General features: G+C 31.2%; 3 protein-coding genes across 5 annotated transcripts; all 3 read left to right on the top strand.

Annotated features, from left to right (window-relative positions):
* Positions 1-13,317: 13,317 nt before the first annotated feature.
* Positions 13,318-21,284, top strand: LOC134697020 (glutamate receptor-like). The gene is made up of 8 exons (XM_063559028.1): positions 13,318-13,471; positions 14,358-14,704; positions 15,439-15,637; positions 16,069-16,313; positions 17,825-17,936; positions 18,738-18,875; positions 20,105-20,218; positions 21,120-21,284. The coding sequence occupies exons 1-8, from the start codon at positions 13,370-13,372 to the stop codon at positions 21,192-21,194; spliced, it is 1,332 nt and encodes a 443-aa protein (XP_063415098.1). The 5' UTR covers positions 13,318-13,369; the 3' UTR covers positions 21,195-21,284.
* Positions 21,285-56,951: 35,667 nt separating this feature from the next.
* LOC134696188 (glutamate receptor 1-like) lies at positions 56,952-81,193 on the top strand. Of its 3 annotated transcripts, XM_063557846.1 has the most exons (14): positions 56,952-57,108; positions 57,621-57,812; positions 58,144-58,248; positions 62,396-62,500; positions 64,473-64,676; positions 67,334-67,680; positions 68,460-68,658; positions 69,764-70,011; positions 71,287-71,392; positions 72,259-72,399; positions 73,572-73,694; positions 77,457-77,474; positions 79,812-79,847; positions 80,872-81,193. In XM_063557846.1, the coding sequence occupies exons 2-14, from the start codon at positions 57,621-57,623 to the stop codon at positions 80,947-80,949; spliced, it is 1,902 nt and encodes a 633-aa protein (XP_063413916.1). In that variant the 5' UTR covers positions 56,952-57,108; the 3' UTR covers positions 80,950-81,193. The 3 variants fall into 3 exon arrangements, with proteins under 3 accessions (XP_063413916.1, XP_063413917.1, XP_063413918.1); XM_063557847.1 differs by lacking the exon at positions 79,812-79,847; XM_063557848.1 differs by lacking the exons at positions 77,457-77,474; positions 79,812-79,847.
* A 29,433-nt stretch (positions 81,194-110,626) lies between these two features.
* Positions 110,627-137,126, top strand: LOC134697655 (glutamate receptor-like). The gene is made up of 5 exons (XM_063559938.1): positions 110,627-110,873; positions 112,389-112,484; positions 113,602-113,748; positions 128,105-128,353; positions 136,900-137,126. The coding sequence occupies exons 1-5, from the start codon at positions 110,759-110,761 to the stop codon at positions 137,124-137,126; spliced, it is 834 nt and encodes a 277-aa protein (XP_063416008.1). The 5' UTR covers positions 110,627-110,758.
* The last annotated feature ends 7,053 nt before the right edge of the window (positions 137,127-144,179 follow it).

Below are 144,179 nucleotides of genomic sequence, written 5' to 3'. Positions count from 1 at the left end.
ATTTGACAAGCATGATTCATATAATTTTTATGTGTCTATGTTTCATTTTAATAAGTATACTTCGATATGCATACCAATTAACATTAACTTATGGAAACCAATGAAACAAATATCTGGAACATCCTGTATCATTAGTGACTTTTAATATAAAAAGAAGATGTGGCATGAAGCCAATGAGACGACTGTCCACAAGAGACCAAAGTGACATAGAAATTAACATTATAGGTCACCGTACGGTCTTCAACAATGAGCAAAACCCATACCGCATAGTCAGTTATTGAATGCTCCGAAATGACAATATTACATATTAAAAAAGGAAACTAACGGCCTTATTTATATAAGAAAATGAACGTAAAACAAATTTGTAACACATAAACGACAACCACGTGCACTGAATATAGTCTCCTGACTTGGGACAGGCACATACATACACAATGTGGCGGGGTTAAACATTTATGCGGGATCCAAGCCCTCCCCATAGTCTAGGACAGTGGTATAATATAATAACACAAGAAAAAAGATACAAGGAACAGATCTGTGAATACTCGCAGCTAACAACTAACAACTAATAAAAAAAATCATACGACTGAATTATCAATCCGTACACATAGTTTAATGATGCTTTCATCTCATAAAATTGAGCAAAACACAACCGAAAACCACCAATGTGTCCTCATCACAGCAAGAAAATCCCAAACCGGAGGTGGGTCTCAGCTGACCCCTGAATAAAATGCGTGCTAGTTTTTAGAAAATAGAGGTCATACTAAATAAAAAAAAACATACAACTAACTAAAATTAAAAATCCTTCAAGACAAACAACGGCCAGAGGCTCCTGACTTTGGACAAGCGCAAAAATGCGGCGTGATTAAACATGATTTTTGAGATCTAAACCATCTATGTTACCTCTATCCTTTCTTTACACTTATAATTATACCCCAAGCTTTAAAAAAAAGGGGGGTATACTGTTTTACCTCTGTCTGTCCATCCATCCATCCGTCCGTCAGTCCGTCCGTCCCATGAATATTTTTCGTCTAACTTTTCTTAGAACTACAATACAAGAATTTCTTTAATTTGGTTTCAGAGTTTTTATAAGTCTGCTTTACCGGGTGATGCGTTTTTAGATTCATCACCCGACAACTTCATGTTTACCCGAACACTTGTATCATTTTACAAATGATAGCCAAGTTGAAAAATTTCCTCACATTTGTCTCAGGAACTACAATACAAGGATTTCTGAAATTTTGTTTCATTATTTTTCAAGACCGCTATTCCGTGTGGTGCGTTTTCAGATGCATCACTTAACAACTTCCTGTTAACCGAACACTTGCATATTTTTACACTATCAATATTATAAACTTGAGGCGGGGTTATCATCTGTAAGCAGTAGCTCGCAGTTTCACTTGTTGTTTCCTACTAGTGCTTTTATAATTATAGCTTGTTGTACGAAATTGGTTTAGTTCATGATTGAAGGTCGTTTGGTTATATGTTTCTGATTATATATACATCCATATCCTTTGGTATCTGGTGGGATGATGGTTGGCTTGTACATGTATCTGTGTATATCCCTAAAAGTATACTTTCGGTTTATGATAGAATGTTGGTTGTCTCATAGGCAATCATGCTGCATCGCTTTATTTTTTATCCATTTCGTTTCGATTTTATGTATAATATATAATAATATGTATGTTAATTATTGCACCCCATTTTGAAAAAAAAATCATTTAAATAAGTTGACGTGAGAAATATTCAGCATATTATATACATGTATCTAATATCTTACAAAAAGGAAATATTGTTGTAAATTTCTCTCTTTCGGTCTCTTATGAAGAGTTGTCTCTCGTTTTATTTTATATATAGGTTTGATAGGTACCATAGCATCATACAATTAATGTATTGTATATTCCCGTTATTAAGTTATGGCTTTCGTTTGTCATGTTTAATGATGCTTATTTTATCAGTTTGAAATAGCATACCAACACTAGATTCCCTCGAGGATCGTGTTCTATGTAATGCAAACTATTTATGCATTTTACAGAGACTAAAGTTTCTCGTTTAATGAGAAATGATTTAATGATGGCTATTACAAAGTAGATTTTTATCTGAAACGAGGCAAACTTATATTTGCTTTGTGTTATATCTAAGGATAAAAGTGTGCTTGGAATCGTATTTCACCTATCAAGTAATGCAGTTCTAACGCGTTTATCTGTGCACTTACGATATCTTAAAAACTGACTGTGGAGCAGCATATGCTTAGTACCTTCTTGAGGACCTGAAATCGCCATGTGTTTTAAGTGGGGTCCATGATGCTTGGTCTTTACGTTTTCTATGTAGTGTATAATTGTGTTCTATTGTTTGTGTGCTGATTTTTTTCTTTACTATTCATATCGTTGTCACTTTATTTTCGACTTACGAGTTTGAATGTCCTTGTATCTTTCACCTATGATTTATAATTATGTCCTAGTTTTCATTACGTATTTCTAAACTCACGTTCAAGCATAAAAATTTAAAAGTTAAAAATGCACAATGAGTATAAATTCGACATGATGAGATACAAACATGTATGAAAAAAAGAAGTTGCAATATGTTTGTCAAAGACACAACTCTCCACAAGAGACCAAATGACACAGCAATTAATAACTCAAGGTCACCGTACGGCTATCAACAATGATCTGAGCCCATACCGCATAGTGAGCGTTGAAAGGCCACGAAATGACAATGTTTGAGTAATTCAACCGAAAAACTAACGGCCTTATTAATGTACAAAAAATTAACAAAAAACAAATATGTATCAAATAAACAAACGATAATCACTGAATTGCAGACTCCTGACTTGGGACATGCACATACATATAGAATGTGGCGGGGTTAAAAATATTTTTAAAATCAAAAGGGGGGAAATAGATAATTCCATCTCACAGCAGATGGAGTTTTCTTGAAGATGTATATTGAACCCTAATTTCTTCATGATTTCTTAAACAGAATATTTAATGAGGGCATATCATAAGTAATGCCAGCATTGCAACAATGACTATTAAAATGTTAAAAAAAACCCAAGGAAGTAGTAGTTCAACAGCAGTGGAAATGGCCCAGTACTAGAAAATAAAAATAAAATACTGGCAAGAATAAGGATTTTTGCATTACCATTCACATATATTAGAGAATCTTTGGCATTCTTAAGCCGGAAGAAAACAATTTTATTGGTTAATCCATAACTGGCCCATGACCAACTTTAAACAAAAAAGGAGCCGGTACGAGTTAAGACATCAATGCCATTACACACCAAATATGTTTGTTTTAGCAAAAGCAAACAATGTCCCAAATGAGCTAAATATAAATGTCAGTGGAGTAAAAACCTTTGATTAATGACAAACACATGATTTACGATTGCAATTTTAATGTGCAATATTTCTATTGACAATCTGCTTTCATATTAATGTGAAATCCATCTTGATATTCTTAAAATACAAGTCATGTTATTTATTCAGCTGAAATTGCTAACTATCTTTAGAAGTCAGCATTGTTAAACGAAGTTAAGGATAGTATTAAATTCTCGTTTCTCCTGGGACAAGCATAACCCTGCAATCGATTTTGTATCCACCATATTTTCGACAATAAAAGCTTTTTCAGTAAAATTGGATTAGGGAAATGCACTCTTATATCGATTGCAGACATCAGGATATTGACTCCTGATAAAGATATTATTAGTCATATCAAATGTGTACCAATACATACATAAGATACTTCATCTATACATTTCCATGCGACGCAATTCACTTCTACGGTTATATTATGTGATTGCCGATAAACCTTATTTTCATGGCGTACTTTTTTGCGAAAGTCATTATTACAAATCTGACACAACATTGTACTAACTGTTTCTATTACTAAAATGTTTTTACATTAACTATCCTTAATCGGTCTTTAACTCCTTTTTATGTATTTGTTGCAATTAGTGAAAATCAATGTTGAATGTTAAAATGAAGTACCATCCTTCATGCTATTTTAGATAACTATCTTTTAGAAAAGCTTTTTTTTGCCAAGCTTGTTCAAATATTCTTATTTGTAAAAAACAAAAACAGTCAATAGGATTTAAAAAAGAAAACTACTTTCCGTAAACTAGTTATTATTAGGATGAAATTTGAAAAAGAATTGGCAGGACAGCAGTTTTGAGTATAAAGGCAGGATGACAATTTAGGTAAAAAAAGTCAGGGTAAACTAAAAATAAAAAGGCAGGACAGTTTACAACTAAAACAAAATTCGGGACAAAAGTCTTCATCCTAGCAAAGTAACCCCCCCCCCCTCCCCCATAACAAATAACAATCAAATCGTAGCTACCTTATTTATGTATTAACATTGAACGTGAATCATTGTAGTTACAACAATGTAGTTTTTATAAATCAATTCAGTTTTCCAATTGTGAACTTTCCATTTATAAGTAGCAATATTCCAGCAGCACCTGCATACGGGGTATATATCTCCCAATTGATACGATATTCCCGTGCTTGCATTTCCAATCATGATTTTCTTGATAGAGAGTTGCTGCTTACAAAAAAGCTATTAAACCAAGAGTTCTAAATGGTGAAGTTGAAATCATCCCTTCGTAAATTTTACGGACGCCATCACGAGTTGGTTGACCGTTATGGAATAACCGTTTCACAAATGATATCGGATATGTTCCTTACGTCGTAACTGCAATCCCCTTCCCTTTCATAAATGTGACCTAACGAATTAGACTATTGACCGGATTTGTTATCACATAAGCAACACGACGGGTGGAGTAGGATCTGCTTACCCTTCCGGAGCATATGAGATAATCCCTAGTTTTTGGTGGGGTTCGTGTTGTTAAATTCTTTAGTTTTCTATGTTGTGTCATGTGTACTATAATAATTGTTTGTCTATTTGTCTTTTTTCATTTTTAGCCATGGCGTTGTCAGTTTGTTTTAGATTAATGAGTTTGACTGTCCCTTTGGTATCTTACGCCCCTCTTTTAAAGTACTGAATGTCTATACCCTTTCCATAGGAAAGTCTTATATAAGAAGTCAAACTATTTAATATCATAAATCTATTATAAGTATTGTTTTGTTTATAATTTTCCTATCATGTGTGAAAAGGAAATTTCACTATTATAAGATTTTTTTTTTACTGCAAATAGATAGAAGATGTGGTATGAGTGTCAATGAGACATCTCTCCACCCAAGTCGCATTTCATAAAAGTAAATCATTATAGGTAAACTTACAGTCTTCATCACGGAGCCTTGGCTCACACCGAACAGTAATGTCTATCTTTCTTTTTCAGTTTGTGATTTGTTAGAACAGAATGTATACGGGATTCTTGGAGCATTTCATTCCTGTGCTTTATCAACCATACAGTCTTATACTGACACTTTCAAAGTTCCCTTTATATCGTTGAGTATGCCACAACAGTCGCTGTCTTCAGATCCATACCAGCTTTACATTAGACCATCATATATTACGGGGCTTCTTGATATTGTTCAGCTTAAAGAATGGAATAAAATATTCTATATATATGAAACAGATGACGGTAGGTAAAAGTTATTGATTTTTGTCGTCAGTGACATTGTAATTTCCCAGTGAAGGTAAATGCAGAAGGAAAAACAATGATGAGGATGATAAGAGTTTTTTACAACTTTGACTAGCTCTGTATTGAAAAAATTAAGATCATACACAAAAATTATATACACGTGTTATGTATACGTTTGTAAGTTTTTTTGGGGGCCTTTTCCGTATTTTTTGAAATTGTGATCTGCAACGACTCAATCATAAAATGAGTCTTGATCATGTTTCTTTTCTGCAAAACTTTAAATATTTCTGTAAAGTCTGAGCCCTCGCAAGGTCGGAAAAGCGAGTCGGACGCATTGAATTTATGAAGAGTAGTTTGCATGGCTATTTAAAAAAAAGAGATTTGTTTAAATGATGTGTTTTTAAGGATTGAAACATTTTAAACATGTCTGGTTTTATAAATAACAAAAGCTATAAAGGAAATACCTTGTTGACTTTTGTTCTCATATATTTTCAAATCTGCATTGTAATTTGAAAGATTATGATATCGACTTTAAGTTCTTTTTGTTTGGTTCTTGAATATAGAGCTGTTCATTTTATAATGATCAACCGTTTTGCTAAGTACTCAATACTTTACGTAAAACAATATGAATACAAGAAAAGTATAAACTTTTACCTAATCAATTTTCGTATTTTTGTTCCTTCAAATCACTTTCAAGAAAACAACAGCGGAATTATTCCTTTGTAGCTTAATAACATACATTTGTAGATCAATTATAAGCAAAATAATGTATTCCGAATATCAAGTTATGCTTAAGTTTAACTACTTCGTTTGGATTTTGTTTTCAATCCAATGCCTACAATTGTTATACTCACTATGATGTTTTCTCGTTTTTTGCGTTTGTTCGTCCATCCATTCGTCCGTCCATTCGTCTGAACATGTAGTTATGCAATCATACTAATATCATTTACATATTTTTGTATGTTTGTAGGATTGGTACGGTTACAACAACTATTTCAAGACATCAATAAAAGAGAAATGAGTATTGACATTGTTGTTAAAAAAGTTGTATCTGTTTTTCATTGTCACCAACAGCTGAGGAGTATATACAATACAGACATTAAAGATGATTTACGAGTATTCTTAGATCTGACCACCGAAAAATCAGAGGAACTGATTTCATTAGTAGTGAGTATCTTACACATTTGTACTTTATGTTTACAGGGTGACCGGTGGCCGAGTGGTCTAAGTAGTTAGTATTTACTACTGTAATCACTTGCCAGTCAACACTGAGGTTGTGAGTTCGAACTCTGCTCGTGTGGGTTCACTCGATTCCAATCTTAATTGTTTGGGAAAGTCAGTTTTCGAAGGTTGATGGTTTTCTCCGGGCACTCCGGTTTCCTTAACCAATAAAAAGTGGCTGCCACAAAATAGCATAAATGCGGTGCTTAAAAGTGGCGTTAAAACACCAAAAATCAATCATCTTCATGTTTTGTTGTTTGCCCTTTTTAGACAACGTTCAAATCCGTACTGAATAGTTAGTAAAGACCGATTCAGGAACATTTCTTGTTATACCAATACAGTTTTGCAGAGAGGAAATTGAATTTGAAATAAATAAATATAAAAAATTTAATAGAAAATAATAATAGAAAACCATAACATATAAATATACACCAACCCTCACGCACACCTTTTATTAATAAAACGATTAGATGTCATGCAGTTACATACCTTATGTTGATATTTATGTATTTAAATATTTAACAAATATACGCCTATATTATGTTAAAACAAAATTTTCTTTTTATTTACAGAAAAAAGATCCGGATGTTGTCAATACCAGATTTCATTTTTTAATTATAGACTTGGTAAGCTTTATAATTAGAGTAAACGTTGTATCAAAAGAGTATAATAAATTCATAAAACTAAGACGTGACATAACTGCTAATGAGACAACTTTCCACAAGAGACGAAAAGACACTGAAATCATCAACTGTGATTCACCGTACGGCCTTCGACAATGAATAAAACACATACCTCATATTCAGCTATAAACGACTCTGAAATGACCAATGAAGCATTAAAGCAAATAACAGTCAACATGTAAAAATAATCATAGATCAAGATATCGAAATCAGTTTTATGTGAACATTTAAAATATAAAAAGAAAATAACAGACGTAGTGGGTCTGTCAAAATTATTTGATAATGTCATGCCAAACTGTGACGTTTTCTTATACATTTCATATTTTTTCGCGATTTTTTCTAGGGGATGACTGATATGAATGAAACAGTACTTTCTGCAGGACTGAACGTGTCAGGTTTCAGCTTACCAGAAACCAAAGGATGGGAATCACAGCCAACCAGAACGAAAACAGTGAGTGTTTAATCATTTTTATATACTAGTAGTTTGAAGAAGATAATTCCACTGTATTCATTATAATTAAATATTGCTGGCAAAATCTTTATATTCCACTCTGAACTTAGGAACTACCTCATGCGACATGACTTGAGGTTACTGTTTCAGAACAACGCGTTTTGAATAGCGAACATATAATTCATTATGGGGTTCAAAATAATTTCGTTTTAAAAACAATATAGAATGAAAATTCCATAAAATAAATAATTTGTTTTTGATCAGTCATGATTACGTCATATCAAGTTAAAAAGCAAGCGGATATGGAATGTTGTAATCGGTATGATTGTCGAGTGGCAAGTCCCGTCAATATGGTAATTATGTCCTAGCCCTAACATGGAAAAGTATGTATATTTTATATTCAGCTACAATTTGATTCTGTAAAATCGGCTATGGCAGTTACGTCACAAATTTGTCAAAAAAAAAATAAGGCGCGCACAATAAAATAGAATGAAAAGAATACGGTAAAAAAATCCACATCGAATCATTGGTTATTTGCAATCTGCAACCACTGGGTCTACGCTTACTATTATCTATTTGATCTTTTTTATAACATCATTTACTAGACTTTGTGTAAAATATAAATGCATTCTTATAGTTTGGTGATGATCTTGTTAAAGATGCAGTAATGGTCTTCCATAGAGCTTTGAAGAAAATAGAACAAGTAACTCCTATCCATAGAGTTGACGAAATGATGAAATGTAGAGATAATGAACGTAGAATAACATTCAGTCCAGGAAAAAAAGTTCTTAATCAGATAAAAAAGGTAACTACAATAAATCTTTGAGATCCTTAATTTTATATGTTGTGTTTTGTATACTGTAGTTTGTCTTTTGGTCTTACTTCATGTTTTGCCATTGCTTCGATAGTTTGTTTTTCTTATTTTAGTTTGCATGTCCCTTTGGGTTTTTTCACCTTTCTTTCTTTCCTTCGCAGTGGCCGTCCTAAGCTTTCAGTGAGTTTTTTCTTTTCTTTTTTTTAAAATTTACTTTTGTTTTATCAGTATTAAAGGCCACAATTAAGAACAGCACTGTTCTCTTTGATGTTTGTGTTATATTTGTGTATGTGCGCGTACTGATTTTGTGTCATGCAAATGGTTTTCTACTATTCAGAAAATGAAGGCCAACCAGTGATCTATAGTTGGTAGAAAGATTTCTTATTAACCATAAGATAATAGATAACTGGAATCTTTTTATTTGAGATGCTCAGTTTATGACCTTTAAATTGAGTTAAAGGTCATAGATAAATTTGATGTTCTAAAATTTGACCTTTGCTTTTACCTCATATTTATACACGATAAATTCATGGGACTTGCATTAGGTTGCAAGCCATTTGACACTGGAAAAGCCAACCGGAAGTGACCTTCTTTAAACCCGAAGTAGCTAATTTTAGTACTTGAAGTTATGTTTATAAAAGTATATTGAATTATACATTTTTTTAATCAATGTCGAGTAAACATTCAAATAATACCGGATATAACATTTCTCAATTAGGAAGAAACAAATTACCTCCCTCAATTACCTAAAATTGTATACAACACATATACATGTATTGTTGGGAGTAGCGTACTATAAACTAGAATGACCATTTGGCACAGGTAATGACATTAAAACGAATTTTAATATTTTCATATCAAAGTAGATCTTTACAGGTGACAAGACCTTCAATTGTTCTATGAACTATTATAGGATTTTAATTTTTTAAATTAGCTGTTTTGTTATCTTGTAAAAACAATCCCACATCTATTTAATTTGATATTTTCTTCATGACGGTTTTTTGGCCAATTCATATTACTGTTTAATAGCCTTATTTTGTATAGCTATTGGCAATTCAAACTAATTGCTTGTGATATAAAACAAGAAAAACGTTTCATGCAAACACAATTTTGTTACGATTATTTGTGTTTACTACAATCCTACATGAACCTTATTTTGAAGCAGACTGAGATCAGAAAAATGAAACTTAGTTATTTTGTCAGTGGAGAAATGTGTTTATTAGAAAACAAAATTTACTATCATACTTTTTTAAAAGTGATAATCATTCTGTTAAAAACACTTATGGTTTGATTGATGTTAATATTTATCCCACCGAGTTTTCGATTTTTTCAAGTACGTTTAATGAATTGAAGACACTGCCAAGCGTATTGTTTGATGCAATTATGATGTTGTATTTTAGGTAGAATATAATGGAAAAAGTGGTAAAATAAAATTTAAAAATAATGGATGGCGGAAAGATTTTGTATTGCCACTGTATGAAACAAGAATGGATATGGGAATAGCTAAAGTGAGTATACCTACAAGAAAGATAAATATAAAGTCTATGCATCCGAAGCACTTTCTGGATTGACCTTCATCAGCAATGCCCAAATATAAACATTTGAGATCCATGCCTGTATAAATACGTAAAAACATTTGGAGTATTATGAAAGAAAGGGGAAAAACAATAGCCAAATACATATTATGTAAACTTTTACGAGCCAAATACAAATTATGAATACTTTGAGGGAAAGGAGTTTGAACCTTAAAGTAAGATATTTTATTATATTAATAACGGTCAAATATAGAAAAGTTTGTTATATATATAACATCAAGTCAGTGCAACACTAGTTTTTCTCGTATAGTATTGGCCTGTTATCTAATTTCCACTTGTATCATCTGAATGGACTGATTTTTCAATTGATATTGACATTTGACTTTTCGTTACGGCAACGATGTTAATATCTTCTTGTCAAACGCAATTTGTGATGTTTCCAATCATTTACAAATCACACTCCTGTAAAATTGCATTTTGGCTAATTTTATTTCAATCTGAAGGAAACATGGAACGTCCAATGTAAAATACATACTTTGTTCTTATCACTATATTTTAAAAGTATTGTTAGTGGACGAAAACTTGTAGCTTATAAAATCGAATATTTTCACCATTTTTGTTAATTAGCACACGCTTAAGTGTATTAAAATTATCATATTTTTTTGATAAAATAAATCAGCATTCCTTAAGCTTCTTGTATACATAGATATAGGAAGATGTGGTATGAGTGCCAATGAAACAACTCTCCATCCAAGTCACAATTTATGAAAGATTAGGTCAAAGTACGGTCCTCAACACGGAACATTGGCTCACATCGAACATCAAGCTATAAAGGTCCCCACAAATTACAAGTGTAAAACCATTCAAACGGGAAAACCAACGGTCTAATATATATAAACACGAGACGAGAACATGTATTAGTAATGGTAAATAATCATACAACACGTAATTGTTCTTCTTTTTTAGGTTGGAAGTTATAATCCACCAAACCGGCTTAACTTACATAAACCAGATCTGGTTTCTAAACAACAATACCAAAATTATACAAATGATAACATAATTTGGCGGATAACCACAGTCAAGGTGACAAGTAACGATTATCTAACACTATATATGTATATAGATGTCTCATAATATGACTGTCAGTCATTTGAGTTGTCCTTAGTACGATCATGTAGAACAATGTCTCCAAGCGTCTGAGACAAATATAAAAAAAGAAGATGTTGGATTGCCAATGAGACAACTATCCACAAAAGATCAAAATGACACAAACTTTAACAACTATAGGTCACCGTACGGCCTTCAACAATGAGCAAAGCCCATACCGCATAGTCAGCTATAAAAAGCCCCGATAAGACAATGTAAAACAATTCAAAGGAGAAATCTAACGGCCTTATTTATGTAAAAAAATAAACGAAAAATAAATAATTTTTATGTAACACATAAACAAACGACAACCACTAAATTACAGGCTCCTGACTTGGGACAGGCACATACAAAAAATAATGTTGCAGGGTTAAGCATGTTAGCGGGATCCTAAACCCCCTAACCTGGGACAGTGGTATAACTTTACAACATAAGAACGAACTATAAAAATCAGTTGAAAAAGGCTTAACTCATCAGATGGACATCAATACAAGTCGACGTGGCCGGGTACTTATACATTCATACCTAAAAAGACACAATGAACAGACCTGAGAGTACTCGCAGTTATCTGACAGCTATTCTAAAAGAAAAAGCCTTCTCAATGTCTCTAAACCTCATACATTTTCTATAGTTATAGTTACAACTACCTACTAATAGTTTATTCTAATTATTTTTTTTATTTTTTTTTTGTTTTCTCCCCCTTTTTTATAGTTTAGACAGATTTAGACTTCATGATGTATACATCAAATAGCGTATTGGTGATAGTTGCTTATACAGAAGCTTTTGTTTTAGCTATACATGATGCACCAGTGATTCCCCTATTTATAAAAAAGAAGATGTGGTATGATTGTCAATGAGACAACTTTCCACAGGACATCAAAATGACACAGAAATTAACAACTATAGTCACCGTACGGCGTTCAATAACGAACAAAGCCTTGTTGGCTTTACGATGTTCGTATTTGTAGTTTGTAGACTTCTATTTGACTTTTTTTCATCTTTTCTACACCAATTTCATGGAAATATTAAAGATGTAAGTACCGATTATCAGGTTATCTGCATGTTGATAGCGTAAAATATCAGCTGCGAGACATAATATTAAGCTTTTTGTCGAGTGAGCGTAGCGAACGAGATCAAACAGCCTTTATATAATGTCAAGCAGCTGATATTTTACAATTTCAATATGCAGATAATCTGATAATCGATTTATCGGGCTATATTTGCGTGTTTCAGAAGTGTTTTCTTTGTTTCACCAGCACACAAAAGATGACTTGATAAGTTCGGGTCAAAGTTATTAACGTCGGTTCAAACATTATGACGTCGCTAATATGTCCGGGTCAAAGTTATTAAGGCCGGGTCAACGTATTTGACGTCACAAATACATGATACGGAATAATGCTAAGAGGTGAACAGAGTGATATAGACAGTGGGACGACCGATAAGTATAGATTATCGGGTTTTCTACACATTGATATCGTAAAATATCAGCCGCGAGCCACAATATGAACCTTTTTGGCGAGTGAGCGTATAGCGAACGAGCTAAAAAGTTTCATATTGTGTCGAGCGGCTGATATTTAACGATATCTATACGTAGAAAACCCGATTATCTATTTATCGTTTTATTAATGGTCTTGTTTCGTCTCCCTAAGACAGTTTTACGCTTGACGAAAGCAAGTTGATAACGTCTCCTCTCGCATTATGACGTCGCTGATAACTTCTCCTCTAACATTGTGACGTCGCTGATAATGCCTGGTCTCGTTTTGAAGTTTTGATACGAGAAATACTGAGCGACAGAGCAGAGTGATATAGGCGTAGGGAAGGACGATAAACACAATTATCAAAAATTACTGTATTTCATTTTTTCAGGAAGAACCATATGTAATGCATAATGAAATTGGACAACAAACAAACGCCATGTGTGGTAGGGAAAATTTTACAGGATATATAATAGACCTGATAGATGCGGTTGCGGCACATATGCAAATCAAATATAAATTATGCATTGCTAAAGATGAACAATATGGAAAGGAACTTGAAAATGGTACATGGAATGGAGTAATTGGAGAATTAGTGAGAGGGGTGAGTACATTTAACATCAACTCTTAGATCAAAGGGTCCAAAACGGTACAAATGTTACAGCACAAAAACGCAAATTTCGACAATTAATGCCAGTATTCGTGATACTCGAAGATAACATGTTTTGAAATTCACCAAAACCGTACAGAAACATTGACCAGCTTTTGTGAAATTGAGAATGGAAATGGGAAATTTATCAGAGCGACAACAACCCTACCAATGAGCAGAAAAGAGCCCGAGGTCATCAAGGGTTCTTCAACATAGCCGGAATATCCTGCTTCCGGAGGCGGCATTCAGCTGACCCCTCAACACAAATATGTGCAAATTCTTTGAAAATCGACTTCACACTAAACACGGAAAACTTAAAACGACAAGATGGTATAATTGAAAAATGGTAATAATATTGATTTTAAACGGTTTACGAAAAAACATCTTTGAAAACAAATCTATGATAAGGATTTCTAATAATAAAATACAACCTTAGTTACTCTTGGAATAAGTAATGAAACACATATGATGAAAACAAAATCATAATCCGTTATATGTCTTGTCATAACATGAATTACAGGCTGCTTGTGATATTGTCGTTAGGTAAGACTTGTACTGATAATATCCTGAAACAAAACAACTAGATATTAGTACAATGTAGTAGCAGTAGAAAATGTATTGTATTAGTACCATCTTTATAAACTTGAAGATGTTGCAGTAATTAAAATACATACAATTGACGACTTGCCGTTCTTCACAAAAAATGCAGATATGCGAATGTTCACTTAACGTGCATCGCAAAATCTTGTTGAATAATAATGTAAACCAAGCAGTCTGAGCTATAAGAAGTAAACAATCAGTATACAATATAAAGTTGTTTATGTTCTTTTTTCATATTTAGGAAGCTGATATAGCATTTGGGGCGATGACAATATCATCAGAGCGGGAACGCGTCGTCGATTTTACGAAACCTTTTATGAGTTTAGGCATCAGTATAATGATAAAGAAACCAGCCAACAAGAAAGCACACACCTTTTCATTTATGGACCCTTTGTCCTATGAAATTTGGATGTGTATTTTATTTGCCTACGTTGGAGTTAGTGTAGTGCTATTCCTTGTCAGTAGATTTAGTCCAACAGAGTGGCATATAGAAGACAACAGCACAATAAAAAATGCCTTTACAATATCTAATAGTTTATGGTATTCCCTTGGTGCTTTCATGCAACAGGGATGTGATATAAGTCCGAAGTAAGTTAAATAATGATAAATAGTGATAAATTGTGAAACAAGTCATCTAAATCATAATAAAATACAAACCATGTGTGTTGTACGTCAATATTTGTTTTACATTAAAAACTGACAACAAGATTTTCGAATAACTCTATCAGTTTATGGTCGAAATGTTGTATTTGCTACATAAAATTCGTACGTGGTGAATGTATAAAAAGTAGCCACAATTTGTAAAAAAAACTTAATTTCTTCTATTTTTTATTAACTCAAGATAAATTGAATTCGAAGGAAAACACATATTTCAGTGCCCTAACGAACACATATTACTGATGGAAAGACGTTAAGTAAGGAATTTCTATTAGACGAATGTCGAAATCATTTCTTTCATTAAAGCATTTATGAACTGCTCTGCTACAATTAAACATTTACAAAATGAACAGAGAAACTGATATTTTGAGATGAAATATAAGATGTTAAATCGACGAGTGAATTTAAAAAAGCTATATTTTTTAATGAGTTTCGAGTTTTATTCATTAATTGTTGGTTTTGCTAACGTCCAGTGACCAACTTTTTATGCATGTTCAGGACGATTCGAGTATGAGGGTACGAGTATAAGAATTTGACATAAGATATATCAATAACAACAACATAAGATAAACAAAAAACAGAATATGAATTGTACATTTGAATTTAGAGTTTGAAAGATTTCTAAGAAACTAAAAGATTTATTTTAACAGAGATCATTTTTGTAGATCGGTTTCTGGTCGAATTGTTGGTAGTGTATGGTGGTTTTTCACTTTGATCATTATATCATCTTATACTGCCAATTTAGCGGCTTTTCTCACAGTTGAACGAATGAACACACCTATTGATTCTGCAGAGGATTTAGCAAAACAAACACGAATTCAGTATGGAGTGTATGAAGGCGGAACCACCTATAATTTCTTTAAGGTAACTTATGCATCCTAATTTAAAAATGTAATGTATTCTGTTAAATTTGTTGAACATGTATTAAGAATAAAGGTATGTTTAAAGCATTTACCAGAAGCTACTATAAAGGCACTGTGTAATCCTGTAATTAAACTATGCATACTGTTGACTATCAATATGTAAAATGAATCCATTTTATAAATAATCTTACAATAATATTCACTGTTTAAATTAAAGTATGAAATCTAAGCACCAATTCCTAACTTCTTGAATCTAGATTCATACGCAATTTGGTTCAATATATAAAAGAAGACGTGTGATGATTACCACACTCATCGATTGTTGGTTTTCCTTATTCATTTAGAAACAGTTGTCCCAGAGTCACATACTAACATGATAATACAATTATGATGAGTCAAACAAATACTTTGAACAAGAGATTTGTCTTTCAGAAATCAAAGGTAGCAATTTATGAACGAATGTGGGCTTACATGTCATCTGCCCAAGATGTATTTGCAAAGACAACACGAGAAGGAGTGAAGAGGGTTCGCGATGAAAATGGGAAATATGCATATTTAATAGAATCGTCAACAAATGAATATATTAATACCAGAAAACCATGTGATACAATGAAGGTCGGAAGCAATCTAGATTCAAAGGGATACGGCATTGCAACCCCGATTGGATCTAATTTAAGGTATAACTATTATGTTGATAAAATATTCTTCTCCGTCTGTCTCAATTGTAACATTTTTTATGCCAACTTACTTTGTCAACCACAATGCCGGATTCAAGCAGATTTATAGGTCAACAATGTTTATGTTAAAAAAAACTGTTTTTGTTTTATTTGGTTTGTGTTTTGTTATTGTTATTTTTCTGTTTTATTCTGGTTTGTGTTTTGTAATTGTTATTTTGTACATTTATATTTTTCATTTGTTTATTTTTTCTTTTGTTTTTATTGTTCAATCATTTGTGAGTTTGACTGTCCCTTTGGTATCTTTCGTCCCTCTTTTTTGATTGTTTTGTTATTATATACAATAGCAGCGGATCATAACACAACTATCGTGTTGCTTTTGAGGGTAGCAAATTTATTTAAGATATATCTTCTTTCAGTTTATTCACCCAGAAGATGCACAGCAATCAAACCAGCAAGATTTAGAAAAAAATGCATGCATTCTTTCAAAAATAAAAATACTAATGTGAATAGTATATAGAAAAACACTCGTTAGCAAACTATACAAAAAAGCAATCTATGCTATATGATATAACGAATTTATCATATGAACTATTTATTAATCCACCATTTTCTACATTTGAAAATGCCTGTACCAAGTCAGGAATATGACAGTTCTTGTCCATTCGTTTTTGATGCGTTTTGTTTTTTGATTTTGCCATGTGATTATGGACTTTCCAAATTGGTTTCCCTCTGAGTTCAGTATTTTTGTGATTTTACTTTTTAATGCTTTTATTCAAGTTTTTTTACCCAATATTTCAATTTGAAAAATGTACAAATTATCTGTACTTGTTTATTATGTTTGTTTGCGTTATGGTTTTGACAATATGCTTATTCTAACCGCTAACTCAATATGCGACCATCATATCATATTTTATGCCCACATATCTTCAAACACAAATCTTCTTTTTTGCTTCGCATCACGATGCAAAGCTTTTATTTTCAGTCGATTTATACGCAATCTTGAAATACTCACATAAACATTCTGAATGCGTGTTTTATGATAGGGGCTGAGATACAGCAACAGTTACATGTATTAGTTTAAATGAGAAAAAAAAAGCATTTTAGACCTTTCATTTATCCGGATAACACATACAATGAAAAAAAAAATATGTGTATTTAAGTTTCTGAACAATGTCTACAAACATGAATTATCTGTATTTGATAACTTCTGTTAATCTAGGCACACTTTTAGAGAGACACATTCTGCGACATCCATTTTATATCAATCAATATCACATTTTCGATACAAAATCAACAAATACATGCACATATAAAACCTTACATGAAGTACAGAGTGACGCAGTTCACAGCTATGAAGAATGCTCAAACTTGTAACCCTATATTTCAATTTATTGCATTGTATCTCTTCGATACAAACACTCATTTTGGTCTCTTGTGGAGAGTTGTCTCATTCGCAATCATACCACATACTTTTTTTATAATGTTAGTATGATAATCATGTCAACTTGTAGAGACAGACTTACGCTTGCCGTTCTTAACTTGAGGGAAAGAGGACGTTTACAGTCATTGAAGAAAAAGTGGTGGGACGAGCGATCAGAATGCGGAGATGATGCCACTGTCTTGGTAAGCCACAAAATATTTACTAAGACATTATTCAACGTAAAAAAACATAGTCATGCTAATTTACCAGAGAGTAATGCATGAAGTTACGGTTTATTATTATATATTACGACTTAAAAGACAATTCATTAAGCACTTAGCATCGACAATGTGTGTTATGTTGACGTTACATGTGAACTATGTGGTAAATGTGGTAAATATTGTTCAATAAATAACGTAATTTGCTGTACAGTCCTGAATTCGATGTACATACATATGTCTTTATTGATCATACATCGACAGATAACATGATCACTGCCATACGCCAGTGAGGCTAAAGAAACATACTGGTTTTTTTTTGTAATCATATTTTCCATTTAGCATATAGTCCTTGCCGACCAATATTGCCTAGTTCTATATTTTTAATGCACCCTCCAAATGTTTCCATTGATGTTTGTAGTTTCAAACGTCAAATGATTTCGCTATAGATAAGATTTGTTTACCTACAAAATATATTTCAGGTATACACAAATGTATTGATCTTTGAGATACCATTTGGAGCTACGGTATATAATATACGACTTCGATGAAAATCACTCATTTAAATATTTCAGGTTCTTTGTTTTCAGTGTTCACTTTCTGCTCCAATTTCACTACCAAAAGCATTCACATTAAGTTCGCTCCATACACCTTGCAGCTTTATGTCAACAAAAAAAGTATCGGCAAATTTCGATGAGGAATATTCTTAAAAAAATCATGTACAGATAACTGATACATTTTAAATATAATAATTATGATTATTATGTTTACTTTTGTTTTTATAAGGATGGTAGCAATGCTGAGTTAAAATTGAATAATGTTGCTGGAATTTTCTACATTTTAATTGGTGGATTATGTTTGTCAGTAATCATTGCTGGATTCGAATTCCTATACAGGTCAATAGCTGAATCAAGAAAATCTCAGGTACGTTACAGTTATAGAGCTTTTGTCAGTTATAAAAGGAAAGTGTATATAAACAACAACAAACACAAACTTGTATTTATCAGCATCAAACTCTAATGTTTTTTAAGTTGCTGTCTTATTTTAGATGGTATCAGCTGTGATTATCGTGCAAATACACATGTTTTTTTTTATACCAGATTAATGTTCTTTTCATCTAATAAAAATGTTGTTCTATACAAAATTTAATTATGGTGCCATCTTGTCAGTGAACGATGTTTTTTTCTAATTCATGCTTGTTCTTGTGAAATTATTTGTTGTTAACATTAGAGATGATACTTAATTACTTTCAACATATCGACAATGAATTTCCATTTCAAGTTTATTAGTAAAATAATGAATGATAATGGAGAGATGAATTATAGTTAAATCGTAAATTTTAAAGATTTTAAGAATAAAGCAATTGTTAAATCAACACCAAGAAAACATAAAAAAGAAACATAAGCTACCATAAGTTTCGATTTAACTAGCAAATCGAAGCAAAATTTTACAACGGTCCTCAACTATAAAATCCTATCTATGCCACATGTAAAGCACGTAACCGAGCTTTGAATAAATTGATTATTGACTTACAAAGTTCCGTCATCAACACAATATCATTTTATTTGATCGACAAATGAAAATGAAAATAATGCGGTTGTTGACAAACAGAAACTTTAGAAGTGCAACAACAACAAACGCTAACTAACAGAAACTGTCTTTTTGGCAACACTCGCCTTAAGCTTGTTCCTGACTGAGTTTTAGGGCGAAAATGTTGTATTGAACCTTTGTGTATTGCTAGCCAAACTTCCCGAATATATGACAATGTAAATAAATATCGCTAAAATGAAAACAGTACGTAAGACTAGTGTATGACCGAATTCAAATAAAGCTAAGGAAGTATCGATCTTTTATAATGACAAGCACGAACCATACTGAAATGAAGTACTGAACAAAAAATGAGTTACTTTGAGATGGACACATCATTTATAAGAACTATTAGTCAGTGAGTTGTTTAGACATGGTATGGATATCCTTACCCATAGTTCAAAAAAAATTAATCATACGGTATTTTGTTGGGCCTTTATATTTATTTTAACAGTGACATTGTTTTCATCATGATAACAGAATATTTTTGCACTAGCATGAACAATGTACGTATGTTACTCAGCATGCTTGAGGTTATTAAATTATTTTTATTTGTTTATTTTCAGAAAACTTTTGGTACAATCGTTAGACAAAAAGCTCGCCTTTCTTTCAGAGGCTCTATAGATTCAACCAACCCTGAAGCTTCGACTCCTTTAAAAAGTTCAGGATCATTCGGAACTGTAAGTTTGCCTTTCTGTTCGGGTATTTTTATCCAAATCATATATATGTTTTTACGCTGTTAACTTGAACTTTTTTTAACAAAATAAATATCAATCATTGATTAGATGAGATAAAATGTGTGCTTATAGAATTTGATCTTTTACCCGAATATGAAAAACCTTGTCTGTGAAAGTATAACACAGCATTCTTGTTCAAATTACCTTATTAATTTGATCGTCCTGATATTCATGTGATATTTATAACTAACAACTAATATATTGTCATCATCAGCAATATTGCTTCAATTCTATATCACTGTTGCATAACATTGAAACACAAAGCAGAAATGTATTTACAACATGGTACAGAAGGAATATATTAACGGCAACATTATTAAGCACAAGAAGAAAGTTGATTAAAATTATCTGTATTTTATTATTTTACTTCAAGCAAAAAGCAAAAAGACTCTCCGAATTCTTTGCAAATAACTGATGCAATGTAATTGAACGATTTAATTTCTTTTTTATGTATACAAAACCACGTTATATTATTTTCTGTATGGAAGGTAATATAAAAGTATATAAAGTTGAATGAAATAGACATATATGATGGTTTTCTCTCCTTTTTACTTACTCTTGCAAATCACTTATTACCCCATGACACGCATTACGAATATTTCTTTGGTATTGATTGTTCCTTATTTTAAAACAAAACGATTAATATTTTGTGGTACCTCAAGCATCTCAAAATCAAAATGCAAGACAATTATTTGCGTAATTTGAATCAGAAATTCATGATTGAACTTATACCTAATGTTTATCAGTAACGTTTACTGGAGTGACGTAATTAACCATGTATCCCTTGTGTATTAAAGGCAAAAGTACATTTTCAATTGATACCAATTCTTACTTTTTTTTGTAGTATAAATATAATGGACCAACTCAATTACCTGGTTTTGACCCTTATGTCGACACCAATACCCATACAGAAGTATAACGTCAAATAAACGACAATTGTGGAGTTAGAGGCACTGGTGTTACTTGTGATACATTTTTCATACGTGCAGTTTAAAGACATTCTTTACATATGTACAGTTAAAGATATCTTAACATCGACGTTTTTACATGGTTTTGTATTTTGCAAATTGTTTCTAATGTATAAATGGATCAAATATGTATATTCGACGTATCATATAAAGTGGTGATTTTTCTAGTCATTTGTATATACTCCCAATGTGTGTGTTTAAGTGCAAAGCAATTATGTATTGTTCAAATTTCAAAACCTATTAACAATCTAACTACACATGAAATGAATTTTGTTTTCATACTAGAAAGACAGTTCTGTTGATGCACTTTTCGTTACTTTTATAACAATTATGATTTAGTTTAATATAAGTATATATGTGAGTGCGAATGTATACTAAAAGCACGGGCATTTGAAGCAGGAAAAATGCAACATTTAAGATCCTTAAGTTTTATATCTTGTTTTTTTTTCATTAATCAGACTAATTATTTAATACTTATAACTTCATTTTTTCCAAGGACTTTGCGAACATGATGTATATCAATATTTGTCTTTTATGTACCTGTGCTCTTTTTTGTAGAAGCTCGTGTCAGCATGAATGTTACATTTCATTTTGAAATGAAGGTTTCTTTAAGAATAACGGCAGATTGATGTTAGCTAATCAAAAATACATATATGTTATTATATTGTGTTGTGCTTGGTTTAGTTCCAAAGCATACTTGAATGAATCAAATATTCTTCTTATTACAAAACAAAACAAAAATATTCCGTCGTATACGATTTCAAAAACTTTTATTTTTATTTTACATTGAGTGTTTTTTATATCTAGAGTTGTATTGTAGTTATGTGTATATTGTTGTCATTATCATTGTCATATTTTATAATTCTCACGTATTTCTCGTATAAATTCTTACAACTCAGGACTGGTACAGTATGAATAAAAATGATACACAAAATAAATTACATACTTTATCACATTCAAAACTAAGCGATGTAATCGTTTTCTTGTCTTTATATTTTATAGAAGAATTGAAAGATATGCATAATATGTTGTACAGGAAAAAACAAAAGGTATTTTTAAAAAGTTTGCTATTCTAGTATTACCGTGACATGCTTTCACATTGAATTAATTGATTTCATACACACTGTGCTCATAGTCATTCTGCATCAAATACATTTCGAGTTATGACAATCGTGCAAATGTTTGTTTTGTTGTTTTTTTTAATTTAAAAATGATAAAGTACTCATGCACATGAACTAATTATTAAGTGCCGGCTGTTCTTGATAAGAATATGTATGACTATTTAATAATTTCAAAAACGAAAACAAAATCGATCCTATTTTGAAGATACCCTTATCCTTGGTAAGAATTTGTAGATCTTTTGCTTCTTTCTGTCTGGTAATTCGACAAAACTCGAGCTAACGTTTGGTGTTTGATTTTGCAATTTGATTAGGGACTTTCCGTTTTGAATGTTCCTCGGGGCTTGGTATCCTTGTGATTTTACTTTTTGAAAATGATGATACCAAATTCCGGAGTAATCTCCCTTTAATTGTTAATTTCTATTACATTCCAACCAATTTATATTATGAATTACCAGACCAGGAAAAGGGAAAGAATGTTATATTCGTGCCCATTATAAAATTTTAACATAAATTGGTGTTAAGTTGAGTGGGTTGTTGTTTATTGTGCTTTCACTGCTGCATAATTAACTGTTAGGCAGGTAGGCACTACAATTGTTTCATATAAACATCATACAATGTTCATAATTTACGATATCTTGCACATTAGATAGATTTCAGCATTCAACAATTTCATATTATTTTCAATTTTATCATGCCATAAAATTTAGTACATGCTTTTCGAATAAAAATGTCTGCACTGGAGTTGATTTAGTATAATTAAGTTGTTTCTTACCTACATCGTGTTAATTAAGAATTTATATATACATGATTCAGATATACATGTTAAACAGTTGGCTTTAGAAATCAAATGTCTCTCCATCTTTTCCTAACATAAATGTAACGTGTGCTAGCTGACAAATTGTAAGGGAAAGGTTCTATGTCAGGGAATAAAATCAACAACGTCGTCTTTCTATTTGCAGGAGAATAATATGACTATTCCAGGTCCGTTACCCCATGAGATTTTATGAAATGGTATTGAATTTAAATCTGTTTTTAACGATCTTATATACAATACAACGATTGTATAAGAATAACACGAATGTAAAATATGAGATGATTTTTATTGATAGGTTGTATGTTTACAATTTTAAACAATATATAGTTTGATTTTCGTCGTAAATTAATTGTATTAAGATGTCTGCATTTATTTCAAACACGATATCCTTCATCCTGGTGATGTATGTATTATTTCAGTATTACATAAAATGTGTTAGCTCAAACGTAAAATACTTACAAACACACATACCCTATTGCTCCATTAATCCTGCTGGCTTTGTAGTACAAATAGGGTAACTTATTTATCCATCTTAACACTTCTTCAAGTTCTGTTGTGGCACGATATCCCTTTAGAGCATGTAGAAAAAACGATTGCAAGATTACAAAGTATGTTATTGATTATATTCACACTCTTATGTCTAACTGTAACTATATAGTTTGATACGAAGTGGCTTTAACATGATGAATGTTATTAGGCCAGTTGTGCGATGTTCCAAACATGTTGGTGTGAATAAGAATGAGTTCGTACCACTTGAAAAATTGGTAGTAGTGTTTCTTGGTTTTTTTACTTGTTAGAAAAAAGAGATCTAAGTTTTTTAAAAGTACTATTACAAATGGATAACTGGAAGTCTTGTTCAACTTCTTTTCAACTGCATTATTAACCATTATTTTATTAGTGTGATATTAAAGTGCTGATAAGTTCCATATATTTAAACGAAACCTTAATGTCTTACGGTATTGCGTAAATGAAGGCCAATGTAGTATATGTTCGAAATACATGTATCGATTTAGAGAAAAAAAAACAAATCCGGGTCACAAATTAAACTTAAACTGAGGGAACACATCAAATATAAGAGAAGAACTACGACACAACAGAAACACAACATTATACTGTAACACACACAGCAGAAACGAACTATAATATAAAAATGGCAAAATATTTACCGAATTAGTTAATAAAATATTTTTTCTGACGTCCCCACTGTTACGATACAGTGAAAGGCAGCGATAAAAGATGATAGACGTAAAAAATGATCACATAGTTTGCAGATTTGATGATAATGTATACCCATTATAATGGAAAGATTCAGGAATGAACAACTTAAACTTCAATAGACGGTAATAATAACAAAGCTTCGTCACTTTAAGCCAACCTCAATCTATTTAAAAAAATTAATCCCTGAATCGGTCATATCATATAAAAGCAACATACATACTAATGTTCGAAATTCATAAATCGATTAAGAGAAAATAACAAATCCGGATTACAAACTCATACTCAAATATAAGAGGACAACAAGAACAATTCGAGGATTTTAATAAATTCTGATTAGATTGAACGAACCTCCAAATCGATTTAATTATACGTGGGTTCAACAAAGATGTTCTGTTATCATGGTCATTCACAAAAAATGGTTATTAGATGGAAAGCTATCAAATTTAACTTGGGATAGGTACTGTGGATTCATTTATTTTCGTGGGTATCAATTTTCGTAGATTGACGAACAATTGCATTCTCGTGGATAATTGATTTCATGGTTTTGCCAATTCTTGCATACATTACAAATAGAACATATTTTATAATTCAGTGGACATTTATATTTGTCGTTAGGTTGTTCCCATGAAATCCAAAAAAAAAATGGTTCATCGAATAAATGAATCAACAGTATATAAAAGGAGTACAAGTGCAATACCTTGTTGAAAGACTGCACGGGAACATACTTACTTGACAACAAATTTCTTAAAAATTTAATTATAAATGTTTTGTTTAATCCTCTTGATAACCAAAAACACAACTTATCGTTGTTCAGGTAAGTGATTAACAATTAGCATTTTATTTCCCTGGATAATCAGTGGAGTGTAACAGGGTAAATCAAGAGAAGCTTGGACTCTTGGTGAAACTTGTAACAAGCAAGAATAGATGAATAAATATTATTATGTTGTTAAAAAAAAAAAAAACAATTTGCATTTTATAAACAAGTAAAACTGAGGTTTTAAATGCGTTTTTAGAATTTAAATGTTAGATAGCCTACTTTTTTTACTCCTGGTAGTGATTTTTCAATCACTGAACCTGTCTTAATCCCAAGAGACGCGCTGAATATACATATTTCTCTAATAGTATTGGGATTTTAATTTCCCTTTTAATATCCTTCCAAAGTGAAGATAAGTTTTGAAATCATTTAACTTTAAATGCAATTCAGTAACCGAATCATTAACTTTACATTTACAATAACGTTATTCGATACATATAACTATTCAATTAATCAGATTTAATCATGTTCATTACAAACAACCCGTGATACCGTGACAAATACTTCATACTTTAAATAACATATATAAATGAATTGCATGTTGGAATTGCAGCTTTCTCATCCAAACTTAGATGTATTTATTAAACAGTTTCTGCATTCTATTGATATCAAATAAGGTTTTTAAAGATTAATTTCATATGAAAAGAAATTTATTTCACATGTTACATAACATCAATTATTCACTGTTCCATTCGAAAGTACATTTTTAAAAGCAATCATCTTCACCGAGTATAAAAATGTGTAATACATCAATTCTGTTTACACCGATAATAAGACATTGTCAAACACCAATCTTGTTTCAAATTCTTTTAAAATCTAATCAAAGAACTAGATGCATTAATAATTGATGTAAAGCTATTAAAATTCTTCTTATTTATTATTATAATTTTTTTCACAAACAGTTTTTCTTAAGGAATTTAAAATGTGTTAATGGTGATAGACGGGAGAAAAAAAACCCATCTTTTATCGAATATTCTTCAGAAAGAACGCTCTTGATTTTAAAAAAACAATGATGTGTAAAAATATATTCAGTTATGAGAATAGAGGAATAAAGAGGTCTAAAAAAATTACTAATTTCTATTAAATTTTTTTTTTTTCTTTAAATTGTCTTTGTACAAAATTATTTCAATGTATACACTTGTTTTGTTAATATCCATTTGAAGTGGCTTGGTACTTACATATCCCGTCATTTGGGTTACTGTCATTGTTCAGATCCTTCAGTTGACTCACATCAAACAGTGCTTTTATGTAATTGTTTAATAGGAATCAGTGTTAACATTGTCAACGATTAGTTTGTAGATATACACAAGATGGTGCACAATTTTTTGGGCGCATTTTGAATAAAAAAAAAGGATTTTGTTAGATCTGTTCGGTAATATGAAACCATATCAAATGGTCAATTAAAAATTAAAAGTCTTAACAAAGAGAATATACATACATATTAAATGAAAAAAACGAAAATACAAACACAAACACAATTAAAATATATAAACATTAACACAAAAAAGAGAATTATATGCAACACAAATCAATGTAAAATATGTGGTATATATGTTTCCCGAAACTGTAAGCAAATTCATTTGCTATAATACTTCGCTACCAATCATCATAAAAAAATTGTTTTATGAATACATATTTGTCGAATCAAATTGTATTGGAAATCGTAATTCAAATACTTATGAATTCAAACTACTACCAGGAATTTTAGCAATGTGAAACCAGATAGAAAATGATTATAGTTGGTATACGTCAAAATCATATAAATTTCTTTTCCAAAGTTTGCTTATTCCCAATGAAGCTTCATTTCGTGAAATGTAATTAGTTACAGCTTGTCGATTAGCAGTAAAAATAGCCAAGCAGAAAAAACTTCTTACAACTAAATGGTTTTCATTCCCAAAAGAAAACGATTGTTTGGAATGATAACGTTTCTCATTTATCTATCTAGCTCTGTCCGTGTAAATATCATACATCAAAAGATCAAGTAAAGCTATTTATTTATATAAATAGATCACCACAGACAATGAATCACAATAACCACATTGGTGTACTTCTTTCTAGCTTTGATATCAAAATGTAGATATCAAAATATCATAGTAACAATTACTCTCGGTCACCGACATTACCCCTTTCATCACATTTTATCCTACAAAAAAACTCACTTAAAATCATAGTTCTTGTTCTATCTTTTATTTGTTGATTGGTTATGTCTTCTCATCATTTATTATTGTAAATGATACTTATTTAGGAAATTACTTTATTCTTATACAATGATTTGTACATCTTTAAATAGGCAACTAGGATTCAGAAACAAACAGCCGTTAGTTTTCTCGTTTGAATTGTTTTACATTGTCATTTCGGGGCCTTTTATAGCTGACTATGCGGTATTTGCTTTGCGCATCGTTGATGACCGTACAGTGAAATTTTGTTTTATATAAACAAGTGTTTACATCATTCATTTGTTTCATTGTAGATATGCTTTTCTCAGACCTTTTTAACTCCTTCACCGGACCGCTTATGATTTTAGCAGCACCCTTTTGAAATGTCACAACTTGAATTTTGCATGTATATTATTTTTAATAGGAAATGTTTGAAATCATAACATAAAATGTTTATAAAGATGTTGTAAGTTTCAGCATAAAGTTTATAATTGTAGCGTATTTAATTGTTGCATCCAGAAACGCAGAAAATGACTAACTAGGAGAAGCAAGAGCTTATCAGTTGTGAATGATTGCTTAAACTTCGAAAACAGTGTGTGTCATGTGATTATAATGCTATAACATCTTGCTCTCTGATATTACTATTTTTCTTATATGAACTTGAAATGAATATGTATGGTAGAAAGCAAAATCACAAAAATATTGACCTCCGTGGAAAATTCAAACGGAAAGTCCCCAATCAAATGACATAATCAAAAGTGTCATATTCCTGACTTGATACAGTTATTTTCTTATGAAGATAATACAAGGTACCTTGTAGTGTTGGTTGTTGATATAACTAGGTAAATAACAGGCGACAAGACAAAAACTAGGTAATTGGTTATGGACATGGACGAAAGAAACGTAAGTCAGTGTTTTACTTCAACGGAGAGAGGACCACGCCAATAGTAATTAATAATTAGGGACAGGGACTTTATTTCCAATTGTTGGTTATTCCTCGTTTCGAATAAATCACAATGATAGTTAATTTGGACCATAACAATTCAGTATTATGAACAGTTAGTATAAAAATGAAGACTTTTAAAAAAAAAGTTAATAAGCTCCCATAATAAAAAAAAAGACAATTATTATACCGCTTTTTTCGATACTTTTGGCGACGCCAGTTACTTAAGGACTAATTATTTATCAATTGTTTTTAAACCAAAAGTCTAGTCACAATATCAGTAGGAATTACACTGATTGAAGCATTTTCAAGCTTTAAATTCCCCCTGAGTCTAAAAAAGTTATGAATAAATTTAAATAATAATTAACATGATTAAAGCTCTGTTACCATTCCAATATTTTCACAATTAACATAAATGCATGTATATATCACATGCAAAAGTACAATCACTGCAAAGGTTCCTTGCTCGTGAAAGGCACGTCAATAAGTTTTGAGGTAAATTTGTTTCATGAGATTTAAACGACACATTTAACCTCAAGTGATCGGATATTGTTTCCACCATTGCGCCAATCGTTGCGGGGAAATTGAACTACAGGGAAAACTCTCTAAACAAAAGAAAAACAAATGAAACATGTATAAAATATATGCATAACAAGCTAAACAGATAAACCATCCCTTATGTGTTTGCTTCGCAAAATGCACCAGGCCAACTCGCAACATAGATGTACATGTGTTCGCAGTCATTACATTTTAGTATGTATACCGAAAAAACGGGTCCTTGTAAAGCCCGTTGTACCGGACTCCTCGAACCTTGAATTTGTTTGACGGTTGATGCAGGCAAGACATGGGATTTTAACCATGTCGTTGAAACCAGTTTGGCCCAGTTTTTGTTTGTTTTCTTTATGATAGTGCATTCATTATGCATTTACTTGTAGACTACTACGTCCTTTTATAACTGTCATTATATGGTATACTTTCAACTTCAGTACATGAGCATTTTCCCCCATGAACAGTGATACTAGTAAACTGAATTTCGACAGAATATTTTTAGAATATAGAAACATAAAATGTTTGGAAAATCTACTGGTATAGCATGTATAGGTAATGATTAGAAATACAATGATGAGTAAACTTGCATTCAGTAGGATAGCATACATGATCTTAATTAGTTGTCTCCCAGCATGAATACATTACCATTTACGCTGCAACAATGTCAGTATAGTCGCATAATTTTATTGTTATATACAAATTATTGGCAGTGCAATGTATATAACTTCGGTTAATATGCTTCATCAACAAACATCAATTAAAAAGTCATTTAGAAAATCATCTGTAAGTTCTATTTTGAAATTTGTTATTGTAGAGCTTCAACCATTTTCGTTGATAGCTGCGATGATAGTGACCTTCGAAAGCTGCAGTATTAATGGATACAAATGTTTAGCTTTTTATAACCTATACAATCAATATACTATCCCGATAAACGACACTCCGAAATCATCAATGGCGATTTACACGATATCGAGTTATTATTATTCCTCAGAACACTGTTGCACCCTGACCTCAACGTACCATGCCATTCATCATTTTCGATGTTTGATTGCAATCAGTGGAAAATTGTTGTTTCAAATTGAGAGCCAACTCGGAGAATGTCAGGGAAAATGAGATTTGTACTTTATAAACGGTTTAATCAGGACATAATGTATAGGGAACTGTCAGTCTGATATTTAAGATGCAGATGAATTGGAGAAAGTTATCCCCTGCAGCTTTAATTGAAAAAAAATCTTAAGAGGTAGCAAGTAATAACTGTATTTCAACATAAACGAACAGTAGAAATTATCTTCTTGGTTCAATCCTGAATGAAAATAACATTTAAGCTGTCTTTGTTCATATTCCGTCCTCAATACAAAATACAAAACGCTGTTTGTGTAAATAATGCAGTATTCATGATATTTTTAACAAGAAGGAAGAGTTTTTGTTTGAATCATATGATGTATATAGGGTTTTATTTATAAGAGAACCAAGATTTGAAATGAAAGTTAAAAAATCGTCTCATTGCATATCTCAATGTAAATGTTATCCTTTTATTCGGTAGTTTATACAGGTATTGAAAGATTGCACACCTCGCTACATTTAAATCGACGCAAATATTTTGCAAATCAAAATCGTTCTTGAAATAATCAACTTCAAGTAGATCTGATATTTCTTTTACTGACAATATCGAAATAGGTGAATTGATTTAATAACACATTTGATTTTTTTTTTATTATGCACTCAGCATTTCTACCGACATAAAGTATTTTAATTTTCTCGTTCATTCTTCTTGTTCTTCTGAGGCACACTGTGTTTTCTCAAGACAAATGAACAGCTTCTACAATCATCCTTTACTTCAATTCCTGCTTAAAAAATTATGTCAATTCACTAACTATTTCAAAATTTTGTGAATATGTTGGCAGTATTATCACATTAAACTTAGAAAAAGTTTTGGTCTGCTTAATATATTTGAAGGTCATATTAGAATATTTTTTTTACGACAGTTGGCTGATTTCAATTTTCAAAGTGAGATTTTTTACTTGTTATGTAGAAAAAACAACAGCAACTGCATATTGAATAATTTATATAGTTTGAGGTGTACAATATTCAAGAGCTTGAACGTCCTATTATATTGGATATAACTGGTGTATAATCTAGTTATTATAATCCTACGAGAAAGGAGGAGTAATTGGTGATGAAAGAACACTTCAACTTCTGCAACGCATCTTCTATTTTCGAAATCAGCAAAAGGCTCCTTCTTGAGTGCGATCGAGCTTGACGTTCTCTAAATGCATATAGATCCACAAACAGACTGACTTTCCCTATCATAATAATTTAAAACAGTTAACGTGTAGACATCGAGAGGAACAACGTTAATATATATTGAAGTTACAGGAACTAATTTTTTAAATCTTCTTTTCATGATAATTGAACATATATAGTTATCAAAGGTACCTATATTTTAAACTAACTATCAAGTTATAAACAGCATTGTGTATATGCGGTTGACAACATATCCGACATCGCATATCCGACTTTTTCATATATATATATATACATATGGTCACATTTTGAAATATATTTTTAGGAGCCGTGATTACAAAAACATGCTTGACATTAATATCGACCAATTATAGTGAGATGATGGATTTTCGAGCAATTGATTACACATAATAATTATGACGAATTATTTGCTTTGCACATTGAAGTATTTTTAGTTATTATCGATAAGAGCTGTCAAACATAATGATAAGTGTCAAAATAGTGTTTAATCCACTGAAGAAGTATTGAATCACACAGAGCATTACACCAAAACAAACTACTTCATTACTGTTCTATTTTATTTCATTTTGTAATATTGTCCGATTAATCTCAAACTTAAAATAAAAGCTTGGTATCAAACACATGAATATCGTTTTATTTTATCTTTTCTCATCATGTTATATTTTTTTTTCTAAACAAATATGTGAACATACTAAATTGTAATAGCCTGTCGAGAAATAACACGTCACTCTCAGGTTAATACTGATTGTAAAAACAACATTTTCTCCCCACAAGCGAATTAACTATTCTCGGTAAATGATTGGTCGAAATTTCAAATCTTCAACTTTTCCATCTGAGATTTCTTTTGTGTCGTCATGAAAAAAAGGCAATAAATATATGATTACGTCACATATAAAGAACACATATTCCTGCACATGTTTTAAAAGGAAGGATAAACATTTTTAGATATCGTCTAAGAAACATCATAGAAGCAGATTTCCCCACTAAATATCGTGATAAGCGATATTACTCCGTACACATACGTTAACTTTGATATCTCTTCAAAAGAAGTTCGGTAGGACCTGCGTTTTAAATCTTATTTGTAAAAACATATGAGTCTTTTTTAGACAAAACATGCGTCTGGCACAAATATAAAATTTGAATCCTAGTATCTATGATGAGTTAATAAATCTTTTTATAATTCTGTAGCTGAAAATATCAACTAGATAACCAGAAAGAAAATAAATGGCGAGGAAGTAATAGAGGAATCGTAAACGAGTTAACCAGTCCAAACATGTGAAAGACGTTTGAAGTTTAAAATTGATCAAAGATTGGTGAGGCTTATCGTTTCAAATTATAGCGGTGTACATGTATGTACTTTTAGAAAAATAACATAAATTCCTTAAAGTTAAAGTATTCATGAAGCAGAACATTTGCTGAAGATATATGCTAACAACCAAGCGTAGAGTATCACAAGAAATGGTAGGCGTAATAAGATTATCGTCTGTAAATCAATAACATAGTAAATCCATCAAATGTATTTATGTGAAACAAGAACAAAGATCAGATTCGTGTTAATTTCTGTCTCTCTTAATGGCTTTTCTCGGAATATAAAAAAATGGTGCAAATCTGATAATGGATATGACACGACTTTATTTTATTTTTGGGATATTGTATGTGTATATAGAAAGTTGTAAGAATTGATAGTTTTACTTTTCAACAATACTTGGATAGAGCTAAACGCACATTCACATTTCATTTATCTTTGGTTTGAAGATATATCTCCCTTTTTGTATCACGAATTGATGGTTATCAATTATAAATATCAATTAAGTTTATACTAGACAATGCCTTTTGCTTTTGACGGATGTTTTGTCACACAAAACAATTGCATATTGTAATATGTATCAGTGATAAACTGAACCCGCCGAAGATGGAACTTGTAATGCATCTAACATAATTAATGATGAATGTGCCTCCATTTTTGGGTAATTGAGAACGCCGCCACAAATCTGTTTCTTTTGGATGTATACATTAACTTCAGCAAAGCTACATGATAAGTTTGTTACAACCATGTATATTATTACAAACATGCAGGTTTTTTGTCCATCTTTTTATGGTAATAATATTTATCAATTTAACTGGTTGTGGGTGATATCTAAAATACATCATTGAAATAATAATTAATTTCAATTGCCAATTTCAGTACAATATTAATTTTATGGTTTTTATTATTGAATCAATATTGAAAACAGAACGTTGTTTTACAAACAATTATTCTACGATGTAAAACAGAACAAGACAAGTAGATGAAATCATTATACATTACATTATATTTTGATTTCGTAGGTCATTGTAGATTATTGATGGACCATTTTAATGAGTATAAGTTACAAAATGTTAAGCGGTAAAATTTTTACATATAGACCTACCTCACCTCACCTATCCTCTTCATGCCGGTCGGCATTTAAGGCCCTGATACATTCTTTCCATTTTACACGGTCTTTAGCTGCTGTTCTTGCTGGACCTAACAAAACTTTTATTGTTAACATTGGTGAAAGTTTGCAACTGTTAAATAATAGAGTATAACATAGCAAAAGTAATGTTGAGGATTACCATCTCTGATTTATAGTTTGAAATAAGATTATTAGACCAACATTTGAATATGATGCCATTTTGTTTTATAATACCGATAATGTAGATCACTTTACACTTTCTTTTCCTTCTATAAACCTTTGTTCTCTTACGGATGGAAGTTTAGGAAGGGAAGCATTGATATCTTTAACCATTAAATCATATTGCATTTTCTTTAACTTGTTTATTAACATTATCAGTAGTTATCTTTTGTCAGTTAATTAAATGATATGTGCTGTTAGTAAATATGTTTGATATTGATAGCAAACCATTTATAGTTCCGAATAAATTCTTTTTAATTGCTAATTGATTCAATTCAATGTATACAGTGACAAATTATGCAGACACTCGTCTTTTGGTTAAGACTACATGTACTTCATATGTTATTTGACAAGGATGCTTTGTATGATTGATTTACTTTTTTTTGTACATGTATCAGCCTTCATTTTCTTTTCTTTTCCTTTCAATTTTTGTCTTGCTTACAGACATTCATTAAGATTGGCACCACATTACATTATAAATAAATAAACGTTTTTTTACGATATGGTTATGTTACTCTTTGGCATGCGTTTCTTGTCTCCTTTGGTTATATTACTACTGCCGTTCGGATTAATGTTTACAGAATAGACAATATGGAAAATACTAACAACAAACATGGACAAAAAATAAAGAACAGCAAGAAACAAGCCAAAAAAGAAGGAAAATGGAACAACGAGGTGTTATATTACAGAAGGGACAAAAATTGCATCTACCTGTATATCATCGTTATTGGATTTCACGTCGTTTCAAAAGTTAAAATGAAGAAAAACGGTTGCTGGTTACACCTACAGAATGGAATAACGTATCAAGACATTCCAGCATACATACATTTTGTATCACACCACGTATAAAATACACACAGAATCAACGAATAACAACAAATCATGAAACAAGACAACCAAACTTACAAGAGAAACTTAATACAACCTAGATAAAACCCTTACAATGTCGTTATAAACAAAAATCTAAAATAAAAGAAGATGGTGATAACATTTTCGAATTTTCTTCAGTAATCCTTTCGAGGAATTAAACCTTTTAACATGGAGTTAAAATGATAGTTTATTGTGAATCCTTGGTATTAATTACTTATTGAAAATGTTTATATCGGTAACATGCGACTCCCTGCAGGTTCAAAAGTACTTGCTCGTCATATTTCTGAGTGATCTATTGTCGCTCTTGTAATTGCTATCCAAGCACAAGATCTGATACAAAAATGAAAGCTATTAAGAAATTAATTATAAATATTGACATAAAAGCAATAAAGAGATGTGGATATCATATGAATGAGGTGTCAATGATATCAAATCCAAAATATTAACGCTAAATGATATTGAAGAAGCCATCAAAACAGAGAATTAAAGAAAATAGGAAACTTTCAAGATATTAACACAATATTATTATCAAGAAATAATGAAACACACATGTAGTATAAATTAAGTAGCACCATTAACGCCTTGAATAGGAAATTCCAAGAAGGATAAAGTTAGATTGAGGTTCAAAATGTAAAATACCCATTAACGAGATTTAATTACATTATGCCGGCGTCACACATTGGCATATATAAATTATTCAATTTAAATTTATATGATATAATAGTAGAAACTACAATTCTAGCTGTAGACTGTACTTGTATATTCACAATAAATGTTTTAAATATACAATGGATATATATATATATATATATGTTACAGTGAATTTGTATAATCAGTGGATATGTAGAATCCCTGAAATTTTCAGGGATTATGTAGAATCACTGGCCAGTTTAGGGATGATATATAATCACTAAAATTTTCAGGGATTATGTATAATCACTAGAAAAAACGTCAGGGATTATACATAATAACTGGAAGGAAGAAATAGTTTTATTTCTAAAGAAAATTAATTATTGTCATATTAAAACAGCATTACACTGTATAAGCATAAATTGTAAAATGTTAAGCACAACATATCAAAATGATAACTCTATTGTTTTAAAAATAAATATTAAAATGTTAAACACAATGTTTTAAAATGATATGCTAAACATCTGTTTTTACCAAAATATGTAAATTTGAGAGAGAAAAAAACTGGTTCAAGCAAGATACCATATTTTGGCCAGGCGATATCCTTTTTCAGACTTCTGATGAACAATTAATTACAATTATGTTTTTTGGGGATTCTCTTTCCTTTTTTACCCTGTGGAATTGCTATGAGAATATAACACTAAATGCCAGCATCCTCTTTAATTTTATCTTAATTGTCAATTCTTAGTTTTTTTTATACATTTAGATGTGTGAATTTGAATTTCTTTTTCATTTGAACAAAAACAAAAAAAAACAGATGTTCCATAATCTTCTTCACCATATGTTTTACATGTACCACAAATAACATGTTATGTAGATTTACAAATAGGACATAAATACTCATTTGACGTTGGTTATATCTTTAAGATCATCCTCTGTGTTTAAAAGCAAAATTATTTTATCTGTCAAGGAATGTGAAAGTAAAAAATTATGATTTGTCTATTTTTTTTTATCAAACTAAGGATCCTTAAATTATTCATAATCCCTGAAATTATATTAGGGAATTTGTAGAATAATTATTAAAATGTTCAGGGATTATATATAATTACCGATGATTTTAGTGATTCTACATATTCCCTGAAACATTAGGGATTCTACATAATCCCTGATTAAACAAATTCACTGTAACATATTTACTAGTATAGCTATATACAGAAAACAACATCATAGTTGGCGAAAAGGTTTTAAGCGTTGGATTTTGTTGTATCCTTCAGAGTAAATGAATGTATTAAACGAGGGCAGTATGTAGATTTAACATAAATGCAAGACGAACAAAAGAAAGACATATTTTTTTATTAGGATTTCAATGATTAAACCGGTACAAAAGGACGCGAACCTAGTAATCCTAAGTAATAAAAAAGAGTTAATTATTGGTTGTAACTCCTCAATAATGCTTCAACGTCTTACAATTTAAACTACCAACACAATTTATAATAAGGCGAAATGTTTCAAAGAATAGAATTAAAAAGCTTAAACTTAATCAAAGATGGTAATTATTTAAACCAAAAAAGTCTAATATTTCGACAAATAAGGTTTTTTAAAAAGTTGTTTATGTAAACTATGATATTATTGAATATATTAAGTTTGTTTCATTTTGAAAGTATGTTAAATTATCTTCTTCTTCTTGGGTAGGAAAACATAGAGTTAAGACTATTCTTGATCATTTGAATTCTATTCCTAAGACCACTATTTTTCCTGTTACATACAAACACCAGAAAATTATGACCAAATAAACAATAAAACTTCAGACATTTTTATATCTTTTGGTATCTATATTATGAGTTGGTTGACCGTTATGGAATAACCGTTTCACAAATGATATCGGACATGTTTCTTACGTCGTAACTACAATCCCCTTCCCTTTCATTAATTTGACCTACCGAATTAGACTATTTACCGGATTTGTAATCACATGAGCAACACGACGGTAGCCGCATGTGGAGCAGGATCTGCTTACCCTTCCGGAGCACCTGAGATCACCCCTAGTTTTTGGTGGGGTTCGTGTTGCTTATTCTTTAGTTTTCTATTTTGTGGCATGTGTGCTATTGTTTTTCTGTTTGTCTTTTTCATTTTTAGCCATGGCGTTGTCAGTTTGTTTTAAATTTATGAGTTTGACTCTCCCTTTGGTATCTTTCGTCCCTGTTTTATGAAAATCTCTCATACAGTTACTTCGTTATAATTTTTTTTTTAAATATCAATTTTAGTTGAAATGATAGGACATTTTTTCTAGTAAGAACTCACTTTTGTCCCATGACTGTACCTTTATGATGCTGTTCTCGTGAAAATATATAATTAAATAAAGGTTTAAATAATGAACGAATGTTTCATGTACAACATACATTTCGAGAACCATAAAAACTGCGTAGAGCATATCACTATCACTATCAGTATTGTTTTGTTTATTTTTTTGTTTGTTTAAACATACCAAAAGTAATAACAATTTTAAATAACAAAAAAAGAAAAAAAAACAAGAAAAATCTACAATGGCGAAACTTGATTTTCCTCTCAGATAGAACATATTAGAAATCGTAGTTGACTTTATCAATAGCCCTATATAACTGTTACACTAAAAGTTATTAGTAAAGCAGCGACGTTTGATTACATTTCACGCTCCTTGTATAATTGCTTACAATAAGACAGAATGCGTGCTTCATGATTATCGATTTGAAACAATAATAAATTAAACAAAAGCTTACATTACCAAATCGAGTGAAGTTTCAGGAACACGTTCAATATTTATAGGTGTCATTATACAATATAAATATTGTCGATCATGCATAATAAATGAAATCAAATGGATCTCCGGAAAAAAGAGCTCGTCTGTTCCGTCATGGGGTTAGTAAATTACATTACAACTGTGAAGGCATTACGCTCAATATCAATCTCTGAAGTGAGCAACTAGTGAATGTAGGCAATGAGACAATTTACTGGTCCCCTGTGCCATTACGTATCACCAAAGTGAAGGTGTACAAGATGGAAACAATAATCGTACGTATGTTTGCATTTAAATGCAAAGTTTCTCCTAATGAAGGTTTACGTCAATTGAATGAAAGTTTCACGAAGCGTTAAATGTAAGTTGTGTTTTCATATTCCAGAACGTTTAAAACATCTGATAACTCTGTAGATGCAATATGATTGAAATTATTGAAATGTAATCAATATATGTAACAACGTTTGCTTTTATTCAAAGAACGATCGTATACATTTGGTTTTATATTTTTCGAAAAACAACTGAAGGAGAAAAAAATCTGTTATCAAATTGATTCAGAGCAGGATTTCTACGATGCAACTTATTGTGCTGGAAGTTTCGTTGTTTTCGTTATGGATATGTTGTGTAAAGACAAGAGTGTCCCTGGCGAAGAAACAAATAAATACAGGTAAGCTGTCTTATATTGTGCATTGGAAAGAGGAGCAGGCAAATCTATTTACTTTGAACTACCGTGTTTTGTTTAAGTAAATCTCCTTAAATATAAAGGAGTTTTAAAATTTCTAAGGTGAGATATACAAACTCTTTGAATAAAACCATAAGCAGTTTAAGCAATTTTATAAACAAACAAATGCTTCCCCCTCCCTTATTTTTTACGAATCCTTGATCTGAAATAAAGGATATCTAATGTCAAGATCATTTGTGTAACTTTCGCTAGTATCATAACTGTTTATTAAACCTGGGATATATGTAAATGCTGAAATATTTAACGTTGTGCAAAGGGACCTTTCTGACAAAATAATAGCACAGTGTGTAGACAATCATTGCAATAACTAGAACGAAAATCTTTTTTCAACATATTAAAAAGTAAAATCACAAAAATACTGAACTTAAGGGAAAGTCAATTAGAAAAGACCATAATCACATGGCAAAATCAAATAACAAAACGCATAAAAAACGAATGGACAAGAACTGTCATATTCGTGACTTGGTACAGGCATTTTCAAAAGTAGAAAATGGTGGATTAAACCTGGTTCTATAGCACTAACCCTCGTTAAACGATTACAAAATACTATCTTCGATCGAATGTATACATTGTGTTTAAAAAGAGACTCATTAAAATTGAATTAAAATTCAAGTCTTACCAAAAGTTAGCTTGCACATTGCACACAATACCTTAATGGCAATTACTTTTTTAAATGACCAATGTTCACGTATTTTGGATTTTTCAACAGTTTACTAACTACATAAATGTTAATCCAGTTTTAAATGAATGTTTAAAAATGCCGCTTGCCTTTTCAACTCTTATTTGATGTCTTTTTTAATACCGAACAGACTGCAATGATTGATTTAGTAATTAAGAGATAAAAATCGAGTAAAGCGAAAAAACAAAACTAAATGTATTGTGTTTTGATCTTTACTTGTTATTTAAAAACTATATCTATTGGAATTATTTGTCTTTTTCTATTGATAAAGTACATAATTAACGTTCTGCAAGCATGAGATAGCTTTAAATTCCACTTTATTAGAATATCAAACAAAAGTTTAAGTTAAAAACAGGAATTACGGAAAGTGATATAAATGTAGGTTTGTAGATTTGCAAAGTGCAACACACAATCCTGCTACACATAACCACGTGGTTACATTTATAATATACGTATTCAAATCAATGATGATGCCTATGCATTTGTTCATAGGGAAAAAAGACACTGTAATTAAAGTGATTCTTTAACAAAAAAAATAAAATAAAGTAATAACGAAAATTATATTTATGAAAAAAGAAAAAGTAAACCGATCGCGATAAGTCGAGTACTATTGCTGTATTCGAACTTTTGCACTATCGAACGATACCTGAAAACTCATAAGTTGTTGACTTCACTATTAACAATTATATTAAAATAATATTATTCGGAAAACAGAACACATCTTCTTTCAATTTTTTTTTTGATGAAATTTATTTAAAAGGATTTACCTTCTATCTTTTCAACGAAACTTGTCAATTATCTTGTCAATGAACAACTAAATTTCAAGACTTTATATTTCATTCCATAACTGTTACAATGAAACAAAACGCAACAGTGTAAGATTTTCTGAATTTTAAAACAGTATGCACATTCATGTCTGCAAGAGGAAAAAAATTGGTCTGCTACGAACTATTCATTGTTAAATGGTCGACTAAATGCATAGCACAATTTTTGATAGAAAAGATCATGTGTTTTTCAAATTTGATATGCAGAACTAAACGAATAATAACACAGTATATCTATGTTAATATGTACACAAAGGATACGTGGTAAAATTGTAAATGAGTCAACTCTTCATTCGAGTCAAAAGAAAGCACAGGTACGACATGGAATAATGCGCAAATCACATATTAATTGACTGATAAGCTGTAAAATGTTCAAGAATTAAAAAACAACACAACGCATGTTAATAATGTGTTTATGTCTTTAAAGAATGATTACTGCAAGGAAAAGATGAACGAATGATAGCAAATTCATAATAATTTCTTAAGGTGTCCGTAACACACAAGTTTGATTGACATACTAATTAAAGTGTAATAAGATTCTAGTTATTTTAAGAGACGTCACAGTTTCAATGCGAACGTTCTTTGTTTGACATTGTTCAATTGATTAGTTGGAAATCCTTGATATTAGAAATGCTTCAATCAGAAACTGACCTTTCTATAGATGAAAAAATGAAACCAGAGTAATGCCACATTGGGTAAATTGAATACAATTGTCTGCCAACAATGATTATGTCGACGATGTCCAAGACTTTCAACCATGAAACCATTTAACATCAATAATGTAGCAATCACAATAAGGATAATGATTTCGAGTTTACGTTGAAATGATTTGACGTGTCAAATTGTATGTACATGAAAAAAGAGTAAATTTACAAAAATACTGAACTCCAAGGAAAATCGAAAACGGAAATTCCGTTTTCAAATTAATGTTAAAAATCAAAAGCTCAAACACATCAAACGAATGGATAACAACTGTTATCTTCCTGTTATAGTACAGGCATTTTCTAATGTAGAAAAGGGATGGATTGAACCTGGAAGTGCAAATTTATCTAATTGAAAATTATGTACATACGGTTCCAGACTGTACTGAAAACCTTTCAATCTGTTCCTTCACATGTCCTCCATCTGGCTTCCAAATGATCACATACAGTTGTCTATTTCATACGTTAATGAAATATAATATGTCAACTTTTTGAAGAAAATGGAGGAGTTGTAAGTTAAGGCAAATGCCTGATTGTTCAAAATTTTAAAGACATAAATGAATTAATTTAGTTCAATTATATATTTTGAAGTTTAGTATGCCGTCCATTTTCACTGAACTAGTTCGCATTTTTGAGGAGCCAGCTGAGACCCGCCTCCGTGTGCGGGATTTTTTCGCTGCGTTGATGACCCATTTGTGGCCATCAGATATTCTCTGCTTTTTGGTGTCAAATTGATGTCTCTTTGACATATTCCTCTTTTCCATTCTTGATATCATCATAGGAATGTGCAAAGAAGTCGAACAAGCACTAAATAATTATAATGAAAATTATTAACGATATTGATGTAACAATAAACACAAACGCAGAAACTCGTGACTACGCGTAGGAAAAGTAAAAACACGATTTATAATTAGTTATAACAATACACATATATCATTCTTTTGACAGTATGCATACATTTAGTGTAGACATTATAAGTCAGACAATTCATTAAAACTGTACGCTGTAAGTGCATATTTGATGTAATGATTTTGCATTCTAAAGGGAGATTTCTTTAGTCCGTTCTATATCTTTGTTTTATAGTGAATCGTTTCATATATTCTTGACAAAAATAACACAACCATGTGTCGAGGAAAAACCGACAACAAATGTAGATTTTATGACGAACAATTACAATTAAAACAAAAATCCATTTAAACCAAAAGGTTTTTATAGTTGGAATATTTTTTGCATAGTCCAAAGGAAGTAGGCTTTTTTATATTGACGTATTGATCACTTTAATAGGTCATTAGTCCAAATGCCACATTCAAGGATCGTCGGTTAGATATAATCGTTACACAGTGTGCTAATAACCTAATACGATGCATATGGGGTCAGTAAAATTTCTTATATGTTTCCACCTTTGCTTTCGCTCTCAACCCTTATGGAAGTTATTGACCCCATATATATCGTACCATGTCACAAACACATTATGTAACTAATATTGTTTGGCAACAGTTCATTGTCGCGTCGTATCGTCATCTGTGTCATTATATTCAAAATCTATTAATGCAGCTTATAATCTTTGAAAATACGATTGATGTCTTATGTTTGAACAGGGTTTATCATTGACGAAGAAGACAAGTCAAGTGAAAGAGCCTACAGACTTGGAGTAGAATTATTACAGATGGATAAGAACACCATAACAATAAAAGATTTCCTCAATAAAACTAATATTGCTGACAGTTATTCCTTCACAAAATCAAGTAAGTAGCTTTATATTAACAACAGCCTCTGAGCATGTCTTTGGTACGTTTACATATTGCTACATTTAGTTTGTGTATTTTAATGTATGTACGGTTTGTCTTAAGTGACTTTGTGTAATAAGGACCAGGACTATCAAAAAATAGAACCGCAAACTCTGTACCAAGTCAGGATATTGGTTATTGTTATCTTATAGTTCGTTTTGTTGATGGTTGCATTTGAGTGTTTCTGTTGGGTCAATGTTCACCTGTTAAAGTTCATGTGCTTCCCTTAATTTTAGTTTGTAAACCGAATTTGATTTTCTCAATCGATTTATGAATTTCGAAGAGCGGTTTATTACTACTGCCTTTGTTTTGAGCGAGAACGAATACAGCAGTTTTAAACTAGATTTTTTTTATATTTGTATCCTCTTTGTTGTAATCTTATCATATGTGTTTAATTAAAGAAACTTTAAATAATATCCTATACGAATGATTCCACTGAAAACGTGTTATTGAATAAAATCATATACATCAAAAGAGGGACGAAAGATTCTAGAGGGGCAGTCAAACTCATAAATCGAAAATTGACTGACAACGACTGGCTAAAAATGAAAGAAGACAAACAGACAAACAATAGATCACATGATACAACATAGAAAACTAAAAAAAAGCAACACGAACCCCAACACAAACTAGGGGTGATCTCGTGTGCTTCGGAACATATTTATGTTTGCAGTTACTAAAGTAGATCAAAGAAATGTAAAGGCTTGTGTGAACTGGCACCGTCTAATACTCTAATTGGTCAAAATACTTTCATAAAAGAGTTGTGAACTGCTGGAAACCAAAAACATAAATGTTTTAGGGTACAAGAAACAGAAAAATGCTAAATGGTTTTGTCAAACGAATACTTTGTCTAAAAAATTAAGAAGTTTCAAGTTCGGAAAAAAATCAATTATAAATAAGAAAATGTTAGTACCGAATCACAGATCACAGGGTGGGAAAATTATAACTTTGATAATGAGACACAATTTGTCAAAATTCTAATAAAAATATGATCTGTGTTCCATCAATGATCTTATCTGACATCGGATTCCAACATTCTATTATTTTCAGGAAAGCTATAATGTCAAAATTGCATGATTGCTTAAAATATCGACTTTTCCACATCATATGTCTATAATATTTTCAAATAATCCTTCATGTTCTGCCTATCAAATAAATATCGTGCGTTGAAGTGTTGTTCTGATATGGAAAGGTTATGCCTAGTAAATCAATCTATCGTTGTGTGTAAATATTACTGGTTACGTCATGTTCTCTTGTACAACAAGAGACTTGTGAACAAATAGATAAAAATGATTTTTACTTTTAAGGTGGTACCTAACACTACAGGGAGATAACTCTGTAAAGTCAGCTAAATGTTTTACTTACGTTTTGTTGTAAAAGGAATATTAAGCTTCTCAGTGATCAAAATTCGTGTTTGTCAAACTGCTATATAACCAGTGTATTTTTTCTGACAAAACGGTTGGTTCAAAATTTTTGAAATTTTTATATTTTTGTTAAAGGGTCAAAGTATATACTTTGACAAAATTTTATGAAAATTAAACGAGCCAAATTAATTTTAGTAAAAGTGTTGGGTACCACCTTAAGCACTATAAAAAGTTTAGCTTTTCCAGATCATTATTTGTATTTATTAGTGAAATGATTCAGATATTGGTAGACATGTATGTTTTTTTTTTTAAAGTTCCTAAAAAGTTCATAGAAACTGAGGACGCGTCAAAAATACTGAACTTCAAAAAAATAAAAAAAAGGAAGTCCGTTATCAAATGACAAAATCAAAAGCCCAAACACATCGAGCGAATCGATAACAACTGTCATATTCCTGACTAAGAACATATTTTTTTTGCGTAGATAATGGTGGATTAAAAATGGTTTCAAAGCGAGCTAAAACCTCTCACTTGTATGACAATCTCATCAAACGCCATTATATTGACAACAATGTGTGAACAAAACAAATAAACATAACAAAATATCAGTTCGTTTCCATAGGTATGCCTACAATTGGTTTGAACACTTTATCTCCAAATCCAACAAATATATTGCCGTATGATATTACAAAATGTTTCATTTACAAGTATGCTACCGTTTTTTATGTTGATTTTACACGAGTTTTCAAACTCACTTGAGGAATGGTGGTATACAGTGTGGATAAATCAAAAGTTTTGATAGAACTTATTTAAGAGAAATATCGAGATTTAAAATCATCTAAAGGCTTTCAAGTGTTTTTTAAAATCCACATATGCATGATATGTAGGGTATTTACTTTACATTGTTACAATTTTCATCGACTTTTAACGCGAATGATTTTTGAAAAAAGCGTTTATTTGCATATCTACCCCGACAAAGATAATTTTAAAAAACTTTATTATTTTGATTATGATGATGGATAGTTATTTCATCGCAAACAGACGATCAGGTAAACCATTTAAGGTTAATGTACATTTGAGTCAACTGCTTTGCTTAGACAAAAATTTAACATTATCTTGCTTTAAATAACATCATTAGTATATATTAAGTCTACATACTAAAGGTAAAAAATATGGTTTAAGTACATGCAATCCTTAATAATGAGCTATAACTATATCAACAGTGACATCCCTTTTAGTTTTTGTCAAAAGCCGTTGTAGTGAACATTTACTTTGGTACAAAACGAACACCATAAACAATCATTTGTTGTGTTTTATCTAGTTTAATTATTCCTCAACCTTGAAATGTTTTACTCTGTACTTTAACAAAGTATTGAAACATATGTATTTGATGTTTTATTGAACTTTCGAAAAATTATCCTGCACAACCAATTATTAAACAATAATTTCTAGTTAATGAAATGATGCTTACAACCAAGAATAAACATTTGTCTTTTTAAAGTACTGATCGTAATGAAGCAATACAAATAGACGAATTAGTTTGCATGAGCTTAATTGACAGCGCGCCATCCCAACAATGGGTTTCCATCTCCAAGATTTAACGAATATGTACGTGTAACGAGGAGACAATTCTTACAAAGTTGAATATTGCATGGTGTCTATTAGTACTGTCGAATGATGCATTTGATATTATGTAATGTTATATCGTGTGAATTGAAGAAAACAATTTCATTGACATCCAAGATGGGATGTATTCATGGTGAATTATTATTTAAAAAAGGAAAAACGACTAGATAGCGGTTAAAGATGTCATAATGTACGATAAATCACAATTTGTTTTGATTATTGTTAGACATTACTATGATTTTTTAATTTAACTATTATTCATCCGTGCAAATTTATTTTCTCTGCTTAACTCTATTACTAGCATGAGTGCAGTTACGGTAATCTTCACAGTATAAATTACACTTTTTACTGTTGAGTTTTCAGTTGGAAATCTAAATACAAATCAGAGTAACAAAACAAATACATGTAACTAGAATCATGTAGTTCATTCATGACAAATTTTATATGTTTTTGTTTTATTTTGCAGTTTTCGTTATTATTTGTTGATAGTCGATTAACTTTCGTTGTGATGGTCGTATTTTTTTTTTAATTACTTTCTGTAAACTTTTAACAATCACGTCATGACTTTTTATTCTCGTTTAATACACTCAGCGTGGATAGTCGTCAATGCACCATAGGTTATTTACGCAATCCAATGGCGCTATGATGTAAACAATGACTTCTTAAAAGTTTATAACCATATTAATTCAGATCTAGAAAGAATTTTTTTTTACAAAAACTTTGAATTTTATGGAAAAACTAATGATTTTCTTATCCCATGAAAGGATAAACTCAGCCATATTTGGCACAACTTTTTGGAATTTTGGGTCATAAATGGTCCTCAACTTTGTACTTGTTTGGCTTGATAACTGTTTTGGACTGAGCGTCACTGATGAGTCTTACGTAGACGAAATGCGAGGCTGGCGTACTAAATTTTAATCCTCATACCTTTGATAACTACTTACACCACTGTTTCGATGCAACTTCTGGTGGACGTTTTGTCCCCGAGGGTATCCCAAGCCCAGTAGTTAGCACTTCAGTGTTGACATGAATCTCAATTAGTAGTATATGGTCATTTTTTATAAATTTCCTGTTACAAAATCTTTGAACTTTAGGAAAAAACTGAGGAGTTTCTTATCCCAGGAATAGATAACCTAAGCCGTATTTTGCACAACTTTTGGGAATTTTGGGTCCTCAGTGCAGTTTAACTTTGTACTGTTTTACTTTATACCTATGTTGATCTAAGCGTCACTGATGAGTCTAATGAAGAAGAAACGCGAGTCTGGTGTAATTAATTTTTATCCTGATACATTTGATAACTATTTACACCACTGGGTCGACGTCACTCCTGGTGGACGTTTCCTCCCTGAGGGTATCACCAGCCCAGTATTCAACCTTTTATTGTTGACATGAATATCAATTATATGGTCTTTTTTTTATAAATTTCCTGTTACAAAAACTAAGGATTTTCTTATCCCAGGAATAGATAACATTTTTTTCAAAAAAGGGACGTCTGCATTTTATTATATGTGTTGCTATAGGCCTCTCGTAAAAATTTTATGAACGAATCATGAAGATTCTTTAATGATAAGAATGTAGAAAAAAACATATTTAATACATTTCATGTATCCAAATCGCTTTTCGGTAATTAACTTTATTAGAAACGACCAAAGCCGAATAATTAACCACCGAGGCAGTATGAAACAGTTAATATAGATTTCAAATACATTGATTTGTCTAGTGTCATCTGTGCGTTAATATATACAAGTTAATGTTAAATACTTTAATTTTAGATGTCACGCGTCTTCTGATTGGCTGACGTTATTGTGTTATCAGCCCATATACATAATGTAGTCATGTGACCGTGACGTCATCAATGTTTTTTTTTATGAATTAAATTATAAGAAATGACTGTAATAATTTTTCTGTCTTTAAAAAAAAACCCATAAAAGATGTGGAACACACTGTTAAATAACCCGCTACTCGCGTTATTCAGTGTGCACCACATTTTTGTTATTTCTTCATTGACAGAAAAAATATTATAGTCATTCCTTAAACAGTTCTTTCTTTGAAGCAACATTTAAGCAGCGCCTGCATATCGAGTGCAATTTCGATTCATTTGTCAATCATTATTTCCGCACTATTAGTAAGTTTATCAAAAGTGCATTGATCTATATATAAATTGGTAAAATAAATAATTCTTTATACAATGATCGAATTGAATGTGTATAACAAGACACCAAAATGTCGTCAACCTTATATCATGGCGCTGTGACTTTTTGACACAAGTTCCTAAGATAATTTTGATGGCTTTTGTGATCGCATGATCTTTAAAGCCCAAGACTATTTAAAATGATGATGAAATGATGCATCTCAGACAAATCAATCACTATAGAGACGAACAATTGAATTATATAACAATATCCTTAAAGTATGCTGATTGGACAGTAATTTTCCCGCTAATCACAAATCTACTACTAGTATTTAATATTCGAACATGTCGGTCACTTCCAACGCCTCAATAACTGGTGTAGGTAAGTAATCATTAAATAGCTATTCCAGTCGATAGTATGGTTATAATTATGATGACATTTGTGATTTCTGAAATTGAAAAATCACATTTGTCCAAATTTGAAATAACGGTCAGCAAAATTCCTTTAGTTAATGATTGTTCCTGTTGAACAAAAAAAAATGACTTATTTTGAAAAAGGATTGAAGGAGAAAAATTCACAAAAATGGAATTGAAGGCATAAATAAACATTTAAGTCTATATACGTGAGAATTTTTTTTGTTTTAAATGAGTGACTGTCCGTGGAGTGCAGCTCACGAGTATTTTTTTCGCCGATTGAGGTAGCTTAGTTTTCCTGTTAGGTTCGGATATTGATTAATGATATTGTTTTGATGAAGGTGAATGGGGGATAACAGACATGAAGGTCTAAAGGATAGCTTAGTCACACGCCATCAAACCACATCAACACAGTTTTATAATCAGTCCAGGCATCTATATTTGTTATCAATTCAATTTATATATCTCAATATATAGTAACTGGAAAATTGAATGACTCTTTTGTGAATTATAAGCGATAAAAAAAATATTTTAACATTCAAACTCTGCCGTCACTTCTTTAATATTAGCACTTAGAATGCACCAATGTTTCAAAGACCACTTTCGGTTTTTATTTAACGAAAGCTGAAAGCGAGTAAAAGTTCCAACGTCAAAAACTATGATAGAAAGTAATTACCGAATCAATTTTGTTTTCCTAAGCTTGTTTAATTAAATTTTTGTTAACGCTGTTCTGTTAATATATCCGAAGCTTATATATTGAAACGATAAAAATGGTGCTATAAGCAAGGCATCGTGTGAGTTTTAAAAAGAGTAAAACATAAAGAATACACAAACAAGCGCTCATGGTGGGTATACAGTTTATACGTATCTGTCAAGCAACAGTTGGATGAAACAAACATGCTTCAATGTGGCAACACGATTCATTTTCTCTTGTTAAAGCACCATAACTACGAAGCAAATGTGTACCTTATAAAAATAGAATAACACAATTTGAATGCCGGTTTGAAATATAATGCAGTTTAGTATAACCAATTCGAAGTTGTATTGGACAGTGGCAAGTTTGATATATGGCTATCGATAATACTTACATGTATTATATGTTTGCAATATATATCGTCAGACTGCTGTCTCAATGACATATACGTTGTACTCCACATATTCGTTTTTCATGTAAAAATCGCCGCAAATTTTCATTTAACATATTCTGCAGATAGTTTAATATCGATTGAATTATCATTATTCTAATAATCGTTCAATATCGATTAAATTTTCATTTTTCTAATTATCTTGTTGACACCATTAAATGCTATCAGAACCGTATGTCAACAATAAAGACCATTTACGCAATCATCGTTCAAATTATACACAATCACAATATACTCTCACTGTGTGTATACTCCCTGGAGACAGGCTATCCATTTATTTCTTTCAGAACTTATTGATCAAATTTTGATATAATTTGATTTGTTCGCCACTAGTTGATGACTATCAGATTTAAACATTATTGGCATGAACAGACTCAATACCAGAATATTTTTATGGCTGATATTACAAACATTGTTAATTGTTTTAGTGTTTGTTTGCCTGCCAATTTACATGAATAGTGTCTTGTTTTATCTTAGTTAATGGCTGTCTCATGACCGCTACACTTCTTCTTTGTTGTTTTAATTGGATGAATAGTTAACACTTGATTTCTAAAATGGAACAAAAACGTTTAATATTTTATTCCGTGAAAACCATTAGGAAGGAATATGATCTCACAGGAAAACAAAAGATAAAACTAATGCTATAAAACATATTTTGAAGTTTCCATTGCCTTTGGGTACATACATTGTATAAAAAGTAACGATACGACAATTACAAAACCCATCTGTGTCTGTACGTGTGAAATTCTATGCAACAACAAGTGTCTGGGAGGTACAATGTACATTACGATAAATAAAAAAAAAAGAACGATTCCTTTATTTTGTAATTCAATTTTATGATTTTTTTAAAAAAAATTTAATGGAAAGCAAATAAAAAACAAGACTTATCTTTAAAAAAGATATCCGACGTATTTAAATTTGAGTATATGTTTAAAACTATCATTTCGATAACCTTCAGAAGTACAATGACTTAATGATGCAGGACCTCTTTTATTAAATCTCCATCTGAATGTAACTACAAGAAATTCTTCACTAAGCCTGGTTACATTAAGGCAATAATATATAAGAATATTGTGACGACACCTGCAAATTTTATTTGTGTTCAGTATTCTCGGTCCTCATATCTTTCTGATTACATTTACCAAAGCCCCGCAAAAAATCTCACATGCGTAGGTGCGTTCTAAAAGTCATGTACGTTCGTACAACAAAGTCTACATTAAAAAATATATAATTGTCGCGAATATACAGCTGTCATGGATGCAAAGAGCTATTGGAGAAACAATTATTTTAATAAAAATATAAATCTTTGTAAGATCTAGTTCAAATATTTATAGTTTTTCACTTGCTTTCCAAACACAACCAAATCATCCACCATGAGAGCATTTTGTCCAATCACAGAAAGGATTTTCGAGCATGCGTATTCTGTTACCATAGTTCAGCGTCCTTTAGTTCAAAGGGCACAAACCGAAACTATATCGACTACGTCGGAAAAAATAACTGAATAAGGTGATTCTTTTATTTAAATTTTCTATAGCATGTAAGGTAAACGTTCAAAACATAACCATGAATATTATGTTCTGCTCATTGTTCCATTCAAAAGTGTCTTATATAAAAAAAAAATACTTCATCCACCAACGGTCTCTGTTGTCTTTTTGGAAAATATACTACTGTTTTTTTTTTTTTATCTTCTACACTACCAAGAATAAACCCACGTTTTTGGTACATTTCTAACCTGTAACATAGCAGTACTGTTAGGAAAGAATAAAAGCTCATAATGTTATACTTTCTATGAATTCAGTGCTGATTTCGTCAGTAATGTTTTTTGTCAGTACTGATTTTGTCAGTACTGTTTTCGTCAGTACTGTTTCAGTATTTTTTCAGTACTGATTGTGTCATTAGTGTTTAAGGACCAATTTTGTCGGTACTGTTTCAGTACTGATTTAATCAGTAATGTATCAGTACTTTTAGTGTATCGATTTATATGAATTTTAGATCCAATAAGGGGACAATGTAAATATAAAGACATCGTTTTTTCTTTATATATAGACTGATTCACAGACGGGAAGCGTATCACTATATTTACTATTTATTCAAATGCAAATAGCATTGTTGATGCAACTCGAGTATTCTCAAAGCTTCGAAATGGTTGATAATTTCTAATAACTATAATCAATATAGTCGAATAATTTACGCTGTCCATCTTTTATGTTCTTATAATTGTGTAATGCTATAAGTTCTCTACTTCAATCCAAAGTTGTGATTAACGAGCTGGAAGATTACATCTACCGTAAATATTCTATAAATGTTGTTAGTCTGAACAGTCCACAATTGATCATTTCTGATGCCGATATGTTTGCGAATGTAGATAATACACCAAGGACCCAGACATACACCTATGTTTAATGACTAATCATTGATGTTTCATCTGTTTTCACAACTATCTAAAATATAATACTAACATGGAGAATACTGATTTCTCAATTACAGCATTAAGGTGATAGATTCCCCTTAATTATCTATTCGGAACGAATTTAGAATCTGTACTGTTTAAATAACGCAACAGTTCTCGTTACATAATTGCATGTGAAAATTGTATTATGCCGTCAATCATTTCTGACAATTATATCACACTCGAGTGTCCTGATTTTCAGCATTGATTACCTTTAGTCTTCATTATACAAAACATAAGTTGTATCTTTTTTTCTCAAAAAAACTGTATAAACTTGTGACAAATATTCCCGTTAAGACAGTTGGTTTATTTTACATGATAGTATATTTAAGTCATGACAAGTTTGTGCTGAAGATACTATTTAGTACATGCATTATGCATTACATGTATACATTTTGACAAGAATGGCACCATTTGCCTATACTAAGACATACATGATGACAATCAAAGTACTGAAGTAGTGAACATCCGATTCGGATGACCACATGTTATGACGAATAAATGACAGGCGTTAATATGATACCTGCTTTACAGATATTTACACCTTACATTAATTCAAAACCCATGATATAAAGGAAATGTTCAACCGCAAACACGTTTTTTTCATTTCGTGTGCATAGATAGTTATGTTTTCTTTTACTTGTATTATATAATAAATGTATATTTATCACTACAAAACATTTATTTGTTTATGTTCTTTAAAATTATTTTCTTCAGTATTCATTGAAAAAAATGAATGTATTACAATTTACTGTGGATTCATTATTCGTTGAATACCAATTTTCGTAGATTTCGTGGGTACAGTTAAACCACGAAATAATATGTTCAACAAATGATGAATTTACTATAGGTTTGTATGCAGATTTCATCAAAACCATTAGATTAAATTTCCACGAATATGCAAGATTTCCTTAATCCGCGAAAAATGGTACGCACGAAAATAAATGAATCCACAGTATAAAAGTCATAAGGATTTTTTTTTTGCTTGCGTTACTATCCACCACCATTATGACTACTCAAAGTCACATCTGATGTAAAAAATCACAATTTATTAAAACCGACGAAGGAATAAAATAATACGTACTAGATAAAATCATCCTAGTTAAACGACCTGGCCATGTTTTCAGTAAATTAAGTTCCAAATATAGATATATTAAACGGCTGATTAGTCTGTGTTATTATTTCTTTAGATGGATAAATGGCTATTTTATAATCCAGGAAAGAATTTTTGTTTCTCATTGCCCATCGTTAAGGTTTTTTTATATATCAAGTTAAATTAAAGAAATTTCTCGAAGTAGCAATTGGCATTACACTTTTAAAAATCAAATGTTACTTTTTAATCCCAGTCGGTCCATAGTTATATCGTTATCAGACAGAATATTTCGTCAAATAGGTTAATAGATATAGGAAGATGTGGTATGGGTGCCAATGAGACAACTCTCTATCCAAATAAGAATTTATAAAAGTAAACCATTAAAAGTCAAGGAACGGCTTTCAACACGGAGCCTTGGCTCACACCAAACAACAAGCTAATATGCTACTTCAAAATGTTAAACCTTGAATCAGATTAGATTGAATCAGTCAAAGCACAATTTATAAAGACAAACATTCAAATAGTAAGTGTTTTGCACTGTATAAACAAATAAAATGATTAAGTTTAAATTCAATTGATATAGGAAGATGTGGTGTGAGTGGCAATAAGACAACTCTTCACCCAAATAACAATTTATAAAAGTAAACCATTAGAGGTCAAGGAACGGCTTTTATCACGGAGCCTTTGCTCAAACCGAACAACTAGCTATGACTTGACTTACTTCACTTAATACACTTCGTCCCAAGGGGGACATAGGGCGACTACAGTTTCTCTTCATTTCTTCCTGTCAATGGCTATTCGTTTTGTTTCTTTCCAGGTCATTCCAATTTTACTTAGCTCGGTTGTTAGTCCCCTGCGCCAGGTGTTTTTTGGCCTATAAAGGGCCCCAAAATTACTAGTGAAAAACCATTCAAACGGGACACCCAACGGTCTATAAACAAAATTTCTGTTTGACTTTATCTATCATGACGTTGTCAGTTTATTTTTCAATCTATGAGTTTGACTGGCCCTCTGGTACCTTTCGTCCCTCTTTAGTAAAATTAAGTAAAGTAAAATTTCAACAAATCTTTCACGTTATACTTTCAGTATGTTTATTACTCATGGAAACCATATTTAGTATCGTTACTGCAGCCGACGTTCGATCATATGACGCCATTGAATCGTACAGCCAAGCCATGCACGTGCCTGTCATAATATACAATGATGTCCGAAAGCTCTTGAAGCCCAATTATAAATATCTTCTGCATATTGCCCCACCACATTTGAAAGCTGTAGTAGATTTCATTAAACTACATAAATGGAGAACTGCTTTCTATCTACATGTTGAAAACGATCGTAAGTATATTTACAAAATGTAACATCTTCACAAATGTATATTAACATTAACCATTCCGTCATTATCAAAAACATAGTATGGATAATCTAGAATAAAATTTGACAACAAAATGTATTTTATTTATTGACTGAATCGAACACAATAAAAAACCGAATGCAAACTTGACATTATGCATGCCCTGCTCTATCAGGACACATAGCGTGTAACTCATGTGAAAACAAATAATCGTCATATCCCGGGATAAGACAGTATTTTTACAATAATGTATTGGTCAGAATAACTGGAAGACATCATCAAGTTCAAATTGTCGGTATATATATAAATTCCTTTTTCTAAAATTGTATCAAATAAACTCATCATAGATACCAGGACTAAATTTGGTATACGCCAGACGCGCGTTTCGTCTACAAAAGACTCATCAGTGACGCTCGAATCCAAAAAAGTTAAAAAGGCCAAATAAAGTACGAAGTTGAAGAGCATTGAGAACCACAATTCCTAAAAGAATGGCCTAATACAGCTAAGGTAATATATGACTGAAGTAGAATAGCCTTAATATTTCAAAAAAAACAAACATTAAAAAAAAATGATAAACAATTACCATCATTGAAAAGTATTCGTAATTGTTTTATTTTTTCAGCTCTGTGGCCTTGGCGAGTTTCAGAAATATTCACGTTAACTAATGCGTCTGACAAAATAAATATAATACAACGACATTTAGGAAAATTTAATGATTCTTATGAACAGCTGCGGATTTTAGATAAAATGGCGTTGTCACATACAGAAAAGATATTTATTTTAGATATACTGGATCGACCAACATTACAATTAATATTAAAACAGGTAAGTGAAGGAGGAGATTTCTCTGACACATTTCCCGTCCGTTCGTCCGTTCGTTTACCGCCTCAGGTTAAAGTTTTTGGTTCAGATTGAAATTTTTGGTCCAGGTTAAAGTTTTTGGTCGAGGTATTTTTTGAAGAAGTTGAAGTCAAATTAATTAAAAACTTATTACACATGTTCCTTATGATATTTTCTTTCTAATTTTAATACCAAATTAGAGATTTTATCCCATTTGCACGGTTACATTGTACCTGAACATAGAAATGTTAGTGCGGATGGGGCATTTGTGTACTCGTGACACATTCTTGTTTGTTTATTATTTTGGGGTTGTATATTTGTGAACATTCGGCTGTTGAAATATTAAGTATGTGTACTGTTTGGATGATGCACAATGTAAATTTAGAATATTTACTCTTTTTAACGACCTCGTTTTCATTTATTTTTAAAAAGCAGAAGCATGACACATTTTTATTCTTAAAACTTTTTTTGTTTATAACACAAAAAACAAAAATTAAGACACATTGCGACAGAAGAATAAAACTTGCAAATTACATTGCAGCTGCTTAATTAAATGATATGATAACATTTAAAACACAAGAGAATTAAATTTATTTTGAGCTTAGGAAATTTCGGTCAAATCAATGATTTAAATTGGTTTTGAAAATCTATTTCAACAAATATTTTCTCCGCCACTGCTTTTTAATTGTGAAAATGTGTTTATCCGATATATATGGCGACATTTTATTTACTGCAGTCCTTTATTTTTTTGTAGAATACAACTCAATGTTTCAAAATAAACTGTTACAATACATGATAAATAGTTACTCATTGAAGACAACTTTTGTGTGTAAATAATGGATTCACAAGCGTCGGATGAATCAAATTTTATTTATCGAATAACATTCAACAAATATCATTTTCAAATTCTTGACCAAGCACAAGTACATGTATATCTTCTACCATGTTTATAATTTCGAATTCATCAGCTTTACTTCGGGCGTCTCACAAAGTACATTTGTAACTTCGTTTTCAAAAAGTCAAAAAGGCCAACTCATTTAAATTCATAAGACCATGTTTAATAGAATTGAGAATGGAAACGGGGATTGTTACAGTACCAAAAAGACGACATAATATGTACATTTATGTATTTGTCACTAATGTTAAGAACAGAAAACAGTTACTGCAACAAATTGGTCTTCAACGCAGCAAATATCTCTATACGTTTTATTTGATTTCAGATAACAGAATTAGGCATGAACAGGCAAGGATATAATTACATAATTGGTGGCATGGTATGTGAGCATTCCATATATGTATATAAAGCCACGCTTTTCTTATAGTTAAAATTTATCTTGCTTCATCACTGACTAACCCTATATAGAAAAAACTCTTAAATTTCGGATAGTACCAGCTTTTTACGACAAAGGAGTCTGGGTCTATCATTCTGGACTTATGAAAGACTTTTTTATTCATACAGCCTAATAAGGCAGGCATTATTCCATTGCCTTATGGATGCAATATTAATCGAGAGTTGGGTAATCATATCTGTTTACTGAATATATATAGGTGTAACAAAAATATTTGTATTATCTTCCAGATAATTTTTTTAAAATAGATGTTTATGAACTTGGGAAATGTTATTTGCTATTATCTTGTTTATCTTAAATGTGTGAAAAAGCTAAGTAAAGTCACGTGTCTTCATTTCGCTACTGATGTCCCTCGTTTAATTCTCCTTAACATTTCAACTTATCTACATTTTATTCCCAATCAAAAGGATATCCAGGAAGTGGAACTAAACAGTTTTGAACATGGTGGAGCACGCATAACAGGTTTCCAATTAGTAGACAAAAATGGATCTAAATCAAAAGTTTTAATACCTTGGGAGAAAAGGACGAAATCGGAGATAAAGAAGGGCATCAAGGCACCACCTTTCGAAGTGAGTAAACAAATTATTGTAGAAATAAGCCTGATTATGGTGCAAGATAACTTGGTTACAGTACAAATATAAACAAATATATATAAAAATGTAATGTAATGAACCTACAATTCACATTCACACGTCAGTCAAACAGTTAAAATTCGCTAGGACAAGAAGCCGCCACAAGCAGTGGCATCGACCGAGTGGTTATAAATAAACTCATTATAGATTTATCATACCAGGATGAAGATTTTTTACGCAAGATGCGCGTTTCATCTACAAAAAAGTTATCAATTACACTGGAATCAAAAAAAGTTATAAAGGTTTATAACAAAGCACGTTTTTGAAGAGAATTACGGACCTAAAATTCCGAAAGATTCTTTTTGCCAAATACAGCTAAGGTTATCTATATCTAAGATTGAAAACCTTAGTATGATGTTTCGATACGGCTGGATAAAGCATTCGTCTAATTGTTTTACACTATAAGATTATTGCTTATGGGAATTTATGTAGATTGATTTTGCTTGTAGATGAAAGATATATTTCTGTTGGACAGCTTTTGCTTTCTACAACAAGGCTTTGAGAAAATAAATCGAGAAAGTCCCGATTTAGTACGGACGAGAACTGGTATACATTATAATACAAATTCTTCAAAAGAAATAGTGTGTCATAAACATAAATTTCTTGAAAGAGGACCAAAAATTTTAGAGTTTCTGAAGAATGTAAGTTTAAAATTTTTTTGTTACAAGTTTGACGTAAAATTCAATAACAAAACTTTCAATATAAAAATAAAACTTTATTTGAAAAGACAAAAAAAAAGAGGAACACGAAACAAAAACAAACCAATCAATCAACAAAGCAAACATAATGAAATTTAAAACAATATCATGACAAACAAATATCAAAGAAAAAAAATCAACAAACAATCAAACGATGACAACAAGACATAGTCGTTACTATCAAATACAGTTTATGCAAGAATGACACCACAGAGAACAACGATTTTAAATAAAAAAAATATTTTGTTCTTAATGTATAAACTGTTATTTTCAGACATCGGCACCGTGTCTTTCGGGAAATGTACAATTTGATAAAAATGGATACCGAACAAAATACAACTTTGATGTCCATTCTCTGTATAAAAAGAAATTGAAAAAGGTAGGTTTATGAAAAATCATTTTACCATACTGTACGTGCGAGAGCGAAGTTGTCATATGTTGTGAGTGTTCAGTTGTTTGTAATAACTTGATCACAGCGACGAGTGCCTAATGTGGAGCACGATATGCTTAACCTTTCGGGCCACCTGAGATCATCCCCAGTTTTTGGTGTGGTCCGTGTTGCGTAGTCTCTAGTTTTCTATGTTGTGTCTTCTGTACTATTATTTGTCTGTTTGTCTTTTTTTCATTTTTAGCCATGGCGTTGTCAGTTTATTTTCGATCTTTGAGTTTGACTGTCAAAGTCCCTTTGGTAACTTTCACCCCTCTTTTGTCAGACGTATGTTCTTGTAGTTGTCAGAAAATATAAATGAACTTTTGTTTGTAATTATTTTATTTTTGATGATGAAACATGAGAAATTACATACTACAGTATTCGATACACATTTTAAAAATAAAGTAATACTTGATAAATCAATTAAGTCATATGGATATAATAAGATATAGATATAAATATTACAAAAAGATTTTGTTACTTAATAAAATAAATTAAATAAAAGCTGCTTCTAACAAATGCCATTTCTGGTCCATTTTTACTTTTTGTACAGGGGTTAAGAAACATACAGAGTATTTTTCTATATTAATCCAATATTTTAAATATTCTACCCCACCACATTTTGTGGGGGATATGTTTTTACATCTACATTTGTATATATAATATTTGAAATACAACAAAATATTGTTAACTATTTTACTGTTGACAAAATTCTCAGACACACCTAAAATGACTTCTTTTGCACTGAAAGGCAGGAGAATGCCATAATTTTTAATCCAATCTATAACGGATAGCCAGAAGTTTTGTGATACATTACATTTCCAAAAATGTGGAAAACATTTTCTATAATTTCTGAACAAAAAGTACAAAGTTCAGTTTCTTTTAATTTACATTTCAATAAAAATGAATTACATGGTAGAATCCTATGACCAATCTTAAATTGGAAGTTTTGCAAAAAAGAGTTTCTGGTTATGATGAAGGGCATGGAATAAATAGCATTCCAATCCTCAATCTGCATATTTAAATCTCTATCCCATTTTTCACGGGAAGATAAATATAATAGATATAGGAAGATGTGGTGTGAGTGCCAATGAGACAACTCTCCATCCAAATAACAAACACTTTATTATCCTCCAAAAATAATGTATAGAAAAATTTACCAGATTTTGGTTCCTTTTTAACTTTATCTATTAATTTATTTTCAATAATATAGGGTTATTGCATGAATATTGGGGAATATTGTCCCGAGTAGAATTTTATATTGCACGAGCTTGCGAGTGCAATATATGTTCTACGAGGGACAATATTCCCCAATATGCATGCAATAACCCTTTTATTGTATAGCAATATAATATTTGAAAGTAAAAATTGGTTTAAACTAAGATTTGACCGTTGATGACGTCACGAATTTGAAGATTTATTGCACTAGTGCAATATTAGAATTTATTGCACGCTAACTTTTGGTTACGTTCTGTGGGAAATATTATATTGCTATACAATAATATCCAGTTTTGAACTACCTTCTATTATACTTTTCCATCTCTTTGGAATCGCACTTAGAATACTATAAAATTCTACAAAATTAGTATTGATAACATACTTTTTTTTAAATTCATCATATGAGAATAATGTAATGACGTTACGCGCGATGTTCGTACATGTAAGCGTAACATAACGTCGCGAAAATTTCGTAACGTTCAAACCAAAACTTCGACTGAAACGTTGGTTTTAAGCATGTGCGACATTCTTGTAAGACTCCGCAAAATCGACGGTGCGTTTTAACTACTTATCGAAAATTGATGTACTTTAGATTTTTGAAAAATTAAGAAAAATAACATTTTAAAAAATAATAAAATTCTACCATAATAAGAGCTCTGACAAGCAAACAATTGATGTAAATTTGAGTTTAGTTCGTTTTTACGTCAAAAAATGGCGGTGTGACAACCTTGTAAGCCTTTGAAAAATCGCTCATAAATTACCATATATCATTTTTCAGGATATTTGTTTTTAAATTCATAAATTTAAGCAAAATAACATTGATGTAGTAAATACAAATACTGACCTTTTTCCTTTTAGATAAATGTTTTTGATTCTCAAATTTGGAATACCATTTTTTTTTCTCCCGTGGGACAGATTTGCCCTTGTAGTATGGAACACTTTATTTTTTCTATGACGTCATCAAAACGTCATAAAAAAATGCATAAAAAGTGAAGGAACCTTATTGTTAAATAATGGAAAAAACCGTTTTTCAAAATATTAAATAGTTTAGACGAAAATCACAATTTATTGGTTACATTAAATGAAATATGTTACGCGGGACAGCCTAAAAATAGCCGTTTTTCAAAACTGAAGCTTGTCGCATGCAGTATAAAACATAGTTTCAACAAATATTTTTCTTTTTTATTTAAAAAAAAATCATTTTTGTTCAAAATGCGTACACTAGCATTGCATATGATATCACAAAACAAAAATATTTTGGACTTGCATCATGTCAACTACACCGATTTTCCAATGAGGTACGAACATCGCGCGTAACGTCATTATTATCTGACATAAGATCATTAATGAAGAATATACTTTTTTCAACATATTTGAACCTTAAAATCATCTTGCCATCTATGTTGATGTTTGGATTTAGCCAACTGGACTGGGTAAACATTTCAGTATTGTTTTCAGCTTTAAGCTTATTTTTTAACTTGGAAAAATTTACCAGGATATCATGCCAAAATGGATTAACTTTTTCTGCTAAATAAAGTAAACCTTCCTGACTTAAATGTAAAATCTTGTCCCCCCCCCCCCCCCTTGTCAAATATAAATGAACTTGGTCTGTTCCAATTTTCATGAAATAGGAAACGTTGTACTTTTAAAAGGATGTATCTGTTTTTGCATTATTGTGTAAGTAATAGCTCGAAACCCGATACATTCAAGCAAGATGTCATTGATTAGATTAATACATCATTTCATGCCGAAAGAAAAAGCATGCTTAATAAACGGAAATATGCAATAAATTTTGACCTCATGTTGAGTTGTTAATTTGTTTTATAGTTTTATGACCATTTAGGATCATGTGAAAATATAAACGCATCTAATACATTAACTCTTTGTAAAACTATACGTTGTTAGGGCTTCATATTTCATATGTCACCAGGGACTCTTTGGAAATGCATTACGTGTATTCTAATTTGATAAATCTAATTTGTTTTTGAAGTTTTGAAGTTTGCATGTCTGACTTCAAAATGCAATTATATTGAGATTACAGATGTCTAACCAGATGATGGATTATATTCCTTTTCAAATGTCAAAATGTACTGTAATGGTTTAAAAAAGATTAATGCAACCATAAACAAATTATAAAACTACTATTGCGTTTCTAATTTTAAATATTACGCACCGATAATCATCTATATCGATACATTAGTTGCAAGTGCATCAGCATTAGTTTTTTTTCTTCTCTGTAAAACAACTGTAAGTACACAATTATAATAGTTCGAGGGTCTGGATGGAGTTTACAGAATTGAGAATGATAGACAAAAAGAAGAGATTTAAAGGGCAATTATTATAAAGAATAGAGACAAATGGGGGACTAAAACATAAAAAAGTAGACAACAATTGGGTGCTAGAACATACAGCATACATAAGACCTGTTGGTGACCTTCTGCTATTGTCTTCTCTATGGTCGGGTTGTTGTCTCTTTGACACATTCCTCATTTCCATTCTCAATTTTATAGAGATAGTGAGCAAACCGTAGAGATTAATAGAGACACATGGGGTGTTAAACCATATACAATAGAGAGATATGACATGCTTATACATTAAGAATAGTATGAGAGACAAATGTGGTGCTAGCACATTAGGAAAATATCATTTTGGGCATAAATTAAAAAAAAAAATTGAGAATTATGGGCAAGTATTATAAAGAATAGAGAATTATAGGCACGTATTATAAAGAATAGAGAAGATGATATAATAAAAAAAAATTAAAAAGAAATGAAGGGCCCATCCAGACCATCACATACATTGGAGGAAAGGTAGGGATGTATATAAATGAATGATTGCGTTCTGACTAAATAAATGTTAAATATTCATTGCATTGTAGATTGGAAATTGGTCGTCTGAAACTGGATACAACAAAGATGTAATTGATGCTCTGAAAAAGAAACCAAAAGAACATAAAGGCCCATACGTAGTTACATTAGTTGTGGTAATTTCTAAACTTCTTATTTTCTATTATTAGTGATTTATAAACGTGCTGTTTTGTTGAATCGACGTGCTTGTTTATTTATAAACGCCGGCTATCGGTACATATTTGGTTGTAAAATTATTTCAATGATGTTACAGTAGTCATTATGTTGCATTATTATCCCTAGTATTTGGCACTTTTCTAATGTGCTTTTTGTGGTTCTTGATTTAGACTACCGACGGATTTGATTACAGTGCAGCCAATGAGTCTTTTGTAGCCGAAATGCACTTTAAGCGATCAAAATATAATTTGCAAATCTTTCACAAACAATCTTAAGATTGAAATTGGTAGTAAACTATACTTGCATATGGGTTTTGCTCATTGTTAAAGGCCGTATGGTGACCTATATTTGTTAATGTATGTGTCATTTTAGTCGTGTGTGGACAGTTGTCTCATTGAAAATCATACAACATCTTCATTTTTTATAATAGCAAGTATTTTTACTTTTTTTTTGTTGTTGTGAAAAGAGCCGCTGTACTTTTGAAACGTACAATGAATTCAAATATGATAACCAGTAATGTGTAATAAAACAACTGCAAATATGCCTTTAAACTTGTATAAAAAGATAGTTTTTAGGTTTTAAAATTTATGTTTTGTTTACTTACTATATACATATATGTGCGTGATTGTTCTACAATGGATTCGTAAATGGAATTTTAAAAACACAAATGTCATACATATAATTCTAAAAACAGAGTTATTTTAAAAGAATAATTGCTTTCACAAACTAGTTAATCGTTTACTCGACAAAGACTTTTCAAGAGACCATGATACTTATCATGGTCAAAACATGAAATACAGCAATTTGATTGGTGATTTTCGTGTCTGAGTTCAAAAATCATGCTCGAAAGTTTAATGACCGTGAGGGAGTTTTTTGTACTAGTACTCTAAAATCAACCAATCAAAATGCTGGATTGCATGTTTCGAGCATGATTTTTGTGCTCCAAGCACTGAGCAAAGTTTTATTACTTCTACACAAGAGATCGCAATTAAAAGTTTTGAATCATTCAAGAGAGTATATATCAATATGCAAACTTTAAATTAAAACCGATAAGTGAGTAAGCTTCTGATGTTTTCATAATTTGGTTTTCAAATTCCACATTGATGCAATTGTAAGGATTAACAAAATACTATAGCAATAGTAAAAGTTTCACATGCAGGATATGACATTTTTGTTTATTATAATTCTCTTATATCCTTTAATACGACAAACAAACTGTTCGACTTGAAAAACTGTAAGATGAGTAATCATGGCTTGTAAAGCGTAATATTATAAACATTATATAAAAAGAAGATGTGGTATGAGAGACAACTCTCCACAAGAAACTTAAATTACACAGAAATCAACAAGTATTTAAAGGTCACCGTGCGGCCATCAACAATGAGCAAATTCTGTACCGCATAGACAGCTGTAAAAGGCTCCCAAATGACACTGTAAAACAATTCAAAAGTGAAAACTAACAGACTTATATATGTACAAATAATAAACGAAAAACAAATATGTAACACAGAAACAAACGACAACCACTGAATTACAGACTACTGGCTTGGGACAGGCACATACATGTACATGCAGAATGTGGCGTGGTTAAACATGTAAACAGGATCCCAACGCTTCCTTAACCCGAGACATTGGTTTAACAGTACAACATAAGAACGAGCTATACAAATCAGTTGAAAAAGGCTTAACGCATCAGATGGACAAATATAAAATATGATGTGGCTGGGAACTTGTACAACCCAACATCAAGGCATCATGTACAGATCTCTGAGTACTCACAGTTAACTGACAGCTAGGCTAGTTTAAAGACACTAACAACATCAATAAAAAAACATGCTTTTAAGACTAATTAACTAAGGTTAGTTCATTATCTAAAATCATTTTAGAGTCTTTATAATTTCAAATGAATGTTGGTTATTTTTTTTTAAATAGGAGGCTCCGTTTGTTATAAATAAGACAGATAAAAATGGGAAGGAAGTGTTTGAAGGGTTCTGTATTGACATGTTCAATAAACTTGCCAATAGTTCACAGCTTCAACTAGATTATGTAATACGAAAGCGGAATGATACCAAATATGGAGCCTGGAATAAGAAAACCAAATCCTGGGATGGTATGATATCTGAACTTATAGAAGGAGTAGGTAAACAATTATATATTTCTTTATAAAAAAACACATATGCTGTTTATATATAGTAAGTAGGTGATGTCAGAAAATTTCAACCTGTTTGTATGAGTTTTAAGAACTGTAAGATGAACGAGGACTAGCGAGCCTTCAAAATGTTTATGCCAAATACAATTATATTTATTAAAATATTCACACACAATTATTGTTATTCCCGGCCTAAACCAAACCCCAGTTTGTGTAGAAAAGTGACGTAACATGAAATGGACTTGGCCTGAAACATTCATTTGTTACTATATTAATTATTTGTTAAATAAAAACAAACAGAAGTTTTAGTTGCTGTATCTAGGCTAGGAGCTTTTCTTTTGAGACCTCTTTTTCTTTCACTGTACAAACAAACTAGGTAAAACAATTAGAAAACAATAAATATTTGTACCAAGCTTTAATTTATATTTCAGTATAGTTTTAGTGTTGTTGAGTAACCATCATATTGACAATTATTTTGGAAAAAAATGGTTTCAAAACGAATGAAATTTGAACTTTTTAATCCATGAAATAAACATATTGTATGTGATTATGAATACGTATATGCAAACAAGAATAACAAAAGAGATATTGTCTTTTTTTCTCAATAAGATAGATAATGATTAAAATTGTTCCAATGTTTACTCATCAAAATTTTGCATGCCGCGACAAACAAAAATAGCTGTTAAGGTAGCAGAAACCGAATAACATCAGTGAGGCATAAGTATGTACATGTACATGACAAAATCCCATTCCTAATACATGTGCGCCAATGCAACAGTTGTCTCTCTCTTTTCATTGTTAAGTAATATGCTAGTTACAAAACGTAAATCTTTTTTGAGTGTTTAGCGGGAAAGGAGTAGGTCCGGTATTGGCCGATTTTGGCCTCAAATTTTAAGTTCATCTGAATGATTTTGAACACTTTTTAAACAGTAATGTGTCTATTTCAGTTGATTCAATTAGCTTATGTGAAAGATTTTAACTGATTTAGTCATTAAAAACGCTCCGAATTAAACTTAAATATGAAAAATCTATGAAATATTTAAAAAAAATGACACTTTTCATATGGTTTGTCAAAAATGAAAGTTGCGGCATCCGTGTTCATCCTCAATCTTTATATATGTTATGTATTATTATTAAAATCAACTTACATTTCAATATTAAGAAAGAACACAAATGCGCACACTTTTAATTCAGACGGAAATCGTCAAAAATTAAACTAAAATGCTAAAATTGTGAAGATTTCAGTAATTTGGCTTGACTTAAATAAGCTTTTCCCCGATATATGTGCTCTATATTGTCAATAACAGCCCATATTCATGTAGCGGAAGCATTCTTCTTTCTAATAAATAACTTAAAGTTTACATTTAACAATTTGTTTAAAACTGCTATATTTTGGGGCCAAAAAGGGGTCTTACTGGACATACCCTTTTAATCAATTTGTACACGGAAGTTATAGTTTTTTCCTCGGAAAAACTTTTAAAATTGATAATATCACATGGAGGTAATCATTATCTGAATAAATATTTCATTTAGTGAACATTATAAATGGCCATTTTTAATCGATAAAGTTAAATACCGTTTTATCGCAGAAATTTAAAGTTCATTTGTGATTGAGGATGGTCGCTGTCATATTTGAAGCTTCATAAATATCTGATAATCATTTCTACTATGAAATGCCACTGTGCTAAGACTTGACGATGCTACATTTGCCAAAGTCAACGGACGTCCTTAGACTGGACGATCTAAAATTTGAACTTGCCTGGCAATTTTACGCCCACAATGTTACTAGTATGGTGTGTATTGGATAAAACTGGATCAACGTAGATCGCCGAAGTAGTGATAAGTCATGCAGCACTCTTCTCAGGTCAAAGATCGACATATCCGGGTAAAAAAAATCTATGTTTTAACCATTACTACATTTTACTGGTATACAAGGTTTACGTTGAATATCCAACAAAACAGTCCATATACATGTATCTGTAACAGGCTTTGTCATAACGGAATTTGGAGACCTTATAATGGAATAATTTAGTCCTCGGTATAAAAATGTGCAAATTTTAGAAGTTGCTGTAGATTGAGAATCTGAATTTTGTGGAATATATGTATGTACCGAATTTTAACTTGAGTCACGTTTTATTTCCTCCTGTCCATACTGGTGTCGACATTGGCGGTTACCACCTTCCGGCGTACAAAATATGACATATTTTGTTGTTGAAAGCACCATTATGTGTTTAGCTATATTCTACGTCCACAGAATAAACCTTAGATTTTGAACGGCATAACGTTATGGTGACAATATTTTTCTTATTTATACCTTAGCTGTATTTGACATAACTTTTGGGAATTTTGGTTTCCAATGCTCTGACACTTCGTACTTTAATTGACTTTTTTTTTTAGGTTATTGGGATTCCAGTTTCACCGACAAGTCTTTTGTAGACGAAACGCGCGTATGGCGTAAATTCAAAATTTGATCCTTTTATATATGCTGAGTTTGCTTTCAGCCTTACATTCATTTACAAAAACAATACCACGATTAATTTACAAATACCAATGACTACCTATGCATATATATACATGTATATGTTAAGCTGGTGTGAGTATTTTCTCATGTTGTTGTTTAATGTGAGTCTTTTAATCATTTTAGGAGGCGGATATCGCTCTTGGTAGCATATCAATCACTGAAGAAAGGGAGAACGTGGTTGATTTTACAAAGCCATTTATGAATACCGGAATAAGTATCATGATCAAAAGGCCAGATAAACAAAAACCAAACATACTATCATTCAAAGAGCCTTTTTCTAACAGTATGTGGATATGTATTATGTGTGGATTTGCTGGTGTTAGTCTTGTGTTGGTGTTGATTGGACGCTTTAGTCCTTATGAATGGCAAAATAATTCAAATACTGGCCCATCAGAAGATTTTAGTGTACTGAACTCTTTATGGTCATCATTTGGCGCGTTACTTCAGCAAGGTTCAGATTTTCTTCCAAGGTAGGTTTACAGTCGATCTCCTTTTAACAGAAAGACATTTCACAACATCGACACTTCTACAAAACGGTAAGTCCCTAATCAAATGGCAAAATCAAAGGACAAAACGAATAGACAACAACTGTCATATTTCTGACTTGGTACAAACATTTTTAAATGTAGAAAATAGTGGATTGAACCTGGTTTTATAGCGCTAAACCTTTCACTGTTATGACAGTCGCACATTCGTAACAACGCTTTAAAACTAGTTCTAAACCACTCTACAACAAATTATGAATGAGGTAACTCTTAATGCTATGTCCAATCGTATGAATAAGAATACGAATAATAATACTTTATTAATCCCATTATGGACCCTTGCAGGTTTTAAATCTCATACAATGATTACAATGATTTGTGTTTTGTGTATGCATAATTGTAACTTGGACTGTAAACCCGGAAATAGGTGTAAAAGTACCGTAATCAGCACACACAACCATTAAAATAATGATTGGTGGTCATTGCTCGCTATAATATATACTTTTATATCAGTTATCAAAGGTATGAACATCAATCTGAGTTAGACATTGACTTACAAAAGTTATGGTATTGTAATTTTTATTTTGGGTAACCGTAACAAAACACGCATCAACAGTGTAATTCAAAGTCTTTGAAAAATTCTGTTAAAACCAAAAGAATAAAAGACAGAAACAGGTACAAATGTTATTAATATATTTGATACTTATTATTAAAAGCAACCCAATAGGTAACAGTCATTTTTATGAAATGTATATCTATTTCAGTTCAATATCTGGTCGCATAGCTGAGTGTGCCTGGTGGTTTTTCACATTAATCATAGTATCATCATATACAGCAAACTTAGCAGCTTTTCTAACAGTGGAAAAACTTAATATACCAATTAACTCTGCAGATGACTTAGCAAAACAGTCCAAAATAAAGTATGGTATCTCGAAGGGTGGATCTACAGAAAAGTTTTTCAGTGTATGTTTCACGAAATAGTTAAAAAAAAAAAGATACACATTATTCGATATTTTAGTATTAAGGAAATTATTTCTTCATTCACCAACAAAAGTAGTAATGTTATTAAAGCCATTGCAGAAATTATTTTGTGTTGCAATATATATAATACGATGTTTTATTAACGTAAGAACCCGCTTTTAAAGTGTGTATTGTAAAACCTGATATTTTATCTAGTAAGTTCAAATACCTTAACCTAAGGTAACATGATATAAACTTCATTTTTTTATGATATTTTAAACATATTTTTGCACCTCTCCTAAGTCGTTTGTGAATGTAATTTATACGTGTTTCTCGTTTCTCGTTTTTTTTATATAGATTAGACCGTTGGTTTTCCCGTTTGAATAGTTTTACACTTATCATATGTCTAGTAATTTTGGGCCTTTTATAGGTTGTTGTTCGGTATGAGCCAAGGCTCCGTGTTGAAGGTCGTACATTGACCTATAATGGTTAACTTTTTTTAAAATTGTTATTTGGATGGAGAGTTGTTTCATTGGCACTCACACCACATCTTCCTATATCTATAAACATGATAAATCAGACGTTGGTTATTTATTTTTTCATGACAAAAGTAAAATCACAAAAATACTGAACTCAGAGGAAAATCAATTCGGAAAGTCCACAATCACATGGGAAAATCAAAGTTTTGACTGTAACCGTCTCAGCAGCAAATTAATTTTATTGCATATATGTTTTTATTTGCGATTTCAACGACAGAATAGATTAAATGTATATATGTTTCCAAATACCTTTATATCATCTGACAAATACCTTTATATCATCTGACAAATACCTTTATATCATCTGACAAATACCTTTATATCATCTGACAAATACCTTTATATCCTCTGACAAATACCTTTATATCATCTGACAAATACCTTTATACCATCTGACAAATACCATATTTCAAACAGTTCAATTTATATATTTTCTCTTTAAATGTGTTCCTGATGTAATGTACAATGTTTTAGATATTGATATTAAACCATACACAAATAATTCAACTTTGCTTATATCGTTTCTGATATTCATTGATTCTTTTGACGAGTAATTGCATTTATTTCAGACTTCCAATGTCTCAGTTTATAAACAGATGTGGGAATTTATGGAGGCAACATCACAAACTGCCTTTGTAAACGGCAACCTAGATGGTTGGAACAAAGTGTTAGAAGGAAAAGGGGAATATGCATTTTTGCTCGAATCAACTAGCAACGATTATCGAAATCAGCAAAAACCATGTAAAACGATGAAAGTTGGTCATAATCTCAATCAATATGGCATAGGCATTGCAACCAAACAAGGAAGTGAATTAAGGTAATACACTATATTTATCAGTTGTTCACAAATATTGCTATGCACACTATAGATATGTTATATCCTTTACACAGCCCTAACCACAATAAATATAAAACAAAATCAAATACCAGTATAATCTTCAATAAAAGAAAGGCGTCTCAATTTTTTGCCGAGCTCCAAATTCTTTAAAACAAAAACAAAGCGTTGACACATCTAGTAGAAGCAACGAAATACATGACATTCAGCAAAGAATAATGTTTGTTTGAATTATACTTTAAATAAGATTCCTTGATTTTCACTTATGTTTTATCACACGACAGGTTAAACTGAATTAAATAAAGATGTGGTATGATTGCCTATGAGACAACTATCAATTAGAAACCAAAGAATCAAGCCAAAGTACCGATGCATTTTCTTAGTTTAGACACATATACATAGTATCGTTCAAACATTTTGTGATAACGACCGTAAACAATTCGTACTACTACCATTCTTGGTTGCGCTTCCCCAAAAATATATCAAGAGTTGTTTGTGTAAGGAAACTCTTATTTACGATATACACATCCTAGCAAGATTTGTATGCCCCACTTATGGGCTTTTTTTCTGATATGTGTGTCAGTTTGTCCGTCCGTTCGTTCGGGCATAATTTATAACGAAAATACAGTTCTAACTAAATTTATTTCAAAATTAACTTCGTTTGATATTGTTTATCGATGTTCATATCTTTCAAAAAAAAAAAAAAAATTGGAAAGGAATATTATAACATGTATAAGCTGCAAAACTTGTTTCCCAGTCCACTTTAAATAAATATGCTTAAACTAAAAAGATACACAATCTGTAAATTTCAGAATCAGTGTCTGACAATTATTCCGGTATCGAGAGCTTGACTATTTCGATACCATGACGATAGTAAATCAATGTAAAGAAACATCGTATCAAGGAACCAACTCGGGATGGCGATCGAAAAACCTATGAATGGTCTCTTTCAGTAAAATTTCCAAGAAACTCATTAACGTTATCTTTATCAGATGAACGCCGCTGCTATGAATATTAAGCAGAGAAACGTAACAATTAAGATTTGCAAACACAATATGATGGGTTATTGTAATGTAAAGGATAACAAATGGGAAGTTAACAATTAGAAAATTGAAGTTATCACGTTTGTCATATATTTTAGTTTGAATTCGTATGTCAATATAAATAAGATAACAGAGACATAAAGAATTTAAATGGATATGCATACTCGACTTTATGTTGATATTAATAGTTTATAATATAGCGTTTATATTGCAGCCGAAAGTTAAATTTAGCTTTACTGGAAATAATAGAAAAAGGTGAACTGATTAATTTAAAACAGAGATGGTGGTACGATAAAGGACAGTGTGGTCAATCAACAGCAGTAAGTTGTTCATAATTAATCAATATTTGTTTCTTTTTGGTTACAGTTATATAGCTCTTCAACTGTTTCGATTTTTTTTCATTATTGACTTTTAAAAAATCGGCCTTTAGATTTCCTGATAAAAGTTAATCTAAAAATGCACTTCGGACACAGGAAATTTATTAAGTATTGCTTCCGTTTGTTTGTCTGATAAGTCAATGGTATTGGTATGCAGTTATACTATTTCCATCGTTTGTCATGGCTCATTGACATTTGGTTCATTGACTTTGAATGCTTTGCATACTATACTTGTATGATTTTTAATTTTAGTTTCTTGTGTATAATTCGGAGTTTAGTTTGACGTCCATTATCACTGCACTAGTATACATATTTTTAGGGGCCAGTTGAAGAACACCTACGGATGCAAGAACACTCGCTACATGGAAGACCCATTGTAGGCCTTCGGCTGTTGTTGCTCTATGGTTGGGTTGTTGTCGCTCAAACACATTCCCAATTTCCTTTCTCAATTTTATTTTATACAATTACATAAAAATGTATTTTAACTTGAACATTGCATCATACTTGCCACATAGCCGAAACATATATACCGTTAATCAATTAAATACAAGGCCTTCCCAAACTTTCATTTGACAGGTAAACAAAATTTATGATGTCAAATTTTTATTTCAATAACTATGGAAGCTTTATCTTTTAATTTGTAATTTTTCAGCAATTAGATTTTAACGGAGCTTGTTTTTGGTCGTAAAAGTTACGTTTTAAGCTCAACTGCGAATGTCATCTGTTGATTGTTTATTCTAAACTACAAGAGAACGACAATATGCATCATACGTTTTTTCATGAAATAATTATTTAAATTATGTTTGTAGTCAGTAGGAAAGAAATCTTTATCGCTTAGCAATGTTGCTGGAACATTTCACATAGTGATTGGAGGTCTGGTGATAGCAATGATTTTCTCAGCATTAGAATTTCTCTTTCACCATAAGAAGAATCAACGAAAACAGAGCAAGGTAAATAACGGCAGCAATATTATACCGGTGTTCAAAAGTGATCAATCCATTGAGAGAAAACAAATCCGGGTTACAAACCAAAACCGAGGGAAACACTTCAACTGTAAACAATAGCACAAAAGGAACACCGAAGTGCAAAAGAAAACAACACGCAAACACACATTGAAACAAAATATTTGATAACAACTGCCACATTCTTGCCTCTGTATATGACATATCTATAATCAAAAATAGTGGCTTGAACCTGGTTTAATGGCTAGCCAAACATCTCGCTTTATGAAAATGTTAAAAACAATCGCTAAACTGTCAACAGAACGTGAAAACAAATACTGCACACACATACGCCAGATCATTCAAAACAGAGTCATGCAAACATGAATAATATAATAGTCGACACAATATGCAAACAGCAGAACAACAAAGAGCATATTCAATCAACGAGCAACACCACAGGATATCAAACATATTGCACCGTGGACGTAACTAACATGCAAAACTCAAACTTTATACAATTATGTTTACAATATTCGTGCAAAACAATTTCATGACAATGATGATATGAAAAGGCAATCTTTGTATTTAGATTACAAACGATAAGAAATAACATACTATCCAAGAGAAAACAAAACAGAAAAATGATAAAAATAAAATCGTCTATAGTATTTATATCCTTTCGAACTAAAACGATTATTACATATCAAAAGTCATTTTGGTGAAATGCCTCTAGTTTCTTTGCATGTTTATAGCAGTGTATTTGCTATATTCATACACCAATTGCATTTAATTGTGTATATCATATAAATGGTGGAGTCATTATTGTGACATTAATCATAGACCTAACCTTTCTTATATTCTAATGTTCGTGCAATAGTTTTGTAATTAAATAGTTATAAATTTGAACGTTAACTTGCTTTTACAATCGTTAATATGCAGAATTTGTTTCTTCAAAATATGTTCCAACGTCATACTACATGAGTATTTATGGCACAGAACAAAACTGTGGTAATGCTTTATTATCTAAGAAATATAATCAACTTGTATACACTTTTAATATCGCATTTATTTTCATAATGGCAAAGTAGTAATCTAGATAAATATATAAATGGTGTTTATCTTATTATTGCTTACATATTGTTGACATAAATTGGTCACTATAAAATTTTGTGTTTCAGGTTATTAAAACAAATTTAATAACAGACTTGACGGATATTGGACATGTCAACATGGAACGGAAAAACGATGAAACGAAACCATTAAAATCACCTAACATAAATGGTGCAAATGACAATAAAGGAGTAAGTCACATGCTTTATTCATTAGTGTTATGTTTTATTATTGTATATGTGTTGGTGTACTGCACCAATCCGGGTGCATGGCTTCTAAGGTAGCACTCCACAGTAAGAAAATAAAATTAAAAATGAGCCACAAAATGTTTTATCATATCCTATTCCTGGATTTCTAATACATAAACCTAACTGTTTGTGTTGTACATGTGCATATGCTTGTAATCAGTATATTCCATAGATTTGATTTTCAAAAGTTTAAGGGTGAAACATAATTCTTTTTATGTGTATCCATGGCAACATTCTGCATTCATTTACCATAATAGTTATCAAAGGTACCAGGATTATAAATATTGCAAAAGAGGGTTGAGTATGTCACATATCCCCCAAACATTTGGGTCAAACTAGAATTTCAATGCCTTTGAATGATACCCTTTAAGAAACTGTTGACATATATCTTCCAAATGATCAAATAAAAAATGGGTGTCTTTTGTCGCGTTTGTTTGTAAAATCTAATCACAATTTCGTGCGATAAAAAGTTAGAAAAAACATCATAATAATTGCCGGACCAATGTATGGTACGGACATGCAAATACGGACTGTCATACAGAAAACAGCATATATAACATACATAACAGAATCTTAATGTTCATATAAACTCAATACGAAGGCTATTCTGATACTTAGCTATCCAAACAGGAATTGTATTGCACACTAGCTCTCTTGTTTGAAAAATCCACATGCTAAAATGCGAAACTACACACCTAACTTTGGAGTGCTACCTAAACGCACTTGCTGTTTTTAACACCAATTCAGGACAATTTTGCACAAGATACAGTACACAAATATTAAAAGTCCTAGAGTATAAAAATATATGTCCATTGAACTAATATTTCATTGATTTTGGTTGAGAAATCAGAGGCAAACCAAAGTAGTCAGAATATAACTTACAATGTTGACTTAGAAATCAAAGACATATATTCTTTATGATATGGATTATTATATTCATTTCAAATTACACTGCAAACACGTCGTTCAATTACACGACGTAACTTTTGACCAGCAGAAGGTTATTTCCCTAAGAAAAAAACATTTTGAAGAATACACAAAATGATATTTTATAATTCTTTCACGTTGCTTCTTTAACATGTTTTCAACATACTATAACATGTTAAGGTTTATATACCCTTCTGTAGCTATTTTTGTACGAACTTTTCAAACTTCAATTGTATCAAAACTACAGATATAATGAATAATAGAGATAGGCCATTTTGTACATATTTCAAGGGGAAACTTGATGCAAAGCATTATTTTTTACTGCGCCATTGCATTTAATAGAAAAAGAAGACTCTGTGGCAATTAAATCAAGATTTTAATAGAAAATCAACAGCCTTTATCCTTGTACTCTCATATTTGTCAATGTGATGACTGATAGATATAGGATTATTACATGCAGTGCTAGCATTGATTATCTTAAAACAAGTTTATAAATGTAGTTATTGGTTACCACAAATATGAATATGACCAAAATCAAGTACACCTTTAAGGGTGCGCTCGACTTTAGTGACTCAGCACGAGGTGTTTTAGAATTTACAGGTTGCTTAGAACTTTTTGTAAAAAAAAACACTAGCACATCATAGGAAATCAAGTAAGTAATTTATGTTTCAAATTTTAATACAAAAATCTCTGTATTGAAGGCTGTGGGTTTTCTATAAAAATCTTGATTTATTTGCAACAAAGTCCTCTTTTTCTATCAAATGCAATGAAACCGTAAAAAAAAAATTCTCTGCATCAGGTTTCCCCTCGCAATATTTTCAAAATGGCCTATCTCTATTATTCATTATATCTGTAGTTTTGATACAATTGCGGTTTGACAAATTCGTACAAAAATGGCTACAGAAGGGTACATAAACCTTAAGCTTTAATCGACAATACATAAACTCGTTTACAGTTCTTTTCAAAATGCTAGCAAGACAAATGTTTGGCTTGCTTGCAAGCTTTGTTTTGTATCAATGTTTGATCAAATATTGTAATAAAGATTGACATACGAAAACAACATGAAAAAGCGGATTTTACACTTTATTTAAATTTGATTTAACATTATCAAATAATCAAATTTACCTATATACAGGTTAAACTCCGCCTACTATGCACATTGAACATCAAATTTATGTGACGTATATAATTTTTCTAACGTCAGACACTCAAATCAATCCATGTGTTCTTAGACAGTAGATGTTATTGTGTCCTGTTAAATTGTTCCCTTTAAAAAGTTTTGGATTCTCATATATTCTATGTATAATTTTTGGACTAGTTTGAATCTCGGTCTATTTCTGTAATTTATTCTTACATACTTTTGATTTTTTAACCCTGTATGCGTACATTGCCTTGTAAATTTTAAAATTGTTTGTATGCACATTGAACGACAAATTTATGTGACGTATATAATTTTTCTGACGTCGGACACTCAAGTAGATCCATGTGTTCGTGGATAGGTTTTTGTGTCCTGTTAAATTGTTCCTTTTAAAAGTTTTGGATTCTCATAAATTCTATGTATAACTTTTGGACTAGTTTGATTTCTGTAATTTATTCTTACATACTTTTGATTTTTTAACCCTGTCTGCGCTCATTGCCTATGTAAAATTTAAAATTGTTTATAATCCAGGTACTTTGGATAACTATTGTATGCACATTGAACGACAAATTTATGTGACGTATATAATTTTTCTGACGTCAGACACTCAAATCAATCCATGTGTTCGTAGATGGTAGATGTTGTTGTGTCCTGTTAAATTGTTATACAATGATGACTGATGTTCCCATATTTTGACTATTTTATTGATTGTGACTGTTTATTTAACTCATCATGTAAATGTAACGGAATTTGATGAGACTGTTATTAAAGTGAGAGGGTTAGCGCTATAGAACCAGGTTTAATCCACCATTTTCTACATTTGAAAATGCCTGTACCAAGTCAGGAATATGACAGTTCTTGTCCATTCGTTTTTGATGCTTTTTGTTTTTTGATTTTGCCATGTGATTATGGACTTTCCAAATTGATTTTCCTCTGAGTTCAGTATTTTTGTGATTTTACTTTTTATATTGTTTGAACATGTAAATCTTAGTTACAGTGCTTAAACATTCATTTTTATAAAGAAAGCAAGCAAGTCAACCAAGTCTTTGTTTTGCTAGCATTATGAAAGAAGCTGTAAAGGAAACAATAACTGCAATTTGTTTGGCCCTTTTAGCATTTTTGTTTCGAGCTTCACTGATAAGTCTTTTGTAGACGAAACGCCGATATACAATCCTGATATCTATATTTAGTTTATTTTCATAATATTGAATAATGCTTCAAAACTCAGGATATTTGATTACGAGTTTACTAGTACTGTAAAAGTTTACCATTAAATCATAATGTATGCATACTTGGTCCGTCGAGATAATGTTATTTCATCAGATATAGAAGAAAATCTGCCTTACATAGACCAATAGTGCAATGTTTGGACTATACAACGCATCAAATAAATGTCACCTAAAATATTGGATAGACAAACGACGCTCCATCCAAATCATACTCACGGTGCACAAATCATTCCTCACGTAAACATGCATACATCAAGGGTTCTTATCTTCAAATTTGTGTTACATTCAAATATATTTCTTCGTTTTTATGTTAAGTGCCTTATTTGTATCTTTTTATTAATGTTTTGCTTATCATGTGTCAAAAGGGTATCATTTAAACGTCAAAATTACAAAATGTATGTTATTCAATAGCATCCATGCCTTTGTCGGGTAAGTAAATAGACTGTATGTGTAGCGTAGATAAACGTACGTAATGTTATATAAATTATGTAACCTATTATCAAAATGTATGTACGGCTCAAAACCGTGGAATCGAAGAACACATGTATTCACACATCTTTCAGTCTGTGTTTTTATCAAATATAAACAACTTAAATAAACAAATTGAGTTATCCCTCTTCTATCAATTTTTACTAAATTTTGTTCATACACTTACTAATGAACTCTTTATACAGTCAAGTAGATAAGACAACTAATGTATGACCTTTATTTATCGGACACTTATAACAAATAACGACTCACTTGTGACATAATCTGTGTTTAAGATACAATGTGTAAGAGTTAGTTGCGCGACTAATTAATTGTTTGAGTTTCCTTTCTAAGTTTCATAACAAATTCTGTTTAGTTGTTTTGTACCGGTGATCAAAAGGTTCACTTTTTGTTGTATTGTAAATAATATTAAGACCAATAAGTAACACTGGATATTCTGGAGAAAGCACATTTAGTGTATATATTAATGTCTGAAGAAAATGCATTACTATATCTATTTTATTAAATTTTTGTAATTTATTTAAATTTAGTCTTTGCTTTTCGATTGGTATACATGTCTAACACGAATATCTATTGACCGTATTTTTCTATATTTTAATCAATCGTCATAGTTGTAGATGAATTGTCTTTTCTGACATAAAGCAATCCCACCACTACTAGACTGTCTGTGCCAGATTTTGTCACTTTCCTCTCAACAAGCTCAAAATTAAGATACTTTGTTTCCTATATACATACACAGACCTGCAACAACCATTCTATTAATAATGAAGTCAAAGGCTTTTAAATGTATAATAAAGAGCGAAATGTTTTACTTAAGTTGAAAGTCATATTTTCGATTAGCAGTAAACAAATGTAAAATGAGGACTATATTGTCACAAGACGTTTAGTATTGTACAGATGTATGTGAGTGCACACTAGAGACAGAATAAAAGACCAACTATTCATTTTAGTGATGGTGTTTCATTCAATTTGGTTGCATAGAGATCGATTTATTCGTTATGTAACAAATGGACATAGTTCAGACATAACAATCTGTCACGGAGTAAACACAGAGGCCCACGAAGATTTATATTACTAATTTTTTCATATTTTTGGACTATTTTAAAAAGAATTTATCCATTCATGTGATGTGTTTCAGCTTTCAATTAAGTCATTTGTTTATTGACTTTCCGTTTCAAATACTTCCCTCGGAGTTCGATATTTTTGTTATTTTATTGTTTATATATGTTTATTTTGCAAATAAGAATGTTTACAGCCGCGATTAGGGTGCTGTTACCAGAGTATATGGACAATTCCAAACATTTTATTTTAGGTGTTATCTTGATAATATAATTAGCTTTTCAACGTTTCGATATCTTTATCAATGTTTCAAGATATAAGGGAAATACTCGTTTTCGAAAACCGATGACTACTATAGAGAGTCGTCCTTCATTTTTTTCATCTTTGTTTCTTTATTTACCTGTCTCTGTTATTGTGATTAAAATTCTTGTTATGTACAATTTGCTACATATGGCACCAAACTAAAATAAGGGGGGAGAGTCTTAAGAGCCTTTAAATAGCTAACGAATTATTTTATTCTAACAGGTTGACATGTACTTTTTCACATGCTGAAGTTTAGTTTAATTTGTTTTGTTCTATCTATTATACTTTTGAAGATTATGGTCCAAACACATAGTGATGGCAAAAGATCACAATAGCACTTTTGAGTAATATGAGCAAATTTTTTAACCAGAAATGACGACACTTAAATTTGACATAAAATGTTTCTTATGTTCAAAATAAACATCGAAATGAAAGCGATACGTTTTTTTATATGATAAAACAAATTACAATATAAAAAAACAAAAAGACAATAAAGACAAAAGACTCAAAGTACCGAGTTTCTGAAATCTTTGTCTATGCCAATCTCAACAAATGAATAAATCATGTTTCTTTGACTAGACTTTCAAAAAGTACATGTAGGAAAATTTAAGTTTACAGGCGTCATCATCAATAGAAGCTGCATATGAAATTGTACAATGCCAACATGTTAATGACGATATAAGTATTGACGTGATAACACCATATAAATGGATACTTATAACTCTATAAAAATGTATATTTACTCATGTTTTAACCCAATACATTATTTATACAATTTGAACGGTTATGTGACAATATTCTAAAAGGTAGACTGGAGTATTTTGACTTAAGTAGATGCAAAAATCGTCGTTATTGTTATGCTGTTTCCAGAAAGATGTTTTTTTGTATTTTTGATCAATAAATGTTTCTTTTTAGGGTATGCTAACTGTATTTAAAGAACAGAATAATTCGGTTCGTTGTAATCTCCCTTTGGTTGGTTTGTCCTAGTTTAAATATTTTCCTCTTGCATAACATAGATTTATAGGAGCCTTTGCATGACACCCTTGGCCAATAAGTCCGTATTTAATACCTTACACTATTTGTTGTCATACGGCTTTATATTGTTTAACCTTTATGTCTATAACCTTAAAATGCATATAACAAACAGATACATAGAGGCAATAGTTATGCTTTAACTATCCATTGAAAAGGGAATTGGCTTTGTATTGATCTGTAGAGTAAAGTGCTAGAAACTGTTTATTTATTTATCTTTGTTTATATAGAATAGGGTATTGACGTAATTTTAAAAATAAATTGTAGTGTGGTTATTGTAACTGTATATATATATATTTTTATCATAGTTGAAAGTTACATGAATTGACATATTTGCCCTTTTTCCTCAAACTGCCATAAATGTTTTGTTGTATATTGTAATGATGAATTATTTAAAGAAACAATATAAATGTAAGCAATAACAGAAAGGGATAATTAAATATCTCACAATTAGAACATGTACATTAAGGTACATTTGATTAATATTAAAAGAGAAAGCATAACGGTGATATCCATGGTACCATAAAAAAGTATTTTTTTTACAAATTGACAAAATTATCTTCGTAACTGTATAGATATACTGTATTTCGTCAAAAACATGGTTTCGGATTGACAACTATGTTCATGTACACAATTTGAGTTCTTGCCAATACCAGGTATAAAACAGAATATATTAAAAGATTTTTGTATGAATCAATAATAACATAGTCAACCAGTGACTATAATGTACATGTATATACATGGTCAGAGGATATCTTAGATAGAGGTTAGAGCTCAGTTCATGCTCTCACCAAATATACAGTTAATTGATCGTATATACTCATTATTAAGTCTTTGATTACATGTATAATATATAATATCAATTCTTAAGACTATTCTGATAAAAAGTATTTTCCCTTGAATATGATACTTCAGATTAAAGAATTTTATCAATATTTTTCAGTATCAAACAACAACAACATCACCTGCAAACCTTATTATGTTCGACTCGATCACAGAAAATGGATCCACAATGCTTTGACCAGAAACATTCGAGCATATGAAAGAAATATAAAGGGTCATCCATTTGAAGACTGAATCTGTTAATCAACTTTAAACTTTGATTGGTTATTGATAATCAGATGTAACGGGTGATTTGTATGTAACACTGTATAAACAATTCATATTTGGTCTTCACAACAACTATGCTTATCTATGTGCACGAAGATTCAGTTCATCAAAATATTTGAAAGTTATAATTTATTGCTGACGTAGCACAGCTTAACATTATTATTGATTCATGATTTCGTCATTTTGTTTAAAAAACATTAATTAAACTCTACTAGTGTCTTGTTTTTATTACAGCCGTCAAACAAAACTATACAAACGCACGCACAAGTACAATACTGTGCATGATGTTCAAATTAAATTGAAAACTGTTTAATTTACACTTATGAAATTACATACGATAATAGAGTCTCTTAGGTTACGCGAATCAAATCAATAGTATTGATATTGATGAAAAATTAGAAAGAGGAAAGAGAATGATATTTCACGTGATCATCAAATCATTAAGGTGGCTCGTGGGTACAAAAATTTTAGCAAAAAATTAAACCTTTATTTTTTCATTACAAATTTTATTTATTACACTATTAGTTGTAACTTTATGATATGGTACAAAAAACAACCCAAAAAAATGATTTGGTTTGGCCCCAAATGACTTTAAAAATTGAAAAAGCTCCAAATTATCTCCCTTTGGTGCAAAAATGCCATTTTTTGGCCTTAAATTTGAAATATCTTTTTTAACTCATCGGTGACCTATATTTTTTATTATTATTTTCAAATAAGCTGTACATAAACTAAATAATTGTAAAATTTAAGCGATTTCTTATATTAGGTTATTTTTTTATTTCGATATTTCCTCTTTTTCTCCTATTAGTTCAACAGAAAAAAAGGACATTAACAAAAATGTATGCTTCTTCCAGAGGCAGATTTTAGCTTAAATGAACGGTGACCCCATTTTTTTATTTCATTTTTCTTTTAAGTATATGATAAAGTTCATTTATGAAAAAATATAGCGAAATCTTATATTAGAAAAAAAAATCATTTATACCCAGGAGCCCCCTTAAGCCGGTTAACACCATGAAAAAAGGAAACCGACATAAGAAACACAACAGGTCGAAGAAATACAGATAACTAGATTTAGCACCGCGAACTTTTAGGAATGTTGGTCCTCAATGCTCTTCAACTTCGTATTTTATTTGACTTTTTAACTTTTTTTGGATACGAGCGTCACTGATCAGTCTTTTAAAGACGAAACGCGCGTCTTGCGTAAATACAAAATTTAATTCTGCTATCAATGATGAGTTTACCCCACCCAAAACCATGATTAACTAGGTTGCCTCTGAAGGTTTCTACGATTTTTTCCACTAGTGATAGCAAAATTGAAACTTGAAAGATGATGTCATGGATGTTGAAGAGTCATATTAGAGAATTCGGACCTACGTAGTACATATGCAATATGTTCATATTAGCCTATGAACTGAATTTTCTGTTAGAAAAGAGACAACATGTTTTCCTTTACATACATGTTATAGTCTTAAACACATATTACGTAGAATGAAGATTGTTATATCGCTTGTTGTTTTGCTCCAGTCCTTGATTTTGACACATAAAAGCAAATCAACAACTACACCTGAACTATAGATAAATTCATTTACCTCGACACGAGTTCAATTATTGTTTTTAAAATCAAACCGACACCAAAAGTTTGAATTAAAACATGATATCAAGGAGAAAGGGTATACACGACGACCGTAAGAAACATTTGCATTTATAACACCTACAGACAAGTGAGTATGCTAAGAATGATGTAATTTCGCACTCATAGAACTACGAGACAATGGCGCTAAAAGAGCCGACTTGATAATATAGTTCAGATGTCTGCAATTTATAACAAACAAAGATAGTAAAACAAGCATTTTGGATGTTGGCATTTAAGTTTTCATAAATCCTTACTTACCTGCATGTCTAAAAATATGTAAAGAAGCTCTGCTAAGCAGCATGACATTCATTGTCGACAATTAACATTCAGTAGACGTGAGTGTTGGTTTCGTGTTGGCATTTCCAGAATTGAGGATTATAAGACATCAATATGAATGATCATGGATTTATATTGTGCAATGTCGTGCAGATAAACACAGGAGGCTTGACTTGTCTTTATGTCCGCGATTTGTATGATGGTTGATCAACAAGACGGGTGTCAAATGTATAGAACCTGCTGACCTGTACTGTTGTTTCTCTGTTTTCTTTTGTTGGATATGGCGTTGACCGTTTTTTTTCCGACATATGTTAATAACAAAAAGATTTGGTAATGAAACAACTCTTTACAATAGACCGAATGTCACAGAAATAAACAGCTATAAGCCACATTTTGGCCTTCAACAACGAACAAAGTCCGTACCGCATAGTCAGTCTCAAAAGGCTACAAAAAGACAGAATGTAAAACAATTCAAACGAGAAATCTAACGGCCTTATTAATGTTCAAAAAATAAACAATTATCGCCCCGCTTTCAACTGGGACAGTGATGTAAGTGTACAACATAAGAACGAACTAAAAAAATCAGTTGAAAAAATGCTTCACTTTTCAGAATATCTATCTATCAAAAACACAGAGATGACGTGACAAGGTATTTATACATCATTTGATTTTGGTATTTATCACTGCACTTTTTCAGTTTTGATATTTTGCCGCCTATAATATTTTATAGTATTGTTTGTGGTCGATTCTTTTCTATACTCCAAAATTTGGCTAGATTCTAACTAGATTACTATGACCATGTGAAAGAGGAGTATTCATTATATCTTTTGACCAAATTTATCGCTTGCAATCAAATACAGATTAAACAAGCCAAGCCGTCGATCGCTAAATTAATAAAAGTTAACAGTTATAACAGTTATCCAGCCCAGTAGCCAGTACTTCGGTACTGGCATGAAAATACGGATTTTTTGTGTTATTAAAATTTGCTGTTACAAAATATTATAAATTATTTTAAATTAAGGAATGTATCTCCCTCATGCAAAGCTCTGATTCCTTTCACGAATTTGACTATACCTTTTGGACCTTTTTGATTACAGCTCTTCATCTTTTATATAAGCTTTGGATTTTCAAATATTTTGACCACGAGCATCACTGAAGAGACATGTATTGTCGAAATGCGCATCTGGTGCAAGAAAATTGGTACCGTTAATTTAATTATCAATTGTTATCACAAAAAACACACATGAAATAAAAAAATCTTAGCAATATGAATTTGATATTCATAATGTTGCCTCTGTAACATATATCTATTAACAAAAACATATTTCTTGTTACCTCAAAGGCTTTTAATAAGTACTGGGAATGCGGCCTATATTCTAACTTGTCTAAATCTGAAAGAGTTAAACAAAACAAAACAATAAAGCTTAGGGTCATTAACATATGGAGAATGTTATTTTCAACAAAACATAGATATCGTATGTGATATATTTTTGCTAATTTACTTACGCATCATTTATTCTGACAACTCATTCATTTCCATTAACAACAACAAAGGAGGGTCCTTACCAGATACAGATATTAACGACTTCTATTCGTGTCGAAGTCGTAAAATTATAAACACTATTCAGGAGACACTATACAGGAGACACAATACATGATTTGGTGGTTGGGTATATGTTCTGATAACATGACTTGCACATGTTGCAAAGCTATTAAAAAAAATTGTTGATTCCACCGCTTAACACATGTTTCACATGTTTATGGATGTTGTAATAAAGAAGGTTAATGAATCTGATATCAAAAATCTGGGGAAAAAATGTAATTCCTTCCTTCATTCAGTCTTTCATTTGATTAATCCTGACCCCTTCGGTGTGTTCTATTACAAGAAAAACCTTAAAATATGCATTAGCTATAACATTATTCTTTAATTAATCATTATGAATACGCAAAGTGTATTGGTTGAATTGTTTAGCTCGACTATATACATTTGTTCACAAATATATGACCGGGTTTTTATAAATTTAATGTGTTAGATAGGCTCCCATTTAAAACCCTTTAAGCGTGATAGGTTTAGCTATCCATTACACCAGGTTAAATCTACAATGTCTAATTGATCAAATGCCATACCAAGACAGGAATATGACATTTGTTTACATTTGTTCAATGTGTTTAAGCTTTTGATTTTGCTATTTGATAAAGGATTGTTCGTTTTACTTTTCATTGGAGTTAGGGTTTTAGTTATTTTCCTTTGTGGATACCGACTGTCTATATACATATTAAAAGACTAAAACAAAGTACTCTTTATTCCTGTTTTTGTTAAAAGTTTGATGAAACGAAGTCGTCGATCCTAAAATGAAGCTAGATACGGTTAAAGTAGTGTAAAGTTTTTAATATTTTCGCAATTTGTCAATTTAGAAAAATCCCATCTTTATAAAACCAATAGTTGAATATGCCTCATCGCAATATTTATGACGGCCATCTTTCACCCTCGAAATGAAGGTGGTCATATATTCAGAAATATGTTTATCCGAACAATTGATGACCTAGTTTTATATAATTGTTATAATAACAAGATATAAAGACTGTCCCCATTATTTTCTCTAAATACAATTTATGTTTTGGTATCTTTTTAATATAAGAAGATCTTATTCAGACTTAATAGCAGGTAGTCGTATCATACCGTATATACACCATGCCGAAATCAAGCATTCAGATTAACAGATATATGTTAATTTTAGTGACTGATTGAAAACCAGCAGGCATATCTTAATTGATTTAATGCAATATTCTTATAAACTGCGCAACTAAAATTTTACTTCGATTAAAGTCATGCAACAAGCGAAGAATGCATTTAGTAGTTTGATCAGATTACGCGTTAAATAAAACAAGATGATTGAATTTAACAAAAATATCAAAGCATTTGTTCACCGAAAGTGACATTAATTGTATGCTTTCCATCTTCCTTCTTCTAATGGCTTGTACAATCCTTGATTAAGTAGTACTAATATAGAACTCCATTTATTTCTTGTCCTAATTAAATATCTTTTTATTAGGATTCAGTTGCATATTCTGTGAAATTGAAGAAAAAAAACTACATTGAATTGGCAAACCATATCGAGGTTCTTTATTCCACACGATATGATAAAAATAGTCAATACTAGCTTTGTATAATTTAGTGTTCGTCAATTTTACAAGCACCAACCTCAACATGAAATTAACATTTTAGAAATTTCGTGCGTTCAAAAAGTATAGATATACAGGGAAGTCCTTGTAGAAGAAAACCAGCATCTTAGATAATTTCAAAGAAATGTATTTACATGATTTGTTTATTAATATTAATGTTACTAAGCAAGATATAGCTCTCATCTATATATATTTTCATGTATTATCAATGTGTTTAGTACTATGGCTTTTAAATCATATGAAAGTATAGTTAAGCCACTTTTGACAAAACAACCGCAATATACCTCCTTAATTTCAGGAAATTTGTGTCCCTCCCTTTTATTTTTTTTTTTACATCTACCCGACTTAGATATATAGTGTTTTGTCTATTTGATAGCTGACGATTGTTCAAATGAAATGTTTATTTCGCTACTTGTGACATAACCCATCATTGGCAAAGCAAATCTATTTGTTTGTAATAAGAACAATTTCAAAAGAGGAACAGATTATTTTTCGGCCGTTACCACCGATTCCTGTATATGTGTAAACAAGGAATATATTGAAATTATTTCAGTTCCTTTTAGATTGACTATTTATCTTCGTACAAAAGTGTCAACAATTTGACATCTTATTCTGTCTTCCTATCTTTTATTAAACCACTGTTGTATATGTACATGTACAAATAATTGCGAAAAAGTTATTAATAAAAGTTGCTGCATTGGTTATTAAGTTGCAGAATTATCTTAATTTCTAAAACAGCCCCACTTTACCGATAAAATCACTGGTAAAAATGAAAACAGAATAATTTATATCATTCATAGACAACAGGCTCCGTAGAGTTTTGCTTTAAAATAAAAATACATCAATGCCTTTTCTGTGTAGGATATTGTGTTTCAACTGTAGCATGTGTATGTCGCCACTATTACTATATTAAGAAAAGAAATCAAATTATACCTTTAAACATTTGCCTAGTACATTTTAGATGATGAAATTATCATATATGGATTATTCTAGGATCGATAAGAAATCGGATAAACATTATAAACTAACGATTTCTAATTAGCCTGCACTGCCGTGCACTGTGGCATAGATTAAAAGATGATACAATTCTCAATAGAACCATAAAATTGAGGCGAAACATTATTTTATGTTTTATAACAAGACATTGATATTAATTGTAAGGCACGTGATATAAATCTAACTTTAAATTTTACCTATCATTTAAATGGGTAAATATCCCTAATGCGGGTTAAAGCGATGACCCCAATTATATTATGTCAACAACGGATTGTGAGCAATGATTGTGACAATGATATAATGAAGAAACCAATTATTGAATGTTTTAATGTTTGCAAATTACTAAAATGAGAAGGATGTTTATTTGGAAAATGGAATTTGTCCACCGAAGAAGTCGTGTTAAAAATCAAAGTTGTTTTTAAATTTTGAAAATGAAATAAAGAATGTTACCCCTAGCATGTCATATTTTGTCTGACATGTGGGGACATTCTGAAATAAAGAGAAACAGACTACTCCCCGCCAAAAAAAAAAAATAACAGGAAAACCACAATAAAACTTTAAAAATGCTTTCACTGAGAAACGTAAAACCAACAAAAAATCGCGGTTGATCTCGATGCAAACCATAACGCATACTGAAATTTACATAATGGACAGGGAAATGATAGAACATTCTTATTTCCACCAACTACTTGAAATGAATCGCGCACAATTACAAAAATAGATAAAACCATAAAGACTATCATATGGATTGTTCGTACCTGAATCAAAAGATTTTTCGTGACATGCAAGAAATTAAATGTTTTAATTTATTGACTTCAAAAGCATTTCACAAAAATTGCATTTAATGGAATGATCAACCAGTTGACATAACTTGATAAATATAGCATGCGTTTTTCTGATAAGATTTCAAACTATTATTGAATTGATAAAGACACTCCAATTACGACTTTTGTCGCCTCATTTATTCTCATCTATAAAGTAAAGACAATTATCTGGAAAAAGGCCGATTTTTTGTTTTTTGTAATCGAATATTCAATATTAACCGTTGTAATAAAAACTCATCTAGAGCATATGTGTCTCACTCAGTTCAATTTTCCGGTATGCGCATGGAGTATATTTTTATGCTGGATGATTTTGATTTGTCTTTTCCTTTGCAGCATTGTATATTTCTGTTATACAATCACCGTCTAAAATGCAACAAACCGGTGTTTGAAGTTTATCAAATATGTTAATAAATCACAGTAAGCAACAACAAACATTCTTCGATTGAACATATTGTTATGATATTGTAATTATTGTATTAATTCATGTTTGCCTGATTTGTGTTGTGTGGCCTGCTAATTGTTCGCAGAATAATCTTAGAACTCTGCAGTTAGAAATCACTGGAACAATTTCAGAATAATTGGAACTATCCATTTGACTTACATAATGATTCCAGAATGATCCTAATAAAAGATGCGTTATATAAACTTCTACATTTTACTAGAAACTTCTGTTGTAACTTTCTAGGCCGTTCCATTCTAGAGTGTTCTAGAATTTTCCCTGACAACTATATATATATATATATATACGGACACTATAGTTAAACTCTCAGACTTAAATTTATACTTAAACTTAGACTTAGACATCGATAGACTTTAGTGTTCACAGCATTTGGATTGACACTTTAATTCTACAAACACCATCGTACTGGATTGTGACCTTAGTATTGAACGTAATATATAGATTGGATTCCTAGAAAATTTCCGGATACAGATAAAGATTAAAGATTGGACTCATAATTTGACAGTTAAGTTGACAGCAATATTTGTGTAATACTTTAAAATTTTGTATAATAAATATTGTTAAATTTTACTATTGATTTGTGTCTTTTGTTGGTTACAATTTAAAGGCGATTTCTGGCCGTAACAATATATATTTTGTTGTTACAAACAACACAGGAACTATATGTCTGGAATTTAGAAATGGCTCTAAAACTGATTCATACACAGGCTCTCTTTTTTTGGTATCTGGTAATTGCGTGGATAAATAGGTACAACATAATTGTTGAGAATGTGCATTTGAGAAACAAATTAGAAACAATACATTAAATAAAATCATAATGTAAGAAAATTTTCGTTAAAAAGCACCAAAAAAATGCTACGCAATCTGACTGTTTATAAAAAAAACATTTGAAGAACTATTGCTTTATTGAAATGTCATTGTTAAAGACAAATTATGAATAAACTGTCAACTAAACTAAGTATTGATCATGATATTTAGTATTTCTATCCAAGGAATAGATTCTGTAAGCTGTACACCTTTTGGATATGTTATGTCCAAGGTGCTCTTTAATCCTCGTACTTCGTTTGTCCTTTACAAGTTTTTGATGCGAGTGCCACTATTGTTTTTTTTTATAGATATAACGCTCGTCATGCGTCAACATTATAAGGATGGTATCATTGGTGATTTTATTTTTGGAAAATTATAATGTTCTATCATAATTTTATGTATTATGGGGCGTATTGATTGATGTATTTTACTACTAGTCTACAAAAGAGGGACGAAAGATACCAAAGGGACAGTCAAACTCATAAATCTAAAACAAACTGACAACGCCATGGCTAAAAATGAAATAGACAAACAGAAAAACAATAGTACACGTGACACAACATAGAAAACTAAAGAATAAACAACACGAACCCCACCAAAAACTAGGAGTGATCTCAGGTGCTCCGGAAGGGTAAGCAGATCCTGATCCACATTCGGCACCCGTCGTGTTTCTTATGTGATTACAAATCCGGTAAATAGTCTAATTCGGTAGGTCAAATTCATGAAAGGGAAGGGGATTGTAGATACGACGTAAGGAACATATCCGATATCAAAAGTTGTTGACACATTACTACTGAAGTTAGAAAAAGGAATGATCGTGATTGATCAAAATGTCATACTTTCCGTATGTGAAAATGATTACATTTTTACTGAAATTCAGTCAATATTGTTATCAAAAGTACCAGAATAATAATTTACTACATGAGACGCGCGTTTCGTCTACATAAGACTCGTCAGTGACGCTCAGATAAAAAAGTTTAAAAGCCAAACAAGTACAAAGTTTAAGAGCAATGAAATCCAAAAATTCAAAAACATTTTGCCAAATATGGTTAAAGTAGTCTATGCCTTTGATAAGAAAAAGAAAATCCTTAGTTCCTCGAAAACAATCATAGGTTTGTAAACAGGAAAGTTATGACCATATGGTTTTTATTCATGTCAAGACCGAAGTGCTGACTACTGGGCTGGTGATACCCTCTGGGACGAAACGTCCACCAGCAGTGGCATCGACCTAGTGGTGTAAATAGTTATCAAAGGTACCAGAATTATGATTTAATGCGCAAGACCCGCGTTTCGTCTACATAAGACTCATCAGTGACGCTCAGATTAAACTTGAATATGTATGATTGCTCGTTTCGAAGCTGAGACATTTTCACATATATCGTTAATTTTCGGGGCACGAAGTGAGATAAATGTTGTCGTAAATAAGCACATCCCGAAAATCCCTTGATGATTCGGATCCTTGTTTTCACTAAATAAGATCTTTGAAACTGTAATGCTTTGCATGTGCGATATTTTGTCGCTGTGATTAAAACTCATTAAGGGGTTATCTGTTCTTTGGTCGGGTTGTTGTTTCTATAATATATTCCCCATTTCCATTGTAAATCTTATGTAATAAATTAACAGTGTTTAAAAATTCATTATGTTGTCCTCTACTCTACTTTCCTAATTAACACAAAATGTTAAGCTCAGTCACGTGTTAAAAAAGGAACATGACCAATATCACTGCACAGCGATTTGTTGTTTACTCACAGCGTTAGTTTCCCAATGTGAGTCGCATTACTGATATTGACCAATATTGACAAACGGTAGAGATCATATTTATGTTGCAGTAACTTGAAAAATATAATATTTTGTTTTCCGAATTCGAAAAAATATGATGGCTGTTGAAATAAACTCATCATAGAAAACCAGGATTAAATTTTGTATTTATGACGCGTGTTTCGTCTTTAAAAGACTCATTAGTAATGCTCGAATCCAAAATTTAAAAAGGTCAAATAAATTAAAGTACGAAGTTGAAGAGCATTGAGGATCAAAATTCCGAAAAGGTTTTTCAAATATATCTAAGGTAATTCTTAAGCTACAGATGGGTGCACTCCTAACCTGTACAGCAAGTTAACTTGATAACCAGTCATTTGGACTGGTCAAAGTTAACCTGTGACCGAATATAGGACTGCTCTGACCAGTCCTAGGACCAAAATCTAGTTAACTTGAAAAGCGGACTTGGTCCTAGGACTGTTTTTATGTCTGCCAAAAAGTTAACTTGGAAACAGGTCCGCTATTGATATAAGTTAACTTCGAACAGGGACGTATCCAGTCATGTCATAAGTTAACATAAGTTAACTTCGGAACCAGTCCTGTCATAAAGTTAACATAAGTTAACTTGGAAACCGGTCCTGCCACAAAGTTAACTTCTGCTTGGACAAATCCGATCAAAACCAGACCTGTTCTCAAGTTAACTTTTGACTGGTCTGCTCAACACTAAGTTAACTTGTAACCAGGACCGCTCTTCGTTAATTTAAAAAAAATAAAAAATAATATCTTTGTTTCGTAGTATAAACATCAAAAATAAAATAATTTGAAAATTAATACTTCCGTTTTATGAACAGGATTAAATACAAATATTTGAAAATAAGTACGCACAGAACGTAACACAAATTTATTTGTGTTCTGACAATCTATCTATTATAAAAACGATCTCGGTTACAATGATAACAGGCACTGAATATATATATATTCCGAGATCAAATTCAATCGTATTAAAATGTATTTTTTTGAAAAGAAGTATATTTGATGTTAGGTGTATACGTCCTTATTAGTAATACATCCTTGAACAATGCAGCCACAATCAGCAATAATTTAATTCATTTAAATAACGACTACAAATTTTTGTTCGCCTAAATTAAGGGTGCCAGCATGTCCTCTTTTTACTCAAAATACTGATACGTAACAAAATTTCAGTAGTTTTGATGCCTCCAGTTGACTTGTACAACAAAATTATTTGACCACATCCACCAAAACTGACCATATATGCACTTTAATTTGTAAATCAATGTACCTGCAAAGTAAATCAGCCATATTTTTTATGTCAGGATTCAATGTATAATACAATCATGACAATGGACAGCAAAATTGCAATATAATAACAAAAATTTGGTTTGCATAAATTTAGGATACCAGCATGTCCTCATTTTATTCAAAATATTGATACGTAACACAATTTCAGTAGTTTTGATACCTCCAGCTGACTTGTACAACAAAATTATTTGACCGCATTACCAAAGCTGACCATATGTGAACTTTAAATTGTAAATCTATATACCAGCACAGTAAATCAGCCATATTTTTAATGTCAGGATTCAATGTATAATACAATCATGACAATGGACAGCAATATTGCAATATAATAACAACAAATTTTTGTTCGCCTAAATTAAGGGTGCCAGCATGTCCTCTTTTTACTTAAAATACTGATATGTAGTAAAATTTCAGTAGTTTTGATGCCTCCAGTTGACTTGTACAACAAAATTATTTGACCGCATCCTCCAAAACTGACCATATATGCACTTTAATTTGTAAATCTATATATACCCACACAGTAAATCAGCCATATTTTTTATATCAGGATTCAATGTATAATTCAATCATGACAATGGACAGCAATATTGCAATATAATAACAACAAATTTTTGTTCGCATAAATTTAGGATACCAGCATGTCCTCATTTTATTCAAAATATTGAGACGTAACAAAATTTCAGTAGTTTTGATACCTCCAGTTGACAAGTACAACAAAATTATTTGACCGCATCCACCAAAACTGACCATATGTGCACTTTAATTTGTAAATCTATATACCCACATAGTAAATCAGCCATATTTTTTATATCAGGATTCAATGTATAATACAATCATGACAATGGACAGCAAAATTGCAATATAATAACAAAAAATTTTTGTTCGCATAAATTTAGGATACCAGCATGTGCTCATTTTATTCAAAATATTGATACGTAACAAAATTTCAGTAGTTTTTATACCTCCCAAAGTAAATCAGCCTTATTCTTAATGTCAGGATTCAATGTATAATACAATCATGACAATGGACAGCAATATTGCAATATAATAACAACAAATTTTTGTTTGCCTAAATTAAGGGTGCCAGCATGTCCTCTTTTTACTTAAAATACTGATATGTAACAAAATTTCAGTAGTTTTGATGCCTCCAGTTGACTTGTACAACAAAATTATTTGACCGCATCCACCAAAACTGACCATATGTGAACTTTAAATTGTAAATCTATATACCAGCACAGTAAATCAGCCATATTTTTAATGTCAGGATTCAATGTATAATACAATCATGACAATGGACAGCAATACTGCAATATAATAACAACAAATTTTTGTTCGCCTAAATTAAGGGTGCCAGCATGTCCTCTTTTTACTTAAAATACTGACACGTAACAAAATTTCAGTAGTTTTGATGCCTCCAGTTGACTTGTACAACGAAATTATTTGACCGCATCCACCAAAACTGACCATATATGCACTTTAATTTGTAAATCTATATACCCACATAGTAAATCAGCCATATTTTTTATATCAGGATTCAATGTATAATACAATCATGACAATGGACAGCAATATTGCAATATAATAACAACAAATTTTTGTCCGCATAAATTTGGGATACCAGCATGTCCTCATTTTATTCAAAATATTGATACGTAACAAAATTTCAGTAGTTTTGATACCTCCAGTTGACAAGTACAACAAAATTATTTGAGCGCATCCACCAAAACTGACCATATATGCACTTTAATTTGTAACTCTATATACCTGCATAGTAAATCAGCCATATTTTTTATGTCAGGATTCAATGTATAATACAATCATGACAATGGACAGCAATATTGCAATATAATAACAACGAATTTTTGTTCGCATAAATTTAGGATACCAGCATGTCCTCATTTTATTCAAAATATTGATACGTAACAAAATTTTAAGTAGTTTTGATACCTCCAGTTGACTTGTACAACAAAATTTTTTGACCGCATCCACCAAAACTGACCATATGTGAACTTTAATTTGAAAATCTATATACTCGGACAGTAAATCAGTCATTTTTTTTATGTCAGGATTCAATGTATAATACAATCATGACAATGGACAGCAATATTGCAATATAATAACAACAAATTTTTGTTAGCATAAATTTAGGATACCAGTATGTCCTCATTTTATTCAAAATATTGATACGTAACAAAATTTCAGTAGTTTTGATACCTCTGGCTGACAAGTACAACAAAATTATTTGACCGCATCCACCAAAACTTACTACATATGCACTTTAATTTCTAAATCTATATACCCTCATAGTTAATCAGCCATATTTTTTATGCCAGAATCAATGTATAATACAATCATGACAATGGACAGCAATATTGCAATATAATTACAACAAATTTTGTGAACTTTAAATTGTAAATCTATATACCAGCAAAGTCAATCAGCCTTATTTTCAATGTCAGGATTTAATGTATAATTCAATCATGACAATGGACAGCAATATTGCAAAATAATAACAACAAATTTTTGTTCGCCTAAATTAAGGGTGCCAGCATGTCCTCTTTTTACTTAAAATACTGATACATAACAAAATTTCAGTAGTTTTGATGCCTCCAGTTGACTTGTACAACAAAATTATTTGACCGCATCCACCAAAACTGACCATATATGCACTTTAATTTGTAAATATATATACCAGCATAGTAAATCAGCCATATTTTTTATGTCAGGATTTAATGTATAATACAATCATGACAATGGACAGCAATTTTGCAATATAATATAAACAACAAATTTTTGTTCGCATACATTTAGGATACCAGCATGTCCTCATTTTATTCAAAATATTGATACGTAACAAAATTTCAGAAGTTTTGATACCTCTAGCTGACTTGTACAACAAAATTATTTGACCGCATTACCAAAACTGACCATATGTGCACTTTAATTTGTAAATCTATATACCCACATAGTAAATCAGCCATATTTTTAATGTCAGGATTTAATGTATAATACAATCATGACAATGGACAGCAATATTGCAATATACATGTAATAACAACAACATTTTTTTCGCATAAATTTAGGATACAAGCGTGTCCTCCTTTTATTCAAAATATTGATACGTAACAAAATTTCAGTAGTTTTAATACCTCATGCTGACTTGGAAAACAAAACTATTTGACCAAAACTGATCTTATAATGTGCACTTTTATTTGCAAATCTATATACCCGATACCATTGAAACGAGCGCCTTAATGTCTTCTCCTGGAGCTCCTGTTCACATTTTAGTAGGACCGTAAATGTACACGTAATCAATAATATTGGAAAACTATTAATGCAAAAAATATTCTGAATAAATTGAGAATGTCAGAATTTCATCTCTTTATTCATAATAACAGTCACATCATTTATAGGAGTTCATGATGGTGTTCGTGTAAAACAAAACTACATGTATTATGCCACATCATCAAAGGGTATCCTCATCAAAGTACCAACGAATCCGTACCAACACTGACATGTCATTTGTACTATTTACAATGATTTAATAAAAAAAAAGTATACGAGGTTCTCTTCTTGGAATCTATTATGTCGGTTGATTGACTTTATTATAGTTAAACGTCAAGTGGCGACTAGTTCATTAAAGTGCGCATTGAGTATAATTTTAGGACGTCCCATATAAATATCGGCAATGACAAATTTGACGAATTTGACGAGATTGTTGATAGTTTTACTTCACCGTATGCTTACGGACACTGTACAATTTCTGTAGAATATTCTGCGGGAAATAGAATAGTAAATCCAATGAAAACAAGTTGAATATCAATGAAATATCCATGCAAGTATAAATTTATGCATAAAGTAAAATTTAGGAAGGGACAGGTAAACAACGGGGAACGAAGTAACGTAGACAATGTTGCCGATATCCCGTGATATAAGAAAATTGTTCCGATGCGTTGGATAACCTTTCTATCCGCCTTCTAATAAAAAAAACCTCTGTGTGATCGTATAGCCATTTTTTTATTTATATAAGAATACATGTATATCAAATAAAAGAGAGCATTTGTATTAATATCTAGTAGAGTCTAGCGAGTAAATAATAAATGATATCTGTGGAAAAACAATGCGAATGTAATATTTGTTTGTTTTGTTTACATTTTTTAATGAAAGCTCAAGTCTGATATGAAAACTCTTATAACGGTAATCTGTCATAAGCAGAGCTGTCCTCAGGTCTGGTCAATAGCAGACTTGTCCACATGTCTGGTCAAAAGCAGACCTGTCCTCAGGTCTGGTCAGGACTCGGCAGACCTGTCCATAGGTCTGGTCTGAGGCAGACCTGTCCTCAGGACTGGTCAAAAGCAGACTTGTCCACAGGTCTGGTCTGGGGCAGACCTGTCCTCGGGACTGGTCAAAAGCAGACTTGTCCACAGGTCTGGTCTGGAGCAGACTTTTCGATAGGTCTGCAGCAGTCCTAAAAAAGCAGACCGTAGGTCTGGTCCGCCAACGACGAAGTTAACTTGCTTGACTGCTTAAAAATTCTCAAGTTAACTTAGAAAGCAGTCAACAAGTTAACTCTAAGTTAACTTGTGTCAAGGTTAGGACCGCACCCATCTGTAACTATGGGTACTTGGTGTGTTTGAAAAAACTACCAATCAGTCTAGAATTGGTTTATATTTAGAATGCAAATTCGTGTCGATCAATATATTATTCATTTTTTTAGTAAAATTCTAATCTGAATAATTGTAATCCACATTTGATGATTTCGGTCAACCTATTGTAAAGTTCAAAGTGGTTTGAAATCTTCTATGATATTATTAAAGTACTTAGAGTTTTGGGCGAATTACTGTTTTATTAGATAAAAATAACTTAATTAACCCAACATTTTCATTTGTTAGTGGATAACGAAATTGTGTTTTAGTAAATATACACAATTATAGCACATGACAAGTAATTAAATCAAACTACATAATTTGTGTTAACGGACAATAAATTCTAAGGAAAATTGCGTTATCTAGCTTTACATCGAATGAATAAAAGGACACTAAACATTGATTAATACTTTCAGAGCACGGAGTGAAGAAAATAAAAATAAAATTGTAATGTCACTTGTGTAATAGTGTTGTGTTTTGGGCGTGTGACCTGATTGCTGTTACTGATTGTAATATGTATGACATAATGCTTCTGTGTGTGTTACATTTTAGTGTTGTGTCGACGTCGTTGTTCTCCTCTTATATCTAATGCGTTTCCCTCGGTTTTAGTTTGCTATCCCGATTTTGTTTTTTGTCCATGGATTTATGAGTTTTGAACAACGATATACTACTGTTGCCTTTATTTAAAGCATTCAGAGATTGAAGGAAGTATAACACAAATGAATATGTTCTGCTCTGTCTTGATTATTTATTTGTTTTAGAACAATTAATTTGAGGAAAAATGTTTCGCATGTGCTGCAATAGTTGTTTTACAGCGGATCGTTTTTTGAGAAATGTATTTTGAAAAGCCTATATTTTGAAATTGCTACCAGTTCAAACTAGACAAGAAGGGAAACCAGTTAAGATTAGCCTGGTTTTCAATAACTCTAGCATATGTATAATATAATGTATATGTGCAGTTCATTCATAAATAATGAATCATTTGTATAAATTCATTTGTCTTTGCAGTTTTAAATAGATTTATTTGGACGTCACTGATTATTCTAATTTAGACGAAACGCATGTCTGGAGTAGCAAATCAAGAGTCTTGTAGGTTTAAGAGTTTTTTGAATGATTCGTATTATCATTATCTTCAATAGAAGAAGAAAAAACTACACATTACAAATAGAAATATAAACAATGAAAATGAATAAGACAACATCCATGTTTTATTAACGTTGGCGCTGATGTAAAACAAGATTGTAGGCAATCAATAATTTTAACATATGTCGCAATAATGTTCGTGTTTTAAATAAGACAATGTTACTGTCTTTAGTGTATAAATTTTGTATAACCCTTGATGCCCTTTATGAATATTGATTTATACTTTCAGAGCACGGAGTGAAGAAAATAAAAATAAAATTGTCATGTGTAAAAATGTTAAACGTTGTAGTATTGAGTTTTGGGCGTGTAATTTGTGACGTCACTGATTCTTCTAATTAGTAGCGAATCAAGAGTCTTGTAGGTTTAATAGTTTATTAAATGATTCTTATTATCATTATCTTCAATAGAAGGTGAAATAAATACAAATAGAAATATAAACAATGAAAAATAATAAATAAGACAACATCCATGTTGTATTAACGTTGACGCTGGTATAAAACCAGAGTGTAGGCAATCAATGATTTTAACATATGTCGCAATAATTTTCGTTTACTGTCTTTAGTGTATAAATGTTGTATTAACCTTGATGCACTTTATTAATATGGTACTTCCAAACAGCTTTGTTGGATTGCGTTAATCTGGAACAGCTAGATTCTTGTTTATTAAGATTAAAATCAGAAATTGTCAGTTTCGTTTTGTTTTGATTTCCCATGCGATATATCTTCCTTTATAATATCGTACTTTTACATTTAATCTTTTGATTTAAATTTCACTAAAAAAAAGGTTCTGTCAATGGCCTTGCGATGTAATTAAAACGAAACTGAAATTAAAATGATACGGGTATAAAACACATGCATAGAAACTGGTTACTTATAATGATTCTTATGTATTTATCGTTACTGTTGTAACACACGGAAAACATGCCTGAGGTAACACAATTTAAAAATGTTAAGGTTCAAAACCGTTATTCAAAATACATAAAGATTTGATGAACCAAACTTGCGACATTAAAATGGACCTTCCAGCTAAATACTCCAATACAGAGATTCTCTTGATTTAATCCAAAAGAACAAAATCACAAAAAAATGAACTCCTAGGACAATTAAAAATGAAAAGTAAGTAATCAAAAGGCAAAATTAAAAGCGCAAACACATCAAACGAATTCGGATGAAAATCAACTGTCATATCCTTACTCGTTACAGCCATTTTCTTCACATCTTATCGAGTGACAATTTTATTTAAAAACGCCAATACATATACCTAATCATATGGTATGATATGTCCAACCTACTAGCTTGCATGGTTAACTTTATTTTTGTTCATTGTAAATGAGTTGTTTGTTGTCAATATTGTTATTATGAACTATATATGTCGCTACAAATTATTTCTCGTTACAATTTTGTTTTGCATTTAAAATCAAGCACCCTAGGAAATAGTTATCAAAAGTACCAGGATTATAATTTTATACGCCAGACGCGCGTTTCGTCTACATAAGACTCATCAGTGACGCTCAGATCAAAATAGTTAAAAAGCCAAACAAATACAAAGTTGAGGAGCATTGAGGACCCAAAATTCCAAAAAGTTGTGCCAAATACGGTTAAGGTAATCTACTCCTGGGGTAAGAAAATTCCTAGGAAACCTATTTCTTTTTCCTAAAAACCATAAACAACAAAAACGACATATTCTATATTAAACTACAGGAACAAAAAAGTTCCAACATAACCGTGTGTAATATCTGGGTCATCGAGTGAATAAAGAATTGTTCACTATGAAATTTACAACTTGTAATGAAATACGACAAATTATTCATGTGTAACTCTGTCGTTTTTATTACTTGTTAGCTGATTATTTGTAATTAAAACAAGCCAAAAAGGAAGACGAGCATGCTGGCATCTGTCTAATACTTCAACACATGAGTAACGTTCGTGTCCTGGTTTTTACATTAAACATATCAAATTTACAGAAAATGTGAAAATTATCCCAGAATGTAACAAATTACAACGTTAACCGTTTTTTCCATAACACAGCTATCATCTGATTGGAAATCGTTTACACAATGAGAGCACGAAAAAGACATTATGCATTATATTTGAAGTTTGATTTTGATGAATCTATACAAAATGAATCTGACAAATTCAGAGTTGAAATATCCCATTGGCAATCTGTATGCGAATGGTTTCGCAAGTAAAATAATAACAAAACCTCTACGTGATTCTTGTTTGTTAATAATTAAAACAGAACTTGTCATCTACACACTCTATGTTTTTATTTTCAATGACTATTTTAAACCAGTTTTACATAATTGTATTTTTTCAGAACATTAATAAATTGAAGATGTACTAAAAATGTACAATGGAATCGGAACAAACGTAATGATAATACTCTTAAAATATATATAAATTTATCAATCCTAAATGTTGACATCAGTAAATACTATCAACACATGAATATGTATTAACTTCGGGTGAGACTTCAATCAATATACTTAAACTGATCAAGTAAATTATGTATCAACCTCATACATCACTAAATTTCCCTTTAAAATGCGCAAACACATGAAGTGAATGTTTAACAAGTTTTCTTTGTCTGACTTTGTAGAGGTATTTCCTTAAGAGGAAAACGGTGCATTAAACATTGTTTTGCAGCTATAGATGCACCGCTCACTTTAATGTAAGACGCTTTAAAGTCCGTAAATGAATAATGTGTATTCGAAATGTATATTTGTTACATACATTCACCTACAGTATGGTATTTTGATAGATATTTGACTTAAAAACTTACAACACGTTTTAAACTGCATTTACAACAATAACTACAAAAAAAACCCGGCGATTACAGAGTACTAGTATTTGTTATCTCCACGTCACTGAGTAAACAAAGGGACAATAAAGATTGATTAATAACTCATAAGGGTATAGGTTGAAATAATAAAGTATAGTTTTTCGTGCTATTCTGTCGTTTAATTGCCGTCTGGGCTGAATGTGCGATGGATTTCACAATAAAGGCAAAAGTATAATAGTAAATGTTTAAAGACTGTAAGAGTACCTTCAAAGGTTTTAGGTACAGGCAGTTGTTTAATGATAACGTTCGTTCAAACAAAATAGTTGAGAAGAATTAAATTGTACTTTTTGGTCTCAAAGTTTTTTGTTGCTATTTCCTTAAATTGTTTAACATATCACAGCGGTAGACTAATGTTGTATTTTTGTATTCATCCCTTATTTTATTGATTTTGTATTTACATTGTGTCATAAATCACATTTATTCGTTCAGTATATGTTCACTTGTGTTAGTATTTCTTTTGATTGTCTTTAGCCATTTCAATTAATATTTTATAGTATGTCTCCTTTATTGTGATGTTAAACTATTCATTCTGATAAGGATAAAGGTTGGTACCTTTTTAAACGTTCAAATCCGCTGTATTTGTTTGCACCTGTCCTAAGTCGGGAATCTGTGATTCGGTAGTTGTCATTTGTTGGTGTGGTTCTGGTTGGTTTTTTTAATACAAATAAGACCATTGGTTTCCCCGTTTGGTCGGTTTAACACTTGTCATTTTTTTATAGCTTGCTGTTCGGTGTGAGCCATGGATCTGTGTTGGAAACCGTACTTTGAACTATAATAGTTGACTTTAACAGATTGTGACTGAGTATTGCATCATTGGCACTCATAACACATTTTGTATATGTATTGTAGCAATAGTTGAAATGAATTATAAACTCAAAAACATAAAAAAAAAAGTAATTGGATAAAATAAATATTGTTCACTTCTTTTAAAAAAAACCATGAAGGCGAAACACGATGAAGGATGGTATATTGGCCATCATGTAAGATGTATTTATTAAAATAGTTTTGAGAAAGATGTTTTCCTTGTTTTTTTTAGTCATTGGTGAGTCTATCCTTTGTAGACAAAACGCGCGTCCGGCGTACAACATTAACATCCTGGTATCAATCATTTGATGATTGAAGATAACATAGTACAAATATATTTCTAATTTTTATTTTTCGATTTTCAATATTTGTGCTGATTTCAAAATCCTCAATTACGGCGATAAATCAACAAATGGTATGCAACAAGTGATCTTATGAAAGCTTATGTCTGAATAATCTTTAAAAATTGTGAGACATAACAAACGCGTGTCTTATATCCTTTCGTGTTTAGGTCCAGTAATTAAGGAAACTACTAGAATGACAACATAATGCTGTTAGATAATGACAAAACGCTACCAAATTATGTTTATCTGTCCAAGAAATAGACATTCTGCATTATATTAGAAGATTTCGTGACGAGTTCTATATATGAAACTGTCAACTTGAGAGTTTCAATTATCCCGTAGGACAATGCTATTGATTTGTGAATGATATAATTTAGGAACAGTGTGTTTCTTGTTTGTGAAGATTCAGACTTCCCAGTTTATTTATACTCTCTATTTTTGCAGTACTAAAAATGCGAGCAGTAATATTTGTATAATTAGTTCCCATTCTTGCTCTTAAAATATATAAGGATAAAGATATATAACTGATTAAAAAGATTTATGAAATGAAAAGAAATTACCAATATTAATTTCATGCAATTTTATAACTGTTTTATAAAAAACAAGATGTGGTATGATTGCCAATGAGACAACTATCCACAAAAGACTAAAATGAAACAAACATTATCAATTATAGGTCACTGTACGGCCTTCGACAATGAGTAAAACCCATACCGCATAGTCAGCTATAAAAGGCCCCAATAAGAAAATGTAAAACAATTCTAACGGCCTTATTTATGTAAAAAATGAAAGAAAAAAACCAAACATGTAACACATAAACAAACGACAACCACTGAATAACAGTCTCCTGACTTTGGACAGGCACATACATAAATAATGTGGCAGGGTTAACATGTCTTAAATGAATAAATGTCGTACATTAACGGTAGAGCAATATGTATATGTTTATCTGCTTAATTGTATATAACAAACATTGTTATACCAAATCTAAAGATCTCTAAAAGAGTAACCCTCAAAATGATTGTTAGTTATTATAAATTGTTATAAACTCGTGTTTACTTGCTTTCTGTGACAACTTTATCCATGCAGTTCTTCGACACATAAATTAAAGAACGTTACTCATATACATTTGTTATACAGCAACCAATACAATCCTGAACATAAACAAAAATATCTGGACGTCTCCAAACGTTCTTCATCAATAGATATTTATAAAAGTAAACAATTATCAACCTTCAAAGCAGCTTTAAGATAGGGAAGTTGTGACCAAATTAAAAAGAGACTGTCAAACATATGTTATCGAAATCGAGTTCCTCTAATGCCAAGACATAATATACAGTTATAAAAAAAACGAAAGATACCAACAGGGCATTCGAACTCATAAGTCGAAATGAACTGATAACGCCATGTCTAATTACCATCAAGACTATTAGACAAACAATAATACCAAAAATACAACAAAGAAAAACTAACAGGTGCTCTAGAAGGGAAAATTGATTTTATTTTTCGACATTTGGGATCCATCTAGTTTTCTTATGTAAGTATAACCAGGAAATATGTCTTAACTCTTAGACCATCATTCACTGTATGAGGTCGATGGATTCATTACTATTTGTGTTATACTAATTTCCGTGGATTGTGTTGGTACGGGTGAACCAAGAATTTTAAATGCTTAAAAAAGTACAAATTTTCTATAGGCTTGTATGCGAGCTTCGGCAAAACGACGAAATTACATATCAACGAAAATTCTGTTTTTGATCTATCTGCAAATAATTAAGACGCACGAAAAAATGCATACATAGAAATTATGTCAACCACGAGCGCATACAAAGACAATTGTGTAATCTGTATCAATATGCAAGAAATAGAGAGAAAGTAATTTTATTTGCTGTAGATATTATTAAAGGTTTCTAGCTTTTTAATTCCATATATTTTAAATACACCTGGGGAATATCACTCTTCTTTCTGATATTTTAGTGACATTTTCATAAATAGTTGAACATGGAAGTCTAACTAAACGAATCAAATACTTTATTAGGATATGAAACCAACAATAAAAAATATATGCATTGATTGCTTTTTGATATATTTGCTGTCAAAAATTATTATTGACTGCACATTAATATAAAAATTAAAAAATGTGCATGTATATTCTTCGGAAATTAAGAGATGTTTTCAGTATCTTCGTCTAGAGGTAGATGATTTCATGGCATTGATTGTCTTTTTGGATAGAATAGAATTGTGTAAGGAACTAGGGTATGTTTCAAGAAGACAACGACCCAACCAATTAAATTATTTTAACTGAAAACCCAAATATGACTTTTAAACTTGCAAAACGATAATACCTGAATAATAAAACCAATAAAGATAACACAATGCGTGTTCGAAAACAAAATATAGTCTTCAGAAAACCTAATATCTGGATGTCACTGAGAGAACAAGAGGATAATAAAGATTGATTTACAACTGGTAAGGGGATAGATCTAAGATAATAAAATAGAGTTTTTCGTGTTATTCTGTCATTTAATTGACGTCGAGGCTGATTATTTTTTTGTCATATCACAACATTCCAGCAGTAGTATAATTATCAATTTTGGACAAGTCTTTGGTCTCACTGCATAATATATTATACAAAGCAGTACTGCACAAAAGAATAGTATAATTTAATTATTTTATCTTTTAATATGTTGTATAAGGGTATGATTCTCACAGTTCCATTATTTGAACAAATTGGACTACAAAAGCTTAAAAAATCATATACTTATTATGACCTAAATATAATGCTGTTTTTTTATTTTTAGTATTGAAAAGTTTGCAATAATTTATGGGCGACAAATCAACAGAAGGTATGCCACAAGTGATTCTAGAGAGCTGTTTACATAATCCTAGGAATGATATGAAACTTGGCAAACGCATGCCTTATACTCTTTTCTTGTGTAGTTCCAGTTATTAAGGAAACTAATAAAAATGCAAGATAATACATTAAGATAATGACAAAACGCCTTCAAGTTATGTTTATCTGACCACGAAGTAGAAATTCTACTTTACATTAGAAGATCTCGTGATGAAATTTATATAAGAAACTGACAATTTTAGTGTTTCAATTATACAATGGAATAATATTTTTGATTTGTGGTTGATAATTTTAAAACAGTGTGTTTATTGTCAGTTTAGATCTAAATCTGTATTTGTCAGTAATTTCATTTTTTTTTTTAACTTTACTTATTTATTTTTACTTCCATCTTTATTTCATTACTAACAAATCAATTTCTTGCCAACCATGCTATGAATTAAAAAAGAACTATAAGGGTAAGGAATAATGAGATATATGAAAAGTAATTGAAAAAACGTATAAAACTAAACTAAATGACATTATTTTCTCTTTAAATTTATAACTTTTTAATATTTTGTTCATTATTCGTCTGTATATCATGTATATCTGCTGAAATAAATAAGTAAAAACACAAAAATATTGAAATCCGAGGAAAATTCATAAAGGAAAGTCTAAAATCAAAAGTCCAAACACATCAAACGAATGGATAACAACTGTCATATTCCTGACTTGGTAGAGGCATTTTTTAATGTAGAAAATGGTGGATTGAACCTGGTTTTATAGCGAGCTAAACCTCTCACTTCTATGACAGTCGCATCAAATTGCATTACATTGTCAACGATGCATGAACAAAACAAACATACTCAAAGAGTAAAAATGTCAAAAATAGGGGTACATCAGTCAATATTGTGTTATCATCTTAACATTACCATAAAACAACAAGTTTAACGAAGAAGCACAAAAAGACATACATCAAATTTAACCTACTCATTTTGCTTTTCTTAATCGACTTAATGTATCTATGTAAAGTCAACCCGGAAAGGATGGAAGGTTTTCAGTACTGGTGTAAAATTGCGCGTTTGAAATTCGCACAGGTAGACATAAACATAATCCTGTCGTTGAAAGTATGACGGCCTACATAAATGCAGAGTCACGTAATGTAGATATAACAAAAACAGACTTAACAGTAAAAGTAATAATAATAAATAAAATAATTGTGTGGTTCAAAGTATGACGGGATACATAAGTACAGTTTCACGTCAAATGTATATTATAAAAAAAAAGACTAAATAGAAAAAGTAGTATTATTGAATAAAATAGTTTTGTCATTCATAGTATGTCAAGATCCATAAGTAAAAGTAATATTAATAAATGAAATAATTTTGTCGTTCAATGTATGATGTTTAACATAACCACAGATTCACGTAAAATGAATATTTAATAACCTGACTTAACAGTAAAAGTAATATAAATAAAGACAAATAAAAGAATACTATAACACGTTATTAAGATGATAACCAACGTCAGTACGCAAAATCTAGACTTCAAGACCATCTTGTATTATTTGTGTAGTTGATACGGAATATTTATCAACAAGTTCTTGGTATCTTCCGATGAACTTTTTTAGAAAAAGGACGAGACGTTCTTTGGCATACCCCTGGTTTATCAACTTTCTGCTCATTTAGTAAGTATTATATTACTCACCTTTTTTTTTTTAAATAACACAAACAAAATTATGATTAGAGTAAATGCAATTGAATCACAGTTATTCATTTGTGATTGTATATTTTAACTTACTGTAAATTCAAAAATTAATGCGACTTAATGAGTTTCGCAATGAAATGAACTCATATTCTTATACATAAATGGATGTAGTGCATATTACGTATTTCTCGTCTCTCGTTTTTTATTTAGATTATACTGTTGTTTTTTCCATTTGATTTTTTTACACTAATTGTTTTGTGGGCCCTGTATAGCTTGATGTTCGGTGTGAGCCAAGGCTCCATGTGGAAGACCGTACTTTGACCTATAGTAGTTTTATTTTATAAATGTTTACTTGGATGGAGAGTTGTCTCATTGGCACTCATATCAAATTTCCTAATATAAAAAAATTATGATTGAAATACATTTAAATGCATGCAAAATTTCTTGAAATAGCAAACAGAAATCTCGCATTTCAGTCCATTCTACAAAATTAGCAATAATAAATGCACGAAATTGTACACATGTGAATCTTCTATCTCTTGTACACACACACATACTTTGAATGCTTTACATTTTAACCTACTTAAAATAAAGTTGGATCTTTTTATTCTTTCATACAATGTGTTGATCACATTTGGTTAAGCTATTGTCCTGTTCGGTTACTCTCCCTAAAATACATATCCAATACCTTTTTTCAATATAATAAGATTGCTAGTAATGTATCTAATTCAAACAATTTGTAAATTGCAAGCAAAATAGTATTGATCATTAATGATTACAAAAATAGCTACATTTATATTAAGAAACTAATTTTGAATCATGAGATTTAAAAAGTAGCAATTTTAATGAAAGAAATTATGGTATACACCGTACTTAATGGATAATTGTCTATGTTTGACCTTTATAAACAGCGTGCCTAGACTGACGACTGCTGGCTTAATCAATCACAAATTGACATCGTGCTAACACATCTATCAGAGTAAGTTATTTATGGTTTTCCAATCTCGGTCTTTTTTGTACTATTCACATGGTATTGTGGTAGCCTATTTTATATTGTTCAAAAATAGTGATCATAAATGTCAAAATCAGATGAAAAAAAATTCTACCATACCTGGCTAAGTGAGCAATGCCTCAGAAAGAAATAATTGAGTTTAAATACTTCAATGATTTGTAAAACCATAACTGCATAAATATTTCATGTCAACAAAAACCTACTGACTATTAAGTATGTGATTTTGTCGGTGGTGAAACATGATCAGTAGTGGCATCCACCCAGTGGTTGTAAAAGCTAATATCAAATACTTGACTGGTAATTTAGTACACCATCACCATATGCGCGTTTCATCTTCATAAAACACATCAATTACCTTTGAAAATATCCAGTTCAAAGCAGATGCGGGGAAAGCCGTAGAGCATAACAAATTGTATCTATGTAAGAGGTACATGTAGGAAACCATTAGATATCATTTGAAGTATTCGACATTTCGTCACACGATAAAATTACCGTATTCATATCTCATTTGGTATTGCTGACTTCTGTGCTTGTTTTCTTAGTTGTGTCGTTTGTACTTTTACTTGTCTGTTTGTCTTTTTCTTTTTTTTATCCTTGGCGTTGTCAGTTTATTTTTTTATCTATGAGTCTGAATGTCCCTTTGGTATCTTTTAACCCCTATTTTTATTAAAGAGGAAAGAAAGATACCAAAGGGACAGTCAAACTCATAACTCTAAAACAAACTGACAACGCCATGGCTAAAAATTAATAAGACAAACAGACAAACAATAGTACACATGACACAACATAGAAAACCAAAGAATAAACAACACGAACCCCGTTATTAACCTCGTTGACTCAAATCATAAAAATGTTCTTCTCTATGTTAGCATTTGTGTATACGTCTATAAAGATTAGTGGTTGGTTGATGGTGTAGTTTCATATTGGTCATTACTTTTAACATATTGTTTATAGCCAAATATTTTTAAATAATGCTAGAAATGATGGCAAACAAAATAAAAAAAATGTCTTCTTTAAAGGGAGTATTTGGTGAAATCAAGTTGTTTAACCCTCTTACTTTATGTATTTGTCTGTCAGGAGCATGTAGTTCAGTGGTTGACATTGGATCGTATCTTTTTTTCGTAAACTGTTTTGTTATACCAAAGGCCGTACGTTTTGTCTATTAAGTTTTTATTACAATTTTCGTCTGGACTTTATAGCAAGCTATTCATTATTTGGATCTTATTAATGATAGGCCTTATCTTTGCTTATAATTGCTTTCCTCACGTCATTTGAACTCTGATTGATATCTGTGTTTCATTTTGGCAATCATTATAATGTAGAAATGGCACATGATTTCCGCCTGTAACAGTGACCAAGCTGCAGGATAACAAAAAACAAGTTAAAACGCATTCTAAGAGGAATATGTCTACAGTATAAAACAATATATGTTTACCAAATACAAAAAAAAAAAATCAGTTTTCTACTATTACAGAAACTAAAAGACATAAATGTTTAAAATCAAGTTTTGTATATAAAAAAAAGGTTCCACACGAGTGTTATTTCGAACAAAGGGAAACTTTCCACAGATGCATCTGCTATTGGTCAATCTATTCAAACGATTGTCAGTTCTATTGTCTCAACCATAAACACAATATAACTGTTGTTCTCTCTGTACTTATTCACTTGAACCGTTACATTTGTTCTAAGAGAAATCCATCACTCATTAATTAATTTACCTAGAAAACAAAAAATCTTCTAAATAGATAAAAAGACCTGTTTTACAAATTATAATTGTAACAAAAACAGGTAATTATACTCCAATTGTCTAATCTAAGTTATGCCCTAAGTGCACCTCCGTTTTTCATGCATGCTATCATCATATTGGTGTTAAAAGAAGTAGGTTGGTATATCTTACTACACAATTTCTCACAATCCATAACTTGTTGACCTGTGGTCAGCCTTTGTGTGCGTGTTCTGCCGACGTACGTTTTGTATAAGCTAAGTAGTGCATAAAGATGTTCAGAGTTGAAATAACTCGACAAACTAAATATAATACACATACACAATCGCAGACAAGGCTTCCTGAGTGAATATGGAACATATACACGCAACGTAACAGGCTGAACACAAAAGGTAGCTTATATATTTTTGATAATTTTTGTAAGATGCTTCTATTTGCAATTAACGGCACCACAATCTGTAACTTGTTGGTAAAACAACATAAAATCAAATTAGGTTTTTGTAATGATATTCTATTTTGTTACGTTCATTTTAGTCTTAAATACATACATCAGATTCCTCACAGTCCCCAAAGTAAAGTGGATTAGAATCTTTAATGTCAAGGATTTATTTTGGTAAGGATTTTTAAAATAATCACATGAAAGATAAAACATGTTTTATGTATGTTACAAAAGTATATTTGAGTCTAATATGTGAGTATACAACACAACAACTGAAACTGCATTTTTCACTAATGGTTGTGTTAAGAAATATAAAAAAAAAATCTGTTGTTGCTAATGTAACAATTTGTATATTTGTCGATGTTATCTACTCGAGTACCTTCGTAATGCTTTATATGTCTACTTAGTTTAGAAGATAACCAAGGCAACTTTATATTATAGCTATCAAGCTAAATTTGTCATTCCACTTAACTTTGGTAGAAGCACAACGCAATGAAAACAGATCAGTAACTAATTTCCACTAATTGGTACAAATTGTTTTTACTGTGTGACTGTTAAATCTAATTTGATAAGCTCCGAGAATAGAATGAACCCAATAAATATAAAAAGAGGATCGTAATTACATTAGGAGGCAATACTATCCAATATTGACCGTTTCTAACCAGTAAATAACGTGTTAGTAGGGTTTAATATTCGTCATTTCTTACTTAGATTTCCTAGTCTATATAGATAGCTATAAAATGATTCCACATTAATATTTTGTTCCTGTATCGATTGCGGTATAAGCACTTCGTCACATTACAGTTATAGATGTTCGGCAGACATCAGTGTTTATCATTGTTTGTACAGAGACTCTCTCCGGAGAATAAAAGAGCTCATCTTTTTGTACATTCTGTTTCTTCGATCGGGACATTCTCGTGATGTTTTCATTGATCTTATTAACCAAATACAAGTTTGTTCAATTTTAAACAGCGGAGATGCTTGATAAGGCTTTAGCAGTTTTACTTTGGGTTTTGGTGCAGAGTTTGGATGAATCAGTATCTAGTTTTCAAAAACAGACATGTTCCGTGTTAAATTCAACTATCCATAACGGTAAGTCATTGTTTGTTTTTTTATTTAACTTAAATTTTTCACAAAGTAAAGGAATCTCATTAAAGGAAATTTTTGAACGTGATAACATTTCATGTCCATGCACATAATAATATTTTCCTGTTTAAGTTAAACTGTTTTTAATAAAAGTGACAAGAAGTTCTCCACAGATTAGAAATCCATTTACTACTAAGTGAAATTAATAACATTATTGTTGATGATAAGCGGATTTAGTGGGATTCATTTCAAAATCATCACATTTTACTGTACAGTCGAAAATGTAAGGCCGTAAAATCCCGTCCCACGTGTACACTTCTATATATGTGTTACAGTTCCACCTTTTGATACTTATCTTAATTTTTATACTTATCTTATTATGTTACCTTTGTCAATATAATTATGCACTGGTTCTTTCAAACGTGCCAACTTCGCTTGCGTGATCAAGGTTATATATGTATATAAGCTATTTCATAGGTATACTTATAAAGGCATTACTGTAATTTGGTAGCTGTGTCTTTATTGAAGCATTTATGTGTAAACTAATATCTTTTGGAATCATCCAAATCAACCAAACATTGTATTAGACTCAGTGAAATATTGAATTAACAGTCATCAATTTTAAAACTAGATTCATTTTCATTAACTTGACATATTCAATTTATCTTACAACTACGAATGATAAGGAATTGTACTTAAATGGTATAATTTATCTTTATTTTAAAAATTACTAAACTAATGGTGCTTGGTACGGAATGTGTCATTTATTTCTGAAGGTTTTCCTGCCAAAACGTAAGAAAATAACATATTACCGTTTGTAATTTTTTTACATCATTTATAAATTGCATAAGTCATTAAAGTGTGTCACATTGCTGAAGCTTCACTGCAAGGATCCTGGCTTTTAATGGGTTACATCCAACATTATAAAAATTTGGTTTCTGTTAAATCAATGTGATTATTTTGTTGAAGCAGCAGAATTGTCAACCTAACTTAACCACAATAAAATCAAATTTACGGTTATTGGTCTGTGTAATACCTTTACAATTGTAAGAGTTCTCCGTTTATCATATTTAATGTAAAACTAATTAACTAAAGTTTTTCACAAGACCTGTTAAGACATTATCTTAACAAAATAATTTTGAATTACAGTTAACGAAATTTTCTTAATACTAGTCCACTTTGATGCCTCTGTAAACGGCTACAACGGATTATGATTGCGGAGGTAAGACTAGAAATTTAATGAAAAAAACATTTTTGTGTTTTTTAATTAACAATTTCCTGAGTAGGCTTAAATTTTGTACAGATTTTCAAAATATTTTGGCCAAACCATGGCATACAGCAAAGGGGTTCCAAAGTGAAGATTTTCATCGTTTGACTATATATGGACAGGTTATGTCCCCCAACGGTAATATAAGTATGGTACCACTTCTGAAAGTAATCTAATGATTTCGTAACCACGGTTTGACCTTCCTCGTCCAATATACCAAACGGATTTATAATCATCATTTATGTCATTTTTAGGATTGGTGGGAGAGACTTGCTCTCAGACAAAACGTGTTGTTAAAAGAGTAAAGAGAGCAAATAAAGTAAATGGTAGAGCACTGGTTATTCCAATCGGTATGTATTTAAGAAAAACACACATTTTTTCACATTTTTATACACGTAGTTTTAATTATAATTGTCACCATTCGTAAGCATTTTACATGATTATAAAAACAACATACTAGCAATTCATTATTTCTGTGTAGAGATTTATTGTACAGAAATGACTTATTGAATGCGACAATTGAGATAATATGAATATAAATTAGGACGCTAGAGAATTGCTACTGTCATTAAGAATAAACAGATCGTGAACAAGTTCATTATCTTTAAACAAAGCTGATCCTTTTTGTGGAAAATCTATTTAAAGATTATTAGATTTAAACAACTCTTAGCAGTTTCGTAAAGATAGCATTAAAATTTGACAGCATTCCTGGGCAATTATTATTTTCTTAAACGTTTGCCTTCTCTTTAATATTTCATCTTTGATTGATTGATATCCCTTTTTCTTTTTTCTTTTTTTTATTTAATCATACTAAATTAAAGGGAATTTCTTTTTAAAATTTACCCTGTCGAGCTGCTTCATTTTCTGAGACACTGGTATTGTTTTCTTCAAGCATACCCTATCAAACGAATGTTATTTTATGATACTGAGATTCTTACAGGCGAATCATTCCAAACTGATGTCCTTAACCTAATGTACAATCGCAGTTAACTGTACACAATGTTACTTTTGCAGTTATTGTTATTGCAACAAATTACAGTACTAACATATTTCGCAAAAAATTTAAAAAAAAACCACTCGTAATATAGTCATTGACAACACTTTAAAATTGCTGCTGGGTTATTCAATAGCATGAGCCCGAATTATGGCTAGGAAAGAACAAAGCAGATTTAACATGGATGTGCTATAGGTATAACAGAATATGTTCGCTTTAGCACATAAACAAAAGTAAGTTGTTTTTATGTCATGCTTTTACATAGAGCATTTATACAATTACGATTCCAAGAAAACAAAAGACAAAAACAAAACTATTAAACAAACATTAAAAATGTTGATAGAATATGAAGAATTCTCAACTATTTTTATAATCTTATCCCAATGTAGTTTTGAAAAAATAACATAAAATTGTGCGTCAACTTGCTATGTAGATTTTCACGTCTGTAATATAAACTACATGTAAATTTACAGGAACCATATTCAACTCTGATGATATTCAGATAAGGTCAGCATTCCGTTTGGCCTTAAGTCAGTTCTCTACAGAAAGTGTCAACTACAAACTTAATCAATCAATCAGTATCATCGAGGTCTCGGACAATTTTAAATTAGCTTCGTCATGTAAGTATTTCTCTCCTCTTACAATGTACGGTTGTATTTGTTCAATTTCTGTTGTCTGTTGTACTGCATGAAATTTATGAGTGTTGTTGCAATCAGAAAGTCGTATCTCACATGTAAAGTCAACACTGTGAGTGATCTATGTGTTGTTCAAATGCATATTTTCCTAGATGCATTAGGAAGTAAATTATTTAGCTAATGACAATTTAAATCAAACAATCTCATAAATATGTACGTTTGAATCATGCGGGCGAACAAAACATATTCTGTCTGCAGAAAACGTTATTAAATCCCGAATTCTATTTGTGATTTAGGACTTTAGTGGCGTATAGTGGAGTATATATATAATGTTTTATTTGAGATCTGGAAGTAGTTCAATGTTTAACATGGAAAATTCATTTACAAAGCAAAACTTGAATAAAAGTCTTAAAGTGAAGTTTTACTTTTTGGTATTAACCAGACCAACATTTTAGAAATGCATATAATTATCTATAATACTAAATAATGAGGCATATTTTTGTGGGTCGCTTTTCCATCTTCCAGATCAAATCAACCAATGTGGCTTTCTACTATAACGATACTGTGCAAACAATAAGTTGGTATCCTGATTTATATATTCATGGTTGGTTGGTTAGTGAATATTTTGGAATACGAAATCTTTTCCGGATGTCCTTTTCGTGATTACCATTTGTTTCGAAATTAGTTTTTGTGTTCGCCATTTAATGATATTAATGTTGTGGCTCGTCGCATTTACCTAGAATATTATAGACGGGTGGGGTGGGAGGGATATTTAATGTCCATGATACCATCTAACAAAGGTCTTTAACAAATACTGGCGATGGATATTTGATATTTGAACGACAAAATTATTTTAATCGAGTAGCGGAATTAACCATTTGTGGTTTCTTAGAAATTTTACACAGCAATATTTAATCTTGTTCTATATCTGAAATTAATTCTAACATACTTTTGATTTTGTAAACCTGTATGCCAACGATCCCCATGTGAAATTATAAAATTGATTTAAGTAAACATTGAACGACACAATTTCTTCCTATATGACGTATACATTGTCTGACATCAGTTCCGCAGAGCAATGAATGTATTTTTGATTTGAAAGATGTTTTTGTGGTTTTTATTGCAAAATTGTTAGTTTTAAGATTGTAACACAGTGATGACTGCTGTACCCATTGTTTGACTATTGTATTTATGATGTATGATTTGTTCACGAATCGTTGTAAATATAAAAAAAAGCTTGGTTATACTGACGTAAAAGTGAGAAGTTAAGAATTATAAAACCAGGTTTGATCCACCATTGTACTACATCGAAAAAAGTCAGGAATATGACAGTTGTTATCCATTCGTTTGATTTGTTTTGTCATTTGATTTTGCCATGTGATTAGGCACTTTCCCACTATATTTTCCTAGGAGGTTTTGTAATTTTGTGATTTACTTTTATACACTGGTGTAATTAAGAAAATATAAAGATTCGAAAAAACATGTATGTGCATTGTATTTGAGGGATATCAATAAGATGTTTGTAATTAAATTTGTCATTTTGATTTTCTTTAAGAACCTAACAAATTGTTGTTACGGTTAGTGGCAATAACGGAGATGATGGAATTTATAAAGGTGACGTTTGCTAGGATGTATGCATTCATCAACACAACGTAACAACGGATTCAATTAGATTTAAGATAAATACATATCATATACATATACTAAAAACCTTTTGATATTTATAAGTTTCGAACATTATACGTTATGAATACTCATAATTGAAGCGCTGCTTAGTTCTTACACTTGTTACTTGGACAACCCTATCAAAATGATTTAGGTGCATTATGACCAATATTTAACCAGGAAGAGACTGTCTTCCATCATAATATCAGTGACACGGTCTTGTTCCTGACCACTTGTACAGTATCTACATTATCACTGATAACCGTTAGACTTGATCCGACTTTTTACATTAATATTTCCGGAAATGTATCCTCTGCAGACCATCAATCATTTATGAGTGACAGACTAGAAATTAGTTATGGTAAAAATATCTCAAAGTGGTCACAGGGAATCTTTAACCTTTTATTATTGGATTATCTATTTTCAATGCTATTTTTTACAATGACGTTATAAGCCAAAATTGTTCAGGAACGAGTTGTGTCTAAATTAAACAAATGTGTGTATGTTACATAATCATGGAGAGTTCAAAATGGAAGTTTTCTTTGATATTTTGTGCTCAGTGTTTTCAAACGTTTGATAGTGTTAGTTCATATTAAAAAAAACGAATCCCTTTTAAAATAGATATGGAAGAGAACAAAATGACAAAACACCACATAGTTCACGATGCATATAAAGAATGTTGTATGTTTGCTAATGCGTCAACTCTCCACTAGAGACCCAAAATGACAAAGAAAATAACAACTTTAGGTCACCGTACGGCCTTCAACAAGGACAAAACCAATACTGCATAGTCAGATATAAAAGGCCACGAAATGACAATGTAACACAATTCAAACGAGAAAACTATCGGCCTAATTTATGTTTTGTTGAAAGCTGTACAGCGCCGTACATATAGATGTTTTAACCCCATCGTTTGATTACGGTGGATACTCTTGTAAAAAGGAAAACAAATCTGATGTTCAGTATTTATCGTTTGATGATGCGGTTCATAAGCATTTTGTCGTTTTTTTTATATAGATTAGACTGTTGGTTTCCGGTGTGAGACACGGCTCCGTGTTGAGGACCGTACTTTGACCTATGATGGTTAACTTTTACAAATGGTAACTTCGATGGAGAGTTGGCATACCACATCTTATATCTATATATCGATGATGTACAGTAAAACTAAGATGATACAGATTCCATTATGTGTGCAACATAAATATATGTTTGCAAACAATACATAAAAAAGAAGATATGGTATGATTGCCAATGAGACAGCTATCCACAAAAGACCAAAATAACACATACATAACAACTATAGGTCACCGTTCGGCCTCCAACGATGAGTAAAGCCCATACCGCATAGTCAGATATAAAAGGCCCCGATTAGACAATGTAAAACAATTCAAACGAGAAAACTAACGGCCTTATTTATGTAAACAAATTAACGAAAAACAAATATGTAACACATAAACAAACTACAACCACTGAATTACGTCTTTTTGTGCGGTATGTTGACAAAAAAATAACAACTTGACTATAATTGAAATAATAAGCTTTTTTACATATAACTTTGAAATTGTTTTCTTTGCACTACTCTGATAATTAAAAAAAGTACAAACAAGATATTAGATATTGATCGCTTATAGAAAACCATATTTATCACGATTTCACCATTTGAAAGAAAACTGAGAACGCTTTTGAAGGCATTTTATTGACATTTCCTCGAATCAATCCGTAACTTTTTACACTTAGAAAGGAATTTGAACGAAAAGATAAATAAATGCTCTAACACTCTTGTTATTGATGACGTATTGTAAATCCGTTAAGTATTACTATATTCTTATGAGAACTTTGCAAATCCTCACCTATCACTTTCAGGCAGATGATAATGTACTGTCTGACTACCAATACAAATGTGCTGTCTGACTTCTGCTAATTGAATTATTGAGCAATAATGCATTAGTGTTGTCGAGTACGAAGTTTTTGTTTGTTTTCGAAAAGCCTTATAGAAGTTTAAACATTAAAAAGTATCTGTATATACAAGTACATGATTTGATAATTGCAAAGGAAAATAAAATTTGAACTTTAGTCATTCAACTTGAAACATGCATTAAACAACAGTCCATATATTCACAGATAGTATAGTCCTAGGGTTGCAAGATGTTCTACATCTATCCAATTTACAAACACCTTAAAAAAACAGCATACAAAGCGATTTTCAAATCTGGAGTATATGTTAAACCACAACGAGCTAGGGTCAATTCTGATCAAATTTGGATACTGAACATTTATAGAGATCTGTCCCAGTGATTATAAATTAGTTTCATCTCATAGTGCACTGCATAAAAGTGCACTGCATAAAACATTTGACGTTTCAACCCTTAACGCACTATTTCCTCATGTCTGTTAATAAATTGACTATGATAGTTACCCAAATTAGCGATTTTCAAATAAAGAACAGTAATGTTCTGGATTTACCTACACCAGAAGCGCTCAGCATTATATATTTGAAATTAAAGTGAATATATTAAGAGCATATCACAAAAAGAGTTATATGGTCGAAAGAGACATACAAATAATCGAACCCATAGCAACCATTACTACAGGATTATCCATCGGTGTAATTCGCCGTTTAGGAATCTAGTGCATTCTGGGTTATATTTTTTTTTTATAAAAGTGTACATCAAAACGTCGTGATTGGTTAAAACGTCTGAAAAGGCAAATTGATATTTTAGTTTTTTAAGATACACGGTAAATTGCATTATTTGTTATTGGCTTCAAAGTTTCAACTAGCTACTCTCAGATCTTTAAGTATGCAAAAGTGTTATGTTAGTAATTTGTGTCGTTTTTATCGATTTTGTGAATTTAGCCCTTTTCAACTGATTTTTATAGTTTGTTATAGTGTTGCAATATCTTACAATTTGTCCAGTTTATCATCCCATACAAAAACACATTTTATACATTTTAATGTGTATAACTACGTTTGAATCAGACATTTATATCGAAAAAATAATAAGTTTATTAAAAAAGCAAAATTAACACACATGCATTTCGATAAAGCAACACAGCGAATTCAGTGTACACTGTCATGTCAAATATATCCATCAAGTCATTATTATCGATATCACTGAGTGTGTAATCCCTGTTTTATTTAGATTTTGTAGAATCCTTACATAAGGGTTGCAGTTTTTGTGTTTTTTACGTAAACAATCTTACTTTAAATAAATGAGTTAAGAAAAGAAGGTGAAAACGTAAACACAAAACACAAAAATTAATCAGAATAGATACTTACCAGGACACTTGATTACAGTTTGATTAGACTGGAACTTAATTTAAACAGAGAAGTAAAAGTTTTAAAAAAATCGATGTAATTCAATTAGACAAAACGAAGAAAATAATGAGCGGTTAATCAAGAATATATCTGGAACTCAATTAAAATCAAAACACGGCAGACAGTGCAGGGTTTTAATAATTCTGAAAAAAACCCAGATATTTTGTGTAATTCAAAAAAGGAAATAGTACTACGCATTGCACGAAAGTAATCTTGTGAAACAGAGACAAGCCAATATTGGACAGTAAAACCTACTCTTGTGCACTCTTAAATAGCTATCATTTTGTAAAATGTAATAACAAGGTAATAATTACTTATTGTCAGTTTACATTGGACGAATTGATCGTCCCTCTATCAATATAGCAAAAACAATTGATTCTCAAGTATACATCTTCAGAAATATCCGATGGATGTGTAAAAGACAATAGCTAAAGCCGATAGGCATTCTTCAGACAAGATATACTGATATTGATATTCTACGAAAAGGACAAAGATGTATAATAGAAAAGCAAAGGATATTCATCTATCATTTACATCAACCCAGGCGCTAGTGCGTCAGTAATTATTTTATTTGAATCAAACATTTTAATGATATAATTCCATGGGTTTATTGTACTTTAGATAAGGTTGAAAGTCCTGAGGTAAAGTTAATTTCAGACGAACATTTGGATTTGATGCTCCAAGAAACTAAAGCAGATGTTATTGAATTGAAGCGTTTAAATGTTTGGTTTTAATTAGCATTCTTGGTGACATTTATTTCAGTCTTTAGTTTCTGTCTATTCGTCGTTTTTAGTTTTTGCCATGACATTATCAGTTTGGTATCGACTAATGAGTTTGAATATCCCTTTGGTATGATCTGCCTTTCGTTTTCGTGTCGATCACATTGTATCATTTCCATAAATTTATATTGTAAGAGTTATGTCTTCTACTAAACCAGTGTCTATACACTAATATATACCTACCGTTACATACATACGAATAAAATTGAAAATTAGATGTTGTGTATAACATCTCAATACCACAGCAACCCAACGCAACAAATATACATAGAACATCATTTAAACATTTTTTTGGTTTTAAGGATTCTTCTCAAAGAATATTTTCAAACAAATATTTGACTGTTTTGTTCATAATGTAACGACGAAACCACCGTTTTTTCTATATTGAACTGTTTCAGTTACCTCATAATGTAGTCTCATAAAAACAATTGCTATATCATATGGGAATTGCTTATTGTTAAAGGCCGTATTGTGATCTTTCCTTGTTTAATTCAAGGTTATATAGTATATAAACTTTGGTTTTTTTTACAATCATATCACATCTCTTTGATTTTGTTTTTTCTCTAAATATGAATAAAATATTTGCAACTATACATAAATCCCAAACAACAATCAATCAAACTTTATGTCTGTATCGAAGGTTGAAAAACCTTCTTACAGTCACCTAGCTCAATAAAACGTGTGTATACAGTGATAATGTGAACACGTCCCCGTATTGTTTTTTTTAGGGAGTTACAGTACCAGGGAAATCAATGAAATAAAATCATGTGATATAGAGCTGTTACTTCTTATTTTTATATGTACTTTGCCAGCTATAGTTGTAGTAATTATAGATTTGGTAAAATATTGAGAATACTTTAAAAAAAAACAATACCTATACGCCAATTTTATACAAATTGAGAAATATCTTCAGTTGGAATCTTTTATACATTAGCTACATGTATATAAAGGAAGCGTTCATACAATTTATGTTGTACTCTTCTATTAAGATTTGTATACAGCTTATTTCTAAATTTTCAACTAGTTTTATTAGAACTCCCTCAAATGCTGAAAGCAATAACGTCTTTCCTCTATTCGTAAAACGTTTTTAACGACTTTGTTTTAACGAAATGGAAACAAAACCAAGAGAATTATATGTTAACTGTCAAACTTAACTCATTCTAGTAATTTAAGGACTAAAACTTTCTTGATAACGATACATTTCAGAAAGCAAATGAGATTTTCTTTGTTTATGTGATTTTCTCGTTATGGAAAGATGCTTTTGGCCCTTTACCAAACACTGATTATGCAACGTTAAAAGTTTATGTAAATTTGGAGAACATTTCAGTTTCCATTTAATGTAAAGTAAGCAACACTCTCACCAACTACGCAGTTTATGTAATTAGTAGCTACATGTATACAACGGCCAATCTAATAATGTACTTTTGGAATAATTCTTAATAGCATTGAATGTGACATCGACAAAGCTAACCTTATATTGTACACTAAAGGTATTGATGTGGGATTTGTTTCGCTGTGTAGAAGACGCGCATATTGAATTTGGCTGTTTCTGCTCTTTGTTCGGATTTTTGTATATTTTACCCATTTCTGTTTCCACTCACAGTGTTACAATTGATAATAGTACCAAACTGTTAATACCATCTTTGTTTTCCTCGGTAGTGTTTGTTTTATAATGTATCTTTCTTTTCGGTTTTGGACTATTGTATTCTTTGGCAAATGGAATTTGATAAGCACATTTAGAACATCGTTTTTTTCTAGCTAAGTCTGTTAAGAATTATTTCCTTTTTTTATTGACTCAAACCTATAAATTATATTTCATTGATGTGTACTTTTTTGTTTTTACTGTAGTTTAATGTAAAACAAAGGAATAACCAAAGCAATCATTTGACAAATATATCGTAAAATGATTGTTACAATAGCTCATATATTATTTATTGTTTTGACTCTGATTAAGTTATAATTTGTTTTTGACTTTTTATATTCTACAATGATAGATGGTTTATTTGTCGCATATTAAAAAGAATATGCAATATACAAAATTTTAACATGATGTTTCTACAAATCTATAATACATTAGTACGATATAATTAAAACTTTTATTGTTAGGTTTTTGGAAATTGTGTTCAGTAAATATTATAAGTGTCATCAACAATAAATGCTTCATGATATTGTTAACTCTAACATATTATATTTTTTCCGCGGAGAATAAAAAATAGACATAACCAAATATAATTATTTCCCTCATGTTCGATCGTTTATTTACTTGCCCATATCATATCATCTAAAGCCACAAAGCTTAAATTCAATTATCATCAGTGCTGTTCTAACGTACAGTTTTAACTTGTAAACTTGGACTTCAATTAATCTCGTATATATCCAAAATAAGTACTAATAAATAGTCTATATACCACAGCGCTTACTCACCACGAACCCAACTACAACTGGAGTCAGTTCAAATTCTACAGTAGAGACAACTTATGACAACCGCCCTTGTAACGTTCATTGATATAAATGGTACCATGTTTCTACATCAGATGCACATTTCGACAATGAATTCTTCTCCAAGTGATATTGCAGGCAAACATTTTTAAAAACTTGGACAAAAGTGTAGCAAAAACCGGGCAAGGAATCAGAACTTTACATACGCAAGACATCATTGTTAATTTAGACAATGATAGCGTGCTATATTCGCTAGCATGTGCAAGTTTATAGTTTAGAATCACAAACATGTATTTTACAGTATGCGGTCCCAACGTTATTTGTTATTGTCATTTTATCAGGAAAGATACAACTAGTCAATCATACGCGGCCTGTATGAAACTGGTTGTTTAAAGTCCGTGTAAGATACATTGTGTCTATAACAGTATGTTTGTTACTATGCATATACACAATGAAATGTACAATAATGAATTTTGATACAATTAAATGGCAATCTAATCAGACCACGTGTGTTTTACAACATTCATACGAGTTAAAAAGCTATCTTAATAATTTTTTCAAAACTATTTACAAAATGTACTCAAGCACAAATATTCAAAATATGTTATATCTTTTTTTTTTGTTATATAGTCTTTTCTTTGATTTATTTTACTATGCCTCGAAAAAAAGTGACATGTGAAATTGAATTTATGGACGTAATTAATAAAATGTGAGTAAACAATATAGAAATTATTAGCCAATTCCTTATTGTGACACAAAGACGACGTATGGCTGAAATATTGATGATTTGAAATGTAGATTATCATGCGAGTAATTTAGAATGATTAGTTACTTGATTTTTTTCGGCGGTTAATTACATTCTTTTGTGATTCAATAAACCTTGAATGATACAAATAATTAATCAGAAGAAGGGATTCTTTACAACAAATAAAAACGATAGTTATAAGTGTTCACCTTTGTATTCTGTTTATATCCGGTTGTGTTTTGTCAGAGATTTTTTTCTATCTTTTTAAACGGAAACAAATATATCCTAGTTATATCGGAACTTATATCTAACTGGATAATATCAGTATTGAATCTTTGATTATCATAAAATGTTAGGCCTTGAAAGGATAAACATTTGAATGATTGAAACTTCGTGTTTCTTTTTGTGTGAATTAAATCTATAAAACATAAGGTAATTGAAACTGTACGTGTGTTGTACATGTTCATGGTATGTGTTAGGAGATGACCATAATGCCGATATCTTTTGTTTCAGGCCTTTTTAATATGACGACTACGCAGCATCCCCATTGGACTGAATTCATTGACCATACATTGAATCGTTCTAACTCAAATGTATATTTGACATTTGTATGCAACCGGTTTAAAAAAAAATTATTTCTTTTTTTCAGTTTATAAATCATTCTCCTGACATGTTGATACTATGTTTATTGCATCCTGCAATGTAGTCTTAATGTCATACTCCTTCATTAGATCTTAACTAATACAACATGTATATCAATCGATCTTAAAGTGTGGTTAGAAAAACATGTTTTTTTTAATATATTATAGATATAGAAAGCTGTGGTATGAGTGACAATGACACAACTTTCCATCCAAATAACAATGTATAAAAGTAAACCATTATAGGTCAAGGTACTGCCTTCAACACGGAGCCTTGGCTCACACCGAACAGCAAGCTATTATAACGTATATAAACTTATGAATGTGTCCCTTTATAGCTTGTTGTTCGGTGTGAGCCAAGGCTCCGTGTTGAAGGCCGTACTTTAACCTATAATGGTTTAATTTTTAAATTGTTATTTGGATGGAGAGTTGTCTCATTGGCACTCACACCACATCTTCCTATATCTATTAAAAAGTTCAATTCAAGCGTTGGTGTGGGTGTCCTCTCTGATCATGATTGCCTTTTGTTAGGGTAGGATTCAGATTAAAATAACCGAATTATAAATCACCACATATGTTGTGGTTTTTTTGTTGGATATAGATATTTGTCATTATGATAACAGTAATAATGCTGGTCAAATCCATCTCTGTGAATCGTCCGGTGAAACATAGGTACTTTTTATCTGAAGGGAAAACTTAACCGACAAATAAGTCAAGAGAAAAACAGCAAAAGAAAGGGAATACGCATGGCTATCGCCTTTTCTAATAAAAAATGCCTTCCTTTGATAATAATATGAATCCTTCAAGTTTGATTAATTCAAACAAATTTAATCAACAACATAAAAATAGCAAGTTACCAATTATTCGCTTGAGAATCAACTTTTCTCATCATTAATGTGTCAGCAATACGTCGTCTATGTGTATCGATAAGGAATATTTGCTTCATAATTTCTATATTGTTATCTCACATTATGTTATTTACTTCCATAAATTCAATTTCAGATGTCGATCTACATGTTTTTTTCTTTTATTCTATTAAAAGCATTATAAAACAATTCAAAGATTAATCAATAAAAAAGCAAAAACAGCAACAAAATTCTATATTTCTGCTTGAATCCATTTCCAAATTTTTAAATGATACAATTTCAAATGAAAACAGGAATGGGTCAAAGAGACAATAAACCGAACAAAGAGCAGAACACTGCACAAGACCATCAATAGGCTAACAACACAATGCTCGTCAACTTCGTACTTTATTTGTTGTTTTTTTTACATTTTTGATTCAAGCGTCACTGATGAATCTTGTGTAAACGCAACGCGTTTCTGGTATTAAAATCTTTATCCTTGTATCTATGATAAGTTTATTTATGGCTGTTCTCTGTTCACTTGTGGCAAAATCCATTGTTCGGGTACTTAATTTTGCATATGCATTGTGACAAACAATCTCTCATATACATGGTAAATTAAACGGACGTGTACATACCAGTAGTTGAAAAGGAACTGCTAGTAGTATTTTAGTTCACCCATGCTTTAGTTGTGTTTGTGATGCTCAATCTTAACGTTAATGTGCTGTCTAATATTGTTGATTCTTTTGTATTGTGTTGATATTTATTGTTTTTAATGATGTTATATATCGACTTAATTCAATTCAATTCTTTATTATTTTACGCACATTATGATTATCAGTGCAATAAATACAAATATATTTGTATAACACAACATGACATAATACATCAGAGAAGCAAATAAATATCAAGTATTGACCAATAGTCTTGAACTACCACATTAATATATTCGACCACTTTATGCTTTTCACTAGTACAATTTATACTGGTATGAGTTATTGAAGTTGTTCTAGATTATATCTCACAATGAAAAAAAACCAGATATGATAATCGAATTTTGCTTCCCATGGCTTTAGATGAGATGATATGGGCATGTATAAACGATGGAAAATTAAGATGTATTCGTTTCCAGTACACGCCAGAAGTAATTGTATTTTGTAAAGATAGAATGTGTTCGTCGAGAAAAAATATTGTCACTTGCAGTCGAATGCTATACAAATTAAATTCATTTGACACTTTTTCGTCGGTGACAATTATACGATTTACTGAACACTAGATACGTCTGTAGTGGTAAACATAAAACCCAAAGCACAATGACCTACGTGTTACTGTCTTGTTAAAACATATTTGTGTGCAATCTTAGTAGATGGTATTTTGTCTCAAATATGTCATTTTCGTTGAATATAAGCTGATGTTTGGTTTATTTTGAAGAAACCTGGTTTCAAAGAAATGTTTGATTGTTCATGATTTCGTTACAACTAATATAAGTGTATTAATTATTGTATGTAAACTATTCAATCGGTGAGTTTTGTTTTTGTTTTTATTTTGTTTTGTTTTGCCTACATTGTGTACTTTGATTCTTTTCTGTCTCATGCTTTTGCATACTTTTTAATTTACACATGCAATAGTATAATTGATATAACATTAATACATGTATATGGGTTTGTGGTAATGTCAGTTTTTTTTCCTGAGTGAAACAGTTGGAATAAAACCAAACAATTTGTGACATGAAATTTTATTTAAATGATTGAAAAAGACGTGCCAAGCGCATTGAAATACAAATTTATGTTGTCTGTCCTTGTGTATAAATAGATCAGTCTAACTATCGAGTGGGTCTAAAACACAACCATGACCTTGATGATCACGAGACTACTATCTCTATGTTGTGGAGTCATTCACCTCTCTCTTTTGAAGAACGTTTAACGTTTCTTGACATCTCACAGGGTGTAATGTTAGTTTCCATTTTCATAAAATAATCTGTTGAAATTGTTTCATTTGATCATTTCTAATATAAATTCTCAATATCAAAATCTAATTTACATACAATATACCAAATAAAGATATAGCACTGTAATCAAAATGCATTATATGTGACATAATATATTCAAGGGCACAGGACATATAAGCGGGAAAATGTATAACTAAATTGTAAAAGGGGATTTTTTGGCGACGACACTATAACCCATTTTGTAGCTATCGTAGTATTCCGTTCAATTTAATTTTCGACAGAAAATTTTATCAAAACCTTTGCTGATTCAACCATTGGTAACCTCAGGATACTGAAAGCGTGAACAGTAATTTGTGCTGACGTATGTTTAAGTTCTTCGTATATACAATGTGGTTAATTATAGAAATAATTGTTTTGGACACAAACAAAGGAATCGTAATTGTTAGTTGTGATATGGCTTACGTCACCAACCAGTTTACGTTTCCCAGCTGGATAGTTACATAATCAATTACAATCTATAGCATATATCAAAATAAGAAGTAGCGATGAAGCTGCACTCTAGCTAAACAAGATAAAAAGAAAGAAAGTTTTAAATACGTTACCTCTTTCGTATAATAAATACTTCATATGTGTCCACTTAGTTAGAGACAATAGTAATGAAAACATAACCAACAAGTACCATATGCACTTTTGAACATTAAAAGTGCTACATAAGTTAACAATAAAAATTGTTCTCAAGTTTTTAGTACTAACATTCTTGTTTATATATAATACATGGTTTTATTTTCTTGGATATTTTTTGCAATTAGTTCTAAAACTGTAATACAATACTTTAGTACATGATAAGTATTTTCAAGCTATGGCTGTCGCATAACATAGTGAAATGCAATTTATATTTTTTTCATCTTGAGTAAATGCCAACATTTGAAATAATTACCAAAAAATGTTGACATGACATGAATTTAAAACGCTTTTCAAGTGCGTTGATCTACAAATGTAGGTAGCATGTCCTAGTTTGATATGTAAATCAGTCTAACTGTTTAGTGGGTCTAAACACAGCAATGACATTGTGTATGAAAATAGTTTGACGAGACTACTATTTCATGAAAAACAATTGTTGTGGAGTCAGTCACCTCGTTCTTCTGAATAATTTACAACGTTCCTTGAAATGTCAAATGCAGTAATTTTTGTTTTTATTTTTATTAAAAAAGATGTATGGAAAATGTCACATTTAATTATTTGAATGTATATCCTCAATATCATTTATTAACATACAATATGACAAATGTATTAGCATTCAATATAACAAATAAAGATCAAGCACTACAATCAAAATGTATTTTCTATAATACATTTTCAAACGAACATTGGTTATGCTTCATTATAATCAATGTCATCCCTCTTTCACAAAAACAAAATTCACTGCTGGTGGACGTTGCGTCCCCGAGAGTATCACAAACCAGTAGTCAGCACTCCGGTGTTTACATGAATATCAATTATATGGTCATTTTTTTTTTTATAAATTTCGTGTTAGAAAACTTAGAATTTTTCGAAAACTAAGGATTATCTTATCCCAGGAATATATTATCTTAGACGTATTTGGCACATTTTTTTGGAATTTCGGGTCCTTAATGCTCTTCAATATTGTACTTGTTTGGCTTTATAACTATTTTGATCTGAGCGTCACAAATGAGTCTTACGTAGACGAATTATTACTTCCAATTATTATACTATTGGGGACTTTTCTAGTTTTACAAATAAATTTTCTTGTCTCGTGATTTTCTTCATTAATGTTTGTACAAAAGAAACAAATGACGGGATACGAGGGTGGGTTCATAAAAACTTTATATTAACAAACTATTTTCCTATATGCAATGAAGTTATATAGAGATGAAAACTAACATTGATGTATGAATTATAAAATGTAACAACACTTTTTTTAAATATCATATTCTACTTTCAGTATGTAGTCAGATGAATACTGGTGTTTTCTTATTTTTCGGAACTAAAAGTATTCATTCTTTGGAGATCGTTGACCACTACACCAAACGATTCCACATGCCTTACATCTCACCAAGTTTATCCAGAGTAGCAGTGACCACCTATGATAGCTTCCAAGTCAGTATGAAACCACCAATTACGCAAGCCATTATCGATTTGATTATAAACTTTGACTGGCAAGTTGTCCACTACCTGTACGATTCAAATGAAGGTAATTAAAGCAACAGTTATTTTTTTCTTTCTTTTTAAGAGGTGTTTGTGTCTAATATCTGGGTTTTTTTTTGTTTTCTCGCTTGTGTGTTATGTTCGTTTGTTTTCAATGAATTCGTATTTTATATAATATTGTATACGATGAACTCCATTTCCACCTTTTTATTCTAATGTCACTGATGAGACTATTTTGGGTACGACCGATTGGGAGATTGTTTTATGCTACATGGTTGGCTTTCGAAAGCGCACGAATCATTTTATCAATTTTCCTCGAAATTTATTTTGAAAGGATGTGCATGGTAGTATCCCTAAGTTAATTTAATGTATGTTCGTGTTTTAAATGATAACTACACAAACTGGCGCGACCAAAATGTTGTTATCCTTTCGATGTTCATTTTACAAAAAAGAACTGTATTAATGTTTCATACATGTACATGAACGATTTAACGTGATGATTTTGACAAACACTATATATGAGTTAAGAAAATTTACCGCTCATGTTAAGTCGTTAACAAACGAACCTCGCAAATGATGAGGGTGTACTGCAGTGGTTCGTGCACGTGTATATTACAAATTATTTCTCAAAGGTATGCTTTAATTATGGACCTAAATGTCATTTAACCGTAATTGTGTTTTAGCTGTGTGTATGCTTCATGTATATAAAAAATAAAAGATGTGGCATTATTGGTAATGGGACAACTATTTGCCAGACACCAGATGACATAGAATTTAACAACTTTCAACTATTTTTGGTATTTTGAGGTTTTACACTTTGCCGCGTTGCGGGGGAAAATACTTGTCATATCTGATATAACTCAATTTGATTTCTATTTTAAGGCTGAAACATTTTTAGTTAGACATTTTATCATCACTGATGACACTGAAAATAAAGACATCATTTGGGAATCCCACTGTAACGTTTTTGACGTTGATTAAAGACTTAATAAGTTTGTTCGATTTTTGCATTGCACAAGTTCTAGTAATACTCGGGTAACAAATGTATGATTCAACCGAAAGGACAGATTCATGAATATCATATCAAAACTATCTACGTTAAAGTATATACTGGGGTGCTCAATAAATATTTAGTGTATTCAATAAAACTATATTTCAGTACATAAATCAGATTGAATAAAATATTTCTTTTTAACGGATATAAATTTGATAAAGATTTTTCTAAAATATCTACCATATACATGATCAAATTGAATGTATGCTTGAAAAAAGACGAAAACAAATGAATAATAAATGTCAGGTTCTGTACTAAATCCAAGCCATTGTTGGAATAAACTCATCATAGATACCAGGATAAAAATTTATATTTACGCTAGACGCGCGTTTTGTCAATAAAAGACTCACCAGTGACGCTCGAATAAAAACAATGTCTAAAAGGCCAAATAAAGTACGAAGTTGAAGAGCAGTGAGGACCAAAATTCCTAAAAGTTTTGCCAAATACAGCTAAGGTAACTATTCCTGAGGTTGAAGAACATTGCATATATTTTTTTGCAAGTTTTTTATAAGGCAGTCGGGATTTTGCTTTTTTTTAAATTAATGTTGACGTTACTGTACGTTATCACGTGATGATGTTTAGTACAAATCTTTGACAGAACAAACTTATTCAACTCTAAAGTGATAGCTGTACTATGCATTATCGTTAGACATTTGTACTTTAAAGGTTTATTTTTGTAAAACTTTCGTTATTTCAGCTATTTGTAAATGTAATAAAAGAAGAATCGTTTATAGACATGCAGACATGACTTCAGCAAAATCATGCCGATCATCCCGATAGCATAGAATGATCTTTCAAATAATAGTAATGTGGAATGTGTTAAAGACTGGAATATTGTTATTATCTTTTGAATAAATAAAATATGTGGGGAAACATCGACGGCAACAACTCAACAATAAAATAATCTAAGATAACTGCAGGTTAACAATGCTCTTTAAATTTGAACTTGTTTGGCTTTATAAATATTTTGATATAAGCGTCACTGATGAGTCTTATGTAGACGAAACGCGCGTCTAGCCTACTAAATTATAATCCTGGTACTTTTGATAACTTTTTACACCACTGGGTCGATGCCACTGCTGGTGGACCGTTTTATCCCCGAGGGTATCACCAGCCCAGTAGTCAATACTTCGTTGTTGACATGAATATCAATAATGTGGTCATTTTTATAAATTTCCTGTTAACAAAAGTTTGAATTTTTCGAAAAACTAAGGATGTTCTTATCCCAGGTATAGATTACCATAGCCGTATATGGTACATTTTTTTGGAATTTTGGATCCTCAATGCTCTTCAAATTTGAACTTGTTTGGCTTTATAATATTTTGATATCAGCGTCACTAATGAGTCTTATGTAGACGAAACGCATGAAACGCGCGTCTGGTGTACTAAATTATAATCCTGGTACCTTTGAAAACTATTAACATAGTTTTATTTATGCCATTTCAGTTGATATGTTAAGGTGTGTTTTTCTATGTTGCGATGTTACACAATTGTTTCGGATAAAAGTGAAGGTTGGTTCCTATGAAAACGTCAAAACCTGCTGCATTTAAGAACACCTGTTCTAAGTCAGGAACCCGATGTTCAGTAGTTGTCGTTTGTTGATTGGGTTCATAAGTGTTTTACAATGAAGGCTAAGATTCATTTTACAGTTTCATCTAGCTTGATAGGCCTGGTTGATAGGCATGTCATATACATTTCTGACTAAACGTTAAACCATGTTTGATACAACATTATCTACATAAGAAAATGTCTGTACTATGACAGTTGATATTGAATTTCGTTCGTTTGATGTGTTCCAGCTTTTGAGTTTCCCATTTACTTTGGAAATTCCTGTTTAGAATTTTCCTCGGACTTCGGTATTTTTTGGGTTGTTTTTTTTTAACTTTTTATCACTATCCTTTTCATCAACTTTGGAATTGAAAGCTTTAATTGCGTCATTCAAAATAAAGATTTTAAATATATGTGAATGCTATTTGATATACATATAAAACCCTTTAATTTTACTGCATTCTTCAGATTTATTGTACAAAAAAACAACAGTTCTATTTGATACTGCTTTTCACGAGTATAATTTCAAAATAGCATTATTTCTTTTGAATATGTCTTCCTACCATAAAGGACGTCATCCCAACAAATTGAGAAAGAAAAAGAGAAAGTCACATTGTAACTTATAAATGTGAATAAATTCATCATGGAAATCAGGTTTAAAATAGTTCAAGCAAGACGCGACTTTCGTCTACAAAAGATTTATCACTTTCGTTCGACTAAATAAGGTAATAGGGTCAAATAAAGTACAAAGGTGAAGAGCATTTAGAAACAATTTATAGCCATTTTTTTCTAAAACACATTCAAATTTTCAAAATCAGCTTGAATGAAAAATTAAAATTATGTTAACTTGTTAAAATGGTTCTTTAAAAAGCAATGCAATAATTAAGAATGATGTGCTTTATTGTAACATTATTCGTGTGTTATTTCAAATGATTGATTAATTTTTTGGTTGCTTAACGTCCAGTGGCAAATATTTCATGCACGAGAACAAGTTAACAATATATACAACAGACAGTTTTTGCATTAGAGGACATCCGGGATGACTGTCACTAGAAAATGAGGATATATTGGCCCTGCAACAGGCCACATACCGTAACGGATAACCTCAAAAAGTTGTTCAATGGATCTTAACGTGCAAAGAGCGTGGCACCTACTTTACACGAGACATCAGATTTAACGTTTATATTCAAACTGGACGTGACTACAAACTTGAAACATCCCGCACAGCCAAATGGACGCCCCCATTTTAGCAAGCGTTATACTGCCGGTAGGAATAAGACCAGTCACCCTTGATTAAAATATTATATATAGAAAATAAGGGAAAACTTCGAAATCTGGCAATCAAATTTTACAAAATGTAACCTAAAAAAAGAAAAAAATATTGTCATCTGTACTTTTCTGTGCTTTGAAATAGTATATCAAATTAAGATGATTTCTATGTGGAAATGTCTCCGATTTCAATCCTTTCTGAACCATTACATACATGTTTATTATTTGAGATTTATTATGTGTATTAAATTTGTTTGCTATTTGTGGATCGCAGTTGTCCAATAGTGCGACTAGAGATATCATCCATGCTTACATCAAAGCATTCATTAAGATAACCCGTTATGGTGTCAATTGTTTGTTTACTTTATGATATTAGGTGGTATTACAGTTTGGTATCTTTTCATTAGGATCATAGACATTATTAATTATCGATCATTAAATGGAGGAAATTCTTTTTTATCGCCTTTTTACAATGTATTTTGTTTAATTGGGCTTTGTGACATTCAGATAGAAAAAAAATCAAAAATATAGTATTTGATGCTGACATAATGGTTTTCACAGATTAAAATCTGAAAGTATTCACCGGAACAGACAATATCAAAAACTTTAGCTGAAACTCACACAAATTTAATCCCATAAGATTCCCGCGAGACCTTGAATCTATAACGCAACGTGCTACCAACTATACAAAACTTCAAGATTGACGTCTGAAAATGTCAGAAACGATCTATCTTCATCTAAAACACTGTTACGAAAGAATGGATAAGCTAACAAAACCCGTCGCTCAATATAAATTTTATTTACATACATAGTTGCATTCAGAGACTCCCCTGAGGATGAAATATTTCTGCCTTAATTTGATTCGTACCAAATAATTTACCGTGCATTGTAATGTGACTGAATGTATTGACTTGGACTTTCATTGCGTAGAATATAAGTTACGAAATTCAATATGACATGCAAATATAAATCATTAGTAAATGTAGGTTTGATAATTCAATGTAGCGATGCGGAGGCGGGATGTTAAAAGGTTAACTTAAAGATACATGTGAAGGTTAAGTTCTAAAAAATGTTTGTTTCTGAGTAAAAAATGAAAAAATGTACGAACCACTTTAAATAAACTGAAAACTTTTCCGCAGTTGAAACTTTAAGTAAAGTATACCAATTATTTGAAATTATTTAGATATGATTTGTTCCAAATAATTAAACATAATATAGCTCAACATGCAGACTTTTTATACGTTCAGGTATTTCACATCCATTTTTTTATGGAAATATTCTTTATAAAGCACAAAGGTGTCAGTATTCACCTCAGAAACTTACAAAACCTTTAAATAGACTGATTAAGAAGGGATATAATTACGATACTGTTGTCAAGTCATTAAAGATTGTATATTTTGGCGTTAATATTGAGTCACTGATAAGGTCTTTGCGTCGGAACTAAAGACATTTATTCTAAAAACAGTTGTTGGCATGACACGGGTTATGTTCTTTTCATATATGTTATGATGGTATGATACTAAACGGGAAGGATTGTGCCTGATGTTCATATGATGAAATCATAATCTTTCAGTCAGTTTAATTGAAGTCTGGAGCTGGCATGTCAGTTAACTGCTAGTAGTCTGTTGTTATTTATTTATTATTGTCATTTTGTTTATTTTCTTTGGTTACATCTTCTGACATCAGACTCGGACTTCTCTTGAACTGAATTTTAATGTGCGTATTGTTATGCGTTTATTTTTCTACTTTGGTTAGAGGTATAGGGGGAGGGTTGAGATCTCACAAACATGTTTAACCCCGCCGCATGTTTGCGCCTGTCCCAAGTCAGGAGCCTCTGGCCTTTGTTAGTCTTGTATTATTTTTATATTAGTTTCTTGTGTACAATTTGGAAATTAGTATGGCGTTCATTATCACTGAACTAGTATATATTTGTTTAGGGGCCAGCTGAAGGACGCCTCCGGGTGCGGGAATTTCTCGCTACATTGAAGACCTGTTGGTGACCTTCTGCTGTTGTTTTTTATTTGGTCGGGTTGTTGTCTCTTTGACACATTCCCCATTTCCATTCTCAATTTTATGCATACAGTTGTCTCATTGGCATTCATGCCACATCCTACTTTTTCTGGTAATGTGACTGGGTACATTGCCCTGGACTTTTATTGTATAGAATTTAACTCTTCAAATTCAATATAACATGCAAATGTAATTTTTTAGTAAATGTAGGTCTGGTGATTCAATGAAACAAGGCGGAGCGATATGTCGAAAGGTTGAATATAAGAAACACGTGAAATTATGTTTCAAAATATAAGTGTTTAGGAGTAAAAAAAAACAAACTGTTCAAAACAGTGAAGTTAAACTATTTCGAAGGTGACACTTTAAGGAATAAAGAAAATTATACCAATTAATTAATATTATTTAAATAATTCTAAATGCAATAATATATAATGTTTAACTTTATTTAGATAGTTAGAACAGGTTTTCGGGGATATGCCCCTTTTTTGTATAAAATTGTACATGTTCCAACAAGTTAAAAATTTGATACGGTAACCGTATATCTCTTGAATTGATGATATATATATTTTGTATTTGTCTCTTTTTAACGACTTGCTGCATGTGTAATTCATTGAGTTATGAAAACATTTTACATAAATTTTTATATAAATCTTAGATACTGTTTATTTATAAAAAAAATTCCGTAAGCAATTTTGATTTTTAAAATGAAAAATACGACATTGTTAACGTTTTTAAAGTGCAATGGCATGTAAATTGAAAATTTTCGTCAGCAATTTCTCCTTCTATAATCCTCAGCAACTGGCTTGGGACTCATTTATTTCAAATTTGTTACAATCATTTCAAGAAAAAATCCTGTTTATTAGATGCAACAGAACACTAAAAGGATAATTTACTGTATTTTAGAATGCACAAAAACCAATACTTAAAATCTTAGCTTTGGAATTTCTGTGTTAGAGGACTTTCTTCATTTTGTATGTTCTTGGTGTGACATTTGAATTTATGTCTTAAAAGTCTGGGTTTATTTTTACATCAGATCTTAGATTATTAGAATATGAAATTATAATACTTGTAATATAATTTCAATGTATTTTCATCATCAGTTTAACCTAACCTTATTGATTTTGTATCTGTTATCCAAGTAAATTACTTGCAGTCATTGGACACCATCTGGTAAATATCACAAACGTCTGAATAAACTTCGACAAATTCTTAAGATATCAGAGATTGAATCACGACTCGATATAATAATCTTTTTACTGGAGTATTAGCTTAAATATTGACAGATCGGCTTTTAATCCTGAAGACCAATTGTACAAGCATCAATAGCTTTCTTATTTGTCTGCCTTACGTGAAGTATTGTAATTCCAGAAAACATTTAAGTATTGTTAACGCTTCATTACATTTATCTTATACAGTGAATTACATTTTGTCAGCATTTCAATTATAATTTCACAAGAAAGGAAAAAAATACGGCAAAGTAAAAGGCCAGCAAGACTCATGATTCGATTACATTTGTAATCAAACGTATTCTTATAGAATACTGTTAATGAATACAATTATATCTACTTATCAGATATATTCAGACATTCACATACATGCATGTACACATACACGCTATATATTTTTTTTTCATTTAACGTTAGTCACCAATTAATCCCCACAAATAGATAGTTGTGAAAGATGTTTTTAAAAGATACATGGCGCGTTTCACTATAGTATATGTATATATTACGACTTTACTTTCATTGTATATCACTACGAAAGATTACAGAGAAGAATTAAATGAAAAGAAAACAAGAATGTGTCCATAGTAAACGAATGTCACACTGGCACCATTGTTTTCTAAGTTCAGTGGACCGTGAAATTTTGGGCGAAACTCTATTTTGGCAAACAAAGGTATAAAGATCATGTCATAGGGAACATACATGTATGTTCTAAGTTTCAATTTGATTTGACTTCAACTTCATTAATAACAACAACATTGACCAAAACCTTTAACCTGAAGCGGAAGAGACAGACAGACGAACAGACAAACGAACGAACGAACGGAAGCACAGACGAAAAACATAATGCTCCTTAGTGGGGCATTAAAAAAAGCATTAGCCTTTATTGAACAAAATGTCGTTTAGAAATATGTTGTTTTAAATGAAGGTACATTTGTACATGTAGATGGCTCGAATATCTAGCCCGTACATGTATTGAAATTTATTGCATTGACATATATATGTGGAAAGATTACGAAGAAGGGGAAGATGTAAAGAAATAGCCGGAGTTTACCATACTTAGAAAAATATCGTTTGGAAATGTTCTGTAGCTAAGCTATATGACGCCTTTAACTAATGTAAAAATAAAAAGATGTTGTATGTTCAAGTTGCAATTTATTTAAAGTATGTGTTGTAGAATGTATAGAAGCTTAAATATAGTGTATTTCAGATTGTCTAAGGAAAAATTAGAAGAAGGTAAAACTGATGAGAAGAAATTAAAATATGGTATACTTTTTGAGACGTTTTGCTCATATAGTTGTCCATGTTCTTGATTTGTCGTTGTGTCATTTAAAATAATTAAAGTATTTTCTGTTTAATGGTGTCTGATGTATTGAGCTTGCCATACAATATAAAGAAATAACAGTAATACATTTTTTTTTTATATTTAGAATCACTCGTGATTTGTTGAATCTAGTTAAAAATAATTGATCTTCTGTCTAATCATAGGTCTGAAACGATTGCAAGAAATATTTAGTACACTGCCAAGACATACGGACGTCCGGTTCACATACCGGAAATTGGAGGATGTCTATCACGCACATGAAGATTTGCGCACATTAGATAGGATGAATACTGCTGATGATAAAAAGATAATATTAGATCTTTCATCTTATGATGCATTTACATCAGTTTTAAAACAAGTAAGACTTACAAAATACGTTATTGGTTCATGATCTTGTAAACAAAACTTCAGATATACTGGAAAAGAAAAGTAGACAAAGCAATGCGAATTCAGGATAAAAACTCTTTATAACAGAGACAGAAACGACATTAAACTCATCAGCCAAGAACACAAACTGACAATAGATTACCATCCCAAAATTAAAAAGAATAACGGAAAAATAAACCACAGCAGTATACAAAAACACATTATAGTTCTGAGCATCACGTATGTCGTGTAAACTAAAAGGTACATGTATATAGGGAAAATTGATATCAAATCAAAATGTATTGGACATTCTTTACTTAAAAAATATGTTTGAATATACAACAGTCTCGTCAAACAATAGTTAGAAACTGTTCTATATGTGATATCAGTTGTAAATCCCTGTCTCTCGTTTTACACTACTGAAGTTTGAAAGCATTACTTTAATAGGCCTTACATATGATTTTATGTTGATGTCCACTAAAAGTCTTATTTGTGAGATGTACATGGAGATAAACAACCACTGCGTCAATATAAAGGCTAGTTGATTGTGAATCCTCGGAGATATCTGTCAATAAGTCAATGTTCGACACTTTTCATGATTTATGTTAAACCATTCAATACTCAGTTGAGACATTATGCACGATAAGATACATTCCTTTAGAAATGATGAACTCGCACGCTGTTCGCTATTAGGCAGCAACCATTTGATGTTCTGGGGGCTATGGATTTTTTTGGAAAAAAAAGTTTGTTTCCAGTTTTTGGTGAAAAAAAATAATTTGTTTTGGACCCTGAGAAAAAAAAATGTTTGTTTCACCATCAGCTGCCACTATATGTAATGCTAAAATTTAAAGAAAAAAATGTTTTCGGTTTGTTGCTAAAAAAATAGATTGACGTTACGCGCGATGTTCGTACCTCATTGGAAAATCGGTGTAGTTGACATGATGCAAGTCCAAAATATTTTTGTTTTGTGATATCATATGCAATGCTAGTGTACGCATTTTGAACAAAAATGATTTTTTTTTAAATAAAAAAGAAAAATATTTGTTGAAACTATGTTTTATACTGCATGCGACAAGCTTCAGTTTTGAAAAACGGCTATTTTTAGGCTGTCCCGCGTAACATATTTCATTTAATGTAACCAATAAATTGTGATTTTCGTCTAAACTATTTAATATTTTGAAAAACGGTTTTTTCCATTATTTAACAATAAGGTTCCTTCACTTTTTATGCATTTTTTTATGACGTTTTGATGACGTCATAGAAAAAATAAAGTGTTCCATACTACAAGGGCAAATCTGTCCCACGGGAGAAAAAAAAATGGTATTCCAAATTTGAGAATCAAAAACATTTATCTAAAAGGAAAAAGGTCAGTATTTGTATTTACTACATCAATGTTATTTTGCTTAAATTTATGAATTTAAAAACAAATATCCTGAAAAATGATATATGGTAATTTATGAGCGATTTTTCAAAGGCTTACAAGGTTGTCACACCGCCATTTTTTGACGTAAAAACGAACTAAACTCAAATTTACATCAATTGTTTGCTTGTCAGAGCTCTTATTATGGTAGAATTTTATTATTTTTTAAAATGTTATTTTTCTTAATTTTTCAAAAATCTAAAGTACATCAATTTTCGATAAGTAGTTAAAACGCACCGTCGATTTTGCGGAGTCTTACAAGAATGTCGCACATGCTTAAAACCAACGTTTCAGTCGAAGTTTTGGTTTGAACGTTACGAAATTTTCGCGACGTTATGTTACGCTTACATGTACGAACATCGCGCGTAACGTCATTGTTCTTTGCCGAAGGCGAAAAAAAAACTTATACAGAAAAAAAAAGCCCCCCCTCCCCCCTCCCCCGAAAATCAAACGGTTGCTGCCTTACTGTGTACTCTGTCTGGTCGACATATTGGTATTTATATTTTATTTATATTTGTTAGGAGATACGTTTGATTTATAAATACATACACGAGAGATAAGTACAGGGTATCACATGAATGAGACAGTAATTTAGCGATGCTATAAGTCAAAGGGTCACTACATATATAACATAAATTGTTAATGGGCCATCTAAATTGTATCGATTGATGTTCTAATAAAACATACGTTTTTTGATTGAGTTAAGTCTGCCAATGGATATGTTATCGTGTGTTCTTCTATGTTGTGATGTTAAGGGAGAAAAAGGGAGAAGGTTTGGATCCATTAAAATGTTTAATCCCGCTGCAAATGTTTGCACCTGTCCTAAGTCAGGAATCTGATGTACAGTAGTTGTCGTTTGTTTATGTAATATATACGTGTTTCTCGTTTCTTGTTTTGTTTATATAGATAAGACCGTTGGTTTTCCCGTTTGAATGGTTTTACACTAGTAATTTTGGGGCCCTTTATACACGTAGCTTGTTGTTCGATGTGAGCCAAGGCTCCATGTTGAAGGCCGTACTTACCTATAATGGTTTACTTTTTAAATTGTTATTTGGATGGAGAGATGTCTAATTGGCACTCACACCACATCTTCCTATATCTATAAGCAACAATAAGTCAAAATACGGCATTTAACGATAAACAAAACCCATACCGTGGCGTATAGTCATCTTTAAAAGACCATGACATAGGAAAAATGTAAAATAATTCAAACAAAAAACAATAGCCTGTAGTGATTAATATAAATTAAATGTTAAAAAAATAAACAAAAACCAATGATAGCTACCAGTCAAACATAAACACTTACTTACAGGTTCCAGGCCTTGCGGTCATAAAAACTTTCGAATCAGTTTTTTGTACTCGTACTCGAAAATCAACCAATCAAAATGCTTTCGAGCAAGATTTTTGCAAGCAATTAGCAAAGTTTTATGACTTCAACCAATGACCTTTGACATTCACATATATAATGTGGCGCGGTCCAGACCTTAGCATGTACATACATAATGTGGCGGGGTTATTGTGATGTGAAAGTGCAACCTTGACATCATTTATGACAGTGATATAATGCCCCAACTTAAGAATATATTGTAAAAAAAAATGTTTGAAATAACCTAACTTATCAGATTTTTACGAAACACCATGCACAAACAAAAATTAAAATTATCAATCGTAGAATATTATTTCTAAAAGTGTATGATTATATTTTAAAGGGACAAAAGCTGTCAAATTCATGTTCACCGATTTTACTTCAATTCTCATATTCGACTCATCGCATACTTAAACTAATGTCCAAATAGAAAAGTCTTAAAAAAAAAATTACAATGCATAAACTTGAAAGTATGTTATCATCTTTTCGTGTCTATTTCATAAAAAAAGAAGATGTGGAATGACTGCCAATGAGACAACTCTCCACAAGAGAACAAAATGACACAGAAATTAACAACTATAGGTCAAAGTACGGCCTCTAACAATGAGAAAAGCTAACATTCGCATAGTCAGCTATAAAAGGACCCGAAATGACAATGCAAAACAATTCAAACGAGAAAAACAACGGCCTTATTTATGTACAAAATATGAACTAAAAACAAATATGTAAGACACAAACAAACGACAACTGATTAGGCTCCTGACTTGACATACAAAATGTGGCGGGGTTTAACGCCAATCACAAGCATCCCCTTACCTCGGACAGTGGTACAGAATAACAGTTAAAGATAAGTCTGGATGCCATCTAACAAACCATTGAGGCTACAAGACTGTCAATGGTTATATAACCCGATATAAACTTAAACATAGATATAAGTAGAAAGCGAACTCGTACAATTTGATTTTTTTTTTATTTCTTGGTCTGTTTGATTTTGAAATGTTATAGCTTAAATCAATATGATAAAAATCGTTTTTATCTGTCTAAAGACTGGATAAAATTTAGTTTTTATAGATCGAATCAGTCAAACAAATTGTGTACCTAGTTTCACTTTCAATGTTGACATTCTTTTCCTTTTACTAAATGTAGCTTAACATGCCTAGTTCATGCGTAGCCTATCTGAAGTTAAGATATTCAATTAAAGTTCACATAAATATAAATTTTATGAGGTCAAATTATTCACTTGCAAGTAAATAATTCATTAGCTCACTTGTAAGCGAATAAATTATTAGCGATGTTTCTCTGTGTTAATTTTGACAAAAGAGACCAAACTGGCTGATAAAAACAAATTTGTATTTCATTATTTCACTTTCATCAATGATTGAACAAAAACAAAAGAATAATTCATTTGTCTGTATCTCTTATCTCTCCTAATGCAACATCTATCCACCAAAGTTCTGACGATGTGATAGATCACCATACGGCCTTCAATAATGAGAAAACCTCGTACATGAACAATATCTATAGTCGGTAATAAATGACATGGTCGGAAAGAATTAATTTTTAATCAATTAGGCCGTCCCTTTTTCGTTTTTAATATTTTACTTTTGTCATTACGGGACCTACATGTATGGTTGTTAACTTTCAACGTCATTTAGTCTCTGGTGGCAAGAAATCTCATTGACAGTAATACCACATCATTCGTATTTACATGAACATTAAAAATTGTTTCCGGGGCCTTTTATATCTAGCCATGCGGTATGGGATTTGTTTATTGTTGAAGACCTATGCTGACCTAAAGTTGTTATTTTCTATGTCATTATGTCTATTGGGAAGAGTTGTCGCTTTACCACATCTTCCTTTTATATTGAAATAAGCACAATGTAAAACTGGAAAAAAATCTCCTTTCATTATGTATGTGAAGTTAGCAGCCGGTTCGTTATTCGTTATTCGATATTCAATATCCAACCGGCTGCTAGCAGCCAGTTTGATATTCAAAATTTAGTGAAAAATCATAAGAAAATTAAATACTTGAAATTATAAAAAGCACGATTTTCATAGTCAAAAGGACTGATAAGATACGTAGGAATCATTAAATGACCTTTTCAAGCTGTCGCAATTTCTCGTTGTCCTCGAATATAAACCCTTTTCCGTGCGACTTATTTGTCTGTATGTAATATAGAGTTTTGTCATAAAAACGACTTCAAAGATGTACTTTTGTGTATAATGTTTCTTACGACAAAAAGAAAAACCAATAACACTAGAAATATTTAAAACTATAAATAGAAATAAATATGGAAAGCCAAAAAAAAAAATTTCAGTCAAAAAATGTCCAATTTTTAGGACAAAGGGCACAGGGTGATGGTGAGAGCCCCCTGATCTCTCAATCTTTCTAATATTTAACAGACATTTAGTCAATAGGTAGATACAAACGTGACTAAAAGGACCTTGGGTGCACTTCCTGTCTTCTATGTTTACGGAGCGCCCAAAGTGCCAGTTGGATATTCAAAATATATAGCGAAAACCTACCCGAGACCGCTTAAATGAGATTGAGACCCCCCTGGTCTTTCAATGTTCATAAAATTCAACCAAATCATTGACTCTGTATATATAAAGATTGTATAAGATGGAGTTTCCAGAAAAACGTCATCTTCAATATCTACGGAGGGCTAAGATTGTCACTTTTCAGTCAAAAAATGTCCAATTTTTAGGACAAAGGGCACAGGGTGATGGTGAGAGCCCCCTGATCTCTCAATCTTTCTAATATTTAACAGACATTTAGTCAATAGGTAGATACAAACGTGACTAAAAGGACCTTGGGTGCACTTCCTGTCTTCTATGTTTACGGAGCGCCCAAAGTGCCAGTTGGATATTCAAAATATATAGCGAAAACCTACCCGAGACCGCTTAAATGAGATTGAGACCCCCCTGGTCTTTCAATGTTCATAAAATTCAACCAAATCATTGACTCTGTATATATAAAGATTGTATAAGATGGAGTTTCCAGAAAAACGTCATCTTCAATATCTACGGAGGGCTAAGATTGTCACTTTTCAGTCAAAAAATGTCCAATTTTTAGGACAAAGGGCACAGGGTGATGGTGAGAGCCCCCTGATCTCTCAATCTTTCTAATATTTAACAGACATTTAGTCAATAGGTAGATACAAACGTGACTAAAAGGACCTTGGGTGCACTTCCTGTCTTCTATGTTTACGGAGCGCCCAAAGTGCCAGTTGGATATTCAAAATATATAGCGAAAACCTACCCGAGACCGCTTAAATGAGATTGAGACCCCCCTGGTCTTTCAATGTTCATAAAATTCAACCAAATCATTGACTCTGTATATATAAAGATTGTATAAGATGGAGTTTCCAGAAAAACGTCATCTTCAATATCTACGGAGGGCTAAGATTGTCACTTTTCAGTCAAAAAATGTCCAATTTTTAGGACAAAGGGCACAGGGTGATGGTGAGAGCCCCCTGATCTCTCAATCTTTCTAATATTTAACAGACATTTAGTCAATAGGTAGATACAAACGTGACTAAAAGGACCTTGGGTGCACTTCCTGTCTTCTATGTTTACGGAGCGCCCAAAGTGCCAGTTGGATATTCAAAATATATAGCGAAAACCTACCCGAGACCGCTTAAATGAGATTGAGACCCCCCTGGTCTTTCAATGTTCATAAAATTCAACCAAATCATTGACTCTGTATATATAAAGATTGTATAAGATGGAGTTTCCAGAAAAACGTCATCTTCAATATCTACGGAGGGCTAAGATTGTCACTTTTCAGTCAAAAAATGTCCAATTTTTAGGACAAAGGGCACAGGGTGATGGTGAGAGCCCCCTGATCTCTCAATCTTTCTAATATTTAACAGACATTTAGTCAATAGGTAGATACAAACGTGACTAAAAGGACCTTGGGTGCACTTCCTGTCTTCTATGTTTACGGAGCGCCCAAAGTGCCAGTTGGATATTCAAAATATATAGCGAAAACCTACCCGAGACCGCTTAAATGAGATTGAGACCCCCCTGGTCTTTCAATGTTCATAAAATTCAACCAAATCATTGACTCTGTATATATAAAGATTGTATAAGATGGAGTTTCCAGAAAAACGTCATCTTCAATATCTACGGAGGGCTAAGATTGTCACTTTTCAGTCAAAAAATGTCCAATTTTTAGGACAAAGGGCACAGGGTGATGGTGAGAGCCCCCTGATCTCTCAATCTTTCTAATATTTAACAGACATTTAGTCAATAGGTAGATACAAACGTGACTAAAAGGACCTTGGGTG

This window comes from Mytilus trossulus, chromosome 14 (genome assembly GCF_036588685.1).
Source record: "Mytilus trossulus isolate FHL-02 chromosome 14, PNRI_Mtr1.1.1.hap1, whole genome shotgun sequence".
NCBI classification, from domain to species: Eukaryota; Metazoa; Mollusca; class Bivalvia; order Mytilida; family Mytilidae; genus Mytilus; species Mytilus trossulus.
Note: the sequence above shows the minus strand (reverse complement) of the source record. Positions and strands in the feature narration are given on the sequence as shown.

Coding starts and splice junctions, on each gene's coding strand:
- LOC134697655 (XM_063559938.1), top strand. CDS start 110,759: ATGCTTGATAAGGCTTTAGCAGTTTTACTTTGGGTTTTGGTGCAGAGT. Junction 113,749..128,104: donor TTTTAAATTAGCTTCGTCAT/GTAAGTATTTCT, acceptor TTCTACTTTCAG/TATGTAGTCAGATGAATACT. Junction 128,354..136,899: donor CCTGTACGATTCAAATGAAG/GTAATTAAAGCA, acceptor GTCTAATCATAG/GTCTGAAACGATTGCAAGAA.
- LOC134697020 (XM_063559028.1), top strand. CDS start 13,370: ATGCAAATCAAATATAAATTATGCATTGCTAAAGATGAACAATATGGA. Junction 15,638..16,068: donor CCACCTATAATTTCTTTAAG/GTAACTTATGCA, acceptor TTTGTCTTTCAG/AAATCAAAGGTAGCAATTTA. Junction 18,876..20,104: donor CTGAATCAAGAAAATCTCAG/GTACGTTACAGT, acceptor GTTTATTTTCAG/AAAACTTTTGGTACAATCGT.
- LOC134696188 (XM_063557846.1), top strand. CDS start 57,621: ATGAAAGATATATTTCTGTTGGACAGCTTTTGCTTTCTACAACAAGGC. Junction 68,659..69,763: donor CTACAGAAAAGTTTTTCAGT/GTATGTTTCACG, acceptor CATTTATTTCAG/ACTTCCAATGTCTCAGTTTA. Junction 79,848..80,871: donor TTAAAGAACAGAATAATTCG/GTTCGTTGTAAT, acceptor AATATTTTTCAG/TATCAAACAACAACAACATC.